This window comes from Squalius cephalus, assembly GCF_949319135.1.
Source record: "Squalius cephalus genome assembly, chromosome: 7".
Classification (NCBI taxonomy): Eukaryota; Metazoa; Chordata; class Actinopteri; order Cypriniformes; family Leuciscidae; genus Squalius; species Squalius cephalus.
Window position 1 is genome coordinate 21597131 of NC_137128.1, and position 144179 is coordinate 21741309.

The 144179-nt window shown below is 37.7% G+C and overlaps 7 protein-coding genes and 1 long non-coding RNA gene across 11 annotated transcripts in view; 6 read left to right on the forward strand and 2 right to left on the reverse strand.

Annotated features, from left to right (window-relative positions):
- Nucleotides 1-588: 588 nt before the first annotated feature.
- Nucleotides 589-55517, reverse strand: greb1l (GREB1 like retinoic acid receptor coactivator). The gene is made up of 34 exons (XM_079875801.1): nt 55389-55517; nt 27723-27807; nt 26560-26719; nt 26188-26364; nt 24874-25050; nt 24414-24590; nt 23217-23339; nt 22536-22652; nt 21302-21442; nt 20948-21073; nt 20343-20483; nt 19433-19618; nt 18272-18574; nt 17639-17767; nt 16037-16171; nt 15669-15866; nt 14445-14625; nt 14169-14358; nt 12887-13023; nt 12422-12761; nt 12219-12334; nt 11000-11250; nt 10378-10910; nt 9335-9437; nt 9011-9166; nt 8761-8906; nt 8461-8622; nt 6860-7064; nt 6581-6749; nt 6284-6490; nt 5989-6130; nt 4896-5096; nt 4516-4654; nt 589-2551 (listed from the first exon to the last, which is right to left on the reverse strand). The coding sequence occupies exons 3-34, from the start codon at nt 26714-26716 to the stop codon at nt 2388-2390; spliced, it is 5829 nt and encodes a 1942-aa protein (XP_079731927.1). The 5' UTR covers nt 26717-26719; nt 27723-27807; nt 55389-55517; the 3' UTR covers nt 589-2387.
- Nucleotides 55518-56787: 1270 nt separating this feature from the next.
- On the reverse strand, nt 56788-61499 carry ftr01 (finTRIM family, member 1). Of its 4 annotated transcripts, XM_079876699.1 has the most exons (9): nt 60471-61499; nt 60246-60341; nt 59904-60137; nt 58585-58744; nt 58404-58460; nt 58240-58296; nt 58079-58135; nt 57871-57927; nt 56788-57610 (listed from the first exon to the last, which is right to left on the reverse strand). In XM_079876699.1, exons 1-9 carry the CDS (start codon nt 61053-61055, stop codon nt 57075-57077), a joined length of 1839 nt encoding a protein of 612 aa, XP_079732825.1. In that variant the 5' UTR covers nt 61056-61499; the 3' UTR covers nt 56788-57074. The 4 variants fall into 4 exon arrangements, with proteins under 4 accessions (XP_079732825.1, XP_079732827.1, XP_079732826.1 ...); XM_079876701.1 differs by lacking the exon at nt 58404-58460; XM_079876700.1 differs by lacking the exon at nt 57871-57927.
- Nucleotides 61500-62278: 779 nt separating this feature from the next.
- On the forward strand, nt 62279-68647 carry mffb (mitochondrial fission factor b). The gene is made up of 7 exons (XM_079875601.1): nt 62279-62680; nt 63130-63341; nt 63430-63617; nt 63707-63795; nt 64428-64595; nt 64923-65010; nt 66435-68647. Exons 2-7 carry the CDS (start codon nt 63134-63136, stop codon nt 66564-66566), a joined length of 873 nt encoding a protein of 290 aa, XP_079731727.1. The 5' UTR covers nt 62279-62680; nt 63130-63133; the 3' UTR covers nt 66567-68647.
- A 428-nt stretch (nt 68648-69075) lies between these two features.
- bpnt2 (3'(2'), 5'-bisphosphate nucleotidase 2) lies at nt 69076-75543 on the forward strand. The gene is made up of 5 exons (XM_079875600.1): nt 69076-69762; nt 72517-72676; nt 72883-72978; nt 73361-73522; nt 74315-75543. Exons 1-5 carry the CDS (start codon nt 69424-69426, stop codon nt 74569-74571), a joined length of 1014 nt encoding a protein of 337 aa, XP_079731726.1. The 5' UTR covers nt 69076-69423; the 3' UTR covers nt 74572-75543.
- A 13678-nt stretch (nt 75544-89221) lies between these two features.
- LOC307161091 lies at nt 89222-93306 on the forward strand. The gene is made up of 3 exons (XR_013821678.1): nt 89222-89323; nt 89575-89639; nt 93193-93306. It is a non-coding gene; the product is annotated as an uncharacterized lncRNA (long non-coding RNA).
- A 13006-nt stretch (nt 93307-106312) lies between these two features.
- On the forward strand, nt 106313-109655 carry penka (proenkephalin a). Its single transcript, XM_079876823.1, has 3 exons — nt 106313-106491; nt 106755-106895; nt 108531-109655. Exons 2-3 carry the CDS (start codon nt 106758-106760, stop codon nt 109128-109130), a joined length of 738 nt encoding a protein of 245 aa, XP_079732949.1. The 5' UTR covers nt 106313-106491; nt 106755-106757; the 3' UTR covers nt 109131-109655.
- Nucleotides 109656-111455: 1800 nt separating this feature from the next.
- Nucleotides 111456-121153, forward strand: sdr16c5a (short chain dehydrogenase/reductase family 16C, member 5a). Its single transcript, XM_079875602.1, has 7 exons — nt 111456-111884; nt 112101-112440; nt 114805-114936; nt 115050-115149; nt 115609-115753; nt 117912-118037; nt 120365-121153. The coding sequence occupies exons 2-7, from the start codon at nt 112120-112122 to the stop codon at nt 120459-120461; spliced, it is 921 nt and encodes a 306-aa protein (XP_079731728.1). The 5' UTR covers nt 111456-111884; nt 112101-112119; the 3' UTR covers nt 120462-121153.
- A 2683-nt stretch (nt 121154-123836) lies between these two features.
- Nucleotides 123837-144179, forward strand: part of slc44a5a (solute carrier family 44 member 5a) — an 83895-nt gene continuing 63552 nt past the window's right edge. The window contains exon 1 of the mRNA XM_079875603.1: nt 123837-124354. Within this exon, the coding sequence (XP_079731729.1) occupies nt 124318-124354 (37 nt within the window). The 5' untranslated portion in view covers nt 123837-124317. The remainder of the gene's footprint in view (nt 124355-144179) is intronic.

Consider the following 144179-nt stretch of genomic DNA (forward strand, 5'->3'; position numbering starts at 1 on the left):
CCTTAATAATGTTCTCAAAATGTTTGCACAACAATGTGTATGCACGTATATTTTAGTTGCATGTGTTTTTTAGAATGTTCAAACCTAATATTCCCATAATGTTGGCAAAATGATCAAATGGAACGACCCCTTAGAAGGGTTAGTTCGACCAAAAATTATATTCTGTCATTAATTACTCACCCTCTTGTCGTTTCAAACCCGTAAGAACTTCATTCTTCGGAACACAAATGAAGATATTTTTGATTAAATCTGAGAGCTTTCTGAACCAGCCATGTAATCACCACTTTCAAGGCCCAGAAAGGTAGTAAAGACATCGTTAAAATAGTCCAAGTGACTACAGTGGTTAAATCTGAGTTCACTATTTTTCTTGTTTAAATTTTCAATACGAACACACTATTCACTATTTATACAACAAAATGGCTTTGAATTGAAGCCAATCAAATTCGAGGATCGGAACTCTAGATTATTTAGAAATTCTATTTTGTCATTTGATTTAACTGTCTCGTCATATAAGATTGAAAAGGTCACATTATTAAGTTGAGCTTTCTACATTTTTGTCTGAAAGACTGACACAAACAGAATAAGATTGATGATAACACTTTATTACATTCATTTATCTCAACAGCAATAAGAACATGTTTCTGAAATCAAATGCTTACTAAACCAAATCCGGCCAGTAGATCACGAGGTAGAAGATTTCAAATGGTTTGGTGCTACATATGTTCAGAATATTCACAGCTGACAGGAAAGATGCAAAGATTGTGAGAAGCAAATTGCATAATTTATGTGCACATCAAATTATCTACAAATGAGACACATTCTAAAGGTTGTCCAGTGGGTATTTGGCTTTCTTCATCGTTACAATCAGTATCATTATTGGACCTGATGCATTTTTTTTTTACTAAACACAAATAATGTAAACCATATACTTTTTTCCCCCCGTTGGGTTACATCAGTTCATTTCTAATACATCATCTATACATAGTTTCAATGGAAGTGTGCAAAGCTTTTGATGACTAATTCAAGGACTTGACCTAGCAAGACATTCCTGATATTTCAATGATTATCAGTCCAAGAAGCTTGTTCAATAAATAAAACAATCCCTCGAGGGATCCATTTTTCTAATTTTAAATAAATCACCCGAAACAGAAACTAATGGGTCCTAGGTAGATTCTTTGTGCCATGGAAAAATAAAAGAATGCGTTTGATCTGTGACACATGAGGCTCAAAGTGACTCTTCAGTAAAACTAGCCAGAATCCAAAGTGACAAAAAAGTCTGTCATATATATTAATATCGGCATTTCTTAAAATGTAAACAAAGCTTTTCTTTTAACATCCAAACAGTCATAAACACCAAAAGATAAACCATTTCTGAACATTCATATTCTCAGACATACCATATAAGCTAGCTAGCTAGTTAGCCATCCTTATAAAATGGGCATTGTCTTTCCTGTTTCACTGATTTTAATTGTCTCTTTTTGGAGTGGATTTTTGGAGTTTTGGGATTGTGTCGTCATCTTAAGGCATTTACAGTGTGCAACTCCAAAACATTCCCATCTACTTCAAAATAAGGAATGTTTCAATGAAATATGATGATTAATAATGACCTTTTAACTCAGTGACCTCAGTTAAAGCATAATGAGGTGGTTAATACGTCAGGCATGTACCAACCGGCGTTTACAATCATGAACACCAGCACACATCGGCTGTTGCAGGCTGGAATCGTGAAGACCATAAATAGATTTCTTTAGATATAGCGAATGTTGATATCAGTAAGTGAACTTTGTGGGTTCATTGAAACATCCGAACTTTGAAGCAAGGAATGGGTTTTTTGGATTACGTCAGGTAATATCTTTGGCAAGATTTTTAGTCTTTTTTCACATGGGTTGGGATTACCCAATGAAATTCTCCCAAGACTACACACCTAAAAGCATGTGTTGTCGTGTGAGCTTCCATCTTGAGGATGGTAGATGGCGTTGATGATGAGAACTACATTAAGCAGGCAAAAAGAAAGAAGAGCAGTAGTAAGTCCTTTTGTCTTGAGACAAAAAACCCTGAGATTATATATATATATATATATATAGAGAAGGACATTTCTAATGATGTCCTTCGCATTGTCCTTGCGTGTTAGGACACGCAAAATCACCAACAAACAATGCTCTGAAAGCTTTTTCAAAATGTAAAAAGAGGGAAAACACACGAGGCAAAAGCACAACATCTGTATCCAGCACAGTATCTGTCATTAGAGTATCTATCCTCAAACGTTGTCCGAGGTAGTGCCGACTGGAGAGTGCCGACTTATTCTCTTTATAAGCAGTTCGAGAGCTATGATGCTGAAATACATCTTCTCTGTGGCTAACAGTTGAAGGAAAATGGAGATGTGGAGATTAGATATGGCGGCCTGTGAGGAAGTAGAGGGGACGGTCCTCGCTGCAGTTGGCCGTCTGAAACTCATCTCGCAAACGAAACTGCCACTCATCCTCCAGCTCCAAACGCACAATAGTCTGACGCAAGGAGCTCCGGTCCTGACAGATCACACACAGCGTGGCGCCTGCAAGATGAGTGACACAAATAATGATTTAAAGCTTCTTATAGGACCTCATCATGCTTAGAGAGGTGTGCTATTATTGTTATAACAGCTCTGAATTTTTAGTTCTAAAAACAAGGTTTTGTGTTTGAAATGTGAAGATTAGAGACTACCGTTCAAAAGTCTGTGAAAGAAATTAATACTTTAGCAAAGATGCATTCAATTGATCAGAAGTGATCAAAAGTGAAAAATAAATGCTGTTATTTTGAACGTTTTGTATTCATCAAAGAATCCTGGAAAAAAAGGTATCATGGTTTCCACAATATTATTATGCAGCAAACATTTATAGTAATAATAAGCATTAAGCAGCAAATCATCATATTAGAGTGATTTCTGAAGGATCATGTGACACTGAAGACTGGAGTAATGATACTAAAATTCAGCTTCGCCATCACAGGAAAAAGTACATTTTAAAATATATTCAAATAGAAAACGGCAATTTTAAGTTGTAATAATATTTCACAATATTACCGTTTTTCCTGTATTTTTGGGAATAAATGCAGCCTTGGTGAGCATAAAAGACTTTTCAAAAAGATTTGAAAATGTTATCGACTTCAAACTTTTGAATAGTGTATGTTGGTGCTTTTGTTATTTTTTTTTAAATAGTTAAAGTGCCCTTGTTATGGTTTTTCGAATATTCCCTTTCATGTAGTGTTTAATATCGCTGTTTGTGAATGTAAACGTTCTGCAAAGTTGTAAAGTGCACGATAAATAAAGTTATTGTCACCCAAAAGAAAGAATCGACTCAGAACCGCCTAAACGAGTCGTCGGTAATTCGAATCTCACTGCGTGACGGTTCTACGTCACGAGACAAGACATTTGCATAATGCCCACCTATGTTGCATGTTGTCCGCCCGCGAACAACTTGTCCAGTCCTCAAATGTCGTTTTACTGACGACTGCTTTTCAAATCTCGGAGTTCAACGCAGGATTCGCAAAAACTCTTGCTCTTGAAATATGGGTCAGTACTCAGTCAGTATATTTGGACCGGCTTGCTCCTCAGAATCACAACCAGTAAGTATGAATAATTATTGATGTAAATATTTTGTACCAAGTTTTGTGTTTTATATTGTGTAAGTTTCCGGCTAATCGGATAACTCACTTTATTACTGTCTTACTGAAATACTTCTGAAAATCAGCTGTGGGCCACTATTACCTAATATTGTCTATTAATGCAGATTGTCTGTCGTTCTTACTACTTTGAGTAAAGAGTAAAAGGATGGAGCAAGATTTGTTTCACAAGCGTTTGTTACATCAGCGCAGTGTTCGGCTAACATATGCGCTGATATTGATACAGTTAAAATTTGAAATATACACAACAGTTTGTTGATGGACATGCACTTGTTAATGCTGATGGTGAGGAATTACAGTTGCAACATCTCATAATGTACCTCAAACTGAGTAGCGTATCACTGAGAAACGTCCTGCTCGAGTCGTCCTTGCGATGGAGGTTCGGGTTGAATAACTAGTTCTTCCAGTGTTTCATCATCGGACTCGCGCTCGCATTGATATGGTAAAATCGACGCCATTGTTAGTGTCTTTACAGTGTGTACAATCGCTGAGCTTCAGAAAGAAGCCCCCGGAGCTGAAATTCAGTTATGATAATGGTTGTTGTTTCCAACACGCGCTGTAACCAGTAGACCAATCACAACAGACTGGCCCATCTGACCAATCACAGCAGAGTGGCTCGCGGAAAGGAGGGATTTAGAGAGACTGAATCTTCAGACGAGTCGTTTGAGAATCATTGAAAATGTGATGATGTGCAATGTATATTATGTGAAAATTAAAGTGTTTTTTGACCTTTGATGCATGTAAACTTGTAGTGGGAGACCTTCAAAACAAAATTAGGAACCTTTAAAATAGCATAATAGGGGCACTTTAGTCTTTATAATATTTGGTATATTCCAGTTGTAAGGAACCCAGCCTCACCTTTGAGGAAGTTGAATTTCTTCAGGAGGCTTGAAACGACAAAGGAGTCACACAAGTAGAGCAGCAGCCCACTGAAGACCACGCACTGATGATCCACATTCACAGAGTGAGGCCGCGAGCTCACGTAACACACTTGAATCTGTAAACACAAAGAAAACACGACAACTGAACTAATATGCTCAACAGAATCTGCTTTCAGTCAATAGTGCATCTCCAATTCATTCTTTTCATTTCCTGACCAGTCAATGCTTATTCGTTGATAGTTAACAGTTGTTTTATGAAAAAGAGCAGCATGAACTTTCTTCAAAAGTTCTCCTTTTGTGTTTTATGAAAAAAAAAAAAAAAAAAAACAGCACACAGATAAAAACTGATATTTTTACCTCAGGGCCGAGGTTGAGGTAGCCATCTATGGACAGCACGGGGTTAGCGCTGTTACAGCGGGCCAGAGGAAAGAGACGGTGGCTGCAGGACTGCAGAAACTTCTCCAGCAGGAACTGAGCAGGCGCAGACAGAAGTGTGTGTTCACTGTCCGGAGCGCACACATACTGAGATGCACACACATGCACCGCTGTCTCAATCCTCTGCAGGGAAAGAGACGAGGAGGAAGAGGTTATTTTAGAGCTGTTAGTCTCTTACAATGGTACTGTTGTGCATAAACAACTGTTTTTAAACCCCACAAAATGTGACAAATAAAAAATGATAATATAATATAATATAATATAAACACTAACGTCCAAATGTTTGGGGTCGGTACGATTTTTTAAATATTTTTGAAAGAATCTCTTCTGCTCACCAAGGCTGGATTTATTTGATCAACATTCAGTAAATACAGTAATATTGTGAAATATTATTGCAATTTAAAATAAGTGTTTTCTATTTGAATATAATTTAAAATTGAATTTATTCCTGTGATGCAAAGCTGAATTTTCAGCATTATTACTCGTCAGTGTCACATGATCCTTCAGAAATCATTCTGATATGATGATTTACTGCATATTTCTGCACATTTCTTATTATTATCAATGTTGAAAACAGTTGTTCTGCTTCATATTTCTGAGGAAACCGTGATAACTTTTTTCCCAGGATACTTTACAGTCACTTTTGATCAATTTAATGCATCTTTGCTGAATAAAAGTATTCATTTCTTTAAAAGAAATCTTACTGAGCCTAAACTGTTGAATGGTAGTGTAATATAATACATTACACTGATTTATATACCAATATTTAATTATAGAAATTGCACAAATGTAGGCAAACATTGTGAATGTAAATTTTAGGGAGGTGAATTGTTTAAGTTGGCATGTTCAAAATGGCAGCAACAAAATGACAAATGGTTTTGTAGCGTCCACTAGTGAACGTATAATGTAACTGCAGTTGCCATTAACTCTATGCTAACAAGCTAATATTAGTGTTTTGTCCGTAATATAAGTTTGAAGTGGCCTTTCTGTTCTGAAGGGATATTATGAAGCTCACCATAAGTTTGGGCTTGATGAGGAAGTCTTTATGTCCTCCGATGGGGATGTGTTTCTTCATGATGCTGAAGTGATTGAACCGACAGAGCAGAAGACCACTGCTGTTTGCCCTCAGGTTGAAGTCCACCTCTTCACATGTGAACCTACATACACAAACACACACGTACTTGTTGTTATAATTCACAACAAGAAACACGCAAAAATTCTCCTTAGCAAAAAGCAACAAAAAAAACCTATATGCATGTGTCAGTACTCAAGAACTACATGCTCTTCGCCCTCAGAATGCAAACACTCACCGGTTGAGGTCATACTGGACGTTCTGAGTGAGGTCAACGTTCAGCATGATGAGGTCATGCAGGTGACAGCGAGAGAAAGGGCTTGTGGGAGCTTGAGAAGACAAACTGCTGCTCCATTTCCGCAGGCCACACATGGCATACAGAGAGATCTTAGGAGTGTCCTCCATGTGCTGTAGGACGCTCTTCAGTGACACGTTCATCACCTCACTGAGGGAGAGGCAGAGAATCCATGGATGTTAGACAACCAAGACATTCTAATTAACAAATCCGTACATGGATCCATCCATCATTCCATACCTGTTGCCCTCAGGTCCAGGCTGATGGGCGTTCCACAGGACGCAGGAGTCATCCATCATAACTATGAAGGGCCACACGTCCTGTCGTTTGACGCCCTGCTCCTCTTGCCTGTTCCTCTCCAGCTCCAGGTTGTGGTAGGACAGTTCCTTGATCATGAATCGAGCCGCTCCTGAAACATCACATAAATACCATCAATCACAAAAGGAAGGAACTGTGTGTGTTATAGACAAGCAGAATTTTCCAATACAAAGAAGAAACGCAGCCGTGACCGATACTCACCCACTCCTGAGTTGTTGAACATGGCGGGCAGCACTAGAAGGATGTGGTTGGGCCAGTATTTCCTGTAGAGGGGCATTTCATACTGCTTGACCACCAGAATGTGCAGGTGCTCGGCTCCCTCCATGGCATGGTAGATGTTGAGAAGCCCGTGCTCCTGGCGGCCCGTTGTGGGTGTGAAGATTGGACTTTTCAGCAAGCCAGACTCCTGAGTCGGCAAACAGAGCAGTATAGTCACTTTAAGACTTGTGCAATATGTTCAGAAAACAATGTAAAAAAAAACGGGAGTGATGACTCTGCAAACACAGAATTTTATGCATTGCTCAGGTATCCAGGTGTTCCTTACATCAGGATGTATTTCTAAATTTATTTTGTACTGACCTTGAATGCACGGGGTATAAAGACAGTATAACAGACAGCTGATCCTGGTCAGTTTTGTGGCTTTCATTTTGTGGCATTTAGTAAATAGTAAATATTAGTAGTAATAAATAGTAATAGTAGATAGTAAATATTATTTTTAAAATCTCTGTTTATGTCTGTCTTTGAATTTTGTCTTGTGTCCACTGTTCAGATGTATTTATCTATATTTGTTAGGCATAAGCTACCTTTTTTGTTATCTGTAATTATGCAAATTATGACATGATTATTTAAATATTATTTGCTAATTATGATTATAGTCATTTACCTATATATATACTATATAAACTGTGTGTGTGTATATATATATATATATATATATGAAGAGTTCAGATGCAAAAGCCTCTAAGTGCCATTTGAAATTTTCTTCTAGAATGATCATTTTTATAAAGCTTGTATATTTAAGTTAAGTAATTTCACTTAAATGACAATTAATAGGTAATCTTCATTGCCATTTAAGTGAAATTACTGAACTTAAATATACGAGCTTGATAAAAATGATCATTCTAGAAGAATATTTCAAATGGCACTTAGTACTTAGAAAGTGCTTAGAGAATGAACTCTTCAACCAACTTTGCCATCACAGGAATAAATTAAATTTTAAAGTATATTAAAATATAAAACAGTTAGTTTAAATTGGAAAAATATTGGATAATAGTTGATTATATTTCTGTTTTACTGTATTGCTGTATTTTTACTGTATTTCTATGTATGTATATATATAATCATAGTTATTTTGGGGGGCATTCACTTGTCTTAATAATAATAATATTATATACTGTATATATAAAATATAGATATTAGCTTGCACCCCTTAAAGGGACAATTCACACAAAAATGAGAATTCTGTCATCATTTACTTGGCCATATATTATTACAAAACTTGTATGCTCATATGATTTTACAAGACAGAACAAGTCATATGCAATACTTTTTTTTAAATACTTTTTTGTTTGTTTGTTTTTTGTTTTTTCGTTGTTGTAATTGTCCTTTTTGGAGCTTGACAGATTTCTCCTCACCGAAAAAACAGCACACAGGTTTTTAACAACAAACACGAGGGTGAGTAAATGACAGAATTTTATTTTTTTATTTTAAGCGACTAACCAAACGGCAAAAAGGCTATTGGTTTGTTCTGTGTTATTTGTCCTGCTCCTCTTTAATAAGTACACTAAGCGTGTGTCTCTCACCTTGTCTGAGAGCAGTGGGAGCCGCATGCTCTCTAAGTGACTGCCCTGCTGGCTGAAGACAAAATGAGGCTCTCTGGCTTTAGGAATGATAAAGTGCAGCTGGACTTCCTCTCCCAGCATAGATGAGCAGAATGTGAAGGCGTGGAAGGTGCATTCGGACAGCTAGAATCAGACACGCAGAACATCTTACTACAGCCATATATCTTTATAGACATGCTATTACTTTATGATCCATCATTTTATGTAAAAATATGTAAATATATGTTGATGCATCACATGATCGATCGGATATGTCCTCACCTGAGCGGCAGGAGCAGGCTCGCTGTAATGGTGGCACTGCTCACAGTGGTGAAATGCATTGTGGGCCGCAAACAGGCTGAGTCTTACAGACACTGTGTTTCTCTTCGGTGGCTCATCTTCTGACTCTACTCTTTCTATTTTAACCCCTGTGTTTCATGTGCAGATGAAAAACGGCACATAAACATACTTGTACAATATTTTCAAGCTGCTTTGAAACAAGGCACACCATAATAAAAGAGAAGTTCAATACCGTTCAGGGTCTTTGGCATCCTGTCTGCATACACTGGACTGGCATAACTGAACTTGTGGTCACGGGGGTAGAGGTCAAATGGCAGTTTGTGGATGTCCTCCACGTCAGGCCACTGCAGTCCACTAGCAGGGGGGAACTTTGATTTGTCTTGCACGTCTAGAGAAATAAATTCAAGGTCATTAATGAAAAGATCAAGAGAGGGATGATCGGGTGAAGTGTTTCAATAAAGTGTTTTATTCTCTGTGTGGATAAAAAAAGAGCTGTATTTAGAAGCATGGAGAATGCCTTTAGTATGGCTGGGGGGAAAAGGAAAAGGAAGCTTACCCTCCTCCAGCTCTTCTTCATCATACACGTCCACCTCCAGAAGGCGAATCAGCATCCGGAACAGAATTCGAAGAAACTGCAGATACGCACCTGTCTTTCCAACCTAAATCAGAGCCAAAATGGAGAATGAGAAACTGGATGTTCAGCAAAGAGGACAATTAGCATGAAACAGAGGTCATTGTAAATGGGCGTGGCTTAACAACAGACTTTGCCTCTAATTAGTTTTTGTATTTTGTGTATTTTTTGCATATTTGTACCTTTTCTTAATATGTTAATACTTAATGTTTAAACTAATTTTAAATGCTAAAATATTTTGTGCATTCTAAATTAAATATCACTTTTGACCACTACTAAGAATAAGAATAAGGTAAGGTAATTTTGAATATTTTGTCTGTGTATTTTGTATTATTGTGTATTTATTTTTTTAATAAATATTTAATTTGTCATTTTTTACATATATTTTGTTTAAGTTTATATTTAAACAATATTTTAAACACTTAATCTTTTACATTTTTAAAATGTAAAATTATTGTGTATATTTTGTCTACTTTACCTGTGTATTTTGTATATTTTAACTATATTTCATAGATGAATAGATTTTTATATATAAGTGTTCAGCTTTTTAACTATTTTATACATTTTGTGTATTTTAATTGTGTATTCTGTATATTGTAACTATTTTTACAAATATTTAATTGTTAACTATTTTTGTACTTAAATTGTGCATTCTGAATATTAAAACTGGTTTAATATTTAGCTTTTAAACTATTTTGTATATTTTCTGTATTTTCACTATGTACTGTATATATTTTAACAACTTTTAATAAGTAGCTTTTTAACTATTTTTGCATATTTTGTATATTTGAACTTTTTTTATTTTTAACTTTACATATAATTTAAAAATTTTCATATTTTGTGTATTCTACATGCATTTTTGATCACTTTATTGTTATAAAACACCATAGTACCAGTAATAGTGATGACAAACTAAACAAAAACCACTAATTAAACCACCTTTTAACCCTTTTTAAGCTACTTCTCACCTGTGGTGGCCCACTCAGCAGCAGTCTTCTGGGATGGGGCGCAGCCGGCACTTCGTAATCCGCGTGGTGCTGCCTGGCTGTGGTCCACTGGCGATAGTAGAGGGACTGCTCTGCTCCGCCGAGACCGTGAGGAACAGGCGGTCTGAGCGGACTGCTCCACGCCACATCACCGTGAGGCAGCAGAGATGCTGAACTGGGCTGACCCAGCGTCTCAGGGGCCAGCAGGGCGTACGCCGCCCGAGAGAGAACCGCCGTCCGGGGGAAGACCTGCGTCCTGTTACACTCACGTGGAGCCTGCGTGGACTGGCTCGGTCTCTGAGCTGCCGGAGAGGAGGAGGACGAGGAAGAGGACGAGGAGGCAGAGGAGAACGAGGACGTGGCGGAAGAGGAGGCTGCCTGGGAGTCACACTCCTGTTTGAAGTGAATGGGAGAGGTGCAAGAGTCCATTACATTTCTGCTAGCGGATGGGTCGCTGTGCGTGGCGGATTTGTCGAGTACACTTGAAGAACTGACGCCATTTTCTGTGGTAGAGCCTGAAGATTAGATAAGAGAAGATTTAATGAGTAATTTGAGGACCACACAAGACAAGAACCAGGCTCAACTTGTTTCCAGTGTCACTCACCAGAGGTCCTGGTTGCAGCACTGGCGTTGCTGGGTGGTCTTTCCAGCTCCATATGGAGATCGTCATGTTCTGCCGTTTCTCCTGAGCTCCTCTCTTCATCTCTCGGCCTCTCTTCTCTACTCGCTGCAGTTTTCGTCTCAGGTATTACTCTGCGTGTCACATACGAGCAGGCCAAACCCACTTCCTGTTCCAGTGCTGTGCGTGTCAGGTAGCTGGAGTCAATCAGCCGCAAGTCACAGTACTTCAGTGACCTGAACAAAATCACACACAAACATGCTCAATCTGCATGCGACCCTTCAGAAGTTAAAAATACTGCAGTTTAGTTTATCCAGCAGAATCTTATTTGATCTTTTGGATAGTGCAGGATCTTGAAAAAAGCCAAACATGTACTGGAATAATACCACTGGACCGTTAAATGAAATTACAGGGACAGAGGTTCGAAAATATCCTGAAAGATTTCAATCCAACGTCAACATTTTAGAAGTGTGGCTGTAACAACTGTAGTAACCACAAGGTGGTGCTCTTTTTAACAGAATAAAACGGGAGCCAAAAGACTGGAATGCATTGTGCATCATTTCATTTATCCAGGTCAGCGTGTAATGTCAGATAATATTAATATCTCTGTCATATTTGAACTAGATATCTGCCACCTGAATCAAGCCTGAGGAGACTGCCAGGTTTCAAGGTTGCAGTTTTTCATGTATAACTTCAGGTTTGCTTTCAAATAGAGCCATGTAATTAATGAAAAACTGCAACCTTGAAACCTGGCAGTCTGGGGGTCTGGCAGTTTTTGTTTCAAAAATGTATTTTGTTAAGATAATTGTTATTTGTGTTAATTTTATTTAAGACCAATTTAACAAAGTAAAATAAAAAAAATAAAAAAATAGTTTTTAACAGAAAGATATTTTAATGTTTTTGAACATCTTATGCTCGCCAATGCTGCATTTATTTGATCAAAAATACAATGAAAACAGTAATATTGTGAAACATTATTACAATTTAAAATAACTGTTTTCTTTTTTAATATATATTCAAATGTAATTTATTTCTGTGATGCAAAGCTGAATTTTCAGCATCATTACTCCAGTCTTCAGAGTCACATGACAATTCAGAAATCATTCCAATATGCTGATTTGGTGGTCAAGAAATGCTTCTTACATTATTAACATTGAAAACAGTTGTGCTGCTTTATATGTGTGCGTGTGTTGGCATGGAATACCTTGGGAAGGTCTCTCCTAGAGGATCTTTTCCTGTGAGGATGACAATGCATGGAAGACCTTCCAGATCTTCATATGTTTGCGGGACCCACTCTTCATTTTTACAGCCCCTCCAAGCCTGAAATGCACATAGTATTTATTCCATATTACTTTTGGAGCTTCCGAGAGCAGATTTTGAAGGAGCATGAGGGGATCTGGTTCTTACCCGCAGGCGGGCACAGAAGTGGACGGGCAGGCTGATCTCCGCAGCAGGGCTTCCCAGCAGCACTGCAAAGCGGTACTGTAGCCCCAGCTTGTCCCGGGCCTCTTCCAGCCGCTCCTGCGCCAGCCGTGCCAGCTGCAGTGAGGGCACACGCACCAGCAGCATGTGCCCGCACCCGTGCCTGCTGCGGCCCGGCACGCTCAGCAGATCCTCCACCATGGCGAGCGTCTGAGGGGTCACGTGATCCCGCAGTGAGGGGGCCGCTGTGAGGGCCATCAGAGCCTCTGTGTACTGCTGGATCAACAGGTAGCTGCGGATCACCATACTGTGCAAATGCGGGTGCCTGAAAACAATGAGGAGGGATAAACTTGAACGTGGTTCTACAATGACATGTTTACAGTGTAATGAGAAGTTAAAAGGGAAGGTAATTCACTTTAAATTACCATTTTGTTGCAAAAACGAACTGACCTCTGCAGCAGGGTTTTGACCATCCGCTCAAAGGCGTCGTCACATCGAAGGATTGGACTTGCCACTCCCCACTGTAGGGACTTGCTGTAGTCCTTCAGCCCAAAGTAGACAAGGTCCTTAGGAGAAGCCTCACCCTGCTGTTACATGCAAACAGAAAAATTATCATTTTAGTTTACTGAGCACAATCACAAACAATGATGTTCTCGATTTACTTAGCTCTTGCTTGAAGATGCTGTTAATGCATATATGAATTACAACGATAATGTATCTGATGAATGGGAATTAATATGTAAATGTAAATGAATTTTTTGTACTTTCTGTATGTATGTGAAAAGCCCTTCTAGGGACGGACATTGCAAATTAGCCTTGGCTATAAATGTTGTAGTGTGGTACAGGTTTATTGTTCACACATGTCCCTATTAAATAAAATTAAATAAATAAATAAATAAATATCATACCGCAATGTGTTAAATATTGATTGCTCTGATTATGTGAATTTTGATAAAAGCTGCTTAAGTAATGATTTATTTTTTAAGAGTGTTGTAATTTGCTTCTAAAATTCCTGAGATCTAATCTGCACCACAGAGCACAGAATGTGCTGGAAAGGCATCAAGAGTGAAGAAATGTAAACGTTAATGGCCACTTTTTACCCTTTACAAAAATACCAACAACAAAAAAAACTTAACAAACATGTATGTAAACACATATTTAAGATTGGGGCACGAAATATTAACGTTTCAATATCAGTTATTGAGAAGAAAAAACATACTGATTGACCAATAACTGTTTTCTATTTTAATATATTATAAAATGTAATGTTATTTTTGTGATGTAAAGCTGAATTCTCAGCATCATTACTCCAGTCTTCAGTGTCACATGATCCTTCAGAAATCATTCTAATATGATGATTTGATGCTCAAGAAACATTTCTTCTTATTATTATTATCAATGTTTAAAACAGTTGAGCTGCTTTATATTTTTGTGGAAACCACAATAAAAAAAATGTTCAGAATCTTTTGATTCAAAAGAACAGCATTAATTTGAAATAGAAATCTTTTGTAACACTATAAATGTCTTTACTGTCACTTTTGATCTTTTGACTCTTTTCATCCCTACAGAATTATATATATTTTTTAATCTTACTGACCGCAAACTTTTCAACGGTAATGTATGCATATACACTTTACTGCTTACATTGCTCATCAAACATCTGATTTGTCTGAAATCTTATCTCTCCTCCATAAATTCCTTAACAGATCTTCTCGGAGTCAGAGAAACTCACCAGGTTCTCAGTATTGGGCCAGTGCACTTCATTCTGGGTACTGATGCGTGACTGACGGCTCTGCAGGGTGAATGGGAAGCAGCTGACCTGCAGCACCAGCAAGTTTATTGCTCCCAGAACCTCTGGACAGTTCACCACGCGGTCGGCCAATCCCTGCAGCTCCCCGTGGCAAACCGACCCTGACAGAGCGCTGGCGGAAAGAGAAAATAAAGACAAGAGGTCGTCAGTGACTTTTCTGACAGATCTTATAACAAACCACGTAGTTATGTTTCTCACCTGGTCAGGTCGACGTGCGAGTTGTCGTGAATAAGGACGAAGAGCGTATAAGGGTTCTGCTTGACCTTCTTCATGAAGGCCTCCATTTTTGTGTGGACCTCCGCGTCCAGACGCACCACATACTTATCAGACTTCTGTAGGGCAAATGAAGCGTCCTCGATACCCAGATCTATCAGGACGCCTAGCAAAGACACAAGGACAACAACAATGTACAATATTATTGCAATAACTCTTTCATCATATTACATTTCCTGGCAAGGTTTTTGAAAATGTTCTTTCAATGTTTGTTTTTTTAAAACTCTTGACATTGAAAACAAGTTGAATATTGCTTAACTCTTTACCGACCACTGACGAGATTTTCTGTCATTTATGACACAACGCTTCCCTGCCATTAAAGGGATAGTTCACCCAAAAACGAAAATGCTGTCCTCATTTACTCACCCTCATGTTGTTCCAAACCTGTATGACTTTCTTTCTTCTGCTGAACACAAACGAAGATATTTTGAAGAAAGTCGGTAACCAAACGACTGATGGACCCCATTGACTTCCATAGTAGGAAAAAAAAATACTATGGAAGTCAATGGGGACCAGCAACTGTTTAATTACCAACCTTCTTTAAAATATCTTCTTTTGTGTTCAGCAGAAGAAAGGAAATCATACAGGTTTGGAACAACATGAGGGTGAGTAAATGAGGACAGCATTTTCATTTTTGGATGAACTATCCCTTTAAGGAGTTTTTCCAGCAATCCATGTTTTCACTGTTATTCGGTAAGGTGCAGCTTACATCACGTAAGCTAATGCGATTATCAAACATTCAAAAACATATAAATCAAAAATGCCTAACGTTACCGAATGAAAAGTCGATCCAGGAAGAGGTACATGACTGTGAAGCTTTGGGGGTGTTCTGAATCCGATCCGGATGAAGTCTTTGACAAAAACTCGATTTTCTCAGCTTTTTGAAAATGTTGCTTTTTTATGAAACTTACTCACATTCAATGCATGAAGCTGAGATGGGTTTTCTTGTTTAATTATGACTTAATGACTTATGAATTAATCTTGTCTTTATTTTGACATACTGAATGTTCAGATTGTTCAGAATTTTTTGTGAAAAGGATAAAAAATTCTGACACTGACTGTCAACTTAAAAAAATAAAAATAAAAAATAAAAACGTTGGCGGGGAAAGAGATCAAATCGGCTATCTGGTCTCTTCTGCTGTGACGTACCTGATAGTCGTATTCGCTGGACGGTTTGGTGAACCAGGACGTGGGAGGGTGGCACCAGAATCAGGAAGTCTACCTTGCAGAAGCGGCCCAGATCTAAGCTCTGGCTCCCTGAGTCAGCGATAGCACATACCTGCGACAAAAGGCTGCGTGCAACGCTCAGCTGAGGAGGGTGTATCTGAAAGCCATCACTCAGAAGATCTGTAACACACATCAAAAGTCAAGCAGCTTTTCCAAGATTTCGGTGTCCAGATGAAAGCGCAAATGAGTCACAACGTGACTAGGGACGTTAGGGATTATTGTCCCTAATATCATTGAATCTGGACGACCAAATGAATAGTCTGAGACATAGGGAGAGAGCAAAGGCTCACCTGGCCCTGATTCTGGTATCATGGCTGCAGCCTCTTGGGAGTGGATGTATTCGGTGAGATGTCCCTGAAAGGGCTGAACCACCCGGTCTTTGCGTTTACGCTGGTACCGAACCAGCTGTTTGTCCATGTTGTCGCCTGTAACACCACAATCAATTTGAAATGAATAAAGAAGACACATTCACATACTCCCTTTCAAAAGTTTGAGGTCAAAACTAACAAAACATTTTTCAAAGAATCCTGAAAAAACGTATAATGGTTTCCACAAAAATATCAAGTAACACAGCTATTTGATAATAATAAAGAAATGTTTTGTTTGTTTTTTGCACCAAATCAGCATATTAGAATTATTTCACTGTAATGACTGTTGAAAATGCACAGGAATAAATTACATTTTAAATATTTCAAATAAAAAAACTGTCATTTTAAATTGCAATAATATTCCACAATATTACTCTATTTTTGATCAAATAAATGCAGCCTTGGTGGACATAAGAGAATAGGCTCTATGCACGATCGCTTCCGTGTTTTGTCTCAGCCCGCCCAGTTACATCCGGTGTTGCGTCGGAAGCCGTTTTTGCATTCGGTGGAGATAATGGTAAATTACACTCGCTGTTTACAAGAACTTCCAGCGGTTAACGTGAATGATGTTAAAGGGGTGGTATACTGCCCTTTTCACAAGATGTAAAATCTCTGATGTCCCCAGAGTGTGTGTGTGTGTGTGTGTGTGTGTGTGTGTGTGTGTGTGTGTGTGTGTGTGAAGTTTTAGCTCAAAATACTGCACAGATATTTTTATATAGCATGTTAAAATTGTCACTTTTTGAGGGTTAGCAAAAACGCACCGTTTTGTGTCTGCCCCTTTAAATGCAAATGAGCAAATATCTCCCTTTGCTTTGAACTTTGAGCGTTGTAACTTTGCAGATGTTGTTTATGCTCAAAAAGCAACATTACACACTAACTAAAGTTAGAAAAGTGAAATCATACTCAACCACCCCTTTAACAATATTGTGAGGCAGTTAGATGTCACACCAAAGAGTAAGAATTATTAAATTATATATTTCGAGCTACATCGACACCTTTGAGGGTGAATATTCTCTCATATCATGCCAAATCCGACTAGCGAATCGGTTTCTAAAATCGTTTGTGCATAGAGCGTATTCTTTCAAAAACATTAATAAATCTTACCGACCTCAAACTTTTGAACGGCAGTGTACAGCTGATAAGAGTCCATTTCACTGTGCAATAACTGGACTAACATCAACAATCTAAAATTTTACTTACCTTTCAGTTTATACATTTTGAACAGTGTGGTCTAGAAACATGTTTTTTTCCTTGATTCATTGGGTCGTGCTACATTTGTTCAAAAACATGAAACTCATCCTAAGTTATGGTCAACTTATAGCCTTTCAAATACTTCCTAAAATCACCAGAGAGGGCGCAATGACCAAACAAATCTACTCCAGCTTAAAATATCTGACCACTTGCGTGCTTCACCCCAAAATTGCTGCTTGCATCTAGATTTTTAAATTAATTTATGAACAGAGGACACTGATAAGTTGATGAAAACTGTGATGGATTCTGCTAAATTTGTGGGCTGAGACTCACCTAATGAGGTGCTTTGGAAGTGTGAGGCAAGCACACTAACTTTCCCTGTGATGAGCTCATAGCTGATCTCCTTCAGAAACTCATTCGTAGTGAGCATGCTCTCGGCCAAGGCCCGAGACTGATATTTACCTGAGAAAAACAACAGCACATGTTCACATATAAGACAATAACAACAACAACAAAACTTACAACTTATGGAATGCGTTTTCATGCACAACCTGTCATTGTGTAAACTCCTTAAAGGGATAGTTCACCCACACATGAAAATTCTGTCATTATGTACTCAAATATTCAAACCCACAGGACTTTCATTCATCTTCGGAACACAAATGAAGATATTTTTTATGAAATCTGAGAGATTTTTTTGTCCCTTCATTGAAAGTCTATTCACCCAAAACTCTGATGCTTCATAACGAGATCTCTCAGATTTCATTAAAAATATCTTAATTTTGTGTTCCGAAGATGAACGGAACATGGTTTGGATTGACATGAGGGTGAGTAAATGATGACAGAATTGTTATTTTTGGGTGAACTATCCCTTTAAATGGCATTCTTATATGATACAAAGTTTATAAATGGACAAAAGTGAAACTATGAACTAAGAATGAAGTCTCTGAGAGCAGCAGAACTTACCCAACACGAGCACACAGAACTCATTTACTCCACTTTTGGTGGTGCAGATAATGAGCACATAGTTGGGCAGACACTGCTGCTGCTGCGGTGGTGTTTCACTCAGAGAGCGTAGCGACTCAGAGATGCCCTCCCCTAGGGAGCCGTGGGTGGCCAGCACCTGAACGCTGCCTCCTGACACACTGGCCTCCATGCGAGCTAACCAGGGCAGCTGGGAGGGCGACATGGGAGGGCCGGTCGGGCCGCACAGCATGGCCTTCAGCACGATCTGCTCAAACTCTTCCCGTAACGGGATCTGCTCCGTACCTGCATTAAAGACAGAAAAATAAATACCATTCATTATAAAGCAAGTACTCATTGCTCTTCTATAATACTTGATCTTGATGCATTTAAAATAAGGTATTCAACAAGCTGTGCACTCTTATCCGTGCATCATAAATATACAAAATATAGACTGATCATTTCACAAAGGGTCATGACATGGATTTGTTTTTTTATTATTTTAATATATTCCTTGAGGTTCACTTATAATGTTAATAAAGTTTTTTTGCACACAAAAAAACAAAACAAAAATATAAGCGGGAAAACCTTCATTCTGACCCTCTGAAATGATTCGTTTTTAAGGGATGGCTCCTTTAAGGCTTGTCAGTAAACAGACACGGTTATGATTGGCTAACGTCATTGCATAGGAAACTGTATCAATGCCCACTCGCTATGTAAGTGTTTTGAAAACATTATCCATATAAAACAGTCATTTTACAGACAAAGCATTATGAAATCATTTAACTTATGGTTTGTGATGCAGCTGCTGTCAGATCCGATACAGCTGACTGTTTTATCTGTCAACAAAAGTTTATTTGCGAACTCTCCATTACGCTATGCCTCATTTAAAAAACAAAATGCTCTGAACAAACACATATCCAGTTTAGGCAAATGAATGCCAGTGGGCGGGGCCTAAGGTCACAATGATGTATAACTAACTACTCATCAATGTCTTGTTCAGGAGGCAGTCAAATGCAAATTTACTAGCCCGTGTGATGTCACAGAACCCGCAATATCAAAACGACAAAAAAGGCAAATTTGATTTCTTATATCATGACCCCTTTAAAACTTATTTTCAAAAATGATTATCTGTGTTCTGATAGGTATGTCAGTATTATTTACCAAGTCGAGCAAGATATTGAAGTGTGAGCAGTATCATGGTCTCTGTGGTGAGTAACTGGTTTGCTGACATTCCCAGACTGGCGAGGGTCTTCTCATTGAGCTCTCTGCCCTTATAGCAGCTCACCAGCAGGGGGCTCACCACCAGATCACCCACATTGCCAAAGAAGTATGGTAAAGTGCCTTGACCTGGAGAAGATATTCACACAAACCATGCGGTCACACACACATCCAAACAGTTATTAGGGACAAAGAAGAACTTGAGAGATATGGTTATATTGTGTGCTGATGTGATGAACTCATTTCTGTAAAACTGGCCTGGATGTGAAGATATCATGCATTATTAATTCTTATTTCAGATCATGCTAGATCAACAGAAATAAGAAATAATAATCAAGAACCCTCATGCCCATTTAAGATGTAGATTAACTACTTTAAAAGCAAAACATAAATAAGAATCATGCCTACTTAAGATATTTACTACTTTACAAAGTGGTTTTTATTAAAAAAATATACTATACTACTACTACTACTACTACTAATAAAAATAATAATAAAGCATCAATCCTACTTATAATGTAGAGTAATTACTATACAAAGCAGTATTATTAAAAATATATTATGAAAAAATAAAATAATAATAATAATAATGCCTTCTTAAGATTAACTACTTTAAAAGAAGAAAGAAAATGAAGAAGAAATACTAAGAAATAACAATAAAGGACGATGCCAACTTAAGATATAGATTTCCTGCTTTATAAGATTTTCCTTTCAAGAATTTCATTCTTTTTATAATGATATTAGGACAGTTGCATCACACTGACATTTTTACTTTATACCCACTAAAAACATCAAAATATTAATTCATAAATTACATTTTTTTAGAAGAATGTTTTGAAGACAGAGCACTAACCAATGAGAAGGACTGGCCGGACCCCGGAGGAGTTCAGAAGGTTGTCAGGAATGATGACAGTTTCTCCCGCTGTGATTGGTTGGGGTTGTATGACCCCTGAAACTGATGGAGGCTGTTGATTGGACAGGGACAGTAAAGAACCTGGAATGAAGGAGCAAAACGTTAAATGTATGCATTTTTTTTAATGGAACATATAGCATGTGCTGTCAAGCCATTGTGGAAACCTAATCATATTTTGGACGGATCTCTTCAGCCTCTCTTTGTTAAGCTTTGTTAATGGAGACACTCCAATCAATGCTGAGGACAAGGTAACAAAGCTACAGGATCTCCAAGCTCCACTCCTTCAGCTGTTTCAAGGCATAAACCCTTCAAGCTGCTAAACAGTTCAGGGACTCATTTAGCATGACCTTTCACCCCTATTTTTATGGAAACAATGAATAAATCAACCTTGTGGATGGAATATGTCATGTCAAGGTAATCAAATTCAAGGCTGTTTCCTGCTCTGGGACACGCATAAACAGATAGGATGAACTGACTGCAGACAACCAGCATAAAAAAGAATAACAACAAATAAACAAGGCTGAGTATGATTAGGTCGGACCCACCAGAGCTGCACGTCAGCGGTCGGATAGCAGGCACAGGGACAGCCGTGGCTGGGACGGGCACCAGAGAGGCGGGGTGCCAGCTACGGTGGCGCTTTTTGGGCGGACCTGATGCCATAGCAGAGGATGCTGCAAAAAAAGAGCATATATAGAATCGAAAATGTTTGTTATAATTAAAATAATCATTTCATTTTATATTTTGACCGAATGCAAACTGCATAGCGGAAACATTTGAAGATGCCTTCTAAAAACATCTGATGAGTTAAAATAGACTATTGCTGTTGTGTATCAGCCAGATGATTTGACCACTAATGACATGCATGAGGCAGCATTGTGACTGGCTGGTTTAATGCTTACCTGGACTGTCTCCAGGTTCTGTGGCCCTATAGCCATGATTAGGTGTGGCGAGTGGGCTTGTATGAGGGGGGCTCAGTAGACTGGACCGCCCGTCCATACTCAGACCATTAGTTAGACCGTTTACTCGGAGGGCAGTGGGAACTGAACAACAAATGCATGTTGGGAATTAAAGAAACAGTGGGAAGAAAATGTAAACACTCTACCATTCAAGATTTTATGCTCATCGAGGCTGCATCTATTTGATCCAAAAATACAGTAAAAACAGTAATATTGTGAAATATTATTACAATTTAATTAACTGATTTATATCTGAATATTTATTTTCGCAGCTATATATATACATATATATACACACACAAATCATACCTACTTAGGATATAGATATTTAAAAGTGTTTTGTTAAAATCTTGAAAAACAATTCAGACTAAAATGCATTGAAGAATTTCCCAAGTGCCCTGAGGGGTGTGATGTTTTACACATCATTGACTATTGTCCACTTTTCTGGTGAAACACTATGCAAACTCCCCGACCTGCACACAAGCACACAATCTCAATAGGGAGAGGAAAGCATTCTCGCTCATTTCTAAAGGAGAATGGGTCCTGGGGAGCACAGTTTATTGATTTCCTTTAACTGATGGCATATTGATAATGAACTGCTGGGCTACTTTTACATCTAATATTCCTGACACATACACAAATAGAACACATATGTGTTAAACGTCAATCACAGGGAATTTGAAGCGTGGGGTGACATTAAAACTCTTAATACAGAATTCTGGTCTTATATTGATTATTTTGGAGTGTGTGAGTGTGTGTGTGAGTGTGTATGTGTTTGCAAATGCGGCCAATACAAATGACCTTCATTAATTCTGTCCTTTTGCGGAGAAAAACAAACAAATGAAGCAGCTAACAACATTTGAGCCACGAAGTTGACCATAATTAGGCAGCTGCTTAATGCTAAGGCTGAATGTACAGTGTGGTTTGATCAAATCTCTAATGCAAAGCATGAAAATTGTGACACAGTGATGTTTTCTTTAGCAAACACCCCCAATTAACAAGTACACTGAATTGCCAAATTCTACTGACTAAATTACTAACCCCTCAAAATCATTGTAACAGCTGCTTGTGTTGAACGATTCAAAAGCAAATAGTACTTCCATTTATGGCTTTTTAGCTTTGTATTATGAGCAATCAATGCTACTTTAAATTCAAAATGAGGACAAATATCTGGTACCGATCGGTAATGTCTTGGTCCCGTGAGTCGGCGTGTTCAGCGGTTTGAGGAAGCCCAGCTCTGGGGGTCCAAAAATCCCTGAGGATGAGCCAGATTGCAAGCGGGCAGGAGGCGAGTCTGTGGATCAAAGAACAACTTATTATGAATGCAGCTTTACTTTTTTACTGCAAATTGGAAATTAAGAAGATATTGCGCATAATTTAGATGAAAGACCAAAATTCGTTACATTTGGTTTCAGTAATAAGCACTTTTCCTATTTTTTGTATTGTAAAAGACTGTTATGGTCACTAATGGACGCACTCTGTGGCCAGCTGCCCGGCCCTCTGAATGGTGTTGTGAGGAAGAATGAGACAATGACTTGCTTTCTTTCACCAAACACTGTTGGGTAAACACTGTGTGGCCTCCAGCCAGATGTCACCAAATGCTGAGTAGCCCCCCCCCCCCCCCCCCCCCCCCAGGTTTAACCCCCCACCCCCGTACGTACCCTCCCCCAGAACATGACCTCTGTGCATGCAGGACTAAGCAGAAACCGACAGAAGATGGACATCCTCCCTTGGACAGATGCAGCATGTGTTGTCTTACACTGGACCTCCAATGAATGTTTTCATCCTTTTTTTAAATACTAGAGAGCTTTTAGAAGACTGTGACACACAATATGTGATGGTCCACACCTACACCCACCTGAGAGGGGGAAGGGAGATGGACTGTGGCCGTTTGTGTCTCCATTTTCTTTGCTGCTTAGTGAGGATGAAGAACTAGGCTTGGATGAAGAAGCACTGCCTGAGAATGGCCGTGTCTTACAATCTGTGAAATACAACATTTATTTTTAAATTCTCAGTTAATGTCGAGTGAACCATCCTTCTCTGTCGAATCAAAGAGGTTCAGTAACAACTTTATGTATTTTTATCATTGTTACGGGTCTGGTATAAGCTGTAGATCATTTCAGGGCCTATTTTCCCAATTCTAACAGTATATTTTTCTGTAATTTCTAAGGAAGAAATCATTAATTATCAAAGTATCAATTTGAAATAAAATACGAATGCAAATAAGTTTGAATTGGCAATTAAATAGATATTTAAATTAACTTTGTAATAACTTTAATGAACTTTACTTTTTAATAGAGAGGTGCAGGTATGATGTCAGAACCCGGAAGTCAAATTCGTCGCTGGTTCCTTCGAGATTTTCCAATGGGGTTTTATGATAGGGGTTTTCGATTTATGTGATTTGTGTGTAAAATAAGGTCATAACTTGACTTTACTTTGACGTTTTGTTCTACAACGTAAATTACACACACCCATAGTGAAAACGCAAATTTTGAAACAGTTGTGTTCATTTTTGAAAATGTACGTTTTTAAATAAGTATTTAGATAAGACAGCTTGGTGTGTGAGTGTACGTTGTAGAACAAAATGTCAAAGTATCATCAAGTTATGGTAGGAATCAGTGGCAAATTAAACCTGCACCACTCTATTAATTTAATTTGCAAAATTTAAGCAAAATATTTAATAAAAAATGTAATTACGAAAGATTTATCCTTAAATACAATATCTTAATATCTTGAGAAATAATCCATTATCAGTTTATTAATTTGGAAATAAAACACAAATGTAAATAAATTTGAATTGGCAATTAAATAAGTCATTTAAATGATAATTTAAATTAAATTACATTTAATACATTTTTTACTTCAATATTTGAGCTTATTTAACATTTAAAAATGCAAATAATTAGGAAATTATCTTTAAATACAACCTCTTAACTTAATCTATTTGCGAAGTAAGCTATCCTCGGACACAGTTAATCATGTGAATTTAAAACTACATAAATGACGCATCACACATTATCTGTGCCATGCAACGTTTTGCAAACACCTGTGGTACCTTTCCAGCAGATGAGGGCTCCCTTGCACAGAGCACCCTGAGAGTTCTTCACCAGGTAGTACTTTAAGTGCTTCTGCTTCTTCGGCTGAGTGGATAACTTCAGGTTAATGTGGTTGGAAAACTCGGTGAAGTAGCGGAAACCTTTCTCACCACAGCCTACACAGTTCCCTGAAAACCCTGCATAAATACACAAACATACATCACTATGTGCCGTGTAAGACTGAAAGACTACACAACAAACTTTGAAAAGTTTTTGATCAACACTGTATCACTGTAAAAGGCAATCAAATGATAAATCACCTCTCTTTAGTCCAAAATCCAACTATATACTAAATATCAAATGAGTTCTGAATGGCCTAGTTTCATAACATTTCACAGGCACAATGAGATTTGTAGAACAAATTACTTATTTAACTTCATCCTACTGAAGTAGGTCATGAAATTGTATTGGATCACCAACCTAAAAGTGCATTTTTCCCATTCTCATCTGGCAGGAAGCGCTTGTCCACTGCACAGACGAGGATGTGCTCTGGGATGCTGGGCGATTTGGCACCAACCAGCTCAAACCCTGCGGGAACCTCGACAGACTCTGTTGCCATGGAAACCAGGCGTAGATCCTTTCCTGCTTGACAGAAACCTGGACACAAATGACTTGAGTCAGCGATTTAATGAAGACCGGCCTTGTTGATGTAGCTAAATGCACGATGATTCACGGTTTGCACAATGTTTCAATGCCACTGTCTCAAGTCTTGCAATGTCATTACCATACATTTCACCTTGACAATGACTTGACACTTTGCTCTGTTCATAACACCCCGCTTTCGTAGGGCTTCAGAAGACCTGGAATATATGGCCTACGGTTATGGTGCTTTTAATTCAGTGTTGCCCAGTCCACGGTTTTCCCGCAGAATTGGGCTACTTTTACATTGTTGCTGTGGGGTTGTTTTTTTAAGGCCGGGACACACCAATCCTTCAGGCCGTTTTTGAGCGTCTGTCGGCTTAGTTTTCCGGTGTGTTCTGCACTGTTGTCTCTAGTCAGACGCCGTCTGGTTTTTGGGCCGATTCAGCATATAGAATCGTTGTCGGGCCGTTGGTGAGAGAGAGATCTCTGTTTGGCTGTTAGCGAACGAGTCAGCGCACAAGAATAAAAGTGAAAGGGACGAAAGCGAGCACAGAAGTCAAGACCGTACAGACAGAAGGCTGTGACTATTTTACATCAACTGAGCATTCAAATGCAGGAATATTTTCATAATAACAAGAGCCGACTGGAATGAAGTAAGTGATCAGCATGATTGATATTCAAAATGGTAAGCAAGTGCTGCTTTGTTCACGGTTTGTATATCTGCAGTCCTAGTTTTGGTTTCCCTTTTTGAATGATGGAAATAGACTATTGATACCTGCTGATATAGACAGATATTTACGTACTGTATATGCAGGCGCAGAACACACATGCTAGTTGACAGTCGCCTTTAGTCATTTTGGTGTGTTCAAGCGCAGCTTTTTGGCGAGAGGCGACAACACATTCGGCTTTCATCACCGCTAGTTCTTTGGCATCGGGCTTTAGTCCAATATCACCAGTTTGCAATATCAAGCAGCCTAACAGACTAACTTTGTACAGCTAACATAACTGGAAGTGGCACCGATGACAGCCTTGCACATTCAATTTAAAAATGGCCACACCTACTCTTACATTAAAAAATAAGGTTGATGAAGAAGGTCATATGGGTTTGGAACAACATGAGGGTGGTGAGTAAATTATGACATCTGTTTTTACCATCAACAGTGCAGCAGCCATCAGGAGTAGGACCCTGCAGGTAAGGCAACGGTGGACTGCTGGTGTCTGAATCTTCCTCCTCATCCATATCATCAACGGAATTGGAGGACTGGCAGTTCACCAGCACATGGCTGGGTGGGTCGGACCTCAGACTCAGGTTCATTTTGGGCTTAATATCTGGAGGGCAGAGCCAGGAACAGGTGTGCTATTGCTTTACATATACACACACACACGTACATACATATGAGCTTTTTAATGAATGTAATAGTATTTTTTTAAGGAGAGGATTTTCTAAAAATTGGTCAAATAAGCTCTAATACCAAATCATGATCAATTCATGCGAAGGCAAACTATTTGATGGTACTTGCTTACCTTCCAGGTTGCCAGAATACTGATCGGGCTCGAGATACAGCTGTGTGAATACAGGCTGTGGATCACCACTGCTCGATCTTAATGAAGCCTCTATAGAGTTGTGTAGAGCTTCTTCAAAGCGGGCAGATTTTAGCTGCCCTGCGTATGAATTCCCCATGATCTGAAATGAAACATACTCATTTTGTTTAAATCTGTCTTATATAAACACCACATATACACACATCACGATTGGTTCAGTTTTGTTTTGAACTCGAAAAGAAGAACATTTTAATATCTTCAAGGGATTCCATTTATAAGGAAGATGAGAGGGAAGGAGACATTAATGTAATGTTCTGATGGACTGCGTGGAGGAGATTTCAATTCCACCCAGAACAAGGCTATTTTAGTCTTTCGTAGAATAGCCCTTGAAACCGTTCCTAAAACAACCATCATTAGGACTTTTCTGCAGACTCTGAATTGTTTTTGTTCAGACATACTTAACTATAAAATGATGAATCAACTAAAGAAAAGTAAGGAATATTGTCATTAACACAAAATGAACTCTGATGGGATCATCAAGTCCTTAATGCTAATCTGAAGGGTTTTACATAGCCTTTAAAGGGTTTATTTAGAACTAATTAAGCTAACTGTACATTATCCCAGAGATATTTCACTGCAGACCGGCACAGTTGACCAATAACAATTGGGTACACCAGAGAGACATGAAATACATATTTTAATAAAAATAATTAATAACTGTACCCATTTATTAAAAGTAGTCCCTGACAATCTGTCATGTAATACAGCTGTTAGCATGTAACTAGGAACTTTTACCCTTGAGCTACACATCAGGTATAACCATGACATCTGTTAGACCATCTGCTCTGCATTGACGCTTTCATTTGCACTTCTGATTGCATTTCCTTTACAACAAAAGCTCTGTTTCTGTTTGTGATCTGGACGACAATCAAGACAGCAAATTATGACAAATGAGTTTATCGCCATCAGTGACTCAGCAGGGCCAAAGAGTTCACATAAAAACCCTCAAAGAAAGACAGCCCTCATATTTGATAATTAACTACTTGTATAGAACTGCAACAACATACAAAACATCACATTTGGAACATTTTAGCAATATTCATAGGTTTCATTTGCTGTTATCATAGTGAAGGAAACCACTGTACCTTTGATTATATTTCTTTAGCAGTAGAAGGACAGGATCACCTCTTCTCCATGGTATATCAAAGTTGAACCACAGTACTCCTGCACCTACAGACATATGGCAAATGGTCAGACGCAAGGCAAGTTTCATTTACAGTATAAATACCATATAAATGAACATATGGTACATAACTTGTTGTTTATATATTGGGAAAACAAAGCCAAAATGCACAAGAGATTTGATACTTGAACTGCACATTGCAAATATTGCAGCATTAGATATTATTTTGATTTAAATGCAATGATTGAAAAATGTATTATGGTATAAATCAATAAGAATAATTTGTAGTGAGTATTAATCCATGCATCATCTCAGATCAGACAGTTGTTTGTAAAGTAGAACAGATTGCAGTGATCTTCAACATATGTAGCTGTTAACTGATAACACTGAGGGATGAGTTATATGACACTATGACCTCAAGGGAATGTTTGTGGAACGCATAGGGGAAAGGAACTCCACGTCTCTTACTTCCAGGCTTACACAAAGACTGATGGGACATGTTTTGTTCTTTTGGCCTGGTTAAAACAAGAGTGAAATGCAGTAAAGCCATCAATCAATCAGGTAAATACTTTGGTCAAGAGTCTCCTGAATTTGCAAAGAATATATGACCTGCACACTTTTGAAAATCAGAAAATAAACTATATATGGGGGATTTCTATTATTAGTTTTTAAAATTTAGGTTACAAAATTGATTTGTTTGTAAATATACCTCTACCAAGTGACACCAGGATTTGTCTCAAAATAAATACCATTACAATTAATATATTTTATGTCTGTACTTTTTGAAAAAGAAGTGCTTTGTGAATGATTACCAAGAATATCACATCTAATTGAGATTGCAGTCCTAAAAGGCACGTTACCATCAGATCCACTTGAAAAACCTGCCTCTATAAGAATCCACAATGGACTTGGATCAGTTTTTTTGATAAAAGCAAAGAAAACTGGCAAACTGTTGGTGGGATAATGCATGGTTTATGTGGACAACAAATTGCACACTCTGTTTTACAAACAGCTCACTGGAGGCCTGTTGGGCCAAGTTTCAGCTAATCACTCATCTTGGTACTGTGGTAAACAGAGGCAAATTAAAGTGCCTGAGCATAGTTCTGTCCTACCTTCAGGGCTCTCGGGGTCCAGTTTGACTGCTAATGACATTTAGGGGTGTTAAATGCTAATGTGGACAAGCCTGTAGAGAGCCCTGCCTTTAGGCCAAGAGCTGTTTCAGCTCAAGTCACCTCTTACTGCTTCCATATATGTTTTCAATTTGCTTTGATTATCTGATTATCCTTACAATGTGTTACAAAACTGTCAAGACACATTTAAATTTAACAATAGAACCAAGAAAATTACAAGAAATTGAAGAGAATTAATTTAGTTAAATTCTGCTAAAAACAAATATGACACTTAAAGTGTACAAGCAATGAACGTATAGGCTACGTTCTTTCTCTCAGCAAAACGAGTTTACCGACAACCAAGGACTTAATGTGACTCAAATAGTGTGTTGCAAGATGGTCCAATACCAAATAAAGAATTCAAAAGCTCTATAAATACAAACAAGGGGATCTTGAAATAGCCAAGAAGGGAAACACATTTTAGGTAGCCAAAACAAAACAAACCGCAGACATAATTATGCAAAGCTACAAAAGTTCATTTGCTTTGCTGGTAAAGTTTGTTTTGTCACAGATTAACAATTTTAAAACAATGTGCTCCAATAGACGCAACAAGTGTAGATTTCAGACCACTATTTGGGTGCCACATGTAGACTGATGCATTTGTTTTTTGACCTAACTTTGTGAAGTAGATTTTAATATATTCATTTAAAAGGTCCTATTATTAATAAAAACATGACTTTTTCAGAGTGCAGACCTTTCATTTATTATTATTGTAAAAGCTTTTGGCATCAGTAACTGAACATGATGGGAGAGTGTTGTTTTATTTCTAATATATTTCTAAAGTAGGTGGAGGTCAAATAATAGGTTTAAATGAAATGTGCCACATATGGCAGTAAATGTGGTTACAGTCCCACACTGCACTGTACCTCAAAAGGCCTTTCTCTCAATCCACTCCCTCTTTTGTTTCCTCCCTTATCTGCATAATTACATTAAACTGCTGACAATGGGAGAGGAGAGCTAGCTTTCAATGAACTTTCAATTAACAAATTCTACTTTTTGTTTAAAAAAAAAAAAATCCTGATGAAAATGTAAAAAGTACAAACTTACAGATTAAAAACAAGACATTCAAGCAACACACAATTGCATGATTTCAACGATTCATGTCTTTATGTACATCTAAACATAAAAGTAACACTCTACTTCTTAAAGTTGGACTTAGCCCTCATGACTGTCCAATTCACACTTAGTTTATTTTACATTACCTAAAGAGATATTCACTAAAGGGCAGACAGTATAAAAGGCAAAACTTCAGGGGGGATGGGACAGATTAGCCAATGCAAAAATGCAAATATCTTTAAATAAATGGGGCGCTAAAAGCCATGGCCATTGACACCATGTTAGCAGGAGACGGCGAGTGTCAAATAATCTAACATGACGCTTCTGTACCTTTCATAAGCAGCCGGGGTGTGGAGTGTGCCTCAACGAGTCCCACTGAAGACCTTAAAGCAGACCACTAAAACACAGCCTATTTCCATAGCAAAAGTCCTTTGGATATCCAAAAGCAGCGTCAAGGCTGAGCGAGATGTGACAGTATTCCTTGTCCTTGTTGCGAGCTAGCAGCTCCCTGGTCATTATAGTCCTGAATCGGGGCAGCAAAGAAGGATTCCAGGAACTCCAGCGGAGCCAACCTCTCTGTCCTGCACTCAGTGGCTCTGGATACACAAACCCTCCAACTCTCACATACACAATCAGCAGGCCCTCCCCCCGTTCCCCTTGCCCCCTCCTTCTTCTTGGCCATTTGCTCTGTGGGGCGAGAGGGGCATTCTCTCAGGACTCATTCATCTTGGCCCTTGCTGACCCCCTAAGGTGACAGATGCTGTTGTGGAGATGACCATACCGCCGAGCGTGTCACAATAGAGGCGAGACGCCTCCACACGCCACACGCGTGCTGTGCTCGCCACGCACGATGCGCAGATGCCCCTCTCTCAACATGACACCGGAGACTACTAAGTGCCATGGTTGCAGATGGGGGTACGACGTAAAGCAAAGGATCGTTTTCTTCCCCTTCTGCCACTCCCTGTTTTATTGGGGTTATTTTACTGATAGGGCACACCAATGGCAAACTAGGGACACTTGCTAAAGAATGTGGGGTCAATCCACAGTTTGTCCGTCAGCCTTGCCTGAACTCACGGCCCTCCCCTCACTGGAGGTTGACGATTAACTGAGAATTCAGGCCCATTGTAAATAGCCGAATGGAGAGGACTCATCTGGGCAAAATAACTTGATAGGAGATTGATGTTTTGCACTTTACTGGACTGATCATTTCCTACCGCGTGCCACAGAGAAGTGGCTCAGAGGAAGTGGAGGAGATTTGAACGCAAATACAGGAGGATCGGGTTCCCCTGGTGCTTCAGGCTCTCTCTAACAATGACTCCATCTCTCTTCTTATCTCGCAAGATAATAGCAAAATATTGTGACTCAGATGACCCTCTTTCAGGACCTCTGAAAACAGGAACAGTAATTGGTGGTATTTAAATAAAACAGTACAGCTCCATTTGTGAGCTGGTTCATTACTACTCATCATGGATCTTAACAATAATCTCGCCCTATTCTGACATAAAAGTGTTACATCAAGTTTCATCAGTCCGACCCTATCAGATGACTTTAAAGGGTAAATATACACAGTAGATTTAATCAACACAACCGAGATCCTATTTTGTCTGCAGCATGTAGTAGGATTTGTTAATAATTAATAACAGCCTTGTCCATGGAACAAAAAGGTGACTTGACGCAATGGTTCAAAGAGTGTGCTGAGAACCACACCAGTGTAATGCATTTGTCAAAGTTAAAGACACAAAGAATTTGTCAAGCAAACAACAAAACAGCCATGTCAACAAACCAATGCATTAGAGGCAAGCACTTGGTACAAAAAAAACTGAAAAACATTTAAATAACCTTGCAGGAAATGTACACAATGTGGTAAAAAATGGTTTTGTTCTGCAGTTTTTGTAGACTGAATTGTAGATAATTTTTTATCAGACTGTACAGTAAATTAGTTTATTCTGTTTTCAGAATTCTTGTTGTAGCAAAGACACAACAGTTGGTCTAAATTAAGCCGTATACTTCTTCTCACCCTAATAAGAATTAGTAGATAGGGTCTAAAGCAGTATGGGAGTCAGCTTTAAACAATGACATCCCACCCTCAGAGGGCTTTATTAGCCCCCCAGAGTCATTAATGCTGTCATTCCAGCTAATCTGGAGGCTTTGTCTAAACATTGTTTATTTTAATTGCAAGGTTTCTCCTTCAGATACCATTTGGACCACACAATGTCCCCAAATGTATAAGGATTTGTGATCGACAAAGGCTTGATATTCGATTTCTGAAACTTTCTCTTTTTTGTGACAGGCTCTTTGCCAGACTTTTTGTCAAGATCGCAAAAAGAAAAAGAAAAAGTATATGAAGATGCAGCACAAGTTCAATTTTCTAGGAAACCGAAGAGATGATTCAAGTTTCTGGCCTTAATCAGACCTTAATAGGTCACTGGAAAAGGAGAAAGAGAGCAAAGCGGAGGTTTCCTTTGCTCAATTGAGCTTGTGGGAAGAACAAAAGAGTCAGTGAGTGAGCTGGCCCTCCTCTCGCCCATCCTTCAGCACTGCTTTGAGTCTCCAGCCCTGGGCACTGACAATGGGAAGTATCTTTTCCACTGCCACCTGAGAAGAGATGAGTCATGTGGTGGCAGCTCTTTCAACATCTTCTGGAGTTCTGCTTTGTCTTGTTTTCTACTTCCTTTTGAGAAGCCCTCTATTATCTTGAGGTACAGCAAAACTGCCTCAGTCATTCCAGACAGACAGCATCATTGTTTAGATCCATTGAGACTAATACAACTTGGTGAATCTCTGGACCAACAAAAGCCCAGTTTGAGATGAACCACAGCAGAACTAATGAGTACAGAATTCAAGTCTTTAGAAACCTAACTTATTCTTGGCTTCTTTCTGGAGAAACACCCAACCCAGGTCAAATAGGAAAACATAATCCAAGAGGGGCTACTTAATCTAAATTGGTTTGAGGCCAACCAGAGCAAAAATTCCAAGTTTTAGTGGTATGACTTTTGTTTCTGGCTTTTATTCAGAGAACTGCTCAATCCAAATCCAACTGGATAAATGTAATCCAAATATAGGAAACTTAATCTGAATCTGGACCAACAAATACTCAGATAATCCAAAGCATAATTAATGACTCTTGTTCTCTGGCTTCTTTCTCACAATCCAAATCCAATGCCACAAATTTAATTCAAAAGGAGCAAATTAATCTAAATTTGGACCAACAAAAGCATAGATTGGGGTAAACCAGAGCAGAATTTTGTGAGTGCTGTATCTAAGGAATGAAAAAAAACCTGCTTGATTGTCTTATCAAGTGTGGGTTTTTAGAAGTGTGATGAAATCCTCATCCTCACGTGGTTGTATAAAAACAACTGAACATCACATACACGAGGTGAGAGCGGAACGTGATTTTAACGTAGTGACAAATGAGCATCAGCTGGGTAGGAGGGAGAGATTGAGGTGGCAACTGCCACAGCTCATCGTGGTCTTCAGGAGCTATCTACTCAGTGTCAGAAAAAACAAATCCACCTTAACACAGGCCAATTACAACAGCCTGACAATGTCGCTGTCACGTGAAAGCCAATGCTGCCCTGGCACGTTCAGCCTTTCTTACCACATAAGGTCTATCCCGGGCGTGAGGCGTGGGGTCTCACGCCACTTGTCACACCGCTGGCAGGTTGTTGTTCCCTCAGCCCTGTGCTCATTTGCCTATTAAAGCCTTCTCAGACTTCCTGCTGGGGTCCTGAAGTGCAAATCGAGGTTTTTCCAGCGAGGCCAACATAACCAGGGCTGTGGAGATGATAACCTCCTCCACTTGTCCACACAAACTAAAAGGGGGGAAGGGGAGGCATGGGGGGAGGCAACACAACAAGCTGAAAGCCAAAGCTGAAATCGGCAGAGGAGAGAAAACCCTGACTGGTCAGCGAGGGATTGGCTCAAGGGGGGTGGAGATAACAGCTTGGGGAGAGGATTAGTCCAGCAGTGAACGGGGGTAGTGGTGGGCCAAGGTTAGCCAGGGTTTAAGGGGGTGGAGGCCTGGGAGGATCAACAAAAGGAGTATTTGGGCAGATGAAGAAGTCATCATCATTAAGCCACTGGAAGTTTACTGTCCAGTTATAAAAGTGACTGGAAAATGAGAGGGGCAAGAGGGCAACCCCGAGATACGGTCAGTAGACTACAGCGGGGTGGGATCGTGGGAGTGCCGGGCTCATTTATTAGAGTCAAAAAACTGTCTTTGTGTGACCGAGGCGCTGATTTGAGTGTTGACCTTGCCGTACATTCAGCCAGAGTGAGGGCTTTAATTTAACCTTCAGCTAAATCCTGCATTTAGACAAATGCTTTATGTCAGTAATTAACAAAGGCCCTTCTGAAAACATCCTATTAGTACAATTCAAGAATACAGGCAAGAAAACTTCGGAAGAATATGAATTTACAGCACTATATCATTTAATAGGCATATTAGAGATTTTTAAATTTATCGGTTTGGATCAACATTGAATATTTTATTGTGCATGCTCATATTTTCTATTTTCATATTTAGGTTACCTTTGCCGTCATATAACGCTCACTTATAGTGAATCTTTAAAAACATGAATAATTTAATAACACTGTTAAATACAATCTTTAGCAAATGATGCATGTGAATGAATGAATCCATATCCAATATCCATCTGTACTTTATTTTTGTTATGCTTAAATTAAATCATATCATTTAAGACTATTGATTTTAGTTTTCAAAGAATTTTAACATCAGCCATTTAACAGTTATTGACCAAAACATTAAACTAATTATCAACCAGAACTGGAGAAGCATTGGAAGAACCCCAAGCATTGGAAAAGCATTGGAGCCCAGATTTCTGAGGTGGCTTAATTTAGAAGGCATTCAAAATGATCTGCACAAGTATAAATTCTCAAAGATGGGTGTGTGAATCTTTGAGCAATCCTGCACATCTGGTTAACTGGAAAAGGTCAACTACATTTTTACACCTCAAAGCCAAAGTGTTGGTGCCACATGCTAAAACACACCAATATTGGGAGTTATGTGCATGGACATGACTAGTTTTCTTACATAAGGAGTGGATTCTCAACAATAAAACATTGAGCCCCAAGCTTTATTCCAAAATCTATGGTGTCCATGGGAAAATCAAGTGTGCTGATACCATGACAACAAACAAAGAGCTCAGCCTGGGTGAAGAACAGCAAGGCTGCTCTGGCCAATAAACCAGAGACCTGCCGATGAACCCAACCCTGCATTTTACAACACAGACCACAGCTGTTATTCACTAGGGACAATAATAGTTCAACTAACGGATTAAATGCAGTTTTTTTTTTTTTTTTTGCTATACGATTTGTTATTCGTTTGCCGTTTTGTGCTGATGACTGGTGGACATTTAGAAATAGACAATTTTAAGTGTTTATGTTCCAATATAAGTGCTCTTTACGACATTTTGGCTTAAACATTTGGTAAGACCACACATTCACCTCATGGTTCCCAATGGTTTGTTTGTCCTGCTCTTGTTCTCTGGATTAAATGACGTTTATAGTCAGACATTTTTGTTACAGTGTAAAAAAGGGGTCTTGTTTAATGGCTTTGTGTCACATGAAGCACATATTATCAAAACAGACAAGCCTTATCAGGTGACAAGGGCCAAAGAGAGGTCAGATGTGTTTCCTGACACAATTCCTCCTGCTTTGACGCTTCATCCATCATTATTCAGGCGAGGAATGGCAGTGCTGGTCAAGACACCACTTCAACCAGATGTAACCGAGAGACAAAGTTTAGAGAACTATCATAAATATTGTTTGACAATACAAGGCAATTCCAACTGTTTTAGGATGAATTTTAAAATGGAAAAGTGGGTAAACCAATTTCCAGTGCTGTTTGGTTGAATCTTTGTCTGATCTTGCACATCAGATTAACTAGAAAAGGTCAATCACAGTTTTACAACCTTTCCTCAAAGCCAAACCACATGTTAATTCTGAATTCTCGCCAAGTTGGTATAAAGCAATTAAATGTAGTTTCCAACAGAGATGCACCAAAATTAAAATTCTGGCCGAAACTGATAAGCTAATAACTATTTTCATGATATGGCCAATACTGATAAATGGCTGATGTTTAAATTCTGAACTATTTTGTCTAAAAAAATCAAATCAGTTTTAAATGCTACAAGTGAATTTAGGCATCACAACATAATAATGTATGATATTGAAAGTGGATTATGAGCCATTAGATGTTGGCATTAGATGTTGGCAAAAGAAATGTAAAAATAGGGGAAATGAGCATGAATGGTTAATTAAACATAAAACCATTAAATATAACAATATGGTTCTGATATATTGTAGGAATGCACCTAACTGAAACAATCTCTCTAGTTTAGTAAAAACTGTTCGCATCTGTCAAATTTGTAATTTAAATATTCTTTGACTCTTTGAAACTCAAGTTATACGCTATGATGACAAGCAAAATGACAGTAGCCTAAAAGGTACATTTCTGCTTGATTCCATTTTATTGTTTTCAGTGTCACCTGGTGCGGATTATTTGCTTTTAAATATGAATATATGACTGAAATTAAGTATTTTGCTTTCATCAACAACAGAACTAAGTAAATTCCAAGGAAATGAACAGCTCAGAGTAGACACAATATTTATAACATGGAGTGAACACAGCAGAACACAACTGATAATGACGTCAATACTGAGAGTTAGGATATGCACTGACATGTACAGTACTAAATGTATGGTGGATTCCCAAATGACCACTAGAGTAAGATAAATATCCTAGCAAAAAAGACTATGATTTTATGATTGAGAAGATCAATCCTGTAATCAATTTAAATAAAAGTTTGAAACTCAGAGCAAAGAAACTGCGCTTTCCCCTTCTCAGAGTCACAAAGCCACCTTTAATGAGTAAGTGACAAATGAACAATGAATGTCTTTAATGTTCTCAGGAAAGACCCCTGTCCTTGCCCCCTCCCTACTTCCTCGCGGAGCGCTCAACTGTATCCATCATGCTCCTCTTCCTGACCCCAGGCAGCCTCTGCCACATCAGGACTGCTTTGTGTGTGTCTGTGTGTGTCTTTCTGTGTTTGTGTGTGTGTGTAGTGCGGTAACAGTAGTGTCATGCTGATAAAGCCGAGTGAGTTGCGAGTGAGTTGCAATTCATCCATTAAATATGGATTTTTTTTTACACGAACGCATCGCTTCACTTCAGAAGGCCTTTATTAACCCCCCAGAGCTGTTTCGAGCACTTATATCACGTATGGATAGGCTTTGATTGACTTCCATTATAAGGCTTGGAAGAGCCAGGACATTTTTTAATATGACTCCGATTGTATTCGTCTGAAAGAAGAATGTCATATACACCTAGGATGGCTTCAGGGTGAGCAAATCTTTAAAAAAAACAAATTTTTAGGTGAACTATTCCTTTAATCCCGCCGTTTTGCCCATTTTCGTTTATCTGGGAATGACGCACTACCAATATGGCAGGCTCCGCCCACTTTGGGCTTTAAAAATGCTCTTCAGAAACCTACGGTTGACGTCACGGACACTACGTCCATATTTTTACAGTCTATTGGTACAACTAGTTGCGCAGAAACTACATACTTCACCTTCAAAGACCATTGACCGAGCCATAGACTTTAGACATGCGAGAAAGCAATTAAAGAAATCAAACACTTGCCCAACTGCATGTGCTGCACACCATTTCAACTATCTTACAGCAGAAGGTCTAAAGAAGTCTTCTAATCTAACATAAAGAGAGTTTATCTGAAGAGAAGCGACCATCAAGACAGTAGCATATGTTCCTCACGGGTAAATATTTGCCCTCTGTCTTATCATGAGCAGCAAGGCCACAAGTCTGGACGTTTCCTGAGGTCAGATGAGGTCCAGCCAAAACAAGAGTACTTTGGATTTCTAATTACTGTATTCATACTGAGAGATAAAACCCGTAAGACTTTCGTTCATTTTCGGAACACAAATAAAGATCTTTTTGCAATTTGTGTCCCTCCATAGACAGTTTACCCTTATACGCAAAGAAAATATATTTCCTTCATGGTCAATATATGGTCAATATAATGATTTAATGGTATATTGAAAATATACAGAATAATATATTGTGTTAATATAGTACAAGACATTGTCGCTTTTTGAAAAATATGTGACAATATATTTACATATATATCACAATGTATGTAATTTTATATACAGTAATACACTTCATAACATATAGATGTACATGTGTATAAATATATAGAACATATATTTACTCGTGCAGTTTACATACATATATATATATATATATACATATAATACAGGGCTCGCAAAATTTCAAAATCGCTGGTAGCCCTTCGGGCAGGCACTCTTCAGATTTTGGTAGCCCGAAATTAATTTTACTAGCCCAGACAAAAAGTCAATTTTATTAATGTAGAAAATTGGTTAGGAGTCAAAACAATGAATCAAAAACTTTTTCAAAACACAAAATATCAACAAATATGCATCTGGTTCTAACTGAACTGAAAGGTGTGTGACCAGTATGGAACATGAATCAGTCTGTGTCGGTGGCTCAGCCCCCAATGAGGGTATGATAAAAAAAAAAAAAAGTAACACTTTAGTTTAGGGTCTAATGCTCACTATTAAGTTTCATTTACATGCAGATGGCAGTGTTTTATCATCACGGAGGTCCCGAATGTGAGGTAGGCTAGTGAGGGGGGTTCAGGGGCACCCCCGAGAAAATTTAGATTTCTCTGATCTACATATGTGCATTTTAAGATGTTTTGAGGGCTAAAAAAATTGGATAACAATAACTTTAAAACCATGTAAGTGCAGGGGCAGCTGATTATTTTTCTCTCCTCATCAGCATCACACTCCTATTCTCTTTGTTTTTCTCTTGCTCTGTCTCTTCCCCTCCTAAAGCTGAGCTTTGACTGATATAGGCTTTTCATTTTTGTCTGTCAGTGAAGAAAGTAAACAAAGGGTCAACTGATAGGTTGATTTATGAATCATTTTCTCAGACGCATTAATTTACTGAAAGCTACTAGGAAAGCTAGGTAGCCTAACTAAGTTTATTAAATTCATTCACAGTATGTACACATTCATTATTGATCTTATTCCTAATACAGGGCTTTATAATCAAATAGGTCCTACATTTAAGGTTATTAGGGGGTTAAAAAATTTTATTTCTCTGATATGTCCATTTCAAGACGTTTGAAGGCCAAAAAAGGATAAGAAATAGCTTTAAAACAATGTCAGTGGGCAGTAGATTGTGTCAATAACTTACCTGCTCTCACTTCTTATCCATCACTCTTTCTTTTTCTCTCAGTCTCATCTTGCCCTGTCTCTTCCCCTCCTAAAGCTGAACTTTTTTAATTTACTGAAGGCTACAAATTGTATATTAATTCTCAACATGTACACATTCAGTATTAATCTTGTGCCTAACATGAAAACGGATTTGTTAATGCTCTGTTAATGTCCCCTCACAATGACAGTAAACTAATTATTAGTCACGTAACGTTACATAGGCCTATTTTCAGTTCAAAATGGCGAGATTCGACAAAAGTATATTCGTTTGTCTGATTATTTTTGTCATTCGTTTCACATTTATGACCTAAAAAAGCTGTCAAATATGAAATGTTTAGTTTAGCTACTTACATCTTATCTCGCACTTGGCCGTAAACTGAAGCTTCAGTCGCTCTGCTCAAATTCGCGCGCAGCAGCTTCTTGTGAACATAAAGCCCGCCTACTTTGACATTGACAGACCAATGAGACTCAAGGTGTGTTCGACATCGGCTGCGGCTGGATGTAACCGATCGGCGAGAGTAGCGCGTGCAGGCGGGGAGGAGCTGCAAACGGAGACGTGAAGTCGGACATTTTCTGGTTCCCGTGGTGACCGCTCACGTGGTGTTGGCATACTTTACCACAGCTGAAGTGAAATAAATGCAATATTTGCCTAATAATGCACAGATGTTTCAGAGACATTTTCATTCAATACTTTACGTACTGCTTCATACAGCGTCTGTTTGAACAAGAATAAAGTTCAACATAATCTACTATCAATGAAGTGGAGTCTACGTTTTTTAATCAGTTTTAATTTGATAAACATGACACAATATAACATCGCAACTACATGAAAAGAGTGTTTACTGTTATAAAAACTGATTTGTGAGCTTTAGAGGAACTAAAGGTGTTCGAATAAACACGAAACACACGTGATCGTTGTCATGCAGTGAATCGTAGAACAGCTGTGTCGTCATCAGCCCTCATGCAGCCGCTCTTGAGAAGCTGCGCTGGCTGAGTTCTCCGGCTACTCTCGAATCGCTCTCGCGGTACTTTGATGGCACACCGTACACGTTAGAGATGCGCGGATGGGCTATTATTTCATCCGCAACCGCATCACAAAACTCATCATCCGTCCGCCATCCATCCGCACCACGTTTTTAACCATTTTTCAAAACCGCACCAGCCCGCCATCCGCTGAATGTATACATATATTTTTCATTTGATTGGTTCATTTGATTGGTTCAACCGCCCGCCACCCGTCCGAATTTAATTAAAATATTATTTTTCGTCACCTCATCCGCCCAATCCGCGGTTTATCCGCGGAGTCCGCGGCTGTAACCGCCAACCGCGCATCTCTAGTACACGTCACAGTCACATGGCGTCGGCGCTGCATCAAGTCGGACAAAATTGCTAACCGGCATGCACTGCTTCAAGTCAGCCGCCGATCGGTCTGCGCAGAGCTGCATGAAGTCGAACAAGCCTTCAGATGAACACACACACACACACAACTTTCTGACGTGCGCTCTGCTCTGCGCCGCTGCGGATTGAAGATGAAGAACGCGCTGAATCTGATTATAACAAGACTGAAGCCAACACTATTTCAGATAGATAAATATATATATATATATATATATACTGTATATCATATATATAGCTAGTTAACAATAGCACAAGTCAAAAACACTGAAGTATTTAGACACGAGAATGAACCTCATTGGTTCTCGCACGTCAAGCGAACATGCCTGAGCTTCTATTTACCACAACTGATGTGTGCATTGATAAAAATGTATGTGAATAAAATCCTAAATTAAATCTGTTCATCATATAAAGTGATTGAGTCTCTTCAGAAAATTTTGGACTAAACCGCTCAATTCATATGGATTAGTTTTACGATCCCTTTATGAACTTTTTGAAGCGTCAAAGTGTCAGTTGCGTAGCTGTCAATGGAGGGGCATAAAGCTCTCAGATTTCATCAAAAAGATTCATTTGTGTTCCGTAGATTAACCAAAGTCACAAAGGTTTAGGCCGAAATGGGAGTGAGTAAATGATGACAGAATTTCCCTTTTAGTCTATACAGTATTCTGGTCTCTTGTTAGGCAGGTATATGAGCCAGTAGGATTTATTTTCTTCTGTTTTAACTTCTACCAGGTGAATATTGTAAATCTGATTACTCAAGTAAAAGCACAACAGTCCTTAAACAGAGCAGGATGAGTTATGTGCCAAAATAATAATTATAAAAGCCTTAGAAAGCACCATTAATAAGACTAGTCTATGTAAAACACAGACACACAACATTCAAAAGTATCATATAATTTCTTCAAAATCAATGGAGGAAGATAATCTGTGTTTACTATTAGTGGGAGTCTAAGGAAAGCTATGGGACTGGATTTATTAGCAAAACATCTCTGTTTTGGCCAGGGTCCATTTATTCATGCAGTGTTTTTCTGAGATCAGGCGAGAATTCAGAGTCAACTGTCTTTTCTCTCTCTGTCTCAGCTAGAATGTGGAGTCCAACATTGGTCGTGGTCACCGTGACTTTGGCCAGCCCGCCCCTGTTAGCTTTCACTCCCCACCCCTCACCCCATCTCCCCTGAGCTAGTATTGGTGACCTTGAGCTTAGCCGAGTGTGTGAGAGGCTTCAGAGCACAGAAGAGGTCGAGGAATGCTAAAAAATTTGGCTAGAGCTCTAGGTTTAATTAAAACAGAGTGTGGAAAAGAAACAGAGCGTGATTTTTATGAGGTTCATCGCCTTCTCATAGTGAAGGAATCTCTGAAGCATTTCCAAGTGAAAACGGCAAGTTTGACAGGTTCATTCAGTACAGCCAAATGTAAAAAAAGACATGTTGTGAAGTATTTGTGCATGTGTTGGATAATGGCAGGTATAAAAATGCAGAGATCAGGGTGGTGGATACAGCTCTATTTATGGCTGTAGTAAATTTGACCTTTCGAGTCATAGAAATAAGAACAAGTTGAAGAGCTTCATGGTTTTAATGATCTGAGTGAATAATGAATACTCAAGACATTTGTGTCCTGCAAAATCATTTTTTAAAAAGTGCCATCAAACAAATCACTTTAGCAGCAGGTTTCCAGAAAAGGCACAGCTCATGAAAAACACACTCTGTACTCAGTTAAGGCAAGAAAATCAAGTTACTCTTGATTGCAATTTTTAACATTTTCCATGTGAACAGCATGTACTTGAGCAGACAAGCCAAAATAAAGGGCAAATCAGGTTACAGGTATAGAGAGAGCGAAGAATTAAATACTGGAATAAACCAGAGGACAACCTCACTACGATAAGAGGCCATGAGAGGTATTGAATAATACCTTCTCTCATCCACAGTCAGGACTAGGCCTTTCTGATATTCCTCTTCGAATCCATTTATGTTGGTTCTGTTTACCCTGCTCTTATCCATGTTAGGCTGCATGGATTGGATGGGCGGGAAGTTCTTGCCCAGAACAGAACCATACCGCCAATCCAAACTGTATGCTAATTGTCCATCATCTTTGAGGGTAGTGGTCCTGAAAGAACTTATTTGAATTCACCCCCTCAACAACAGTTTTTTGTCTCTGAAGAACCAACGTTGCCTTTTGATTTGAAAAACCTGGACACATGAGGTAGCCTATAAGTTTAAAAGCGTGATTTCCAGACCTGGAAAAGTTAATCTAAATTAATAAAAGCCCTACTCCATGGGCATTTTTATAATGAATTTACATTTTGCTAGTTATACCAAGCTCTAAAACATGTTATCTGCTATATCATTATCTAGTAAACCACAAAAAAATGTCATGGGCCCTCGAATACTGCTGTGGACAATGGTGCTCCGGAAGACAAAACGTTTGAGAACCTCTCTGTGAAATGAACAGAGCGTTTACACTGTACTTTAGTTAGTGTGTAATGTTGTTGTTAGAGCATAAGCAACATCTGCAAAGTTACAACGCTCAAAGTTCAAAGCAAAGGAAGATATTTGCTTTTAAAGAAATAGTTTTTTAAGGACTACAACAAACGGCTGGTAGGGACTACACGACATTCCTCCCGGGTTAGTGACATCACCAACCTTAAAATGTACATAAGTAGAGCACATTTGTGAGTCTGCTCAAACTGTCGCATCCGTCTTTTCACATGCAATACAGTACGTAACAGAAATGCAATCGCATGTCACTCTGTGGGCAACTTATAACAGTTCCCACACGAGCGATTTTATAGATTATCATGACAGAATATGCTAATAGAAGATAGTTAACTCCACATAAGCTACATAAATTCATCAACTAACCATTCAGAAACGTCCTGTTGCATTCTACATGTTGTCACTTCTTCTTGAGGCTCTCCATCATTGTCCGACTCCAGTTTAAACATGAAGGCAGAACAGTTTCTGACATTTTAGTGCATGTCTGTGTGAAGTAATCGGAGCTGCTAACACACACACACACACACACACACACACGAAGCTCCCCCTCTGTGCCGGGAGCAGCAGCTCATTTGCATTTAAAGGGACACACACGAAACGACACGTTTTTACTGACCCTCAAAAAGGGACAATTTTAACATGCTGTAAAAAAAATTCTATTTTGAGCTAAAACTTCACATACACACTCTGGGGACAACAGAGACTTATTTTACATATTGTAAAAAGGGGCATTATACCACCCCTTTAATGTCCTCCTATTATGAAGCAGACATGCCTGTATGCGCTCACACTATTGTGCTGGAAACTTTATATATTGGTAAGAGATTTCGCAAACACAAAAACATTCAGAACATTCAGCTTTTATCTTATCCATGCTGGCAAGTAATCATGGTACCACTCAACGTGAATTATATAAATCATTTCAATAGCACGACCATTCAAAACCCGAGGGTCAACCATGGCGCATAGTAAAACGATCACCAACAGAATCTTTTTGGGCTGGGATTAATGTAAACACAGATATTGGATACCAGTCGTGTATAAAAAGCCTAAAAATAATAGATTTTTTTTAATTATTGGAGATTATTAAATTATGTTTACAAGAAAATACTATTACAGTCTTTCTACTTCAAAATTTCTACTTATTTCAATGTGTTACTCGCCATGTAATTATTTGTGAAATTTATAAGCAGTTTCTAAGTACAAAAGTTGTTTCTTCACCAATTTTGTTCAATACAACAGACATTATATTAAAATATTTGATATAATAGAGAGAAGTGCATATTTTATGATAAATCTAAAAGTTCCTGGCTCAAATGCAGAGATCAGCATTGCTAATCTAGTGTTGAACTGCAGTTATGTGGGACAGCGCTCACACACAGCCTCCTCGTCCTTCATCGTGACATGTCTTCCTTCAAGCCGAGCTGCTGGCAACCTTTTAGATTTGTTTCCAGTCATGTTTCCTAACAAATGACTGGAGGCCGGTGCAGATAAGCTGTGCGTGCTGAAGACATTAGCCTTTTGAAGGAGAGGAGGAGGACCCATCTGCTCCAGATAAGGGCCGTCCTGCTCGTCAGCGCCCAGGATAACCATGACAGGACAAGGAGATGCACATCCATCTGTGCCACATCCCAGAACACAAACACATCAACACAATCATCTGTGCTCTTCCTTCCTTTTAAACTGTACAAACACAGTTCACTTACTAAAACAACTGGGGCTGCGATTCAATGCCTGAAATCTGCTCTCTTTGTAAACACTGGATCATAACGTTCACACATTCACAGCCTTGTACTTAATGTCAGGGCCATAACCACTTCAAACACTGAGGGTACATGTCCATCCAAAATTAGGTTCATAAACTTTTACATTGCCTCCACCTACAACTTTGAAAATCATGGTCAGATATACTTGTGTATTGTGTTATTAAACATATTGTATTAAAAATATTAATACTGGGGTCTTGCTCTCTAAATATTAGTTATTGTTAGTTTAAACATTCATAGTAAAATGTTCAATTATGCAAATCATCCTTTTTCCATTTTTTACTGTAGTTTTAGTATATGGGTAGTTGAGATGAAATTTCAAACCAGATTCTTGTGTACTGACATGTTACAATTCAAGCTGGGAGAATATTTGTTATTAAACATTTAAAAAAACAACAACATTTGTCACATCTGCAGGCAAAAAAGTGATTAAAAGGTGAAAACTATAAATATTCTAGAAAACCTTTTCCTTAAATATATATAAATTTGATCTAAAACCTAAAAAATGTCCACTACCAATATAAGGTTGTTTATTTATTATTTTAAAAGTTTAATAAATTGAGACCATTGCATAAAATTGTTTCTGTCCAAGGCTGCACATTATTTATTTTGCTGTTGGTTCTGCTTTATCTTGTACAGTAAAACTTGCCATGCGGGAAAAAAAACCCAGGGTGACAAAATGTAAGAAAACGGCTTTCAGGTCCAAACAAAGATATATTGGCTGATGTGAAGGGCTTCGGAGGGGAGCAGCCCACCTCCCGAGAAACGATCAATGCACATGAAAGCAAGAGGTCACCAACCTTTGACATCTCCATTCAGAGGGGGGAGGGGATGTGATCTTTTGTAAAATTAGCTACATTGATCCAATTGTGAGATATTGTCGAATCCAACCCCAGACTGTGCAGCAGACACTTCTTTGAAATGTGTCTTTCCACAGCTAAATAATGACACCCAAACTCTTTTGGACACACACACACACACTCATATACATGTAAAGATTAATAATAACAAATCAATTAAATTAAATAATAGACTAATTGAAAAGCTTGTATTTTGTCATATGAAAGTGAATATTGTAGAATAATTTAAAAGAATTCATCACATTTGAAACTAATCTCTAACTTATCTTTACTATTAGTGTGATATTAATCAGTAGTTGGAGAATGTTTAGATGCTTTGGCTCATATTAAATCAATCAATATCGGAGCTCCCTCTGTCTTTTTTACGCACAGGGAAAGACAATGCAAAGAATTGTTTTGTGCATTCTTGCCCTGTCGTTAAATAAGGGGACAGGTTAAAAGTTTACAAGGGGCCAGGCAGATGACAGCCAGGTCTCTGCTGCAACAGGACAGGGGTCACTGCTGATTCCCAGAGCCGTCAGGTGTGTGTGTGTGTGTGTGTGTGTGTGTGTGTGTGTGTGTGTGTGTGTGGTGGTGGTGGTGGTGGGGGGGGGGGGGGGTCATTTGATCACATTAAACTTCAAGGCGGAGATAAACTTAATTTCAAATCGAGCATGCAGTTTTGAGCAAAGAATGCTTTTTAACATCAGACTGAATTTATGACAGACAAAAAAAGAAGGTCATGGAGTGTCATGGACAGATGGTCAGATGCACCAAGAACACTTTATGACAGATACTAGAGGTCAAGGAATGGTCAGTTTGTACAGTGTCATTACCACCTTGGACTGTTTCACATAATACTGTGTTGAAAACAAAATATCTGTATCAAAGTTGTGAGATTCATTGAGGCAAAGCACTCTCAAAGCAATTATAATGAGAACTATCTAATGAGACCCTAGCAATTATAATGAGCAATCTATATGCTTTAAATTTAAATCAAAACTCTGTTCGTAGGTCTTAGCTGACTTAGCTATATTAATCATATTAATATCATACTAACATTAACTAACCATGAGCAATACATTTTCTACTGTATTTGTCAATCTTTGTTAATATTAGTTAATAAAAATGCAACTGTCCATTGTTTCTTTATGTTACGTCAAAGTGTATTAACTAATGTTAACAAAGACAAATTTTGATTTTAATAATGTATTAGTAAATAGGAAATAGGAAAATTAAAGATCTTTTCAATGATGGTAAGCAGCCAAAAGTTATATTGCTAGTTTAAATATTTTTAACACTGGAGTTTTCTGTACTCTGCCTAAAGGCGCAATATCACTGAACCAGAATATTCAAGAGAAATGTATAAATGTCTAAGTATTACAGAGGCAAAGGACAAAAAAAATGACCATGCAAAATATTACGTATTCTTACAGGAGAGGATGGCACATTTGAAGGGTTTGGAGTCTTTTGAAACTTGTAAAAAAATATGTACAAAAGCCATGCAAAACCCAAATAAATATACTGTTAAAAACACAAGGTGTCTACCAAATTATTGAGAGACAAAAAAAGAGTAAAAAATAGTAAACTGTTTGCCAAGTATAGTATTCCTTAATGTTTGTGCTGACTTGGAGCTTAGTACAGAAAAATATTTCCTAATTTCTGCAGTTTTAAATTTAACTTTAAATTCTGCAGTTCCACTATACTAAACTAAAATACTCTACTAAAATCCTAAGGGTTAGTTCCCCCCAAAATAAAAATGATCCCATAGTTTACTCACCCTCAAGCCAACCTAGGTGTATATGACTTTGTTCTTTCAGCCAAACACAATCAGAGTTATATTAAAAAATATCCTGGCTCTTCCCAGCTTTATAATGGGAGTGAATAACTGAGATTTTGAAGCCTAAAAAAGCACATCCATTCCATCATAAAAGTAAACAATATGTCTCCAGGGGGTTAATAAATGCCTTCTGAAGCAAAGCAATGCGTTTTTGTAATAAACCTAGGTCTAGGATGGCTTGAGGGTGAGAACATTATGGGATAATTTTCATTATTGGTTGAACTAGACCTTTAAGAAATGCAATACTGCCATAAAACAACCCTTAGACACTCAGGTAACACTTTACTTTACAGTGTCATTGTTACATACGTTACGTTACTATAGTAATAACTATAAATTATGCATAATTACATGCAACTAACCCTGAACCAAACCCTACCCTAACCCTATACATATAGTTACTTAATATTACTCAGTACTTAAATGTATAATTACACTGTAACAACGACACCTTAAAATAAAGAGTAACCGAAACTCACAACTAAAACTGCTTTATTTCACCACTCTCTCTACTTGATTCTGACTGGTCATCAATCGCAGCATTCTGTAGTCAAATATTTTGTATAATGACATGTAATAAGAGGGTTAATATACAGTCACCTTCTTATTACTTTTATCTAGTCATTTTTTTGTTTCAGCTAGTGGTGGTTTGTGTGTGTGGCAAATACTGAATGAGCAGGAATTGTACAAACTGAACAGTGTGTCCTGAAATGTCTATACAAACACATAATAGCTCAAATGGATTTCCAAACATTCAGCCTGCCAAGAAACACTATACACTGCACCACAGTAATACCATTTACAGCCTCTTACTTTTCACCAGAAATCTGTTAAAAACCATAATTTCCTTGTTTACAAAAACCGCTCAGACATGCTGCGGCAGCTAACAGATTGATGAGCAGCATTTAATAAAAGCAGTTTAACTAAACCAATGGAGTATCTCAAATAACATTTAACTAACAACATAACAATGATCAATTGGCTTCTCCTGCTCACTTGCTGACAGCTGAACCTCCTTCTCTGACCTTCACCTGGTAACCATGGCCACAACAGGAGGAAGCAACATTTATCTGTGCCCCTTGAGATCTGCTTTCTTTCGCTATCATGATCTTGAGGCAACAAGTTTATGACCTACATTTATATTTTCAAGGCAGATCCGGCTTTTTGAAACAAAATAACTGGTCCCTCAATCCAGCCCTATATGCAAACTTTAAGAAGCAGTAGAGCTTAATGTGGCTATTATCATCTTGACTGATGCACTGTTGATCGAATCCACTGGAACAGGGAACAGGCTGCTTAAGAAAGAAAGAAGCACCTGCTGACTGAGACTGTGCTGAATCTATTCCAAGAGTTTCAAACAATAGGAGGTATTTTTGCAGCACGATGTGGGCATCTTTTTATCTTTCCATCTGCACACGTCAGCTTTCTGCTTTTCTACAGCGCAGAGATGACCAATACAACAAAAGAAGGCCTTACAATGATTGCCACCACTTTTAAATGAGCATTAGTTGCCCAAATACATTCAAAATGTTGGGGTAAAATGTTTTAATGTTTTTAAAAGAAGTCTCTCATGCTCACCAAGGCTGCATTTATTTGATCAAAAATACAGTAAAAGTAATATTGTGAAATATTACTGAATAAACTTATTACGTTAGTATACTGTAAAAAAAAAAAAAACAAGTATTGATAGACCATTATCCAGTTTTGGGCTATTTTCAATTTATCATCATTCATTAGACAGTGTCCAACTAACCAATTAATAGAAGTGATACCTTTGTTTCAATGCAAAAATCTAAAGGCAGACTTGCCGATTAACAGATTTAAAATTTTTGAGGGAATTTTAAGTAAGCTTAATCAAATGAAAATTAGTATTGTAAGATTATCTTTAAGACAGTTCTACCCAAATTCTCATTAAAATAATGCATCTGGCAAGTTTTTATTTTTATTTTAATTATACTTAATGGTGATTATCATACAATAATTTAAACACAAATAAAAGGCAGTACAACAAACGATACCATGATATATGAATATGTAAATAATATATTAAATAATGTATAATGACTCTACTACAGAAATCATTCAAATTAATATTTTTGCCATTTCAATATGGACAATTGAGAGGAAAATGTGCTTAATTTTCATGAATATAATGTCACAATAGGCTTCGATTTCTTTAGACAATGATTTTTTTTTTCTGACTATTTTTAAATAACAGCGATCTACAAAAATGAAACAACTGCATAAACACCAAGCATTTGCCATCAACTGATTAACTGTCCAAAAAGTGACACTATAAATCAACACCAGGAAGAAATGAGAGAAACCGCATCTATAATTATAATGGTAATTTAAGCAACTTAATTGTGTGCTGGTTTTGCTCTTCTTTGTTCAGTGATTGATCATCGTGTTACACAGATCAATACTGGATACTGAACGCCGGCCCCTCTTGACATTATGGATATCCAATGTAGTTTATAATAGATTTTCTTCCAACCCCCTTCTGTTATGACGGAAAGAAGACCAGCACACACATGGTCATGTCAAAACATATTAAAAGAAAGAAAGAGTACATTTAATATCACTGAGGGGAAGGCCTTGTAAAACTGTTACCGTGGTAACAGGAAAACTAAAAATAAGAAATCAATCAACAATGAAGGGTCTAAGTCACATTCAGCTCAGCTGTGTTATCTATGTAGGAGATGTCAAGCAGCTTTCAGCAGAACCTTTGTGTGCTCCCTGCAGGTTCCTGGCCCACAGAGACAAAGGGTTTCATGTATAACCATGGACAAGAGCTTTAGAGTGAAGGACTGCATAATTATTGGCAACCAACAAACAGCAAACAATCCTTGGCTCTCTTTTCAATCGGTCCTTTGGAACCATGATGAATTTAAACTCAGGATGAATGGACTTCAGGAAGAGGAGTGACGGTTGCTGTCTTAAAAGCTGACGGGCCAAAATGAAACCGAGGAAGCTGGTTAGCTGAACCCATTTTCCTTGATAAGCATGTCTATGAAGATATGAGAGCACTGTGTGTAGAGTTTTGAACTGATGCAATACTAGCAATTACTTTACATGACATTTTAAAAAACAGAAGCTTTTCAAAAACCTAGACAGTGTGTGAAAACAAGTTGGTGGGTCAGTATGATGTTTTAAATATCTACAACATATTCTCAATGATTTATGAGGATTTAAAACTGGGCAACATTGTGAATAATGATATCACAATTTCAATGATTTTAATGAAATTAGCTCTTGTGCGAAGCAAAAAAAAAGTTTAAAAGTGAAGCAAAAGAAAGCTATAGAGGTTTTAGTTTATGAAAATGATATATGAGCAATATTTTATTTAAAATATATAATTAATGAAACATGTTGAACTCAAAAACTGCTAGCAAAGCCATACATCTAAACCAGATGTATTCAAAATTTGAGGTTTATATCTCAAAAAAATGACCTTTCAGTAAGATTTTGTTTGGGTTCAGTACAAAACTTTTTCTATTAGATGCCAGCAAAGCTCCACTGGTATAGGATTTGTGATTTGCACTACAGTGTAATTTCTCTCTCTCTCAAACAATACATGCACAAACACACACACACAAACTTTTTTTTAGTACACACATACAAACACTATATAAATAGCGAGTATTTGCTTCATAGGCAAAACATGAGAAAAAGGTGCCATCTGGTAAAATTGTTTTTCATTTTGAAGCCTTGCCAACAGAATGAAAGCCTATTAAGGTGTTAGTTCGCCCATAAAATGTAAATTCTGTCATCAATTACTCAGAGTTTCATTCATCTTTGGAATACAAATTAAGATCTTTTTGATTAAATCTGAGCAATTTCTGTCCCTCCATTGAGAGTCTACGCAACTACCGCTTTGACGCTTCAAAAAGTTCATAAAGAGATCGTAAATGATGACAGAATTTTCATTTTTGGGTGAACTAACCCTTTAACAAAGACTGCATCATTTTACAGTTAAATGGCCCTGGGATTAAAAATCTCATAAAGAAAGACATATCTGTCACTACTTCCGTTTCATCATGACATTAAACAGTTTGAATTTATTTGGCTACAGTGGCGTTTAGTGTAAATTTTGATTCCTTTGTGAACAAAACACACAATTTAAAGCAATTTCAGAGTGAATATACAAACTGACATTGAGTATCATCAAACGGTCTAAAAATACCGAGACTTGTTAATCAGTAATTTTCTAGTTAAATCTCCCAGCAATAGTTCAACCCACCAAAAGGGCAGCACAAGATCAGAACCTTGACTCCTGTAAAGTAACACTATTCCTCCTCCACCCCTCCAAAAAAGGGAAGCCAGTCAGTCAAAACCTCTTTTAAGTGAGAGAAAGAGATGTCTCCTTACATGCTACGTGAAGACCGGCTGATGGCAGCAATGTAACAGAGGCTATTCTTATCTCCTCCAGATTAACTTCCAATTGTTTTGGGCAAACAAAGGCCTCATCTTAGGAAACCACCCCCTAAAGGTCCAGATGGTCACCGTCCAAGACCCCTGACCTAAAGGCTCCGCCAGGGGACACAACTGCACATGCCTCCAGCACAAGGCCACCCAGCAAACCTTGTCTTTTAAGCCAATCAAGCAAGGACTCACACTTTCATAAGCTCTAAGCTCGTGCTGATAAAGTGGCATCTTAGCCAGTTGGTCTGGCTTACTAATCACCCTAGAGTGGTAAATTAGAAGCAGGAGGAACCAGATTGAATTACCACTAAAGACTGATTGCACAGAGAGTGTATAACTTAATACCTGACCAATGCCATCTTGATTAAAACCTGACCTCACTTGAGCCTCGGTTTCTCCCAAGGGTTCTTCTTCAACTTATCTAAAAAGCTGCTTGCTTCAGACGCTGGGATCCTTCTGAAGTCTGTACAGAGATGCAAACTAGCTGTTTAAACTGGACGTGTCAAAGTGAAAGTTCTTACACTCTCTTCCATTTGTCCTGTTGTCGACAGACTCAAGCGTGTGGAGTATGTCAGAAACTGAATGCACATCTGTATAATGTATCCAGTGTAGACAGCGTCAGCGATTATAATGGGTTCTATTTGGCAAATGTCAGCCATTAGGTGACTGGATGCCAGTGGGCGGTGCATATTGTGCGACGATGTATAACTATTCGTCAATAGAGACAGAGCGCATTTAGGCCACGCCCACACGGGGGGGGGGGGGGGCAATCCAACCTTCTCCTTTGACTTTGCATTGCGAGATGCTGCTTCCTTGTCATTTCTGACTTACAACAAAAAAACAAAACAATGTCGAAAAGCTGCTAAGTGACAAGGTGTACAGCAAACAAGCTAAAAAAAAAACAGAAATAAGTTTTTATAATCTGTCGACCCCAAAAAACAAGCGTTTAAGGACACAAAAGTGGATACAGGCTGGAACGAATGGGTAAATTGTGGGATCCTGACACTCAATATGCACTGAGTGTCGCCATGTTGTCACTGTCATGTGACTTACCAGCGTCAGTTACGTCACTTCACTGCCATTCACAAATCCTCTCCCATGGCCTCATGGGATTAAGTGGTCATCTTATGCACACTTCAGAATCTCGCCGGAAGAAGTACGTCATCAGGTTATTTTTTGATTACTCTTTTATGAGTACTGTGAATTCGGACAAACTTCTTTGTCACATACTGTTTCTCGCCTACTAGTAGGGAAGTATGCGATTTCGATTTCGGATGCAGCCAATGTCATATACAAATATATTTGCCCATGTGATGTCACAGAACCCGCAATATCAAAACAAGCTGTTTTTGGCGCTTGATTAAATAAATGCTTTGTTTATAATGAGGAGTACGCTATGAAACTTGCAGAATGTTTTAATGGTTCAAAGACCTTTAATAAGTCAAAACATGAAGGCAAATTTGATTTCTCGTCATGACCCCTTTAATTCGAACAAAATGTTTTCAACACTGATGATAATAATAAGAAATGTTTCTTGAGCGTCAAATGAAGACTGGGGTAATGATGCTGAAAATACTGCTTTGCATCACAGGAATAAATTATATTTTATAAATTAAGTACATATATATAAAAGGTCAATTTTAGAGAAACAAAATTGGTTGAAAATGTTGTGTAATGCGGACTTCACCATAATTTTATTGTATTTTGCATCAATTCAGCTATAGGTCATCAAAAAAGTGGAATTTACTTCATGAAAAAGAAGTCAGTTGTATGATAGCAATGACAGCTATCTGAGGTTGACTTTCAGTTTCATTACCAAATGCATGTTTAGGAGTCCAGCTTTCTCATAGCTGGCTTTTGACTTAGGCTCCGAAGTGTCTGTGACCTCTAAGGCCACCGAGCAGAAATGTTCAGGGGGTGGGAAAGAATGAGGCCGTGAGGACAGAGGAATGTGACCAAAACATTGACTTTAAACCTTCAGGTCATGGGACCTTGAAGGACATCAGATGAATGTCCAGTTTAGATGGGAATGTGGTCAAGATAGACTGGTTTATAGACACTGCACCAGGAATGCAACCTAGGACTCCCTGAGGGTCACTGACTGAATATGACACTTTAACACCTATATAAGACATCATTCAGTTCATGACTTTGTAACAGCTAACGAGAGACTGAAATAAATAAATAAAACGCTCAGATTAGAAGTCACGTCTAACTCTGGATCCAATCCAATCAAAGATCTTAATTCCAGTGATAACGGCTTTAATAGCTTTCTATCATCATCAGTGCTGTTTGTTACAAAAACTCAAACGAAAGTAGTTGGCATTTAAAAGAGTGATTTGCAGTACCTTGCAATGTGACATGCTATAATATTTTCTAATTATTTTATAATCATCACTGTACTTATGATCAGTTTTGTGGCCTCATATTAATTAGGTGAATATATAGAGTATTTGGTTAAAAGAAAGTCAAATAAAGTACATTTTATTTTATAAAATGCTGACCAGCCACAAAACCTATAATAAACTCTTAAAAATAAAGGTTCCAAAAGTTTTGTTTTTTTGTTTTGTTGTTATAGCAATGCAGTTTAAGACACATTTTGAGTTCACCAAGGTTCACAAGAACCTTTCTTTGAACATTTCTTAAAAGAATCATAATCTCCTGTTTTATGGCTTTCAACAGGCTTAAAAAAAAAATAGGACAAATAATTAAAACAAACAAATTATTTAAACCTAGAATGATGTTTTTGCTTTAAAAAATCTCACCCATATAATAATGACAACAAACAAACAAACAGAGCCCGAGATAAACAAACAACAAATGTCCAGCAAGCTCTCAGTTTTGACGAAAGTGTCAACCACACTAATGATGGTTTACGCTTTTAACAGTTTATCTTTGATTGTTTATTTTCTACAACAACTTTATGACCGCTAGTGTGATTTAATTTGACGTATGAGCCCTAAACACAAGCTCGTTTAATAAACTGTACGCTATTTCATTCACATGTTGATTCTGTCATTGACAAAGCATAAAAGTTTAGCAACATATAGGAGTAGAGTTTGCGTTCGCCTAAAATTTAATCTTTATCTTTTCGGTCTTGTAAGCACCTGTAAATAAGTGTTTTGAGCCAAATGATATGCTATCAAGCTTCATTGCTGGTTAGTAAATATATTGCGTAATTGTTGGCAAACACAGAAAGAAGAGTCAAGCCTTTTATTTCAGTCAGTAAGAATGCATGTTTTGACCAAACTCTGTTTGTTTGGCATTAATCCTGACTCAGCCTTGAACTATGTATCACGCATGGGAAATTTAAATCCCACAGTTTCTGAATAGACAATATGCGATGAGCGGGTATGTGATAACTTACCGAATTCTGTGAGCAGATGAGAGGTTTCGTCCAGATGTAAGAGCTCGGATTTCTCTTCGCTTCTCTTCATCAGATTTCACTTCTTCATCTTCTCTCTCGCGCACTGACCGGGACAGACTGCCGCTGGGAAGCTCGACATGACGTCAGGAGGACTGACTGTACGTTCTGTCACGTCACGTACACATCTGCCCAAAACATCCAGCTCCGGGAAACAAACAGGGACAAACTGAGGATTTAGACGTCCTGTTACAAAGATTCTTAATAATAATCGAACTTTTTAAATTTGCAATAAACTTGAATACGTCCAATGCTTAATTATGCAATAAAGTTAAATAAATAATCGTGCATCTTTCATAATTTAGCTAATATCAACAAATGATTCGATTCACGTCTTGCTTTAATAACAAAGACCGTTTTAGTAGACTGTGCACTTACTAGACCAGCAAGACAAACTATTCATTTAGGCTTTATTTGGGAATTTAATAATGTAAATAATAATAATAATGGTGTGTACAAATTCTGGTGGCTTTGTTTTTTGTTTTATTTGTCAACCATAAAATTATTTTAATTATGGATGATACTTATTTATAGCATATATAAAATAATAAATCAAATAATAAATCAAATAAGTCATAAACTGCTGTTCCAGGCAGACTCTTGAAAACCTCAAAATGACTCTTGAATCAAGATGTACACCAAATTCTTATCTTGGTATACAGTGCCGGTCAAAAGGTTGGAAAGATTACTATTTTTAATGTTTTTTTTTAAATAAGTCTCTTATGCTCATCAAGCCTGCATGTAGCCTATTTGATCAAAAATACAGAAAAAAACAGTCATATTAAATAATATTACAATTTAAAACAATTGTTTTCTATTTTAATATACTTTAAAACATAATTAATTTCTTATGCAAAGCTGAATTTTCAGCAACATTAGATCCTTCAGAAATCATTATAATATGCTGATTCATTATCTATTTTGGAAACAGTTGTGCTCCTTAATTTTTTTTTTGGAACCTGTGATAGCCTACTTTTTTCAGGATTCATTGATACTGTATGATCGGTACTGTATGTGGTAGGTATGTCAACTGAATATCATTCATATTGATGTAAAATCAAACCATAACAGCTTAATCAAATACAAGGGCCACTTGATAAATTACAATCTTTCATATTGACGTGAATGCAGCGCCCACTGCTGGAGCTCTAGATTAAAGTTGATCGTTTTTTTCAAGTGACCGCAGACACGCATGAACTACTCAAATATATTCGCTTTTATTTACATTTAGTAAAGTTTTAGTAACTGCCCAAATTTCGGATGTCTGTTTCATCCAGCAAAATGTGAAAGTAGCCTACATCTTCACTGCTTCTACCAATAATAATAAAAAAATAAAAAAATTACAGTGTTTAAAAACTTTTATTTAAATTTTTACAGTATAGTATACACTGTACAACATTATATGATCAATAAGTTATGACAACATATGTTTTAACATTTCAACTTTTTTTTATAAGACATACAAGATTCAACTCATTGAAGTAATTTTCAGTCAGTTTAATGTAATTTAAGTTGAAATGACTTAAACATCCAATTTGATTGTACTTAAAAGCAGCAACTTTTTTTTTTTTTTTTTTACAGTGAAGTTAAAATAATCTATATGAGACTTTTCTGTGCAGAATCTCTCGTCTACACTGTTAGATGACATAATTTCACTGTTGACCCTAAATCAAACCCAAACCCAGGATAGAGAGGCTGCGTGAATGAGGTCTGAACTGTGTGGATGAGGGTCATTGTGTTAGAGACGCTGTAGAAGGACAGAGTTCCTGCACTGTGATCCACATACACTCCGATTTTAGAAGATCTGAAAGACACAGGGAGCTCGGTCTCTATGTTATTGTGCCTGAACAAGTAACTGGAGGGAGAGCAGAACAAACCCCAGGACTGATTGTTAAATCCAAATACATACTCACTGTTCCCTCCCTTCCTGCCAATGCTCTTATATGACACTGCTATAAACACACCTTTACTCCCACTCCACTCAACCTCCCAATAACCACGTCCACACACATTCTCTTTACACAACACCTGCAAACAACAATCGAATCGGTCTGGATGTGCAGGATAGCGCTGAGGAGTGTTAATGTAAGTAGCCACACTGTTGTCTTTCAAGAGAAGGAGGAAATGATTTGCTGTGTTTGAATCCAGACTGAGCTGATGAGAATCTGATGAAGATAAAACACAATCAGTTCATTCAATGTTTGTTAGATAGTGAATGCATGCATGTTTCTAAGTGTGCGAGTCTGTTTCATGTATTTACAATAAAATTTCTTTTCATTTACTTTACATGTGATTTGCAGAATTACAGTGTTCTTTTAATTTAATAATTTACTTAAATGCCCTTATGGCAACAGACTGTGCAGTTCATTAGTGTGTGTGTGTGTGTGTGTGTGTGTGTGTGTGTGTACACTTTAAAATGCCTTACACTGAAGAAACTGTTCCCTGGTCTTGGGTTTATTAGTGGGAGTTTCAATGCGTGTTACTATGGAAACAGACATAATTGCAATTTCCATAAAAAAAAAAAAATCTTTAGTGATTTTTGATTCTTGTGTGTGTGTGTGTGTGTGTGTGTGTGTGTGTGTGTGTGTGTGTGTGTGTGTGTGTGTGTGTGTGTACACTTTAAAATGCCTTACACTGAAGAAACTGTTCCCTGGTCTTGGGTTTATTAGTGGGAGTTTCAATGCGTGTTACTATGGAAATAAACAGACATAATTGCAATTTCCATAAAAAAAAAATTTCTTTAGTGATTTTTGATTCTTGTGTGTGTGTGTGTGTGTACTTTAAAATGCCTTACACTGAAGAAACTGTTCCCTGGTCTCAGGTTCATTAGTGGGAGTTTCAAAGCGTGTTACTATGGAAATAAACAGACATAATTGCAATTTCCATTAAAAAAAAAATCTTTAGTGATTTTTGATTCTTGTGTGTGTGTGTGTGTGTGTACACTTTAAAATGCCTTACACTGAATAAACTGTTCCCTGGTCTTGGGTTCATTAGTGGGAGTTCCAATGCATGTTACTATGGAAATAAACAGACATAATTGCAATTTCCATAAAAATAAAAAAAAATGTTGATTCTTCTACATGTTTCATGATGCCAGACTTATTTCTGAGAGTAAATGAATGTGCTACAGGTACTTTACCTCCATTAGAGATCTTTTTTACCTCTTCTATACAGAAACCTTCTAGTTTTTCCTTCAGTTGAGAGATTGACTTTGCCACATCTTGAAAAGAGAGGAGAGAACTCACAGTGATGCTGTGTAAGTCTCCAGATTCAGGAGGTGCAGCGATGTACTGAAACCTCTACAGAAAAAGAAAAAATATGTACAATAAAGATACAAAAGAATAACATGACAAGAGCTTTAGACTCCTGGAGAAAATCAATCAGCCAATCAGCAGTGGATTATACCATCAAATCAAGGATTTCCTGACTGGGCTACCCTTGTCCATTCATCTGCATACTATTACAGACTGGACAATCGACACAGGAGAGTTGCCCTGACATTCAGGCCAAACTTGAATATGTGTCAAGTACCTTAAGATAAATCTTCTTGCTGAACCTGTCTGTGATTATTTGTATATAGGCTAATGAGAACACAGTATAAGCATCAACTTACAGAATTCATTGGACATTGAAGCTCTTCTTAAAAACTTACCTTCGGCAGCGTGAACTGGCGGCCGATTCATACTTAGAATTTTACGCTTTGAAAGATGGCCAGAATTCTAGGGTACCTCTGGTCTGCGTCTACCTTCTTTACCTCAGAAAACCGAGGTTACACTGGCTAACTGGATGTTCTTTCTTTCCCTCAGAAAACCAAGGTTACACTGGCTAACTGGACGTACTTTTTCAGACAACTCTAAGGGAAAAAGACTGATGATACACTGGGCAACTTTTTGAGCAATGTTGTTGGGCAATGTTGCCGTCAATGGGAAACCAGACGAGACACAGGGCCGACGACCGATCTAAATTAACCACATAGAAATGTATTGCCCAATGGGAAAGTGCCCATGCAACAATCGCTCTGCAAGATTGCCCAGCAACATTGCTCAAAAAGTTGCCCTGTGTATCATCACCTTTAAACATGCTCTGCAATGTCCCCGCAACCCTTGAATATTCCTACCCAAGTGATTCCGATAACACAGCCCCTGCTTGTCTAGCCAGATAAGCTATATTTGGTGTAGTGAAATTGTGGTAGTACTTCACAAAAGTATGTGAAAAACTTCGATGATGCAGTGTGACAAAAGAGAAGTCACATGAGGGTGGAATTGCCCGTAGAGTAGTCTGTTTTGGGTGACTTGACTGAATGAGAACCTAGTTTAACTTAGACTTATTGACCTTGACACACAGTAATGAGGGTCTGCAGTGAAGAGGTGTATTGAAGTCATCGTATCAGTGAATTGCCTTTTTAATGTATTTTGAACAAATAAAGGATACATAATAGCTATTACGTCATTGGGTCACCTGCAGGAAATAGACGTGATCATCTGTGTGTGAAAGTTGCTCCAGCTCAGCATCTCTCCTCTTCAGATCATCAATCTCCTGCTCTAGTTTCTGCAAGAGTCCTTCAGCTCGACTCACTGCAGCCTTTTCCTGATCTCTGATCAGCCTTGTCACCTCAGAGCGGCTTCTCTCAATGGAGCGGATGAGCTCAGTAAAGATCCTCTCACACTCATCCACTGCTCCCTGTGCAGAGCGCTATCAGGACACAGATCACAATAAACTCTTACTGCTGCCTCACACAGCTTGAGACCCACAAGTAGCTTTAGTGCAGCTGAAAGTGACCTTAAACTGCTCAAAACTTACCTTTTGAGACTTCACAGCATCCCTCAATTCTCGGAGCTGCTTCTGTCTCTCCTGGATTCCCTGCTGGAACTTTCTCTGTGTTTCTCCCAAAAGCCTCTGTAGGAAAACAAAAAAGCTGTAAAAGCTCAGAAATAATACATAAAACTGCAGGAATCACAACACTGTGGCATTAGCATTTATTATTGTTGTTAGCATTAGCATTGGCACACTGACTTCCATTCATACCTGTTTCTCTGTCCTCTCAGTTTCAGCTGTTACAGTGTCGTGGATTTTATGTTCATCCATCAAACATGGATAACAAATGCACTGCTGGTCAGTACGACAGTAGATTTCCAGCTGTTTGTTGTGTTTTGGGCAGATCATCTCTTGGAGTCGTCTGGTGGGATCCATCAGATTGTGTCTCCTGTCTTTAAAGAAACTCTCATGTTGTTCAAGATGACTTTGACAGTAAGAGTTCAGACACTCGACACAGGATTTGACGGCTTTGTATTTTCTTCCAGTACAGACGTCACACCCCACATCTCCAGGTCCAGCGTAACTTTGAGGAGGACAGGCTGTTTGTAAATGTGTCTTCTTTAGTTTCTCTACCATCTCAGCAATCATAACATTCTTACATAAAGCAGGTCTATGAGTGAAGGTTTGTCTGCACTGAGGACAGCTGTAGATTAGCTTCTGATCCTCCTGATCCCAGCAGTCTGTAATACAGCTCATGCAGTAACTGTGTCCACAGGGAATGGTCACTGGATCCTTCAGTACATCCAGACAAACTGGACAGATGAACTGGTCCTGAGAAAAACTGGCTTCTGCCATTTCGCTGCATACAATACACCCACACACATGCAACTTCCTGGTTATGTGTTTCAGTGACGTGTGCAAAACAACAGATGTCTGTGACTGTGAGGTTTGGCTCACATAGTTTACGCTTACCACTGTAATATTTACATATTGTACAATGCTACGTATTTGAAATGGTGGTATATGATAAATGTAACAGTAAATGGGAAAAAAAAATTAATGTGATATTATGGTGCATTCAAGTCATATAGATTACGAGTTGAACGCACTTGAACGCCATCACAATGTCATAAATACCAGTGGGCAGCGGGGAGCTCGGGGATAGCATTTAAAAACATAAAAAAAAAAAGTAGCCTACACCTGGTGCACATTTCTTTGTTCTTCATTTTCTAGATAAGGAGTTTAAGAACTTACTGTATTTTTGTGTAATTAATTAAGAGAAAGTATACCGCCATCTTACTCCAACGAAAGTGACTTGAACGCACATGCCGTCGTAAACACGTACGACCTCGTACGAACTGGAGGACTTGAACGCACCATTATCGTAAAAGCTTCCTCAAACAGCCACCCCAGAATAATGACATTAGACTAAATACAGTTGAGAAGTTGAAACATCTGGTAAATACAAAAATTGAATACTAACACAAAACACAAAAGTGGTGTAAAGCCCTCATTCATTTTTAATGAGCAGTTATGGGAAAACATATGTGCTCGTTTGTGCAGTTCGTAACAGACATAATGGCAAAGGAGGGGGATTTAGGGTTGCACCCCTTCAGACGAACCATTCTGACATTAAATTGACGGACAAAGACCAGGAGAATCCCATAGTACATTTGGTGTGAATTTTACGTTTCTTCTTTGTTTTCTGAGGACTTAACCAGTGCTGACGTCACAACGTGTTAATTAATTAATTCTCATTTAATAGTAGCCTAAAGCCTACTTTTTTCCTCTTTAACCTGAACACTATGTTTTTAGTCATTTGAGGGAATGTTTCTGTATTTTTCTACATACTTTGAATAATTCAATTTAAGTAATGTTAGCATAACTAAATTCCTCAATCTAACTCAAATCAACTCGAACGCGTGTTTTTTTCCCATTATGACATCCAATCATTACTATGGCAAAGGCATTGGTTATGAATATTAATTAGGATCTGCAGACGTTGCTTGGTAACCTTGCTCAAGCTTTCAGGCACGTCACCTTATTTATGTTCATAAGCCAAGCTTTCCCCATAGTAGGATTCGTAAATTCGTGACGCATTACATGGCAAAGAGGTCGTAGTGCGTGAAAATGCTAACCGGAAGTGAGTGAATACAGCAATGTCTAGCCGATAAACGGTGTTAAAATAAAGATATCAAATGGTCTTCCGACGGTGTGTGTGTGTGTACAACATTAAACAAATAAATGCAGTTAATTATGATCACTCGCAAAAATGAAATTCTTTAAAAACTAATAAGCGCGTTAATTAGCCACTTGACAGTTAGCAGCGGAGAGCACATCATTGTGCAGCTGTACATTTTATATTGCTTACCAACGCGACTTACAGTGGTTAAATGGAAATATTTATAGCCTGATAAGGCTGTAATCTGAATCCGACACATTTGTTGCAATCGAGGTGCAGACAGTTATTGAGTAAACGGGTAAATATCCAAGGTTTTTGCACTATTATTGTTTCGACAAACGTACTGATTTCTTTCTGAAATGTAAACAACAGCAAGCCTGGTTTCACTAAGGTTCATGATACTGTTGCTATTGATCTTAACATGTGTATATATAATGTCGGAGATATCAATCCCTACCGATTTGTATGTAAAACATGAAAGAGCTTTCATTACGGGTGTCTAAATATGGTTCTCAGTGTACACGTAATCGTTTCCATTCGAGGCGATTATACTACAATTATCTGAAACCCCATTCGATATAATGATTTTTAGTTGGATATTATCATTGAGGTTATTCGAGATTTTATTACCATCCCTTATCATGGCAGTAGTATAGATTTGTTCTATCCTGATCAAAACATTGTTTGTAAAACGAATCTTGAGAATGGTGGATAATTTATTGTGTGGTTCTCTGTGCTTGTCTATAGGTGAATGAGTGAGACTGACTTCATCTCTGCTGATATGGCAGAGATAAACCGCATCCATTATGAGCTAGAATATACAGAGGGCATCAGTCAACAGATGCGGATCCCAGAGAGGCTAAAGATTTCCTCCAGCTCATCAGAGGAACCATCTGGTCCCCTTCTCGACGCATCCCACAGTACTATGATGCATGTGCCAGAAAGGATTGTAATTGCAGGTATTAGCAAAGTCATGGTGTGGGTTTTAAGTAAATGAAATGTTAAAGAAAGCAACAGCCAACTAATGCTCAATTTGAACTTATCAAGGAGATAGCAATGACGCCCGTTTCGGGAGACCCAGAGATCTGGATTTGATCCAGTCTACGCCACTAGAGACGGTTGAACTGAAGACCCCACCACGGGTTCTCACCCTCAATGATCAACCTCTGGACTTCCTCGAGCCAGAGCCAGATTCAGAGCCAGCAGGCAACTCCACTGCCCAGCCAAGAGACGAGGTAACAAAGGAATCAGGAAAATGAAAAACTTTGAATAATCCTGTCATCCTGACTTCTGAAGTTGAGAGCTGCTGTCCCTCTCTTCACAGATGCGATCTCACTTTAGGTCAAGACGGGAGCGCTGTAGGAGTGAGAACTCTGCAATGCATCGCAATGGACAGATAAACAAACATGATTTGTGAGTAAAAATACACTAACTTGGTACTGTGAAACTACAGTATGTGCATAATTATTAGACAAGTTGATATCTGATCATATATTTTTCCAACACTTTTTAATTCTTAACCCTGTAAATATGAAATGATAATAAAAAATGTTTTATGAAACAGTTTATTTATATACAGTTTACTGTATATAACACAAAACACATGCAGTGCAATGCAATGATGATTATGAAATGAACAAATAAACATTCCTCAAAAGCCTGATGCATCATATTTGTTGCTCACATTTTAACATGATTTTTCTAATATATATATATATACACGCACGCACACACACACACACACATATTTCTATTAATATGAGGGTATAAACCCTGCATGCATAATAATAATAAAAATAAATGTGGCAATAAAATAGTAGGATTTGTTTTTCCACTATATAGTTTTATAATTGCGAGAATCAAGCTGCACATACAGCTAACTGCTCTGTGACTTCTACTTTGTGGATTTCTGTTTGGAAATGTTAAGTAAACACATTTAGACATTTTGTGTTTTTATATCAGATAGTGAGTCTAGCCACACTCGTGTTGTCTGCAAGTCTGTCCATGTGTGATTCATGCGTCACAATCACGTCTCTCTCTGTTAGTGCAAGCCCGTCTCCATCCCGTGTTCCTGTCCGAACTTGTCCCCCTCTCATCAGCCCTGAGGACGGTCAGAACTTAAATAGTGCTACTGGTGTCCTTGCCTACATCAAGAACACGACTCGCAGGGCTTACCAACAGGTCTTGGAGGTGTTGGACGACAGCCACCGCAGGTGGGCTCTTCCCAAATGATGCATCTCTTTTAATTATGCATATGTAAAGTATAAATGTGTGTGTGAATAGCAGAAAAAAGTCAAATGCATGCTTATTAAATGTGCAGTAAGCGATTTCTGAGAAAGGCTGTCGAAAGTGGATCGAACCGAGCACCACAACACACTTGTAGCCAATCAGCAGTGGGGGGCGTGATTTCAAATATCAACAGTGCTTCTCAGAAATTGCTTACTGCACCTTTAACCTATTTAAATTCATCATTTTTAATACATTTTTAAGGGAATAAAAAAACCCCGTTTCTAATCAAATGTTTTTGTGTGTGTGTGTAGTCGGACAGCTCTTGTGACTTTTGATTTAGGTCTGGAGAACACTGCTGATGATGCTGTCTTAACAGACGCTGCCTCACTGCGACGACAGGTAATGTCTAACTCCTCTGCCTGTAACTTGTGTCCATAACAAAATGTCCATAAGTCAGGGATGTGATTTTTCCTTATTTTGTATTTTCCTACTTAAAGTCCGCGTGAACCGGAAGTTGCAAACGACTTTTCTCCAGTGTTGTGACGTATTTCCCAGTGAAAAGGAATATTGAACAGAGGGCAGGGTTTTACTCTAGCGCTCCTCCTCTCCATCTCTGCTCATAGCAGACTAACGGTTTGAGGGGAGTGGTTAAGCGTTTCCCAACCCAAGCCGTCAAACCTACATCATCAGAGAAGGAACGCCATTCCAGACCGGAAGTAACTTTTCAGACTTTGATTAAAGATTACGACGGCAAACAATTTTCTTCTGTGTATTAACTTGCACGGATTAATTTTTCACCACAAGACTAGTAATATGCGCTAACAAAGTAAATAGGGTCAATTTTGGTAAATATGGCCCACGTGATTTCTGAGAAAAAAAAAACAGCTGCATTTTCAAATCTATATATATCTATGGAAGCTTGTTTCCGCCACAGAATGAAAAATAAAAAAGCTAATTGCTAATTGCGATCTCGCTATTCTTACTTTTGTACGCGGAATTGCCGGTTCATATCTTGCAATTCTGAGGGGGAAAAATCTGTCTTTTTTTCCTCTGAATTGGACTTTATAAATCACAAATTTGAGAAAAGAAATCAGAATTATAAATTACATATAATTTTACAGAGAGCCCAGAATTATACAGAGATATAAACTCGCATTTGCAGGGAAAAAAATCAGAATGGCAAGATATAAACTCGCTGTTGCAAGTTTATATCTAGCAATTCTGAGAGAAAAAAAGTCAAAATTGCAGGATGTAAACTTGCAATTGTGAGGAAAAAAGTCGCAGTTATCTTTTAAACTGTTTTATTCCGTGGCGGAAGCAAGCTTCCATATATATCTGAGTGAAACTGCTTCTGAAACAAGAAAAAAAATGTAGGACTGGACATTGATTTTCTCCATCAGGAATTGATTGGATGGTTGTGGTTTGCCATTGCTGTGATGTCATGTGAGCGACAGGTTGTCCCGCCCTCGCGCCAGTAAACGCATCATCAGAGATGTCGCTTATTGTGTGCATTTGAAAATCTTCCCAAATGTATCATTATAATCGTTTATTTTCAACAAAAGAAAAGCTTTTAGGTCTCTCTATATGTAATAAAAGCTATATGGTTTAATGTTTGAAAGCAAAAAATGAAGACAGCCAAATGAATTAGTATTGCTCTGCAAAATAAACATATTATTATTAGTAGTAAATTTATTATTATTTTTTTTTTTTAACTGTACAATAGTGCATATATAATAATTTTCAAATAAATAATTTTCCTTCTCAGTTTTCATCCTTAGCTGATCACATGCATGACCAATCATGTGTTTTGATTGACTGAACAGATCATCAAGCTGAATCGAAGACTGCAGCTACTGGAGCACGAGAATAAAGAGCGAGCCAAGCGGGAAATGGTCATGTACTCCCTCACTGTTGCGTTCTGGCTGGTCAACTCCTGGATCTGGCTCCGTCGCTAAACACCCCTCTTTTCCACTCATCCTTAGAGGGTCTAACAAAATAAAAGACACTTCAGTCACATTGTATATTAGGTATTTTCTCATTCACAGACTTTTCTGTTAGTTAAGGGTTAAAATAATAATATAACAGTTGCACTGCTTTCAATAACAGGTCTAATTATGCTCTAAGAAATGTGGTTATTTTTAAGTTTTTGCATTTCCGATTGTATACTGTTTTTGTAATTGTTCTGTATGAATAGTTTGATGGTCCAGTGCAACGTGATGTAAATGTTCGTAATATTTCATTAGACATTCCATTTTTGTGAATGCATGAAAGTTTGTACTCATTTTTCAGTCATTATTTATGCAAGAACATATTTAAAGTTGTGGGATCACCAAAGAATTAAAGTGTGAAATGCATAAACTGTATTGTCACTGAATTTCAGACACTTGATCATAATAAGTCTATCCTCCTGATTTTTATTCATTTTAAATATTTTATTAATATCTGAGCATACATGCCACTGCATTAAATCCTACAGTAGTGTATCTTCCTTCAAAGATCAATTGGAGCAAAAGTGCAACACTTGTTTTAAAGCAAATAAATAATAAATCTTTTCTTAAACAAAATATCTATAACAGTTGCTGATGCTCAACATAAAAAAACGTACAGTATATTAAATATCACAGCTTGCTGAAGTCACAGAACACTGCTAAGTGACATAATTTTGAACACTTCTGCAACAAATGTAGTCATTTTCAGGACACATCAGTTCATCTGCATGATTTGCCCCTGAGCCACGGGGGTTCTTGTCACATGGTTTATCCTCCAGCTATGCAGTGTCTGGCCAGCTGTTTGCTGTTCAGTGGAATGCACAGGGCCAGGAGCTGGGGATAATAGTTTCAATACCATTTACACGTACTGTAACTACTAACTGTCTATCAATATTTGCTGGGGAAACCCCCAAATAAAGATTACACACATCTCAAAAAGTTGCTTTAGACATCAATATAATTGTTTTATTTTAATGTAAGCCTTGTCACTGGCATACAGTCCATAGCAGTTCATTTTGCAATCTAGGTATTTTGTGTGAGATATAATTTGTTGGTTTATGTAAACATGCAGACTGAAGACTTTGAATGTTTCATCACATTTTACTGTTTATTAGCATCTCACGTCATGAGTTTGAAGTGTTTAAATCGAGGCAACAACACAATGATTGAAAATCCTTGTAATTGAATATAATTTAAAGTATTTTGTAAATGATTTAATTAACAGTTGTCACTTGGTGGGGGAAATATGATTGTCACTAAGGTCACTGCTAACTGACATTTTTTTAATTTTTAACAAAATGTAATAATTTTCCAAGTAAAATATGACATTTTAATAAGGACATTCTTGGCCTTTCTGTGATTGCAAATGTTTGGAGTTGTGGTCTTTATGAAAATATTTAAATATGGTTTATTAACGATTAACGTGTTAATATACTGTAGTAAATTTACCATGCAACCTTTAAAAGTAGCTAAACATACGACAGATTATTGTAGTTATAATAAAAGTGATATTTTTGTTGAATCAGAGATATAATGAGCAGCAGTGTGGATTAATCCACTGGATGAGACTCAGACACTCAGGATGTAAATCAGATGCATTTGAACTTCAGGAATGTCAGGAAAGCATACTGACTTGTACATCATTTACAGTATGTATGTTATCTATATATGATCTGTAAGTTGTAAGAGCTTAAAGTAAAAGTATAAAGGAAATAATAAATAATTTAAAAGATCTTGCTTATTCATCAGACTTTATACCAATTTACAAATAAATTCCAGATGCTTTTATCTCACCAAAGGTTTGTTATTCACTCCTGTTTATTCATATCATTTATATTATCCATATGTTCGTCATGTGTGAATGTGTCTTTCTGACTTTAACTCTTTATACTTTTTCATATTTGTATTCTTGAATTAGGCTATATTATTATGTCTTGTATGTGTTCACTGGAAGCTTCATTACCAAGAACATTCCTGAAATAAATCTCTTTCTGATTCTATGGAAGGTTTTGTTTAGCCACAGAATAAAAATAAACTTTTTATCCCACAATAATGACTCCTTTTCTCTCAATTGCGAGTTTACATACCGCAATTCTGACTTTTTTCTTAGAATTGCGTAATATAAACTCGCAATTGCGCGTTATAAAGTCAGAATTGCGAGTGACTATAACTCACAATTGTGTGTTTATATCTCAATATTCTGACTTTATAACTCGCAATTTTGAGTTTATCTCGCCATTCTGACTTTATAACTCGCAAGTTGAAAGCTTATATAACTATTCTGACTTTGTAGCCTAAATATAACTAGTATAGTATAACAGTGTAACTCACTGCGAATTTATCACGCGACTTTGAGGGAAAAAAGAAAGAATTTTCCAACACAACAAGCTTCCACAGATTGTGAATGTGATTCTGAAGCGATAGAGGGCGCTCTCTCGTTCTCTAGATGTTTCTGACTGTGTTTTCTTCCTGACCTGGAAGAAAAACGGAGTGTCAGTGAGTTCGGTCCTGCTTGGCACAGCAGTGGACGTGGAACAGTCCGTGTATTAAGTTACTTGCTGTCAGTCTGTGATGGATCCGTTATTGTGAGAACGCAGACATTTGTACTAAGACTGCGGCGGAATATACAACAAACCAATGAAGGAAGCTTTCGCTCGACCCTGGACTTCGCTGGTGAAGGAAATAAGTAACTTTTGATTAGCATTTTGATAGCTTGTGTTATAATTGTGTTCAAATTAAGGTGCAAATGCTCACCTTGGACGTCTAGTATAGCTGTTGTCCTGTTCTCATATTCACCGGCTTCGCTCGCACGGTCGTTTTCGCGATGGCTCCGATGGGCATCCGACTGTCGCCGCTCGGCATAGCCGTGTTCTGCTTACTGGGAGTCGGTGTGATCTATCACCTATACGCGGGAGTTTTGTCCAACAGATTCGCCTCGTTCAGACAGAAGACGACCGTGGATCTGCGAGACCTGCTCGCGCTGTCCATGGATGCTGCGGTGCAGGGCGGACGGGAGGTGAAGAGGATCAGGGAGGACAACACGCTGGAGGAGAAGTCAAAGGGCGAAACTAAAGAAGGTGCCAGTGAAAAGCTCACGCTGGGTGATCTGAACTCCCACCGAAAGATGTTCTACCTGATCAAGAACACCTTCCCTAACATACAGGTACAGCTGATCTGTGCTTGAGGATACTTTACAAAAAATACCATGGTAACTATAATCCTCTCAGGTACAGTTAAAGTCGTTGTATTTATCATAAATGATTTATCTGTGCACGCAGTATTTTTATGAATTATTTATCTGTGCATGTCAGTATTATATATATATATATATTTTTTTTTTTTTTCATGTGCCCTCGTAATCGTTAATCAAAATAACTTCCCCTCCGTCTTTTACTGGCGCAACAACCTGTCACTCACACCCAACCAGCCAATCAATTCACGATTTACAGAAGCAAGTCCCGCCCTACATTTTTCTTGTTTGAAAAGCCGCTTCATTCACATGCCACAATAGGGAAGAAAATTTTAAAGGGGTGATGAACTGAGAAATCACATTTTCCTTCAGCTTTTGACATATAAGAGGTCATCATACTATAAAAATATGCTGTAAGTTTCAGCACTGAAAACTTCCTTGTTAGTCCAATAAAAGCTTTTATTGACACCAGGCACAGCGAATGACAGGTTTTTCAAAGTGGGAATCTATGTCGTCAAAGGGTATCAAACCCCGCCTCCGCAGGAGAAGATCAACGCCTACTTCAACACTGCCTGTTTAGCCCCGCCCATCGATTCGCGCATTACATGAAACTCATTATAATATGCAAAACTGTAATCCAATCATAGCAGTGGGCGTTTACTTCCAAGTCCTCAATGCGGCACGCCCATAAAAACCGAGCGTTTCAGGAGCTAGCCTCAAAACCAGGGTAGAATATAGCCTATTACTTATTCATTTTGATGTTTTTGAATGTAAAAACCAAGCGAATGTCATAAGTTGACCTCAGACATCAATATAAAAAATATAAAAAAAACAGTTCATGACCCCTTTAAATGCCATTCTTCCGCAAGAAGATATAGACCTTACGCGCCAGAGAAACAAGCACGCAGCCATCTTTAGAATTTTGTCTTTTAACTTCTGTTTTTGCCGTAGCTCTGTGATATGTTTCAGTGGCGTCGCTGTCGAAGAGTAATTAGCTGGTGAAATTAATTTACTTATTGTAGAGTTATTGTAAAGAAAACCGGGAAGATTTTAAAACGAGCGGTTCATTCATAAATCCGTAAAAGATCTGTCCTTCATGTTGTGGAAATACAAACCGGAAGAGAGAACACCGCAACGCTGAAAAGGGGCGGGGCTACATAAGGTTACATTGCTATGAAAGAAATATAAAAATATGCTATGGGAGCTCTGCAGTGATACATTGCTTTTAACTATTAACAAATCAGCATCCAGAACCGGAACTATCATTTTTATTGTGTGCAACTGTGTCTGCCTGCTTTTTCAGTGGCATTAACGCTGCGTTCGAATATGCTTACTTCTATACTATAAATTAGGCGATAAAAAAATATGTGAGCCAAGAAGAATGTATGTCTGAATTCATAGTATTCATAAAAGAGTAGGCAATAGTACCCAGATGACCTACTACTTCCAGCGAGATTATGAAGTGCTGGACACTTTAATATCCCATAATGCAACGGGAGAAGATTTATGAATGGAGGTGAAGCAACGCAACTGACGCCGTAGCAGGTCACGTGACAATGACAACATGGCGTATGTAGTACGCCTGATATTTAATTTATACTACACACATTCATACAATACATCACAACATTGCAAACTTAAAAGTATTTGAATATCAGATAAAAAGACAAAGGTACAAGAGGGAAAGGACTGCAATCTCAAAAGCATTGCGAATGACATCAACGGCAGATAAATATAAAACCATTGTTTTAAAGACGTTGATTGCTTATAGATCGGTTCCGGTCAGTAAGCACGGCCCTGACTATGGAACATTTTTGTTAAAGGTAAAAGATCCGACAGATTATTTTAAATGCGACTGAAATGGTCACACTGTAGAGCCCTGAACTATTGCTTTCAAGGTTAAAGGAGAACTCCGGTCAATTTTAACATTGAGCTCATTTTTTTGTACATTTGGAGTGCTGTCAATACAGAGAACAACGACAAAAATCGGTGTTGCCTACACCGAGTTATTCTATTTTTAAAATTTGCACCCTGTTGACTTCAATGGGGCAAGTACTAAACCTGCTTTTAGCCTCTTAACATCCTTGATGTGTCATTACAAGTGCACAGAAAATGTGAGTGATTCCTTCTGAGTGAACACGAGTGAGTCTGACTGCAGTAGATGTGAAAGAAATGTATAAAAATGATGTTATTTAAGCCAGCGCAAATACCTTTGTTTACATCCTGTTTTTCGGTTGAAGTCCAAAGTAGTCGATTGCAGAGTTCACACGCATAGGTTTAATACCTATGATCACGCGCGTGAACTCGGCAATCGACTACTTTGGACTTCAACCGAAAAACAGGATGTAAACAAAGGTATTTGCGCTGGCTTAAATAACATCATTTTTATACATTTCTTTCACATCTACTGCAGTCAGACTCACTCGTGTTCACTCAGAAGGAATCACTCACATTTTCTGTGCACTTGTAATGACACATCAAGGATGTTAAGAGGCTAAAAGCAGGTTTAGTACTTGCCCCATTGAAGTCAACAGGGTGCAAATTTTAAAAATAGAATAACTCGGTGTAGGCAACACCGATTTTTGTCGTTGTTCTCTGTATTGACAGCACTCCAAATGTACAAAAAAATGAGCTCAATGTTAAAATTGACCGGAGTTCTCCTTTAAGTAACAGAAATGGCTGCCTAAATGTTCTTTTAAAGTGTGGTTTTCTTTCCTATGTTTGCAGGTGAACTCAGAAGAACATGTGAACGCTGAGGGTGAGGCCACTTTGTGGACGCGCATCATCCCTGAAGAAATTCTGGCCAAGATCCCTGGGGAGAAGGAGGTTCCTGCAGACAAGATCACAGTGTGGATTGATCCACTGGACGCCACTCAGGAATACACAGGTCTGGTGCAACTCTTAATTTATAAATCATATCACCATAAATCAGGAATAATATCTTCAATCGCCACATTATTTGTGAAGGTTATATATATAGGAGTTGTAGTTTTACTATGCAAGTCCTGCTGCTGGAGTGGGAGGAACAGTGTCATGTTCCTGCGGTGCACAAGTGCTGTACCAGGATGTAAATCCTGTTTGTGCTTTCAACAGAAAATCTCCGGAAGTACGTCACCACCATGGTGTGTGTGGCTGTGGATGGGAGTCCTGTAATAGGTGTGATCCACAAACCCTTCACTGGGTACACAGGTGTGTTTACTTGAGCTTTACAGACATAATCAAAACCAGATTACCAGGTGGCTTTGGATACAGGATCAAGGAGCCATTTTGGGAATGTCGAGGAATGAGCGATTTGTAGTTTCATAGTTCATTTTCTGCACTTTTTTGGTAACATCAAATATGGTTCTTTGACAAGAACTACACAACGTGTAATGATTAATAAACAAGAAAACACATAAGTAAATTAACATTATATTGATGTGAGACTTCAAGATCATTTTTAGTGTCTTTAATGACAATTACAGTAGTTTATTATTGTGTATAAGGGCAGTAATGAACTTAAACCTACACTGTTCTGTTCTGACTGTTCTGTATTTAATGGATTCATACTGTGTTGCTCTCTCATCATCAGCATGGGGTTTTGTTGGAGAGGGATCCAATGTGGCACCTCGTTCTTCCTACAACACGAACTCTCCTAAGGTGATCGTGTCACGCTCTCACTCGGGCAAGGTGAAGAACTTCGTTCAGGCTGCCTTTGGAAACAATACGGAAATATTACCAGCAGGGGGCGCAGGTACTGCATTCTGGGAGATCATCTCCTGTTGAGAAATAAAGGCTTTGAAAAAAAAAAATTTTAAATAAAAATGTTCACTTCCATTTAAAGGTTTGGGGTCAGTAAGATTGTTTAACAGAAGATTTCTATTTCAAATACAAGCTGTTGTTTTAACATTTCTATTCATCAAAGAATCCTGACAAAATGTATCATGGTTTCCACAAAAAAAATATTGAGCACAACTGTTTTAAACATTGATAATGATAATCATAAATGTTTCTTGCAAATCAGCATGTTAGAATGATTTCTATCGAATCATGTGACACTGCTGTCAATAGAGGGACAGAAAGCTCTCAGATTTCATCAAAAGATCTTCATTTGTGTTCTGAAGATGAACGAAAGTCTTACGGGACATGAGGGTGATTAATAAAGACAGAATTTTCATTTTTGGGTGAAAAAACCCTTTAAATACATGATCTTTGTGAACGATTCATTGGTGCATTTTATTCTAAAGTTAAAAAATGTTTGTAATAATTCATTAGTTATAATTTAATATAAATATTTAATAAGTATAGATATGTAGTAAATATTTAATACAGGTTATAACTGGTCTGATTCAAATAGCATTCTTATATTTCAACCCTTTCTTCTCACCCCAAATCTTTTCACATTTCAATTAATTCCAATTGGATAAAATTTCTAATCCCATTCTACTTTTTTTTTCTTACTAAATACAAAATAGTTGTCAATGACTGGCAGGAGAAAACACTACTGTACTTTGCCTCAGTAACATTTGTGTTTTCCCCTCCGCAGGATACAAGGTACTGGCTCTTCTAGACTCCACTGATAAGGAACAAGAGATGGCCGATATATACATCCACGTGACGTACATCAAAAAGTGGGATATCTGTGCGGGCGATGCCATCTTGAGGTCTCTTGGTGGTCAAATGACAACTCTGAAAGGAGAGCAGATTGATTACTCGGGGTCAGAAGGAAACACGGGCGGCCTGCTGGCCAGCATCAAAACTGACCACAAGGGATTGGTGAAAAGACTCCCTCCTTGGGAATAGAACAAACAATAATAAATCACCGTCCGGTCCTGTCCCTAACACTCGCATTTTCTTCAGTTCCACACAGGTGTGTAGAAATACGTGGAAATGAGATTAGCGTACGACGCGAGATGACCGATCCAATGTAGCTCAATTAAATGTGTAAAGAATACCCAAACGAGTTTGAGAAGTGTTACAGGTTTTGTACAAAGGAAGCGTGCCTTTGGATCATTAGTGTGACACATTTAAAGAATGTTTATGTGTAAATTAACTAAAAGTGAGAGTCAAATAATGAGGTCACCTTTATTTTAAAAATGAATCTCCTGGGTGAAACAGTAGCTCTATTTCTCGTTTGATTTTTTTCTAAACTTGCTGGTAAAACCGGGTTTAAAATGGTTTTGGGTGAAGATTTAACTGTGAATCCAGAGATAACTTGAATATGACGTCCTTGTGCGTAGCGCTACTTCGCATAATTGATTACATCGTTCCCCTTGATGCCGTTTTGTTTTTCAATTTTTCTGTCAGATCTCAATTTGTAAAGTTTATACACTGATACCTGACTTGCTGTGTGATTAGACTACAGAGGTTTAAGCACCATTTGTAAATAAAAATATATATAATATAGTATGTTAAGATTGAATTCTTCTTTTGTTTCTAAGGAAAGTTGGAAGTTTAAATGGATTTAATGGAGTAGAAACTCAGCAGTTCTCATTCAGATGTTGATTTATCGTAGGGGTTTTTCACTGTGATTGCCAATTTAAAAGAACATATTTTTGTATGAGTATTCATACTTTCCATGATTGTTTGTTGAGTTCCTTTGGATAGTCATGTACTGTTTACCTTTTGACAAAAAAACATTGTGTGCATGAAAAAAGAAAATAATGGTGAGAAAATCTAATTCTGCATGTGTCCTTTTACAGATTTGAGGCATGTTATTTGGCATCACATCATCATTCTGCCTTTAATAAATAAATGTATATGGGTTTTATAAGGAGTGAACCTTCATTTTTATGTAGTGAAATACAGTTTTGCATTATGTCCAACAATGCTTTGGTTAGGGAATGTACACTCTTAGGGGGAAAAAAGGTTCAGTGGGTTCACGCGCATAGGTTTAGTTACCTATTATCACGCGCGTGAACTCGGCAATCGACTACTTTGGACAACCGAAAACAGGATGTAAACACAGGTATTTGCGCTGGCTTAAATAACATCATTTTTATACATATCTTTCACATCTACTGCAGTCAGATTCACTTGTGTTCACTCTGAAGGAATCACTCACATTTTCTGTGCACTTGTAATGACACATCAAGGATGTTAAGAGGCTAAAAGCAGGTTTAGTACTTGCCCCATTGAAGTCAACAGGGTGCAAATTTTAAAAATAGAATAACTCGGTGTAGGCAACACCGATTTTTGTCGTTGTTCTCTGTACTGACAGCACTCCAAATGTACAAAAAAATGAGCTCAATGTTAAAATTGACCGGAGTTCTCCTTTAACTCAAATTTAAAGAACACTTTAATGCCAAAAAGTTTCTATATAAGGAGAAATGTCTTGCATGATTGCATAATGGTTTGTGTTTAATTTTTTTGTGTTTGTATTTTTTTCTTGAAAAAGTATGATTACAAGCTGTGTAATTCATAAAATGTAGTTCAAATTAAAAATGAACTAAAACTAAATCCATAAAATTATCCCTGATGGGAAACACGAAAAAGTTTGAATGCAAAGCGCCTGACTTTAAAGGATTAAAAGGACACTTTAAAGGATTAGTTCACCCAAAAATGAAATTTTGTCATTAATTAGGCCTACTCACCCTCATGGTTTTCAAAACCCATTAAACCTTTGTTCATCTTCGGAACACAAATTAAGATTTTTTTGATGAAATCCGAGAGCTTTCTGAACCCCACAATGTGTCGTGGTGCTCACGAGAACAGCGTCAGAGACTAACACTAAAGAGAATAAATTGTTGATTAAAGTCGTTATTTTATTTTTTGTGCACAAGAAGTATTCTCATCACTTCATAACATTAAGGTTGAACTACTGTAGTCACATGGACTATTTTAACAATGTCTTTATTACCTTTCTGGGCCTTGAAAGTGGTGATTACATTGCAGTCTATGGAGGGGTCAGAAAGCTTTTCATCAAAAATATCTCATTTTGTGTTCCGAAGATGAACGAAGATCGGGTTTGGAACAACATGAGGGTGAGTAATTACTGACAGAATTTTCATTTTTGGGTGAACTAACCCTTTAAAGGCACACTATGCAAGATTTGTAACGCCCTATTAAGTCCTATTGGTTGTAGTTCCACCAGAGTTCCACTGGGGGCGCTCGCCATGAGTGCAAAATGAATGGGAGTCAATGGGGCTAGACGGCTAAATTTGTCTCCCTCACCCGATTGCCGTTGAGAAATCTCAGATTTGATTGTAGGTTTTGCAAGTTCAACATGGGTTATAGGTCGAAAGTTGAATGAACGAGTACTTATGTCCTTTCGATTTCTTACAAGTTGAGTTGTTGTTGCCCATAACACGCTAGCATTCTGCTAATGACGTCAGCATTCTGACATCATTGACATTTTGAAAGACTTTTTAAAGCAAATAAGTGACTCAAAAAAATCTAACACCCAGCAATGTGTAATTTCTTTGCATCCCCTTTCGAAAACAACATTCAAATTACTAGACAAAAAATTATATCCTAAGAAAAGTGGATTTTGAGGGGTATAGCTCCATAGACCTCCATTCATTCTGCACTCGTCATGTGAGCGCCCTCATATGGAACTTCTCCCCTCATTAGACTTTCTCTGTTTGAGACTTGTTGCGCCCCGACAAATCTCGCGAGAATCACGACTTGCTTTACGGCACGACGTCACATACATCAACAACATATGAAGCAGCCTCTATGGAAGACACTAGCACGCATTTCAGACGTGAATCATGGAAGAGTCGGCGAAGAAAACGCGGTCGGAAGAGTGCAGGGACGGCTCTGCGTGAGTGGTATCAGAGAATGTCTAATAAGGGGAGAAGTTTCACTCTCAGTACACTTCCGGCTTCTGAACTGCCACTCTGGCTCCATATGAGGGCGCTCACAGGACGAGTGCAGAATGATTGGAGGTCTATGGCGCTATACACATCAAAATCCACTTTTCTCAGGATATAATTTTTTGTATGTTGTATTCGAAAGGAGATGCAAAGAAATTACACATTGCTGGGTGTTAGATTTTTTATAGTCACTTATTTGCTTTAAAAAGTCTTTTAAAGTGTCAATGACGTCATACACATCGTACGACCAGAGATACTGCTTTACGACAATCCTTCAGTCACTTTGGTGTGTTCGCACTCTGCACTTTCTTTTCTCTCGAGGCATCGACAACACAGTTGACACAGGTAAACACACATGCTAGACAAGTTTTTTTTGTTTTGTTTCTGGTCCCGCTTCGGATGCCACGATGCCATCAAGCGGTATCTCTGGTCGTAATCAGTCCTTCACTGACCAGCGTTCATTAGCAGAATGCTAGCGTGTTATGGGCAGCAACAACTCAACTTGTAAGAAATCGAAAGGACATAAGTACTCGTTCATTCAACTTTCGACCTATAACCCATGTTGAACTTGCAAAACCTACAATCAAATCTGAGATTTCTCAACAGCAATCGGATAAAAGAGACAAATTTAGCCGTCTAGCCCCATAGACTCCCATTCATTTTGCACTCATGGGTGATCGCCCCCAGTGGAACTCTGGTGGAACTACAACCACAATTCGGTACAATAGGACTTAATAGGGAGTGGGCAGGCTCTCCGTAGTCGGGCTCTGGTGGTATTTACACAGTAACGTTAAATACAAGTACTCTAGGGGTCGCTGTTTGAGAAAAACGGAAACTGCATAGTGTGTTCTTATCAGTATTTGTCTACACATCATGTAGATGTTTCATAAATGTAAACCAAAGAGAGCATCTGATTTTCCCACCACAAGGTGGCAGGTTAGTTTTACCTTATGTTTATATATATAGGCTACATGCAGTAGAGCAACAAAAAGTATGTTTTTATGATTGTGGATGCATAATTAATTTCTTGACCAGCATAAACTGAGTCGTTGAAACAGGAATTCTGTATGAGATGTTAAAACATGAACCGGAGTGTGCCGTGGACACAGCAGGCAGTGAAACTGAGCTGCCCGATTCTTGTTTTTCCACACCATCACACTCAATTCAGCTTTAAATGAGTTTGCCAGCACTTCACAGCTAGCTATGCCACATCGTCTTTCTCCAACGCTCACGTTTTACATTTCTGCAGATGTCTTCAATTATCCCAGCATGCCATTCTAACCCCCTGTGACAGATCCTCCACTCCAGTGTGTCGATGAACCCCCCGCGAGGATGCGGAATTAGACAAAAGCCATGTCAATCTCCCGAGAAGGCTTTTATGGAAGAAAGAACAAATCCATATTTACAGTAGATCAATCTGCGGGACAGATTCAAATGTTCGAAATAAAAGTTCTATGATTACAAAGAGTAGGCCTATTGTTTTATAATGTGACAGATGTGTATGCTTCCTCCTGATCAAAAATTATAAACATGCGTGGTTGCTGACTCCTGCCATGATGAGCATATTTATGGATTATTGCATTATTCATAGTTACTATCTATTATCTCACTGGTCATATTGATGTGTTGCTAAAAGGCTTGCTAACATTTCTTTGATGTGCTAAAGGGAGTTGCTCTTTGACCCAGCTCCGGAATATGCATTGTCCTAGTAAAATGTTGATTTACTTGACAGTCAATAGAGGGGCGTAGCACCAAATGTTGGGCCCCGGTCACAGAACCAAGAGGTGCGCCCCTCACAACACCAATATATATCAATATATCTTTGTGGGACCCCCCCTTCGCCAAGGGCCCCTGTTACTCAGTTCCACTATTACCCCCCTGTCTGACGCCCCTATACACCCCATGTTTCTAGAACTTTTATGTTACAATTGTTTTTTTGTTAAAACATCTGAAAATTATTTTATTAAAATAAACAGATTTTCTTTGTTTCACTTTTTTTTTCATTAAATCAATTTTACAGATCCTCCACTCATCGATGAACCCTCTGCGATCATATATAATACAATATAAAGGATTTAATATCATGAAGATTTAATATTTAATGAAGGATTTACTATAAATCCTTAATAAAAAAAATTAATAAGAAAAATATCTCATTTTATTTTTTTTAACTAATGACAATCTAAATAAAATAAACCAATTCATGATTGATTTTGTAAAAATTATAGATTGACAGATAGATATATAGACAGACAGACAGAAAGTTAGATAGATAGATAGATAGATAGACAGACTTCTTACAAAAATTACAACTGTCCCTCAGTTGTGGTGTCATATTCACCAAAACATAAAATTTGCAAAACATAAAAAAGGTTTTCTTTATAAAAATACGTTGTATGAAATGTTGACATATTTGGTTACCAAGGAGACACAAGTGTCATTGAAGAGCTTGAGATAAAAGCCATGCTCATGATGTGTGAAGACAAAGAAAATTGTAAATATCGCTTGCAGAATAGTTTTGTGTTTTAATATATTCAAATCAACTAATTTCCAGTCGAACTGTAATTTTGTTAAAGCACAAAGTGTATTTAGAATACACAAATTGTTAGCTATGAAATTAGACTTAGCACAGGTCTGACATCTTATTTTCATTTCTTTTAATTCTTTTGTTTTTATTACAGAATGCTAAACAACATATCATTTAATGTAGTAGAAAATAATTTGTTTGTTGAGGAAAAAAAAGACAAATAATGACAAATATTTCCTGTGATGCATGTAAATCCACTGGATGTTGTGTAATAAGCGATCCACAAACTGGATGAGTTACCCAAAAAACCCTTTATCCTAAAATCATCACTTTCTAGCAACCCCAGCTGTCATCCAATTAATGTATAAGGCACATTGAAAGAAAACAAACATCTGCTACATGACAAGTGAGCACATTGTTATAAACTTCAAATAAATCAGATAATATCCATTTACAAGATGGAAGCACTGCGCTATTTTAGCATTTAGGAGTGAGTAAGATTGAAGCACTATGGCTCTATATACAGGCCGCTGTCAGTTCAAATCCCTCTAGTCTCAGCTGATGTTGTGCCTTCAAGCAAAGCGTTTAACCTGTTTCTACTCCACAGCATGGCTGCCACAGAGTTCGACTTTTATTTGTTACTTGTGGCAAATTTGACAAGACATATGCAAAGTAAAGCACTCATACCAGTGCAAGCTGGCTACAGCCAGATACAAAATATATTTGATGAGATGGGAAAGACAAATAAAGGGGGGAAACAATCTTTCGGTGGGTGTGAAAACAGTTCACAGGGGATACGTCTCTTGACATGATAAAAAAAAAAAAAGAAGGAAGAATTGTCTCAGAGCACACAACTGAAATGAAGCGTGGATGAACATTCCCATGGGTAAATTATCCTGACACCATCAGAACACTTGATAGGCTGTTGAAGAGTATGATAATGTGTGCTGAGAAATTAGCATTTACTGTCATGTGAGGACTATTGCAGACTATCTACTTATATATATATTTGTCAGTGAGATGTAACCTAAGTCAAGGACAACATTGACATTTTCAATCATTACTAAAGTAACTATGACTTTGGGTGAACTGATGTTAATTGTCATATAAATGCTCTGCGATCAATGCAATATTGGAATCCACATATATACTTAAAATAGTCTACACACTGTTTAACTACAGGACTTGCTAGGCTATATACATTGTGTGTTGAAATCATTTGGCTCTCTGGAATACTTCATACCGATTGGTCAGTCACGGCACTAGGTAACTTTTTTTTTTCTAATTTTCACTGTTGCCTGCAAAGATGTTCAAATTAACTACAATTGATTTGGATGTATACTAAATGTCAAAATAAAATACATATCTCAGTAAAAAATAAACTTCTAAAGTATATATATATATATATATATATATATATATATATATATATATATATATATATATATATATATACACACTCACCCAAAGGATTATTAGGAACACCTGTTCAATTTCTCATTAATGCAATTATCTAATCAACCAATCACATGGCAGTTGCTTCAGTGCATTTAGGGGTGTGGTCCTGGTCAAGACAATCTCCTGAACTCCAAACTGAATGTCAGAATGGGAAAGAAAGGTGATTTAAGCAATTTTGAGCATGGCATGGTTGTTGGTGCCAGACGGGCCGGTCTGAGTATTTCACAATCTGCTCAGTTACTGGGATTTTCACGCACAACCATTTCTAGGATTTACAAAGAATGGTGTGGAAAGGGAAAAACATCCAGTATGCGGCAGTCCTGTGGGCGAAAATGCCTTGTTGATGCTAGAGGTCAGAGGAGAATGGGCCGACTGATTCAAGCTGATAGAAGAGCAACTTTGACTGAAATAACCACTCGTTACAACCGAGGTATGCAGCAAAGCATTTGTGAAGCCACAACATGCACAACCTTGAGGCGGATGGGCTACAACAGCAGAAGACCCCACCGGGTACCACTCATCTCCACTACAAATAGGAAAAAGAGGCTACAATTTGCACGAGCTCACCAAAATTGGACAGTTGAAGACTGGAAAAATGTTGCCTGGTCTGATGAGTCTCGATTTCTGTTGAGACATTCAGATGGTAGAGTCAGAATTTGGCGTAAACAGAATGAGAACATGGATCCATCATGCCTTGTTACCACTGTGCAGGCTGGTGGTGGTGGTGTAATGGTGTGGGGGATGTTTTCTTGGCACACTTTAGGCCCCTTAGTGCCAATTGGGCATCGTTTAAATGCCACGGCCTACCTGAGCATTGTTTCTGACCATGTCCATCCCTTTATGACCACCATGTACCCATCCTCTGATGGCTACTTCCAGCAGGATAATGCACCATGTCACAAAGCTCAAATAATTTCAAATTGGTTTCTTGAACATGACAATGAGTTCACTGTACTAAAATGGCCCCCACAGTCACCAGATCTCAACCCAATAGAGCATCTTTGGGATGTGGTGGAACGGGAGCTTCGTGCCCTGGATGTGCATCCCACAAATCTCCATCAACTGCAAGATGCTATCCTATCAATATGGGCCAACATTTCTAAAGAATGCTTTCAGCACCTTGTTGAATCAATGCCACGTAGAATTAAGGCAGTTCTGAAGGCGAAAGGGGGTCAAACACAGTATTAGTATGGCGTTCCTAATAATCCTTTAGGTGAGTGTATATATATGGCTTTAGATGTTAATTTTTTTTACTGAAATATGTATTTTATTTTTAAGAAAATGTAGTCTATTGCCTCTCGTGTCACACTTTTTTTTCTTAACAGATACAGGTAAAGTAATCTTTGCACGATCGTGTCCGCATGTTTATTTCAGTGGCCAACGCAACTTCCGGTGCAGCGGTTGGAGTGTAATAAAATAAGCACATAATGTAAACTTGAGTAAGTGTTAACAGGACCAAGCAATATTAATTAGATCCACCTTAAAGGTAGGCTATTTAACACTTCTGGAAGTCATAACATTTCTTTTATGTTTTTTTAAATTATAGGCTATAACTAAAATGTTGTGCTTACAATAGTTAACAAATCAACTTTCCATGTCCACGTTAATATTTCCATGTCCACGTAAATATTATTTATAATATTTTATTAGCCATTTTTTAAGTGCATTAGGCCTACTGCATTTTTATTTGTTTTCACAAACTGAGGGATGAGACAAGATGTCTGGTAATTAGCAGCATGTCACAGATGCTGTCCACAGAAATGAACTTGAATGACTTGGATTCCAGCTTGAACTTTATTATAGCAACGCCATATGAGGTGTTGCAGGCTACAAAGTCTGATATCAGTATTTATTCCTCTGCTGCTGTATCACCTGCACATTTGTTTGGGCTTGGGGAAAACAGAGAGTTTGGTGATTCAGAGCGTGTGATGGAACATACACCTCTCTCTAGGCCATTTCTTGCTTGGTTATTTACGCATAGAGGATAATGGATTAACGGAGCCCAGGCTTTTGGCATCAGCAGTATGGCACATTGTGGGGGGGCACAATGAGCCATAGCGCATTGCTCACGAACAGAAAACTTTGTGAGATATACAGTTGTGAGAAACTCAGAGCAGTCTGTCGTGATCGTCGAAATCCCCTTAAAGCCATAATAAAAACAGTTTAGTCCCTCAACAGTAGCAAGTATCAATTAGAGTTATGAGCATCAATATGTAGGACTTGTGATTTTCCACAGGGCCAAGTCTGCAACAGCTGTTTAAGTGGATGGCTTTATATGTAGCAGAAATAACCACTTGATTTGTTGTGATGTGTCACTTCTGTGACATGTTGTTGTGCAATAAACTGAATTAATGGAGCAACCTATGCAGTATGCACTACAATCCAACAATACTAATAAGACTAATGCTTCCAAAGCAAGTCGAAGCTTTATTGTCTTATGTGCAAAAGCACAGTCAAGTACAATGAAATAATGTTTTCTTTGCAGAGCTAAGACAACATACATTTGGCATTTACAACAACTGACTGAACACATAAGAACTCAGAACAATAAAAATAGATTAGACAGCAGTTAGTTACGGTCCTCGAATTTGATTGGCCAAGCACTGTTGCTAGAAAGCCGATATTTATTTGTTTCAGACATGTCTCTTTTTTTGGTCATTCTCCATATTTATGACCATATAAGTCAAAGTAATGGCAGTGAATGCAAAAACACATACCGAGAACCTGGAGCAAACGGAAGTTTACCCAACTGGGACAACTTCCCCTTCTGAAAACCCCGGAAATGAGAAAAGGCTCCATTAGCGGTGGGGTTTTTTCAGTGAAGAAGAGAAAGATCTGTCCTGATTAATAATTTGAATTATCCAATAAACCAATTCCTTCAAAAACACGGATACATTCAAGACCGAACCAATAAACCCATAGTGTCAATAAACAATAAACCCAGTGTCGTATGGTAATAAAATTGCCGTCCGAATTCAAATCTATGTGTTTCCAAGAAGGGATTTATCCAAAAGTCGTTTTGCAATGAATTTTAAAAATAGACTTTTATTTCTGAAATGCTGGAAATGGGCCATTATCATGGCAGCAAGAGGTATGCAATAAAATTTTAAAATAACTATTTTATACATTTATAAATAAAGATTTGCATGACTAATAATTTTACTAGTTGATCAAATAGTCAGGTCAAATGTTTACCTTGTGTAAATGAGAGGCTGTTATCTTGTTTCTGCTAATTTTCACATTTTTATTTGTGATTTGGAGAGATAAAATGCGAGACAGAAAACCATTTAAACCATAGCACGTGAAATTTGCTATTATTAAATAGATTATTTAGTAAATGTTGTAATAATAAGTAAAAATTAAGTAATATAATAATAAGTAAATGTTCAACCAAGAATAGACAAAGTAACTGGCAATGTGTCTGAAATCCAAGGTACACAATAACTTCTTGTTAATTGAACTATTGTACAGAAGCTTGGTCTTAATCAGCACTAGCAGTTGTGATTAGCTACGGCATGTGTTATACACATCATTTGGAGTTGAAGAGCGAATGGGATGCGAGTAAGCCTTTATCTTGATTGAAAGAAGGATAAGCAAAGAGCTGGATTTGCTTCCGTAGGGCAACATGATTTTGCTCCCTTTTTTTTACAGCCTGCTGTAAAAACAGTGTAAACACTTTGCTAGTTCTGAAGAAATTATTGCCTGCAAATTGGGGGCAATAAAAGACGGACTCTTTGATTTGTAATTATGCTCAAATGACTAAGGTGGTAAATTAATGTCTGTTTTGTCACCTTTGTTGAGGTTTCCACCCGAGATTACAGTGGTGCTAATTAAAAGAGTGGACATGTGTATATGAATCACCACAGGTCCAGAGAATTTAATTAAGTTTCCCATATTTATCAGCTACAGAGCTGTCACTCAGCTGTATTTAATAAATGTGTCAGGATAATTGCAGGTCTGTGCTCTGGCTCAAAATAAGCCACTCAAATAGTCTCAAAATATAATCACTCTTAAGCCTCTGCAATTAATTCTCAAAGTTATCTGACTAAGATTAGAGCTGACACCTTCCTGCAATATCCCAGTAGCTAGTTGAACTTCATCTACTGTTATTTCTTTTACATATCGATCTTTGTCCTTTTCAGACATTGCTTTACCTCAAAAAACCTCTGACAGAGTGTTGTAAAACTCTGTTGATGGAGTAGTTTGAAGTAGTTGAATGTTCACTGACTCATCGTGTCCCATTGAGGAAGTGCCAGAGTTCTCAAAGCAAATTGGAGGAGCTCAATAATGTGCTTATGGCCTCTCACCTCTATTCCCTTCAGCAAGAAGAGACTTCATGCCATAAGCGCAGCTCCAGTGAGGAGCCCCTCCATGCTGGCTCTTGATTCTCTTTAAGAACTTTGAAGGAATTGCATTAATTCCTCGCTATACCCTTGGTGTAATTTGCTGGTTGATAATATTCATAAAGCATGTCAGTTAGGCTGATGAAAAAGAAAGATAATTTGACTACATTTGGTATTGAGAGTCCTCAGTCCGTTGGTATTAAAGTGTAACTTAGTTTGCTGATTTTCAACCTGCTTTGCATTATTACAATGTCGGTAATATATGTAAATGATTGTTTACTCTCTGTATTACATGGGCCGAGACATTCCCGTTTATTTGTCCTTTTACATCATCCTGCAGACTTTTGATAGCTCGAGGGATTTAGGCCCATAGATAATACTTGTTTCTCCCACCCACGGAGAGTAGGGTCAACAGAGGGTTATGTTAACAAAACTGTTATTGTAAGAGAAGGCTTATCATTGGAAGTTATATTGTCCTTTGTGTCCTCTTTAAACAGCATTATGGTCAAAATGGAACACTTTGGCAACAGCTTTCTTACCTTCATACGTTCATACAGTCATCCAGTTTTAAACATTGACTACAGGTTTACTTGATTTTCCGTCGCTGTGTTCTCTCCATATTTACGAAGCTTTTGCAGCCTTTAGCCTTTAGAAAATAACCTACTCTCGCTAAATGTTTACTCTTTGAATTCTTGCACCTGGGAACAATACAAGTCGACAGCATTATGACTAAAGCCGGGAGCACACTGTATGATTTTGGCCACGATTTGGCCATCTGAGACAAATTTTGTGAATCCTAAAATATTCCTCTTATCCTGGCTAAAATCTTTTGTCTCCTGTCGCTATTCACTAGTTTAAAATGGCCACCGATTAATGACCATTGCAAATCAAATTTGACCTCTGATGAAATTCTGCTATAGTGTCAGAAGATTTGACACACAGTCCTGCAGTGTGGCTTCTCTTATGACAACCTTCAAATCAAAAAACGATAGGAGCGCAGAATGATGACGCAATTAGTGCGACAACAACAAACAGCTACATGCTCCACACGTATCGTCTTTTTATTTTTTTCAGTTTTTCTTTTCAGGACAAACCATGATCAAAATGTACGCAATTTCATGATGTAAAACTCTGGAGTTGCATATGTCTTGACTGCCGTACAGTTTGACATTAATAACAACAGAGATCCTACAGTGTGACATCTGGGATCATGTGTTATACAATTCGTAAAGGCCTATTATAAATCGTACAATGGGCTTAAAAGTTTGCTAAGAAGTATTTCCTACTAAACCAAGGCGGTATTTGACTCCAGTCAAGCGTATCCATAGCTGACTGGTGGCAGTGACCTCGGACGGCAACATGCCCAGTGCATTATGGGTGTTGTAGTTTTCGTACCTTTTTGGCAACCTATTTGGCAACAGCCTTTTTTCTCTAGTCAGTCAGCACCGTTTTCGCAAATGTTTTTACCTTTCTACAACATAGCCAGCCAAGTTGTATTGAAATCCCATTTTGCCAGAGGTGAGGTACTTTTTAAGTGTTCACCAATGTCAAAAAAGCACTTTGTCCTTTCCGCTTTGACAGTCATACTCTTCTTTTGTGCATTTCTTGTTCGTGTGCCGCCCCTGTGGCCCGCCTGAAGACATTTTCAATCTATTATAATGTTTCTTCACGCGGCGGACTGCATGACTATCTTCCTCGGGCTTTAAGTAATTATCCCAACCATCTGCCTGCATCTCTGCCACAGATAGGGGGGACCTTGACACCCCTGTGTTCTGCCTTAGAGACTGCCTTCAAACCCCGGGGACACAATACTTTGCATGCCGCTTTGAAGACATCAGCGGAGCTACTCACAAGGTCATCAGCAAGAAGAAAGCATTATGCTGGATGACAGTGTGAAACAGGTGAGTAGTTGTTTTTCGAGAGACGTGGGAAGCTTTGCTGGCTAATTAATTACACTGCAGTGTTAATTAATATTCTTGCTATATTTGAATTTTGTAAACGGAATATTTTCCATTATTTATGCAGATTTGTGCAGATTAGATGAGACAATACAGACCAGATATGGACCAAGAAGATTTTGTATAGTATCTAGATCTTAAGTCAATTAAATAAACACATTAATACATTAATTAAAAACAACAACAAAAAACATTCATTTGAATTCTATAAATTGATTTGAATGAATACAATTTGTGACACATACAGCCAAATCATCCCATCTAATTGCCCAATTTCCTTCAATATGTCATTACTATATAATGTAATATTTGTTAGTTATTTTTTTTTTCCAGATTATGTATTGTTTTATTTTAACATTTAAGAAAGTTAATGCACTTAGGTAAGAGTAAGATTTCCTGAAAATGTTTATTTTGCAGTAATGCATATTCTGCTCATCCTCTTTTGAACAATCATGATATTGATTCTGACTGAAAAACAATATCAAGATTATTATTGTAACTAAAAATAAATAAAAAATGTATGTAAAAAAAAACTAATAAAAATGTCAAAAACAACTAACTTGCTAAGAATCAAATCTAAATCAAAATATGAACAAAAACTAGAATAGTATATCAACACAACTAAAATAACACAGGTTCTGAATGTTTTTGTAAAGCCATCCACTTCTCATCGCCTCCTCTCTTCACCTCGGCCCATTCCATAAATGGACCCTAAAACACAAACTTGAATTTATGACTAATTCATTTGTATTGTGTTATGTTAAGCATTTAGCTATATGAGTGGTTTACATAATGTAAAAGGAAGCACTGGGGCATAAAAAAAGCCTTTATGAGAGCAAGTGGGAGTACTTTAGGCATTGTTTGACTACAATAGACATATGTTGTTCAGAAATGTTCCAGTGCTAAATTGCTATAAGGGGTATATGAACAAAATAAACCACTGTAATCTAAAGACTGATTTCACATTTGCTTCTGATGCATAGTTACACCATTTTTACCTTGAATAATGACTACATAACATTAATGTGATTCATTATTTAAACTTCTGAATAATTTCTTTCTGACAGATATTTCATGGAAGTATTACACTTTAATAAAACCACAATAAATATTCACATTCGTGTGTGCCAGGCATGAGGTTTGCCGAAAATATGTCGAAAAGACTCCAGACAACATTGTATTCAAGCTTGTGTAGAATCCACTTGGCCTATAAAATATAAGTACTGGGAACCCAACAGAATGGTCTCTGAGCTGTGGGCTATTATGTGGTTCTCTATTATGATTGAAGTGTTTGCACTCAATAAAGAGCTTTATAAATGTGTACCCAATAAGCAGAGAGAAAGAGTGCCGTTCCCTTGGAAAAGCATGGTCTTCCAGAGAAAACACAGGTGTCAGTCTACCATTCCTCAGGCTATGTCTACAACAGGAAACCAGTGAAGCACAGAAAACCGGGTGAGTGGCTTCTGAACCGAAACTGACTAGTAATGGAAACTAAGCCATGATCAAAGACACCCTCTCAACATTCACTGTTCATGCAAGGCATCCTAGAGCAATTTAAAAGGCACGAATAAGAAGTATATATCTGGCTCATTGCATGCATGCTTTCTTTGTTATACCTTGACGTTCAAAGTTTTATAGGGTAAAAAGTGTGGGCTTTTTTGCGTGTACCTTTTTAACACATGTCGACTGATTCCTCCCTCCAGCCTGAATAGCTGTAACTTTCACGTCTCCTGCATTGACACGCCTGAAGCAGAGAGGAGCAGAGAAGGTGAGTCATGTCTCATTATTCTCAAGAATGCAACTTCAAAGCTGCCATGGCAGACAATACATTATAACCTCCATTCAACAGCCATTCAGCAGAGCCGGCTCACATCTCAAGTCGTTATTCATCAAGTGCAATCTAAAAATTGATAATCTTAAGTGTATATAATCAGAGGTAAGTAGAGAGGTTTTTCAAAATGTCCTTGTCTGTCTGTTAGTCAGGAATATGTACAGAGTACCACTGCTAACCTGTCAACAAACACTTGGGTTCCTGTTCTAATTGTGATACTGCATCTTTTTAAACTTCTAAGGGGGTAATGTGATTTCATGTGATTAATTCAGTGGCATTTTTTTGTTGTTTTTATTCCATACAAGAGACTCTTAAGAAATCCTAGTTGCCATATATGCACTCTCATTTCACACTCAGGGGCTTTGGGTAATACTTTGGGTAGGCCGTGACATCATCGAACAAATGATCTACATTTTGCATGGAAATCACTTCGCAAATGTCAAATTTGCAGACTTTAAGGAATAGTTAAGACATTTCTGCCATTATCTACTCATTTCAAACCCATATGTCTTTCTAATGTGGAATAATAACATTTCATCGTGATGAAGTGCATAAGCCATCAGGCAAGTGTTATTTAAATAACTCCTGATGTACTTACAAACTTTCCAATGCCTCGTTTTATGAGTTGAATGAGCTGTCAACAGAAAACAGGGTAAGATGTTTTCATTTCAAGTCATTTTCAAATCAGAACATAAACAACATATAAAAAGGGTTTGAGCATGAGCTGTAAGCTAGCTGAGCCTGCCCAAAGTTGAATAATATCGCTATATGATCAATCAAGCCTGGTTGTCTACGCCTTTAAATGACTATGAACCATGACATGACCATGACATGAATGCTGAACAGTTCCAAGAGTTTCTGTACATTTTTATCAATTAAATGCCATATTAGATGGCAAAAACTACAAATGTTATTAGGAAATATAATTGCTTTTTGATACAAAAGAAGTTGAAGCAATGAGTTTGACTGTAAAGTTTTGTCTCTTGTTGAAACTGATAGGCAATTTAAAGAATGTCATTTGTCAATCCTTCATCATCTGAAGCTCTGCAATGGCACCTCTTTAGTGAGGGAGCCATGAACAGATTTTACAGCCCTTCTCATACATATTAATTTAGAAAGGGGGAAAAAAACAGGAGAGAAAGGGTTTAGTCATCTGTCAAGCCTTGCAATTACACATTTTACATGAATAGAGCAATATTCAGAGCAATCATTCCTAATAAGCAAATATGCAAATTATTCTATTTGACATTTTCCTTTATCACGCATTTCTCAAAGATGTTCATTCAAACTCTTTTCTCTTGGAGCAAAGACAGTCAAAATCATTATATTTTTGGTACAAAAAACAAAAGAAAACAAAAACAAAATGTTTAACCTTGTGTTATGTCCCAATGGTTCTAAAATAATAATGATATTACATAGACATTGTTAATGTCAGTTTCATTAATTTCACATTTAATTTGCCTTGAGTTTAAAAAGGTGTAATTAATAATCATTTGGTTGTTCTACCTTCCAAAATGTCAGTGTTGATTAAGGTGTCTTGTAGGCATTTAAAGGTTTTATGATTTAATTCAGTTTATATCTGAAAGTTCATGCAAGTTTTGTGTTAGTATTACAGAAATTTGAAGATCCCTAGGTGAAATTTTTAATCAGAATTAAGAACAAAGTTTGCTTAGGTATGCACATTTTTGTTGAACACACTAGGCGCGTTTCCATTACAGATTTGCGCAAACATTTTGCGATTTTTTTCTAAATGTCGACAAAAAACTATTGCGAAATGACGGCGTTTCCATTAACCGATGTTATGCGACTAAAAGTTTATTTTTTCCTCTCGCGATAAGTAAAATCATTCCAAAAACCATGGCAACGGACGTTGGTAGGTTTATGCATATGGGTTTATGTACTATATCCCAGCCACTGCACTAGCCATTATTATTAATTGAAGGAGATGTACAGTATGTGTGTTTTCAAAGCATTAATGGTAAGGAACGACCCTTATTATACTTGTGAGAGGCACATATGAGGTGTTTCTGGGTGTTTCTCCCTCATATCTGCTTCGAGGTCTTGATTGTGGCATTTATTTGAGGTTTATAATCCATTATTCCTGTAATTCTTTTGTCTTATATGAATTTAATAAAGAACTCTGTCTCGTATTCTGTCCAAACACACCGCGTCATCTACGTCAGGTGATCTGTAAATGCGCAAAAACTGTTTCCATTGCAGTTTTGCGAAATATTTCTTTTTCGAATTGCCTGAAAAACCACCTCATGCGAGCGTAAAAACTTTTTTGCGATAAATGGAAGTTTTTGCGAAATTGACGTGTTTCCATTGGGCGTATTTTCAATTCGCAATTTCAATTTGCGCAATTTGTAGGGTAATGGAAACGCGGCTACTGTCTCATAACATATTGTCATATCCAAATTTTTTCAATGAAAAACCTTTGTCAACATTAAGCAATATCATCTGAGCAGTAAATATATGAAATGTCTTACAACAGTTCAGGTGACCCATTTCCAGTGTTGTCAGATTTAGTTGCTCCAATAGTAAAAGAAAAAAAATCACGGATAGCATTTCCATGACTTTTCAAAAGAGGAATCAAATGTAGAGATTGATTGCGGCAGTCAAAATAAAGAAAAATAACATCACTCTCTCAGCCAGTGGTATAATTATTATAATTTTGTAATTTAATGCCAAAGTAATGCAACACAAATCAGTTTTATAAATTTACATGATTTTTTTTAATTAAAATGTAAAAAACTGCAAGATTTATATGAGATTTACAATGCCAATAACTGTGGAAATGCGTCATAGACTGTGAATAGACTCCATTTTTGCTTCATTAAAAATAGTTCCACACAAAGCCAAAGAAACAGCCCAACAAAGTGGCATTTCCTTTTTTTAATGAATCAGTGTTTTTGAACAAATCGGTTGAGTGAATGATTCAATGACTTACTCATAAATATAGTCACTTGTTTTGTTCCTGAATGAATCAGTATTTTGAGTTACACGAATCATAAATTATCTGTCACCACCTACTGTCATTGAAAAGTCTCATTCTCTAACGCACAGACTGACAGTCTGTCTGGAACAAACACAAGCGGATGTGTGAGAAACAGGGAAAAGTCCCAGTGCTGTTGGACTAGATATCAGCACACTTGGCTTGACCAACCAGATTCAAGGATCGCAACTAACTGTTTATTAGTTAATATATGGCTTTCATCATTTACTCAATTTAAAGGGGTAAGTAGCCCCTGTAATTTTCAGCATCTATTATATAGGGCAGAGATATATAGATAAAGTGAAAGAAATGATAGAGTGAAAAGTAGGGCAGCAGTTATCCCTCTCCAATGTCTAAGTGCGTCCCCTGTAATTTTACAGCATTACACTAACACCGCATTAGCTTTCACTGGCTTTGATGAAAATGACAATAATTATAGCAATTGTGTTCTCTCCCAGGGTAAACAAGGCTGGTAATGTATTTTGTGACACCTAGGGTCCCTGCTGGAATAGTCACAGCATCGAGTCGCACCATGGGCCACACCACCAGCGCTCGGGAGACCACATGAAAATTGGACGAGCGCTTTCAAATTATCAGCCAATTTTTCATCAAAGCCATGCTGTCAGTAAATTCACAGAAAGGGAAAAGGTCATGGAGGTGTGTTTAAGATTAAGGTGAAGAAATTGTTGTCACTGAAGAAAATGGGAAAATGGAGTCATGTATCAGTATGTTATTTACAATATGGGTACTGAAAATAAGCCTAAGACAAACAGATATGGCTTTCTCCTGACATCTAAGAAAGCAAGTCATGTGGTCAGGCTTTCTTGGATTTTATTGTTCTCTTTTTTGTCCTGCATGTGTATAACACATTATCCGTGATTCTGGGGTTGTGACCTTCATAGGAGGCAGAACTCACCATGAAGAAGCCTCAGTGTTCATTTTCAGAAAGCTGTTTATCTTATGGATGTAGGATGCACGGATTCACCAGGCTCCACCACCGCCACTCCCTCACAGCGATCACACTTATCTGAATACTAATCACCTGCTCCTCTTCAGCATGGCACTGATCTCCTGCATATAAGCACACACCTTACATTCAGTCAGCATTTGGTTTCATTGTTAGACTACTTGATTCATTTACCTCTTATTCAGAGGTGTAAAGACCAGGGGTCAGAAAGTAAAAGTCCTGCCATGTGGTTATTCCACCCATGAACTCAGCCAGCTGATTTCACTAATTAGTTCTATCTCCTGGCTGGAAAGCTGTGCTAATTAGCAAATCCAGGTGATTGGAACAAAATGCTGAGTAGGACTTCTTCTTCTCCTTCGTGCTCCTAGTGATTCCTCCAGTGTTCCTCCAGAGACCCTCCTAATGTTCCTATAAGTCAAGCCAGCAAGTTATACTGTATACTCACCTGGATACACACTCACTCCAACAGCAACGAGGTGTGTGCTTCACTCCGGTCCCCGATCCATCTTCACTATCTCCTCTTCACCCTGGTAACACAGCAAAGACTCAGTTACTCCTCTTGTCCATTATCCAAAACCCCACACTTTAATGTCATTTCTATTGAAAATTGCATGTCATGTTTATAAATATATTTATAATTACACATTATAATTATAAAGTTGGAATTTATTAAATTTAAAATATATTAACTTTAAATGTTATTTCAAAAAACACACTGCAGTTAAAAGTACATGTGTCTTAGAATCAGTTATTATTATTTATTTATTACAGGGACAGTGCATATTAATAAACATTTCTGTCAATATGCCAGAGTTAGCCAAAAGGCTATTTTTCATCTGCAGTCCCTAGACAGATGGTAAGAGTCACCCTAAAAGAGAGTAAAATTACATGTTTACATAACAATAAAAAATTACAGTACATTTAGTAAGAAATACTAGTATGTTAAAATGTACAATCGAAACACAGCAAACCAATTATCAAACAAACGTCAGACACATACACACTATATACTACATATACACACAATAAAAAAGGCTCTTTAAGCCGCCAAGGCCAAGCATCTCGGAAAACTCATAGAAAATAACCAAAACAATCCAAGAGCTAAATAAACTTATTGCATCTAAACCAACTTCCAAATTGCTAAAAATAGTTGTTACCTGTAGCAGAACAGCCCCTTCACAACATTATCTCGTCTCTAACTCTGAGTCATGTGCCAAGAAATTTATATTCATGAACATTTTCAGTCAGGATTCAGGCCCCATCACAGCACAGAAACTGCGCTAGTTAAAAGTACAAATGACTTTTTAGCTTCTGACCAAGGCTGCATCTTAAAAAAAATGTTTTCTTTATCTTAGTGCTGTGTTTGACACTATATATCATTACATATTCTTAGATCGATTACAAAATTACACTAGTATTCAGGGACAGGCACTAAGGTGGGAATTTAAACAACAGTAAATGATGGAGTGCCTGCATTATTAGAAGACATAGAATTAGTCTCAACTGCTATGCTGATGATACTCAGGTATTTCATCACATCCAGATGAAATCTCTAAATTATCCAATTTGACAGAGCGTGTTAAAGATATAAAATATTGGATAGCCAGTAATTTTCTTCTATTAAATTCAGAAAAGACTGAGGTATTACTTATCAGACCAAAAACCTGTACAAAGAATCTCTTACAATTTGCATCTAGAAGGATGTACTGTTACTTCATCAGTTAAAGACCTGCTGTTCTATTAGACAGGAACTGATTGAAAATCATATTTCATATGTTACAAAAACAGCTTTCTTCCAGCTCAGAAACATTGCTAAACTGTGGAACATGTTATCTGTTTCTGATGCTGAAAAGCTAGTTCATGCATTAATGACCTCTGGATTATTGTAGTGCATTACATGGTTGTCCTGCAAGCTAGTTAGTCCAAAATGCAGCACTCTATCAGGTCAAGAAAATATGATCATATAACCCCAATTTTATCATCTCCACACTGGTAGTTCTGTATCGATTACAAAGTATTGCTTCTGACCTAAGGCCCTAAATGGTTTAGCTCCTTAACTGATCTTCAGCTACAATCCATCACGCTCTTTAAGGTCTCAAAACTCTGGACATTTGGTAGTACCTAGGATATCTAAGTCCACTAAAGGAGGGAGAGCATTTTCATATTTGTCTCCTAAACTTTGGAATAGCCTTCCTGATAATGTTTGTGGCTCCCAGTTAAATTAAGATTAAAGACACATCTCTTTAGCCAAGCATTCACATAATGCATCTCATAACCTTGCACTCCAGCTATATCAGATTAAATGTGCATGACTATCTATTGCTTGAAATGTTATGAACAGCAGCTACGCTAATTATTTTCCATTTGCTTTCTGTTTCTACCTCGGGATACCTAGAGATTCAGTTTGATGGCAGATCATGGCAACTCTGAATCAACATGCACAACTGCCAAATTTTCTATATATTGTAGTCATTACAATCACAACTTGTAATAACTGCTTTATTGAGCTCATTGTTTCTGCCTAAATAAATACATGATGTAAATCATGAACTATATGGTTTGTATTATCTTAGAACTGTACATTTTTGACATATGGACATTACTTGGGCACACTCACATCTTATAAGTGATTACTCTAAATTGCAATGTAAAAACATGCATTTTCTGTAAAGCTGCTTTAAAACTATGCATTGTGAAAAGCACTATACAACTAAATGTGGATTGAATTGAATGTCCTTCAAAGTAGAACTTTAATTGTTTGACATTATTATAAGTGCATTTAAAAAAAAATGTAATTAAATGTGTTAAGTAAGAAACAGTAATAAAAGTGTACTCTCTTTAAGCACACTTTAGTGGCCTTTTATTTATTTAATATTATATTATCTGCAAGTTGTTTAAAAAAATGTTTATATAAATATATATATATATATATATATATATATATATATACAGTATATATATATATTTTTTTTTTTTTTTTTTTTTTTTTTTAAATATACTCTCTTTTAAGATTTGAAGTTCACTACAACTATGTAACAGTAACTATATTAGCAGCTTGAACATTTTTTAAATCTTTCTAATTCAGTTGTTGTTTGTGAGCTCACAAATGTTGACAAGGTGCACAATTGACCCAGCAAAGATCAGTTAGTGCCACTGCATGTTTTATGTAAATATTGATCTTTGTATGAATTAATGGAGAAAGTGGACGTTTTTAATGTTAATTTCAATTAAGCATTTAATTGATGTTGCGTTCAGATGAACACAAAATGTACCTGAAGCAAATGTGAATGACAAACAGTGAAATGTGCCTTTGAGATGTTTGTATGTGTTTAAAAACACAGCTAGACATTGCAAATTTATCAGTGGAAGGAATCAAGGAATCATTTTAGACATCTCATAAATTATAAATTGATGCATATTATGTAGCTAAATATAAATGCGCTACAATATGTGCAGCAGCAGGTCATGTCAGATTCACCTGCTGAAAAAAGGAAACAAATACAAATTAAGCATGGCATTGTTTTGTTCTGGTTAATGGACGAGTTTCTCTTACATTAGAATAGAATAGTGAATAATGGCGTAATTTCATGTCTGACTACATATCTGTCGTAATGAGTTTCCAGTATTTAGGTTGTATTTAAAGGATTTTTTCACCCAAAAATTAAAATTGTCATTAAATACTCACCCTCATGTCGTTCCAAACCCGTAAGACTTTTATTCACCTTCAGAATGCAAATGAAGATCTTTTTGATGAAATCTGAGAGATTTCTGTCCCTCCATAGACAGTCCACACAACTGACAACTTGACACTTCAAAAACGTGAATATAAAGAGATCGTAAAACTAATCCATGTGAATTGTGCGGTTTAGTCCAAATATTCTGAAGACTCGATCGCTTTATATGATGAACAGATTAAATTTATATTTCATTTTTATTCACATTTAAACATTGATCAGCGAACATAAACTACATAAACTAACATTAACTGAACAAACCTCTTTGGTTCTTGAGAAGCTCAAACGTGCTGCGTAACACGAGAATGAACCTCATTGGTTCTTGCGGAAGCTCAAACGTGCTGCGTAACAAGAGAATGAACCTCATTGGTTCTTGAGAAGCTCAAACGTGCTGCGTAACACGAGAATGAACCTCATTGGTTCTTGCTGAAGCTAAAACGTGCTGCGTAACACGAGAATGAACCTGATTGGTTCTTGCTGAAGCTCAAACGTGCTGCGTAACAAGAGAATGAATCTCATTGGTTCTTGCTGAAGCTCAAACGTGCTGCGTAACAAGAGAATGAATCTCATTGGTTCTTGCTGAAGCTAAAACGTGCTGCGTAACACGAGAATGAACCTGATTGGTTCTTGCTGAAGCTCAAACGTGCTGCGTAACAAGAGAATGAACCTCATTGGTTCTTGCTGAAGCTAAAACGTGCTGCGTAACACGAGAATGAACCTGATTGGTTCTTGCTGAAGCTCAAACGTGCTGCGTAACATGAGAATGAACCTCATTGGTTCTTGCTGAAGCTCAAACGTGCTGCGTAACACGAGAATGAACCTGATTGGTTCTTGCTGAAGCTCAAACGTGCTGCGTAACAAGAGAATGAATCTCATTGGTTCTTGCTGAAGCTAAAACGTGCTGCGTAACACGAGAATGAACCTGATTGGTTCTTGCTGAAGCTCAAACGTGCTGCGTAACACGAGAATGAACCTCATTGGTTCTTGCTGAAGCTCAAACGTGCTGCGTAACAAGAGAATGAATCTCATTGGTTCTTGCTGAAGCTAAAACGTGCTGCGTAACACGAGAATGAACCTGATTGGTTCTTGAGAAGCTCAAACGTGCTGCGTAACATGAGAATGAACCTCATTGGTTCTTGCTGAAGCTCAAACGTGCTGCGTAACACGAGAATGAACCTCATTGGTTCTTGCTGAAGCTCAAACGTGCTGCGTAATACGAGAATGAACCTGATTGGTTCTTGCTGAAGCTCAAACGTGCTGCGTAACAAGAGAATGAACCTCATTGGTTCTTGCTGAAGCTCAAACGTGCTGCGTAATACGAGAATGAACCTGATTGATTCTTGCTGAAGCTCAAACGTGCTGCGTAACACGAGAATGAACCTCATTGGTTCTTGAGAAGCTCAAACGTGCTGCGTAACACGAGAATGAACCTCATTGGTTCTTGAGAAGCTCAAACGTGCTGCGTAACACGAGAATGAACCTCATTGGTTCTTGAGAAGCTCAAACGTGCTGCGTAACACGAGAATGAACCTCATTGGTTCTTGAGAAGCTCAAACGTGCTGCGTAACACGAGAATGAACCTGATTGATTCTTGCTGAAGCTCAAACGTGCTGGGTAACATGAGAATGAACCTCATTGGTTCTTGCTGAAGCTCAAACGTGCTGCGTAACACAAGAATGAACCTCATTGGTTCTTGAGAAGCTCAAACGTGCTGCGTAACACGAGAATGAACCTCATTGGTTCTTGCTGAAGCTCAAACGTGCTGCTTAATACGAGAATGAACCTGATTGATTCTTGCTGAAGCTCAAACGTGCTGGGTAACATGAGAATGAACCTCATTGGTTCTTGCTGAAGCTCAAACGTGCTGCGTAACAAGAGAATGAACCTCATTGGTTCTTGAGAAGCTCAAACGTGCTGCGTAACAAGAGAATGAACCTCATTGGTTCTTGCTGAAGCTCAAACGTGCTGCTTAATACGAGAATGAACCTGATTGATTCTTGCTGAAGCTCAAACGTGCTGGGTAACATGAGAATGAACCTCATTGGTTCTTGCTGAAGCTCAAACGTGCTGCGTAACACAAGAATGAACCTCATTGGTTCTTGAGAAGCTCAAACGTGCTGCGTAACACGAGAATGAACCTCATTGGTTCTTGCTGAAGCTCAAACGTGCTGCGTAACAAGAGAATGAACCTCATTGGTTCTTGCTGAAGCTCAAACGTGCTGCGTAACACGAGAATGAACCTGATTGGTTCTTGCTGAAGCTCAAACGTGCTGCGTAACAAGAGAATGAACCTCATTGGTTCTTGCTGAAGCTCAAACGTGCTGCGTAACACGAGAATGAACCTGATTGATTCTTGCTGAAGCTCAAACGTGCTGCGTAACAAGAGAATGAACCTCATTGGTTCTTGCTGAAGCTCAAACGTGCTGCGTAACACGAGAATGAACCTGATTGGTTCTTGCTGAAGCTCAAACGTGCTGCGTAACAAGAGAATGAACCTGACTGGTTCTTGCTGAAGCTCAAACGTGCTGCGTAACAAGAGAATGAACCTCATTGGTTCTTGAGAAGCTCAAACGTGCTGCGTAACACGAGAATGAACCTCATTGGTTCTTGAGAAGCTCAAACGTGCTGCGTAACACGAGAATGAACCTCATTGGTTCTTGCTGAAGCTTAAACCTGCTGTGTAACACGAGAATGAACCTCATTGGTTCTTGAGAAGCTCAAACGTGCTGCGTAACACAAGAATGAACGTCATTGGTTCCTGAGAAGCTCAAACGTGCTGCGTAACACGAGAATGAACCTCATTGGTTCTTGCTAAAGCTCAAACGTGCTGCATAACACGAGAATGAACCTCATTGGTTCCTGAGAAGCTCAAACGTGCTGCGTAACACGAGAATGAACCTCATTGGTTCTTGCTGAAGCTTAAACCTGCTGTGTAACACGAGAATGAACCTCATTGGTTCTTGAGAAGCTCAAACGTGCTGCGTAACACAAGAATGAACCTCATTGGTTCCTGAGAAGCTCAAACGTGCTGCGTAACACGAGAATGAACCTCATTGGTTCTTGCTAAAGCTCAAACGTGCTGCATAACACGAGAATGAACCTCATTGGTTCTTGCTGAAGCTTAAACCTGCTGTGTAACACGAGAATGAACCTCATTGGTTCTTGAGAAGCTCAAACGTGCTGCGTAACACAAGAATGAACCTCATTGGTTCCTGAGAAGCTCAAACGTGCTGCGTAACACGAGAATGAACCTCATTGGTTCTTGCTAAAGCTCAAACGTGCTGCATAACACGAGAATGAACCTCATTGGTTCCTGAGAAGCTCAAACGTGCTGCGTAACACGAGAATGAACCTCATTGGTTCTTGAGAAGCTCAAACGTGCTGCGTAACACGAGAATGAACCTCATTGGTTCTTGAGAAGCTCAAACGTGCTGCGTAACACGAGAATGAACCTCATTGGTTCTTGCTAAAGCTCAAACGTGCTGCGTAACACGAGAATGAACCTCATTGGTTCTTGAGAAGCTCAAACGTGCTGCGTAACACAAGAATGAACCTCATTGGTTCTTGAGAAGCTCAAACGTGCTGGGTAACACGAGAATGAACCTCATTGGTTCTTGCTAAAGCTCAAACGTGCTGCGTAACACAAGAATGAACGTCATTGGTTCTTGCTGAAGCTCAAACCTGCTGCGTAACACGAGAATGAACCTCATTGGTTCTTGCTAAAGCTCAAACGTGCTGCGTAACACAAGAATGAACGTCATTGGTTCTTGCTGAAGCTCAAACCTGCTGCGTAATACGAGAATGAACCTCATTGGTTCTTGCTGAAGCTCAAACGTGCTGCGTAACACGAGAATGAACCTCATTGGTTCTTGCTAAAGCTCAAACGTGCTGCGTAACACAAGAATGAACGTCATTGGTTCTTGCTGAAGCTCAAACGTGCTGCGTAACACGAGAATGAACCTCATTGGTTCTTGCTAAAGCTCAAACGTGCTGCGTAACACAAGAATGAACGTCATTGGTTCTTGCTGAAGCTCAAACGTGCTGCGTAACACGAGAATGAACCTCATTGGTTCTTGCTAAAGCTCAAACGTGCTGCGTAACACGAGAATGAACCTCATTGGTTCTTGAGAAGCTCAAACGTGCTGCGTAACACAAGAATGAACCTCATTGGTTCTTGAGAAGCTCAAATGTGCTGCGTAACACGAGAATGAACCTCATTGGTTCTTGAGAAGCTCATACGTGCTGCGTAACACGAGAATGAACCTCATTGGTTCTTGAGAAGCTCAAACGTGCTGCGTAACACGAGAATGAACCTCATTGGTTCTTGCTGAAGCTCAAACATGCTGCATAACAAGAGAATGAACCTCATTGGTTCTTGCGTGTCAAGCAAGCATGCTTGAGCTTGTTTACCACAACTGATGTGTAAGTTGATGAATGTTTATGAGAATAAAAGCCTAAATTCAATCTGTTCATATATAATGCAATTGAGTCTGTTCAGAAAATTTGGACGTATTCATATTCTTATGGATTAGTTTTACAATCTCTTTATGAACTTTTTCAAATAAATTTCTGTTCTACAATCAATCCCCTCTGTTGACTGCAGTGACCAATAATGTAATAATTGCAGGAAAACTAAATTACTTATCTTCTCCGGTCTAAGCAAATATTATCACACTCAAAAGTAGCCCTAAAGAGCAGCTCTTCCTGTTTGCATAACTCACCTTCAATGTTCAGTATCTTATCCACTCAAGAAGGTGTAAATATAAAAGTTATTGCTGATGGCAAATCAGTGATAACACAATAGCCTAGTGCTCTCATATGTGTGGCAGAATTTAATTAACTGTTCCTGTCATTGGTGCTGTTCGGCCATAGCCTGAGTGACACTGTAATTATGATTCTGATATCCCTTCTTCACCCTGCAGGAAATTGAATATGAGAGCTGATAAAAAAAGTCTTCTTATACCCAAACTACACAGCACAATCATATTTAATTGTGCACCAATTATCTTTTAGTTTAATTTGTGTAAGCTGATTTTTGTTATTCATTTTAAACCTGACATTTTATTAATCATGAGGAAATTCAGAGGTTTATATTAAAGGGATAGTTCATCCTAAATAATTATTATTATTATTTCTTCTGCTGAGCACAATAAATAGCCTATAAGTTATTTTGAAGAATGTTGGTTCACTCTTTAAAATAAAAGTTCCAAAAGGGTTTTTTCGCAGTGATGCCATAAAAGAACCATTTTGGGTTCCTCAAAGACCCATTCAGTGAACAGTTCTTAAAAGAACATTTTTTCTTTCTTTTCTGCAATGGAAAGGTTCCATGGATGTTAAAGATTCTTCATGCAATCCAATTAAGAACCTTTAACCAAACAGTTTTGCAGTCTCTGACTTCCAAAAAAAAAAAAAAACACGGAGATGTTTCTCAAATTATATAATTCTATGAATCACAGAGAAAAGAAAGTCATACAGGTTTGGAAAGACATGATGATGAATAAATAAATTTTCATGTTTGGGTGAACTATCCCTTTAAGTCCATATTGGAAATCCAGCAGGTCACATTGAATGCAAGTGTTTTAAACAGTCAAGGCTGTCATGTCCTAAAATAAGTGTTAGTTTTAAGCTTTTAAAGGGCAGAGTACTCAGATGCTTTGTCGTTCCCTCAGGATTAATTTACGCTCATATCTCACGTGTGCTTGTCGTTTAGCGAAAGCTTTTCGACAAAAGTGACTTAAAGAGTACGCAAAGATAATTCACAATTAATAAAAGAAATCCATCTAGGGTTAAAGGGATCATTCACCCAAAAATAAAAAATAAAAATGTACTGAGGATATATAAAGAATGCTTTTTGACCATACACAGAAGGAAGAAGACATGATTTCCTACATGATTGGAAAGACATGAGGGTGAGTAAATGATGAGAGAATTTTCATTTTTGGGTGAACTAACCTTTTAATATTAGGTCAGCACCAATTTAAACTTTTAATACCGTGATTAAATATGCAAAAACCTGTCAACATAAAATACAGATTTACATAAATTTCATAGCTCATTAATATGAAACTACCACTTTGTTGTAGCGTTTATGAAGATAACATGCCAGTGGGAGTGGAATGGTGTTCTTTTACAAGCATATTTCCAGCTATGAACCCCACAGCAAGCAAAACCATCATCACCTTGTAATTCCCCTGAGTTTTATGGATCAATATGATGCTTTCAAAATCCCCAGCAGCACATTAAAGCTATAGTGGCATTTATTCAAATTGCCACTTAAAATGGTCCACACTGAAGTGTTACTAGTTGCATTCTCCATGGCTTCACATTTTGTATTTTATTTCATTCATTTACAGATTATATTCATTGTTATCGCTTTATGAGGAAAACCAACATGTTAGCGTCGAGAGGGTTGTTACACACTATCCATTATCAAAAGATGTTTGATTCAGAATTCATAAAAAGCATAGAGCATTTTTAAAAGCGGAATGACTGATTACTTAATGTAAGACAGTGACTAAGTGCTTGATTATGTGCAGAGGTCTGTCAAATCTGTCCTCATAGTCTGCTGAATTAATAAGAACAGCATTACTTCTACTTCTACTTTAAACTGATTAAAATTAATGACCATTTCCAAGAACAGGGTTTCTTAATTGGATTCAAGAAACGAGTTTAGTAGCCCTGATGTTGTCTTTGAAATGTTATTGCCACCATATTTCTACCTGCATAATTAGAGAAATGTGTTTATGGCCGTTAATTGTGTTGTTCTGAAACGTTTAGTTATGCTCATAGCACTGTGATATTTGATGTGAAGTAATTTACCTATGAAGATGCTTCTATCAGCAGAGGTTTTGGACTGAAATATAGATGTACATAATAAGAATTAAAGGCAGGGTAGGTGATTTGTTCCAGAAACATTTTTGTTGTGCTGGTTGAAAGGCTCTTCACATCCTGATTGTAATCACTAAGTGGTCTACATTTATTTGGTCTGTGGACCACAAAAATGTTCATTCAATCAATGTATTCGGTCCAAATGCAATGATACGATGTCCTACCTGCCTATCAGCGTGTATGTTCATCCGTTCATGCGTTTCATGCTATGCAGAGTTAGACAGACGTCAGTCACTGAGCACCGCAACCGAAACAGCAGCCGCCTTTTAAAGTTCCTCCTGAACCAAAACAACCAGCTTATGCTGCGTTCACGCCATAACTACTGTAATTTGTAAGAGATGGAAACCCGTGACGTTATACTCAGAGCGGTTCGTGACTCGAATTGGTGGTACAGGTCATTGCTCTTTATGTTGTTTATGTTCATTATTATTGTAATGTTATGTGCTTTGAGACATGAGGTAGTTTAACAGTGCCTCTAGTGACGCTTTTGTTTGCACGCGTTTAATGTGTTTTGAAGGAGGCATGGCTTTGAAGACACTCTGAGGGGAGAGTGGGATCTTATGCTTTTAATGCTCGCTATTGCTAGCCTCTCCAAAAATTGCCTACCGTACCTTTAAATTCAGCAGGAAATGAAAATTTAGCATATCTCTAAATGCATATTATTGATCTTATTGTGAATGATTCATCCATGCATGTTTCATTTATTAAAACATTTTTTGACCTTGAAGATTTTAATTAAATTTAATAACTCAATCTTTTGGTGAAACGACAGACTTTTCTGATGAATGCCGGTCTCCTCCAATCATTTAGTCACTTAAACCCTCACCTTTCAAACGACCGCAAGCTCGCATACAGATCTGCCTCAATCCAGTCAACAAAAAAAGGCAGAACCAAGTCCCTATAACTTACATGTTTTTCTTTTTCCAACATCTTTTTTACTCAGATGTACATCAGAGATTAGAGAAGATCTCTAAATCTCTACTTCTGTTTCATCACAACTTTAAAGTGTTGAATTCCATGCAGTCACTAGGATCAATAAATTATATAATTCAATTTATCCTCTTCTCAATCTCATTTAACGCCTACAGTTTAAAATGAGTCTAAAGAATAGGCAATAATTTCCAGAATCCAAAGCCTGTAATTGTTAATGTCCTGACCAATTTCTTATGCTTTAAGCTACGTGGAATCTGCAATAGAAAGATCTATAATTTCCTGTGATAACTTTTGAATTGCCTTTAAATGACATCATGGGTTGTATGGGCTCAATGAGGAAGAGTTTGATCTTTCCTGTAAATTGATATTCGAACAAATTAGTAAATATCCATATGGGACTAAATGTTATGATACAACTGTCAAAATGCTGCAACAGATGTTTAAAAACAATGCAGACATAATATGAAGGATGCAAAACAATGATGTCAGACAAAACAATCACAATGATACTGATATTGATCATGATAGCCTACACTGCATGGCACGATAATGCTCAAGACAAAGCCACAGATTGAATGGCTGGATTGAGTACACGCAAGTCTATTATTTCTCGAACACTCTATCCTGTCTTAAGAGGCATGCTGTCTACCCAGACCGCATTAGTAATAGCCAATGCTCATAGGAAAACAAGAAAGAAAAAAGAGCAGAACAGCATGCACTCTTCAGCACAATAGGTCCTCAACAACAACAAAAATAACACGGAAAAATACTGTTGCTTTGTTGTCCGAACTGAGGGGAATCAACTAACCTATTTTTTTTTTTTTTATGATGGCCAATGTGGGTCAATGGAACATTATGTTACATTAAAAGAAGCATGTAATACTATATATAAGAAGCAACAGATAATATTCAATATTCCCAGTACTTACCAAAAAATACACTGTTGATCACCTTAAACTAAACTAAAACTATCAAAAAATATCATACATTAATTGATTTTATCAGGCAAGAAAGAAAGAAAAAAAGTCACCACCGTCACTCTATGCGTGATGCTTCCTGCTGACGTCAGATGCGAACGGCGTGTCGTCACGAGGGCACACTGCTTAAAAGTTGCGAGTATCCATCGTATCTCAACAGAGCAGGTGTGGAGTTTACCCTCGTGCTGAGATACTGAAGACGCTTCTGCACCAGACCTGGCGAGAGATCTTTCTCTAAAACAACATATTCAGCACTACGGTGGACACTGCCAAGAAACTAGCCTGCTGTAAACAGGTAAACTTTGTACAGAATTTAAAATAGGATAATTAAACTTATTAACTAATCATTTAATTTGCTGGATGAGTTGGTTGGTCTATTGATTGGTTCTTTTATGCGCAAATGCGCGTAGCCTACTATAAATAATAATTTTTGCGCGCTCATTTAAAGTAGCCTATATGCATATTATATTTACCACTTTTATGTCAAATTTGAAAGACTCTACAACAGATTGCTTTACATTTTCCTCATGTAAGTAACGGTAAACTGCTCGTTTGTAGCCCATGGCGTTAACTGTGAACTCCTGGTGGACTCTGGCTTTGAGCGCCTGTCTCGTGCTGATGGTTCGAGCTGAATGCGGCAGAGACTGCGCGCTCTGCGTTTACCGGCTGTTCAGGCAACAGACAGAGATCGACACACTGGTGAGTTTCATTTCCATATTCAGAAAAAAGTCTGAAACTATGTAATGACCATAGATTTGAACTAAAAGTTTAAGCTGTGTTCTCAGGAGAGTATTTTTCATAAAAGTCAGGTCGGGGCTAGTTGTCACACGTGGATTTCATACAATTTATTAATTATAATATAAGTTGACATTGCTACCTTTTAATTTTTTTTAGCTGTTTCATAATTGTTTTACTGTTTACAAAATGGCATTCTATCGTGACGACTTACCCTTATTTTGAGACAACATGGTGAACTGTTCAGTTCACTTCTTTTTCTTATGGCAGAAATGTTCAATTGCTTTTTGCAGTCAAATAAATTGACTTTCAAACCGGAACCTACCTGAGAAATATTTACGTGAGTAAAATGTGTGATAACTAGCCCTGGTTCCTCCTATATTTAAGTCTTGGCAATATTTATTTGCAATAAAGCTGCCGAATGAGAAACTGAGAAAAAGTTTTTTTTTTTTTTGTTTTTTTTACTTAATATATGATATCAAATGCAATTAGCTTTTTTTGAAGTACATCTTTATAATTTTATAATTAAAAAAAGAAATATGATCAATAAGTTATGATAACATGTTTTACATTGCTTTAACTCATCAAAATAGGTTAAGCAATTTTCAACTTTTTGAAGTTATATAAGACTCAACTCATTTTTTTTAAGTCCGTTTAATGTCATTTAAGTTGAAATGACAAACATCCAAGTTGATTTTACTTAAAAATTTAAAGCAGCAACTTTTTTTAATGTGTTTATGTAGAATGCAATTGCTGACGCATTATGGTAAACTAAAATATACTTATATATGTCATTTCTATTGAAACGTATGTCATTTATTTAAATATATTTGTAATTACAAATGTGTAAATGTGTAAGTTACAATTTAGTACATTTAAAAATCTATGAACTTTATTTATTTATAAATGTAATATTGAATAACAATTATAATGGATTACTGTGCATGTGCTTTTAGTATGTCAGTAAACATTAAAGCATGAAAAAAGAGATTCAAACATTATTTAAAATGTACTTTATAGTAAAATTTTAACATTCTTTTAAGTCACATTCAATTCAAGTAAGTACACCTACCTATTTTTCACAAAGGTTATGTCACCTAGGTGACGTACATAATATGTAGTTCTTCTGTAATAGATTCAGTAAAACAAATGTATTTTTATTCAACTATAAGCTAAAATTGAGTTTGCAATTTTTTTCAAATAATACATAAACCTTTGGGAAAATGTGACTTTGAATTTAAACAAACGATGAACATTATAGACTCTATGTAGTCAAATGTCTGGTTTTATATTTTGTATTCTTATGTGAACGCAGTATACAAGCACAAGTGATATAATTTAGTTAATTGTGCTGTAGCATAATATTCAAATCAAAACTAATTCAAAGCAAGGTCTTCAAGTCTAGCTATCTCTCTTTCTCTTGTGATCGGGTTTTCAGAGTGCTTCAGTGAATTGACATTTTCCACCGTGCAGATTGTCAAAAGTAATTATTGGCACTCTTTATTGCGCAGCTGCATTGAATTCAGCAGACTGAATGTGTGTGCCCTCTGGTGGACCAAATGTTTCCTTGCTTTGATCGGTCATTCATTTCTCCTCTAGACCTGCACATTAGAGTGTGAAGGGACTGTGGACTCCAGAAAACTAGAAGTCTGCAAAAACATCCTCACGGAAGAGGATCGCCTTGCCATCGACAGCCTCAAGCAAGAGGAAGAGAGCGCAGACCACCTTCTCACCAAGAAATACGGAGGCTTCATGAAGCGTTATGGGGGCTTCATGATTAAGAAAGCAGCAGAGATCGGCACGGGAGCCCAAGCAGAGAGTGACGACCCAGAGCTCATGAGTAAGAAATATGGAGGCTTTATGAAGAGGGACAAGGCAGAGGGTGGAGCTGAAGACAAGCAAGTAGAGCTGCTGAGAGAGATCCTAAGAATCGGTCTCACCTCAGAGTCAGATGAGCAGCATGATGGGGACATGGTCAAACGCTATGGGGGCTTCATGAGGAGCGTACAGGGGAACAGTGGTCTAGGGGAGGCAGGGAGAGACCTGCAGAAGCGATACGGGGGGTTTATGCGCAGAGTGGGCAGGCCTGAATGGCTTGACACCCAGAAAAGCAATGGGTTTCTGAAACGCACTTGGGAGGACGGAGGCGAGGCGGCACTGCCTGGCACGCAGAAGAGATATGGAGGATTCATGGATTAGAATTAAAACATGGACACCCATCCTAAATGACCTATTCCTACTTTGTGTAGAGCTTGCACTGTACCAATTTCATGTGAAGCCATTTTAAATTACTATTTATTTTTGTCTTTGCTGCCGAATATTCCTCCATAATGTACAATGTACATTTGTGTTCTCTGTGACTATATGGTTTGTGTCTTAAAAAAAGAAATATTTTCAAATTCTCTGTATTTACAATGGAATCACCCATCAGATGGGACATTTGGTAAAGACAGAGGACATTAATTTAACTATTTCTGGGTCACATCACAACGAATGAAAAGCACTTTTCACTGTGTTGCTTTGTTCTCTGAGAATCTCATCACATTAGCTAGTCTGCTTCGCTCAATGAACATTGTAGTGAGGTTAAGTCTGCCGTCTGAACTTGATGATTAATGCATTTCTTTTAACAATTTTTCAACAGCTTTTGTTCTTGTTTAAATCAAAGCAAGATTTTTGAGCCATTAGCTGTACAGAATACAATAAATTCATCTTACTGCAGAAGTGAAATGTCTCAATGAGATATTTGTTTCTTACAAATTAAGCCATTTCGCTAGTGGAAGATATTCTCCATTAGGTGTCACTGCCTTAATGGCCCTCTTCAGTAGCTTATTAAGACCCAACTTTTCATATTTTCACCACTTACTTGACCGATAATGTCTGAGAGGCTGTACTACTTTGTGAATATGTTTAAGGTTTAAGAGCATTGCTAGCCAGGCATGATGTAAAGTTAAATTACTTATGCAGGTAATTACATAAAACAGTTTACTCAAGGATAAGTATTTTAGCAAGTTTTTGCTATCTTTTTATCCACTCAAAAACAGCGTCATAACTAAAGGGGAAAAAAAAGGAAATATACTTATAAATATACTTGAACATGCAAGATAGATAGATAGATAGATAGATGGAGATTTCTGAGGGGGAACTCAAGCATCTCAATTACTAGAGTCGATTTTTTGAATAGTCGACTCCTGAATACTTTGATTATGTTCACCAAAAACTTGTTCAGATTCATTAAACATTTAATATTAGTACCTCCAATAAATCATTTTGGAATCTGCCCAACAATTGAGTTATAATGGATATGTGTTTTCACAAGGTGAAGCAATTTAGATGAGATGCCTTTATGGTAATCCCTATACGAAGACACATTAGGCCTACCTGAGAAGGAAGGAAATTGTTGATACGTATGACCTTCACCATTACCATTTAGCAAATCTGAAACAAAAATAATTCCCTTATCAAACCATTCTTTTTTAAATATAGTCTTGTTCTTAGATAACACATTTTGGTTATTCCATGGTATGCATGATTGTGGAGAGAAATTATGTTTAAAAAGGTTCATTTCAAAGCTTCTAGAGACTGCTTATGAAAATTAGAAAATATAATGGGAAGCTACATTCAAAGTCACATGGTAGCAGAAATTTTAATCCGCCACACTTTTGAACAAATTAGGGATATGAAACCATATAGATTTCGCCTGGGCCAAACTATGTTTTATCCTTGATTTTAAAAATGATATTAAGGGTAAATCAAGAGCGTTATGTCTACCCTCTGAAAAATAACTTTTCATCGGAAGTCAAAGTGCCATCAATATCAAGGGTAGGGAAGAAATCCTTTTTCACTCACCTCTTCTCTTTTTTTTTTTTCTAGATTAAAAAAATATATATGTGGAATTCCCCTCCAAATTCTAGCCACTTTGCCTTTGAATTGATAAATGCACCTTTGGCCTTCTCTGCATAAAGAACATTAAGATCTCAGTGAACTTCTCCTTGTCCTGTTCACTAGGAGAGGATAGACATAAAATATTATTTATTTCCTTTATGACAAGAGCTTCTCAAATCATTTGCCTTATTAATTTGCTTACCAAACTGTATGGAGAATTGTTTACATTTATAAGTTCCCACTTTGATTGCTGAATCAGAATGAACTTTAAAATTTCCAATGATGTTCCTTGAACAATATGATTATATTGAACAATAGATTATATCTCGCAATTCTGGGGAAAAAAAGAATTGCGAGATAAAAAGTCGCAATTACCCTTTTAATTTGTTTATTCTGTGGCGGAAAATATTTTTTTATTCCTCCATACGAAGGCGTCTGCTGACGAGACATTAAAATGTTACCATTAGCAGCTATATGTAAAACCATAAATGTTTACCATAGTAAAAACTTTAAATTTTGAGTTAATATATATAAAAACACAAACCAACACATTCTCAACTGTGAAAGGTTATCCCATATCTTCGAGAATTTAAATCTCGGCGCTTTCACAACATTGATCTAACTGTGTCTGTCTGTGTGAGACTCGCTGACCGTTGCAAGATGGCGGGCGACATGACGTGTCTGGTCTGGAGCGGTGGAACATGGGGAGTCCAACAGCTCTAGTGGTAGCAATCAGTCAACACGAAACACAAGTTTACACAACTCCCACAAATCAGTGCAGTCAGCTGAGTCACGTGGCCGCAGTGTTTCTCACTTAGCCCGTCCCGTGCACCGACTTCAGTCAAACAGGTAAACTCCAGTCAGTACCTGCCGTACTGGTTAAGTAGTGTGTCTGCAGTCTCTCCACAAGGTCGAAGAGAGGAGGAGTGGGTAGTAGCGTCATTCTTAACGTCTGCGCGAGCCCTCGTCGTCTTTGGTTCATGTTCATTTGAATTACAACTGTTTATTTACCGACTGCGACCTGCACGAGAACAACTCACCATCCGGGGACTTTGTAAATCGCACACTAAGGTAAACCGTGTTACAATCTCTAATAGACCTTCTTCAGGCTTATATTTGCTATGTACAAACTTAAGTTCTTATTGACTGACAGGAACATAAAGTACTAGTTTACTTTTCATTCAACATGTTTCTCACTATACTGGTTTTCTCCTGTGTTTGTATAAGCCTGTCTTAGTCACACTGTGTGATTCATTGGTGTTTTTTTTTTGTCATATTATTCATAAGATCTTCTGCACCTCTCAAAATGAACTTCCTCTTGGAGACTCTTCAGTTGATAGTGTTAACCATCTACTACCACCTGGAATTCCTCATAAGACTCTTCGTCCCTCAGAGGAAGAAAGATGTGTCTGGAGAGATTGTGCTCATCACTGGGGCAGGCTGTGGCATTGGCAGACTGATGGCCCTTGAGTTTGCCCCACTCGACGTCTCACTGGTGCTGTGGGACATTAATGTGGATGGTTTGAAAGAAACCGCAAAGCAGGTTAAAGAAAAAGGAGCGTCAAAGGTATATTACTATCAGTGTGACTGCGGTGATAGAGATGTGGTCTACCGAGTCGCAGATCAGGTAATCCAAGTTTAAACCTGTGAGCTGTTTGCCTGGAATGAAGAGTATTTCATTCAAAACCAGTAGTGGTCTGAGTAGTTGGAGTTAAATACTGTAGACAATAGATTTTTTTCTAACATTATAATGCATTATCTAAGGTATTGCAACACACCTCTGTATCACTTTTAAATGTCATTATAACTGCACTTGTTAACACTTGATTCTGATTGGTCAGTCCTGTGACATTCTCAATTCCTTTATTTTTGCCTAATGAGTGCTAAACTATCCACCTTATTCCTACGCCCCATGTCGCTTTGCACAAATTATGGGTGTAACTTCCGCTAAGCTGTAAACAATCAGTGAAAAGGCTCACTCTATGAACGCAATACGTTAAAAAAGTGTCACGAGATGGCATTAATCTACTCACCCTTCAACCATCGAACATTAAAAGGAAATTTAAAAGTGTAAAAGCATCAACAAGGTATTTCAACAGACCAAATAACCCCAAAATCGCCAGTCTTTCCACAGCAATAACGGACGGGTTAAATATCACTGTAGTCTGTATTATGTAACTTGTTGCCTTAATCAAAAATGTTCATTAACTTCACCATTACGTGATACTATTTCAAAGTGATTTCCGTCATTTTGACAGATTATAAATTGCATTTACCTGTGAAAACAAACCTGGAAAGGATTTGAGGAGAATAACGAGAGATTCTTCGTGCATTCCAGTGAATTATTAATGGAATAATTCAATTCGGGAGAACAGCTGCACAAATGTGCAGTACATGTTGTCCTTTTTCATACTTCTACAGCGGATTGCAAAGGGAAAAGAAAAATAATCACGAGGAAAAGAAAGCAGCGACTGAATGGAGCTCTTGCCATAGATATTCTTGTTATAACATGTCACGTTAAAATACGTAAGTAAATAAGTATAACGTTATTCTCATGATGTCTGAAGATAAATCATGAAGGAAAATTGACAGCTCATCCAGTCAAACTGACGCATCAGCTTTATTTGTAGGGCAACCTTATGATTTGAAATGATTCGTTTCAGCCTTTTTGAATGGAAGTTCCCCAAACCGGAAGTGCCACCCATAATTCAAAACGCAGTAAGGTCATCAGGAATAAGGTTGATATATTGGACCGTTGTCCCTGGCAACCAATACTTGATTCTGATTGGTCAGTCGTGGCATTCTCTTGTCATGTATTATTGTGCCATGACCGCTAAACTATTGGACCATAGAGTGGTGTAGTACTGACGTCACTTTGTAGGCCAACTGGCTTTTAGCATCAAGCTAGTTCCCTTGAGAAAACCCCAATAGGATTTCCCCATTGACCTTTGGATTATCACTAAAAACAAGCTCTGTGATCAGCAAAAGTTTATGACATTTGCACGTTTTGTCCATCAAGATAATTTAAAAGGCTAAAGGTAGGCTATAAACGAACTACACCACTGTCCCACAAATGTAACGTCACCGTCACTAAGCTTCTGACAACTCTTTCAGCTTTTATCTAAAAACAATTTCCTAGAACTTTTGAGATAGAATAGTTTATAAGAGCACAATTATAAGCATAAAGAGGCTATAAAAGCAGACTGAGCTTACCTTTTCGCCGTGATGATGTTCAATCTCCTCGACAGCCTCTGTAGTCCCAATTAGCCACTTGTTAGCAACCTCCTTTTTCAAGATGCGCAACCACTTCAAAAAAACCACGAGTGGGGTAATATTGATGTATTTTATGTCGTAGAATAAAACGTGAAAGTGTCACCACAGACCTTATTTCAGGCATTTAACCAAAACCCCATTCAAAAAACCCATTAGCTTCGGGACGGGAGGACCAGTCGGAAGTGCTAAAATGCTAACTCACTTCCGCGTTTTGGCCTACAAAGTGATGTCATTCCTGCAGCTCTGTTATCTCTGGCAACCAATACTTGATTTTGATTGGTCAGTCAGGACCTTGGTGTAAGGCAGCATCACCCTGAAGGGTGTGATGGTAATTTTGTGCAGCAAACTGAAATCCTTTTTTATGTAGGCTAAATGAAAAGTCAATAAGTAAAAATGACTCCAAAGAAAATTAATGGTACTACCTATCATTATTAATAGCACTTAGAGGGCAAAATACAATAGTTTGTCAGAATATTTTGAAAATAATTTTGTAAATTCATACGTTTTTTTTTTAGGGAAAGTCACTCCAAAAGGTATATGTCCATTTGGCCTCCCGAGTTATTTATTTTATTTATACAATTATATATGGCTAGTCAAATGGTACACCACAATATAATGGCATTGATATAATGACATTTAACTTTAATAAATGGTTCATTTGAGATCTTAATCTAACTGTCCAGAATCTTTTACTCATTGATTATTTGTTGACTTCTAGGTAAAAAGTGAAATCGGCGATGTCACCATACTAATAAACAATGCTGGAATAGTCAGTGGTAATAAGTTTATGGACACTCCCGATGCAATTGTTGAGAAGACACTGAGAGTTAATGCAATGTCCCACTTTTGGGTAGGATTGACATATTTTCTACATTTTATCAAATTTTATATGGCATTTTCTGGGGTTTTTTTGTAGCCACTGTTCTGTATAAGTGTCCATTTGTGGTTATGCCTCTGTTTTAGACATACAAAGCATTTCTGCCCGCCATGACAGACAAGAACCATGGACATCTGGTCTGTGTTGCTAGTTCTGCAGGGTTGATAGGCGTCAATGGACTGGCAGGTAAAGCATTCACCCATGTCCTCTTATCTCTTACACAACTGCTTTCTCACCAGTGGTGCTTTTGGAACACTAACAAAGTCCTTCATGGCTTTAAGTCTTTCAAACAACATGTTTGGCAAGGAATTTTTTTTTTCTTTTTTTTAAAAAGTTTGTCAGCAGATATGAATGTACACTAATTTTTAATACACAACTTGTAGATCACAGTTTCAGTGTGGTTTTATTCCAGCAGGTGTGTGTTAAATAAAAGTGTAGACTTTAACAGGAAACAGATATCTGAGATGATGTTGTGAATTCCTGTGACGTCTGTTTGTTGTCTTAGTTTGCATATGCCCAGGACTTATTACCGCATGGAGATTTTAATGAGCTGGTTTCTGGAATGCCTAAAACTGGTTTACCTTGCAGTGTCACTACCATGTTTGTACAAAAATGTCTCCTAACTTGCCTATCTTTTCCACACAGATTATTGCGCTAGCAAGTTTGCTGCTGTGGGTTTTGCCGAGTCTGTGGCCTATGAGATGATATCTGCGGGGAAGGATGGAGTCAAAACCACAATCGTCTGCCCATACCTCATCAACACAGGCCTGTTTGATGGCTGCAATACAAAGTAAGCTAGCACACACACTGTAAAAAAATATTGTTGGTTTAACTTAAAGTTACCCGGTTGCCTTAAAATTTAGTTCATTGAAATTAAAAATTTGAGTTAATACAATGAAGGAGATTGGTTTAATAAATAGAAACTCAAAATATTGTTATCTGAACCACATTCATTATATAAGTTGATTTTACAAAAGATAAAAAGTTGTGATATCAAATCATGAATATATCTTTTTACGCTGCACTTCATCCCCAAACACATTTTTTAATATAAAGCTGCAGCATTTGAACAGGGAACAGAAGACGTCATTTAAAGAAAAAACACCTACTTTTAAGATAATGATGAATCTCTCAATATTGCTTCACTCTCAAATTGTTGTAAGACATCATTTCAGGGCCATTCAATCTCAGTTCTTTGTCGTTTTCCAATTAGCCATAATCAGAATCTCTGTAGGCAGGATTTTGCACACTGCTTTGTAAATGTATACAATCAAAATAGAGACACAGACTTTGACTGTGCTTCATGGAGCTTGACAAACAAATCACCATTGACACAAACGCAACATAAATTACTATGATCATTAAGTTTGAGTCACTTAATGGTTTATTGCAGCTTTTTTAACTGTTTCCTAGCCATTGACGAGATTTTTTTTTTTATAATTTGACACAACACTTCCCTGCCATTGACAAGTTTTTCCAGCAATCCATGTTTTCACTGGTCTTCTGAAATAGTACAGCTTCTCCAGCGTAAACCTGAGGAAGCTGATAGAAATTGTTTAGCAAAAATTCAATAGCATATACATCAAAACTGTCTAATGGTACAGAGAAAAATGTCAAGCCCACGAAGAGTTAACAACAAGCTTTGGTGGTGTTGATGGACTCGATCTACTTCAGTTATGTTTTGTAGGGGTGTAACAATATATCGTATCACAATACATAATGCAACAATATGTATCGTGGATAGTGACAATCTGTATTGTGTATAGTTCACCCAAAATGAAAATTACTGTGTGAGAAAAAAATTAAGTTTACAGAGTTTTGGTGTCAGTACTACATGAAACTACTATGTAATGTATAATGCAATGGGGGATTATTTGTGGGTCCTGATAATGCCAAATGTCTTATGTTACCAGTAAAAAAGTGGCCTACATTATTTTAAATAAATCTAGTCAGTGACAGAGAGCAAGCATATTCATCTAAAATAATTCCTTATTTTCAGCTTCATAATCATGAATATTTCTATTCCAATTTATTTACACCCACAATGTAACACATTTTAAGCAACAGCACATTTTTTTTGTTACCCTTTCACCATTTGTCTTGGAGTATCATATAGTGAGTTCAGTATCGTGATCTGTATCAAATCGTGACGTGAGGGTATCGTTACACCCCTTATGTTTTGATCATTGTCTTTGTCTAAAACACGTTTTTCTCAGCTTTGTGTTGGAAACCCACGTTCAAGTGCCCCTATTATGGAGACTGCAAAGTTTCAAAGATCAAAAAGCACAACAAATAAGTTATTGTCTCCAAAAAGAAAGAATCGGTTCTAAACTGCCGAAATGAGTCGTCAGTAATTCCTTTCTTCCTGCTCAAACCTACATAGGTTTGGGACAAATTTGCGTAATGCCAGTCTATGGTCTTCATTGGCTGCCCATGAACAATGTGTACTTTGACCCTCAAACACTGTAGATGTAGCTGAGACTGGAAGAGTTTGGTTCATTGTTGATGTGTTGAGAAGACGTTTTTTTTTTGTTTTTTTTTGTTGTTTAACAGCAATGCTAAAAAATGCTGCCACTGGCTGGCAACTTAAAAAAAAATACTCTGGTGGGAAAAGTTCATAGCCCGTAGCAGTTCATAGCCCTCAGCATGGTCCTTTGCCTAAGGGCTGGGGCTACTTTGTGTATTGATGGACCCTTCAAATGTTGTCTGAATAGTTCCACTTTCTGTCATCTGATGCTGGTTGGAAACTAGCATTGCACGTAGCGTGTTTTGTATTTGAAACGTAACAAGTATGTGTGAGAGTGAAAGAGATGTATTTTCCTCTTAAACCGGACATAAATGTAAAATACAGTTAAATATCCTCTAAGTACCCAATTATACAGTCTTTTTGGGTTCATCCGTTTGTAAAACAATAGCCATTTAAATGAAAGCATGTGCCTTGTGTGCAGGTGGCCCCGACTGCTGCCCATATTGGAGCCGGACTATGTTGCTAAGAGGATTGTCAATGCCATTCTGACAGACCAAGTTTACCTTTTACTTCCAAAGACCTTATACTTATTAAGGGCTTTAAAAGGGTAAGTTAGTTTCATTTGCTTATCTCAAACTTCTCCAGATAAAAACATGTCCTCGTGTTTGGAATGTTTATATGTAACAGTTTTTGTATTTGTAAAAATGTTTTATATTTTAAATGTTTTTGTAGTACATCGTATCTTTCCAACATACCCCTCTTTTATTTGTTTTAGTTTTTTCAGCTTCAAATATAAGTTGAAAAGGCTTTCTAAGCAACTGCAAACATGATATAATTGTTGTTACATGGACGTAATGGGTGCTTCTCAATTGAAAGACTGTATCCTAGTGAGGCTGTGCCCTTCCTAGTCTAGTCCTTTTAGAGGCTTGAAGACTAGAGTCTTCCTCCGCATTAAACGCTAGAATGAGTCGGTCTTCTACGTGCGCATGGCAAAGTCATAAATGTATCTGTAACCATATTAACTGCCTTTCTATCAATGCAGTACTGGTAACTACAACTGTCTGTGGTCTCATAGTTTACAACAAAACAAAAGAAAACATAATGCCTTTATCTCAAAAGTATTTTCTGCTAATTCTTTTTTTTTAAATTGGAATGGTGATTGAAGGATGCAAAGGTGTTTAGGGTGCCATTTGGGACAGGGTCTGAGGCGTCTTTTGACGGAGTTTGATGACATGGCAGCCGAGATATGCAACCTTACTAGAACACAGCCTTCTGTTTGAGAAGCGCCCAATGACAGTGTTGTCCAAACCTACTGTGGTCCAAAACACATTAAATTGATCAAAAGAGACAGTAAACACATTTATAATGTGGGAAACTGTTTTCATTGTTGATAATAACAAGAAATAGTTTTTGAGCAGCAAATCATCATATTAGGATGATTTCTGAAGGATCATGTGACACTAAAGACTGGAGTAATGATGCTGCGAATTCAGCTTTGCCTTCACAGGACTAAATCACATTTACATGGCAGCAGTAGAACATCTGAATACACGTATACAAAACTAATGTCCCTTGTGTAAATGGAAATACACATTTAATTGGTCCTTACGCTGTCTGAGGCTTGATCCCTGCAGTGGATAGAAACAGAAAAGCTCTGCAGAAAGTTAAACCCATAAATTTGCCGTTGTCTGTGGAGTGAGTCGGGGATGTGACATGAATAATTTCACTATTGATGTCAAATGAAATCTGCTGCAGTAAAGAGGGAGCCAGTGGGTTTGAGAGAAGTATCTGGAGTGAACTAAAGGTCTGAGAGTTTAGCCTTAAGCAACGGCACGGAACAAAACTGTTTCTCAAGCACTGACCTCATAGGACGGGGTTGTGTGTGTGTGTGTGTGTGTGTGTGTGTGTGGATTTACTCATCTCCCCGAGGACATTACGACACTGAATGAATGACAGGAACACTGTGATTCATTGTGTTCCTGTGCTGACTTCACCTTCGCTTAGGTGAAAATGACATCTTTTCATTTGCTTGTTGTATTTATGAACTTCAATTTAATTATGCACATTGCTGTGGCTACGAGACTGTATTAGCCTGCTTATTTCATATGAATGATTAAGCCCATTGTATTTAAGGAGAAACGGCTGTTTCAGTTTCACAGCTGCAACTAGTCTCGCAAGTTGTATCAGTTGTAGGTGAAATGTTTTCCAGCTGCACTAGTGCCTGTATTTCATGACACCTTTAACCCGGCCATGGCTTGAAAACCGAGGACCCTTAAGAAGCTCTTTCTTATGCAGCTGTGACAATTACTGATGCTAACTCAGGAGATAAAGCAACACCTGTTTGTGTGGGCTGTGAGACAGACTTCAGTGCATAAAATTGGCCAATTAATTGCAATCTGTGTTTGGTATTTAATGTGTTTTGGACAGTAGAGTCATAATTATCAAGGCTGCAGTATGTGAATGGGAAGAGGCATTCTTTATTATTTTAATGCCCTCTTTCCTTTTTTACAGAAACATGTATAACCGTCCTGATTCTAATCCTATCACTTAAATAATCAAATCACAAATTACTTTTGTTAATATATTATTCCAGCATGATGATGAGTGTTGAATCTCAGTGCATTAGGTGTGAATGATCTCATTTCCAGGCCTGGTCATTATTTTCAGTCCCGAACATTGGCCTTTTTCTGGACACCTTGCTCCAATTTGAAATAATTTCTCTCTTTGTGGATAGGATGTCTGGATACAACAACAACAAAAAAAAAGATTTTAACATATGTTGTAATGTGAGTTATTTATAGTTTTAAATAAATCAAAGATGATTTGATTTCAGACTTTAGTAACTTGTGTGTTCAGAGACCCACATATGTGCAAATTAATATAAAGCATTATAAAAAATTTTTTTTTTTTTATATTGTTTATTTTTCTTTACAGTGTCATCCCATTCAAGCAATCAGTTGTCCTGGGTATGTACTTGGGGGCCTTCAATTTCATGGATGCTTTCAGAGGACGGGAAAAGAAGAGAGACTAAATGTAATGAAACTAATTTTCTTAAATTTTGATGCACTGTATATTAACGCTCCTGATTTTTCATTATTTGTAACTACCTCTGCCAAACAGTTATTTCATCATATCATAATATCGCATTACATACTGCTTTGATATTGGGGAAGAGGATTCTGATAGTTCTGATCTAATGTTGGCCTCATTTCAAAAGCAAGATATATATATGATAATACCAGTAACAACAATGTCAGATGTAGGCCTACTTGTGCTATAGTGGTACACATGACTGAATAAGTGTGAAATATTTACATTTTATTTATTGTGTTTACCCCTGTTTGTGCCAGAAATTGTTCTCTTAAGTTCTTTTTCTTTTTCTTTTTTCTTAAGCTGTCAAAAATAACAGTGCGCCGACTTAGTTTAATAAGAATTTAATGACGCTGCTGGAACTGTTTTGTTTGAGCTTTGATAGACTGCTTTGAGGCTTGCAAAATAACCAGCTCTCCTTTTTAATGGATAGGACCCTAGATTTGCATGCATATGGCACCATCTAGTGTTGTTAAGCATTGTTTGTGATATTATAACTGCCTCTCAAAGAGAAAACTGTTTTTCTTGCAAGAACTTTAGACAAACAAGCATTGCATTAATGTGTGATGGTGTAGGTCTGTCTGCAAACCGTTTTAACCATGTGTTTGTAATAAATAAAATCAACTGGCTCTGAATTGTTTCGGCCCTATTTACCTATAATAGCTCTAACGCCAAGACAAAAATGCACAGAATTTACCTTTAAATATACCATATTAAATAACATTTTATATCCTGAGCTATTACATAAAGATATAGTAGCATTTTTATGCAGCTTTCAATTTGCAATCCTGCAGTAATGTGAGACAGGGAACGGACAACCCAATTCAAAATGCCATGTCTAAGGCACAGACCACCTTTTACCAGCTGCTTAAAGTGATTGACAGGTCTCAGGTTTGGCCCTTTATGACCTTCCACACAAATGAGAGCAGAGATTTGATTCGGTTGCTAAGGTTGCATTTGAGATTTTGGATAGAGAGCGGAAACATGAGGCCTTCAGGGAGAACGAAATAGATTTTCAATTTATTGTTTGCCATCGCAGCACCTCATTCCACAGCTCATCAGATAGAAAAGATATTCAAAGCACAGCACCAGCCCAGCGCATCAGGGAGGATACTATAAAATAAAAATCTGATTTAACATCAGAACATTATGCTTGTTTTGGCTTATTTCTCTCAGGAGCTTTTTTTTTATTTATTTTATTTATTTTTTATGTAGATACATTATTAAATAAACATGTATAATAATATTAGACTTGCTGGAGAATCTCAAGGGGATAATTAGGAGGTTATATTGAAGTTCACAAAAAGATATTTGAAGCACTTTTTAAAAGGGTGACAAGATTCCCCAGGTGGCAGTTTGAGGAACCCTAAATGGATTATTCTCATATTTACAGTCTAGATTAAATTCTACACAATAATTTGATAATTGGCCGTAAGTGACGTTCCATGAATGGTGATATTTAGTACTTATGTAACTTAACTTATGTAACTGTGCATAGCAGGTTTTATTTTTTTCAGAGCATTTATATATATTTTTTGCAACCAGATTTGTAATTTTGCAAAAGGTTTTGAAAGACAGAGCATTGTTTTTTCCCCAGCTCTTGCTCCATCATCGCTTGGAGTCGGGTTTCTCACTGTAAAAAGTGATCAGTTGACTTAACTTAAAAAAAAAAATAGGAAACCCGTTGCCTTAAAATTAAGTTAATAAACTTCATGCTTAATTGAAAAAATTAAGCCATGTGGAATTGTCAAGTTCACATAACTTATTTTTTTCAATTAAGCATTACATTTATTTAAGGCAATGTGTTTACTCATTATTATTTTTTTTTTAAGGAAACTGAACACTTGTTACAGCAGGGTTCACCAATCTCCCGCTTCACCAATCTTCACCAATCTCCCGGAGGGCTGCTGTCCTGCAGAGTTTAGCTCCAACCAGCTCCAACACACCTGTTTGAAAGTTTCTAGTATGCCTAGTGAGACCTTGATTAGCTGGTTCAGGTGTGTTTAATTGGGGTTGGAGCTAAACTCTGCAGGACATCGGCCCTCCAGGACCGAGATTGGTGAACCCTGTGTTACAGTGTTGGAATAAAAACCCGGAGAGGAGTAGAATGACTACTTTGAGCAAATTTAGACCACAATAATTTATTAGTATGGTGTTGGCCTCCTTTTGCGGCCAATACAGCACCAATTTGTTTTGGGAATGACAGATACAAGTCCTTCACAGTGGCCAGAGGGATTTTGAGCCATTCCTCTTCCAGAAAAGTGGCCATGTCACCATGTGATGCTGGTGGAGGAAAACGTTTTCTGACTTGCTCCTCCTAAATACCCCAAAGTGTCTGAAAAATATTTAGATCTGGTGACTGTGCAGGCCATGGGAGATGTTAAACTTTGTTAAGCCATTTCAAATTGCCATTCAAGTTCCATTCATTGCTGTGTGTATCGGTGCATTATCATGCAGAGTACAATGTTTGAACCATTAGGTGCACATGGACCTCCAGAATGGTTCGATAGTCCTTGGCAGTAACGGTCCCATTAAGCACAGTAGGGAATGCCATGATATTGCAGCCCAAACCATCAGTGATCCACCCATGTGCTTCATTCTGGGCAGCAACAGTCTGGCTGTAAGCCTCTATGAGGCTCCTCCACACCGTAACTCACACAGATATGGGAAAGACATTGAAGGTGGACACATCTGAGAACAACACATGTTTCACATTGACCACAGCCCAAACATGATATTGGCACGAGTGACCAAAGGTTTGTCTATAGCAGCCTGACCATGAATATTGACTGTGGAGCTCCTGACGAACGGTTTTGGTGGAAACAGGTGCGCATTTAATTCTGCAGTGAGTTGGACAGCTGTGGTTTTATGTTTTTGGAGCTTAGTACCTGGACATCCCTTTCAGACAGCTTTCTCTTGCGTCGACAGTTACTCCTGTTGGATGTGGTTTGTATTACGTGGTGGTATGCCGACATTACCCTGGATACCATTGCTATTGTATCATAACAATTTGTCCTCCATGTCTCCCATTATGTGTGGATTGCAATATTTTGTTTACAGCTGTGCTATTGCTCAACTAATTCAACCTCCACTCTCTACTTTTACTGATGGAATGTAAAATCAGTGAATATTGGCCACCAGGCCGCGCATATAAGCGTGAAACCTCCAACACTATATTGGCCAGTGTCTCAGTTTCATTGTCCAATCCCTGTACCTCGATGATGCAATGTAGCTTGTTGCCACTGGACCGCGCTAAAGTCACGCGTATGAGACATTCAAAACATTATCTTCACGGACAGCTTCATTTATCCCGAACACAATACACTGGCCAAATAAGCTCGCGTTCAAGCTCTGCCTGTAATGTGTCACATAAATGTGCAAGTAACTGCAGTCTTTATTAGCAGAACTGGGCTATAGTGTACGTGAATGCAGCATCACAAAGTTAGTACTAAATGGTTTTTTTTCTCTTTCTAAATTAAATTTCAGTCCAATTATAACATTGAAATATCGCTCTGCAGACAGCTTGTGCGGTCCCAGACCGGATAAATCTACCTTTATTGGTTTTATTTTGTACATCTTTACCCTGCCTTTGATGCCTTTGATGCTGGACTGGCTCACTACAGTGACAGTGTGTTGAGCGTTGCGCGCGCTCCGCACGTTTGATGACGCTCCGCTGTAAACATCACTGACGCGTTAGTCGCGTGAGGGAATCTATTAAACTTGGATTTTGGCGAGCGACACTGTATTCTTCAAACCAACCTGCGCCTGCAAACCCAGCAACATACGTCCACGCTGCGATGGCAAGAAAATCCCAAGTCCCGTCTGCGTATTATGGTAAGTTGCTGTTGAAAGCGTAGCCTACTTGATGTACTGTAGCCTACATGTATTCTTCCTTGTGTGGTGTCAGTTTTTGTCCGCATGGACAACTTGTAACATTAATCTTCAATGGAAGGTTTGCTGCAGGAGTGTTCATTCCTAGCTGCAATATATGGGAATTAAAGTTTAAAATGTATATTTGCATCCAGACGTGAAAAAAAAAAAAATTGCCCTTGGGAATTACTGCATGGTTTATTAATGTTAGCAACAACTGCACAAACTGTGATAGGCCTAAGTGAGAGATTAATCAGAAGTATGATTCATTTTTTGAACGTACCTATATGTATTAGTATGGTTTGTTTACCCTGCTGAAATAGAGGAGGCAGCAACTTTGTGTTGCCAAGGGCATCATGTGCTGTGTTGGCTTTCAGCAAATCATTGAGGAACAGTGGAGACCACAGCCTATCACCTTGCTCCTCCTGAGATATTGAAATTAAAAGCACAGGTCACAAATGGAAGTGTGATAAGACTAACTTCTGTTGTTGTAAATGGTTTTTCCATTCGTAATAAAAACAGGATGATTTATACTGTAGGAATTTACAGAAAATTAGGATACGGCTTTGTGCTATTGTGTTGTTGTTGGTTTGCAGAAGCAAGTGTACCTGCATTTCTAAATGGTCAAGCATCTGATTACTAACATGCAGATTTATGCATTCATGCTTACTGTCATATGTTTGAAATATGCACAATGGATATTAAAATCATTGCTCTGGCTTAAAAGTCCAACAGAATTCAATTTCTTATAGTAAAAATGAAGAGATGCCTGAGGCACCGTTTGTGCGTGGTTCCCCAAATTGTGACATTTTCAGAACCCTCTTGGCTTTCCCCAGTTGTTGTTTTTGTTTTGTTTTGTTTTGTTTTCTTCAGCCAAACACCTTAGACATAAAAAATATATATTTGATGTACCCCCTAAGATTTTAAGTTAATATTTAATTTAATGACACACTTGCATGTTCACAATTTGATGTTGGTTAAAGGTCACATGAAGTGTGCAAGTAAATAAATAAAATATTTAATGTAAGTAGGTGTTTATATTTTGTATTCAAATAGAATGATGATAATAATAATAATTATTATTATAAACATTCTTCTATTCTGTATGTATGTATGTGTGTGTGTGTATGTATGTATGTGTATATCACACAGACACACACACATATATAAGTATATATATACTGTGTATATATATATATATATATATATATATATATATATATATATATATAAATTATATAAACACAAACCTTTTGGCCGGAAGCTAGTTAATTTACTTTAAAAGTTTTAAATATGAATATTTTTCTTACACAAACTCATCACTTTGCTTCAGAAGGCCTTTATTAACCCACAGGAGCCGTATGGAGTTAATTTATGACGGATGGATGCACTTTTTTGAGCTTCAATCTGTTGGTTGCAATCCAATACCATTATAAAGCTTGGAAGGGCCAGGACATTTTTTTAATATAACTCCGATTGTATTTGTCTGAAAGAAGAAAGTTATATACACCTAGGATGACTTGAGGGTGAGTAAATCATGGGCTAATTTTCATTTTAAAGTGAACTACTCCTTTAAATTCTCCATTTTCAAACTTCAATATCCTCAAGCTTTTAAAAAAAATGTAATCCTTGAGTTTTTATTTTGGTGGAATACGTCTGAAATGCTGATTTTGGAAATCTAGTAAGTAAACCTAGCGCACGTTACATTCCAAAATGCATATTAAACTTTCAGCACATGCGAGTAGGCGGGGCAGGCTTAACATAATGACGACAGAGTTGCGACGGGTGGTTCCCTGCTACTTGAAAACAAAGAATGGCTGCTGCTGGAGAACAGTCTTTCGAATCGGCTTTGGCCGCAACTCTGGAGGACTTGGAGTTAAGCTTTTCTTTGAGAAAAGAGCAAAGAACGGCACTTAAGTCATTTTTAAAAAAGGAAGATGTGTTCGGAGTTTTGCCGACTGGATACGGCAAAAGTTTAATATACCAACTAGCCGCCTTCGTTGCTCTAATTGGTTGTAGCGCTGTCCTATTGCGTGCAGAGGGATTTTGAGAGACAACCGTTTATCCCGCCCCTCGGATTGAGCCGTGCCAATGGTGACTTGCCAGACCTAACATCTTGATGTAGGTCTGACTTGCCAGGCTGGGGCTGTACCCTTAAATGGACAGTTTGTACCTTATCTAGTAATAATATTTACGCTTAAGGTACTACTATGAACCTTGTGTTGAGTATGCAATATGATATTTAAAGTATACCCTGACAAGACGGTTCTTCAGAGGGTTTTGCCAGCATGCAAGCTGAGGAACCAAAATGGTGCCTTGGATATCTTTCCATTTTTACAGTGTAGCAAGTTTGTTTCTAATTTTACATACAAATCTAGTACAGTATGAATATAGTGTCACTGTGTGAGATGATTATATTGGAGAAAAGATGCCAGCATTTAAATCCAGAGACTTGGCAACCCCTCCAAAACTGTTGGTGTACTATTGTACAGGGATTGAATTCAGATGGTACTTTGCTACTGAATGATTATTTTATTGTACCATGGTGTTTGCATGGCACTCCAAGGTACTTTAAAGAATGCTATGATATCACCAAAACATATGCTATTACCATTGCACTTTTGTTGCTTTTTGTGAAAGCTGTAAGATATGCAGTATAACTTAACTTTGTAACATTTAGGGAGTAACACAGAGCTCCAAAATGTGTGCAAGATTTTGGTAGGCAAGTTTAATACACTCCTCAATGCACATCTTACAGCAACATGACAATTCAAAGATTCAGGGCTTGTTTTTGTTCGTTTTAATCGTGTTTTATGTGGCTGCACATCTGTGACCGTGGTTATTTTGCTCAGTGGAATCATTTGTAATGCTGTACTGATGCTGGGAATATAACCTACACATTCTCATTCGTATTTCTATTAACCATGGTAAAGCTCTCTTATTGTAGTTTAGCCTCGCTTGCTCCTAAATCACTTCAGTTTGACGCCACATGAGTATGTGTCACTGCGGGAGATGTAATTAAATTTGTGCTTGATCCAGAAACCAGACAGATTAGACATCTAATCTGTGCACACTCGCGTACATGGCTTTGATAGATCCATGTAAATGTGAAACAGATTTATTTGAATGCACAAAACATTTGGAATGATGTCATTCAGAATTAAAGTTAAAGTCTCTCAGATGTGAGTTATGACATTATTCAGGATATTTTGTAGTATATTTTTCATAGCCGTTGTGAATTCTAAAATGGCATACGGGAACTTGTTGACCCTTATATACCGTAATATTTATAAGGAATAAATATGCAGGTTGGGAGCAAAACCCTAAGAAAAGGTCACTTGGTTTCCTAACCTGCTGCATTTGCATGCAAAAATGTTTTGTTATATTTATTTATTCCAGGCTGACCACAGAAAAGCTTTCGGTTTCTCATTTGAATAACAATCCGTGCTCAAATGAAAGTTAAACCCGTTTCCCATGGGTTCTTGACTCAGTTTTAAAGAACCTTTAAGCCAAAAAGGTTCTATATTAAGAGAAATGTCTTAAATGATTGCATAACACTGTTTAATGGGATATTACTTTTTTTTCCTAATGATAAAGTATGTTTACGAGCTGTTTAATTCATGAATTCAATTGAAATTCAAAATGAATTAAATTCATTAATTGAAACTAAATCAATAAAATGATCCCATGATGGGAACCCCTAAAAGGTTTGATGAAGTGGCAGACAGAACCCTTTAAGGTTCTGTAAAGAACTTTTTCTTTTAAGGGTATGTTCACACAACAAAGATGTACTAAAAAAACGGAAACGTTTTTCCTTTGCGTTTTTCGCGTGCAGATGACAACATAGTCAAAACGATCCCTGTTCACACTGATTTGTGTAAACTATTAAAAACTCTGTATTCTGCTGTCAGGCCAGTAGTTGGCGACATCGCTTTGTAAAGAAACGCTATTCACCTAAAGCCTGAACACGCAGTAATATGCATCACCGACATCACCGTTTTCACAAATTTGCGTTTTTGTAGTTTACACCAGGGCAATTACGGTATCGTTATCAAACTTTCACTTTGAAACCCGCTTTAATTTTTTTTTTTTTCAGGCCCCCAAAACGCCGTTGTCGTGTAAATGAAAGGCCAAAACTAGGACTGTCAAACGATTAATCGCGATTAATCGCATCCAAAATAAAAGTTTGTGTTTACATAATATATGTGTGTGTATGGAGTATAATTATTTTCTATATATAAATACACACACATGCATATATATTTAAGAAAAATGTGTTATTTATATATAAAATATTTATATATAATATAAATTATATATAATATAAATATATATACACAGTATATACATGCAAATATTTCTTAAATATATACATGCATGTGTGTGTATTTATATATAGAAAATAATTATACACCGTACACACACATATATTATGTAAAAAACTTTTATTTTGGATGCGATTAATCGCGATTAATCGTTTGACAGCCCTAGCCAAAACGCATAAAAAGTTTTCTGTTTTTAGTTGAAACCGGTGTCGTGTAAACGGAGTGTCACATATCGGTTATAAAAAAAGTATTAAAAGACTGGATATTCAGATCTAAATAGGTGAGTAGGTATGACACAAATAGCGAGTAACTAAACCTCATAGATAAAGCTGTTTGAGAAGACCATGAGATTTCTTCTTACTTTTCTGCAGGATTAGATTTATTTGATCACAAACAGCAGCAGTGCAGATAGGAGCTTGAAAATTAAACTCATCCGTTAATGCTACTAAATAAACAGATGTGATGTGACTCTGAGGGCCTCGAATTCTGTTAATTCTGTTTGCTGGGAATTGTGACAGGTGCGCTGATAAATGATGTGCAACTCATCTGCAGAAAGATCATTGTCAAAGTGACTGCTGGGAATCTCAGGAAATGCTCTCGTCATTAGCTTCACTACAGTATGCAGTGTTAAAGCCTTTAAGCTAAGGAGAAACAAGAAGTGTCTATTTTTAGTTGGACTGCAGTAAAGTCAATGAATAATTCAGCAGGGCAAATTTGGGACCAGAGGATAAAATTTTTATGATGTGCCATCACTAAGTGATGTGATGTCCACACCTCTGTGAAAAGCCATAGCCAAGGCTGAGAAATCTTAAATGGGAGTCAATTACTTCTTCATGGTCAGGAGTTAGAGAAACCGATGTTTGAAATGTAAGCCTCTTTTTTTTTTCTTTTTTTTTTTTTGAGGATTGGTTCTCTTCATGAAATGAAATGGAATTAATTGAATGTCTGTTCCCGTTAGCAATGTTTTGGTCTCTTTTGTAACTATAGTCTTTTGAATGTGAATGTGAGTCGAGTTCACTGCATTAGGATGATATACGTAGAAGAATATAACTTCAAAGAGAAATACATTACTGTTCAAAAGTTTGGGGTTGGAAATGGGTTTAATGTTTTTGAAAGAAAGTCTCTTATTATCACCAAGGCTGCATTTATTTATTTTTAATCAAAAATACAGTAATATTGTGAAAATTATTACAGTTTAAAATAGCTGTTTTCTATTTGAATATATTTTAAAATGTAATTTATTCCTGTGATCAAAGCTGAATTTTCAGCATCATTACTCCAGGCTTCAGTGTCACATGATCCTTCAGAAATCATCCTAATATACAGATTTGATGCTCAAAAAACATTTCTAAAAATTATCAATATTGAAAACATTTTTTGAAAACTGTGATATTTTCCGGATTCTTTGTTGAATATCAAGTTCAAAAGAATAAAATATTTTGTAACATTAAAAATGTCCTTATTGTCACTTTTGATCCATTTAATGCATCCTTGCTGAATAAAGCCCAAACTTTTGAACGGTAGTGCACATCATAGGGTCTTCTCTTCATCACAAAATAAAATGGCACCAAATATGTCACTGTTATTAATATACTGATATACAAATGCCATTTTGATTTATTGCCTTTTACCTTTTTTTATTGTCAGTCAAGGAAGATTCAAACCCTCAATCTCTTGTGAGCCACATTTGATCATAATGCTTGAAGTCCTAGAATTGCCCCTGTTGAGTAACAAGGGTTGAAAATATCGTTGGTAGTGTTGTATTGTTTAGTAGCACTATGTCTCTTGTGATATGTCATTGCTGAGGTCAACCTGTATTTTGATTGTTTTAAAATCAAAACAACACCTTAATACTATCCTCTTCAAGCAAGTATGAAAACATAATCGTTCTTTGGCTGTTACAATCACTAACCATCACTGGGCTTCTGTTACTGAAGATAAACGAGAGGAAAGCAAACGAATGTTACTTCTTCTTTGTCAGCCAGGTCTTATCTTGCGGTAGCCAAAGCCAGACAGTCGCATTCCTGGGCTGTCAGAAGGAGATAATCCAGCCTGTCAGCTTCCTCGCCACTGTGGTACAGTGCTTTTCTAAACTGGGCCATTCTTCCCAGCTGCTGGAAATCTATATGAAAGTTACAAGACTCATCAGTAATCACGCCAGCGGCCCCGTGCCGTTCTCCCGCGGCTCTCGTCCTGCTCGCCACTGTTGGGGATTTACTTATGCAGCTACTTTCTCCTATTTTTACATTTAGATACATTTACCTTTGTTGTCACCTAACATTCAAAGTTAATATTTAAATAAACAATTTGACAACACCTTTAAATATAATCTTTAGCATAAATGAATGTCCATGTTCATACTGTGCATTATAACTTTGTTATGCCTAAATTCACTTGCAGCATTTTGTTTTAGTTTTTAGTGCTCAATTTGTCATTTATTTAGGCAAAATAGCATCAAATATATTGATTATCGACCATAACATGAAATTAATTATCAGTAACAGCTAAAATTGATATCGGTCCTTTTTCTCTTTGTAAAGCAAATTTGTTGTATGGAAGTGAAATCCAAATATTGCGTTCCTTTATACATTTTGCAAGAGTTTCTGTATGCTTTCTAAAATAGTTACTCTAAAAACTACCAATAAATGTATATTTAGGCAGAAACAAGAAAAATAAGAAGCTCATATGCAATGTGCAATGATTTTTCATGTTCACACAGTAGGTTGAAACATTCGCTCTTGGTTCATAGGGTGCATGTACTGCACATTTACCATCCCTCCAGTCCTTGACTTGACAGTGAATCATGTCATCTGAGCATAAAGCCTCTGTATTTGCATCTTCTGCAGGATGAATATTTCAGACATCTTTCATTGTTAATACATATCATTCCTCTTTTATAGAGGGCAGACAAGAGCTCTGTTTGAGAGAGTGGGTGAGTGAATAAGCTTCTGCCCTTGAACTGCTACCATATTATCAGGTCCTCGAGGGTGGCCTTCAGTGTTTGCTTGCACTTCATTGATTTAGCAAGAGCGGTCCCACATATCACAGCCTCATCACAAAAGGGGGAGGGGGGTATCAAGGTTAAAAAATGACTTTGATTAAAATCCACCCTTTGTTGTTAGCATTACAAACTTTAAATGCGAAGGCTAAATATTCACAACTCATTTTACTCACATAATATGACATATTTCTGAGTGAAATGCAATATTCAGTGAGGAAAAATACAATCATTACAGTAGTTGTGTCATACAGTAATGGTAAGTTTGTTTAAACTCTTTGAGTCACCAAAAAGTTTGGTTCATAATTATTCACTGATTCGTTGAGTCTGCATGTTAAATCCTTCCCAGTTCATATTGTTTGTTTGCGAACTAGAAGTCTCATTCAGATGCCGATACAGTGAAAAGAGTGTATTCAGTAAATCCAGCAGCCAGTGAAATGCCGATCAGCCCTGCACTAGAAATTCTATTTACTCTTGCTGTTGTCAATCTTGAAAGCAGAAGCCAAGCAGAGTCAAGTGATCGAGAATAATTTGTTCACACACTAATTACTGTTAGTACACTGACGAATCGTGTGCAAGAGGCCCAGCAAGTGTTACACTGTCAAAGAAGAAAACTAATTACAGTAAAAATGTGTTCATTGGTTAACAGTAAATTACTGTACAATATATGCAATTTTACTTTAAAATACTGTCAAATTACAGTGAAAAACAGTAAAAGGACATCACATATGCTTATATTTTATTTAAATATGTTTGTTTTTTCTTATTTTTGTCATCTGTAATGTACTTAAGGGTGATTTGTGTTATATTGTCTGTAATTTAGTTAATGTTTATTGCATTATTTAAGTGTCATGTGAGTTGGTGTTATTTTGTATGACCCTATGCGTTGTCTATAGTATTTGCAGGGTTTTATGGACACTTTAGTTAAGATTAACTCATAAAAAATATTATGGTGGTATCAGTAAAAAAGCTTATTTTTTAAGGTAAAAAAGCAGATTTTGGTGGTTCAAGTAAATTTGACATATTAACATTATTTCACTTAATGATATGGTTATAAGCTGTAAAATGTACAGGCACCAATATGCCATTGCCATTATATTTGTCATTATATTTTTCATGTTTTTTTCTCCATAAAGTTAATATTTTTACAGTAGAGTTTTACAGTCACCATGATTATTTATTATAAATGTTTTATCCATGCACATAATTTTTATTTTCATATGCCCTCATAATCTTTAATCAAAATAACTTCCATAATTGCTCTTGCAGCATCTCTTCTCTGTTTTATGATTTTAAGTTTGATTTCATGTTGACTTTATAACAAGCACTAAAACAATTTGGTTTCATTTCAAAGCTGGAAAGTCACTTAGATGGTCACTAGACCTGAAGTAAAGGTTACATTATCATTGTGGTAAGAAAACACCATGCAGTATGGCTTGCTGTATAATTAAGTATCATTATAAATGTTTGCTACCATCCTCCTCCTTTCTTCATCTTCGTAGCTCTTCTGGAGCAGCAGCTGGTTTAGCGTAAACTTCACACATAATTCAGTAGGAGTCTTAGCAGTCTAACTAGGGCGATAGCTCACTGGCTGTAGTTAACTTTTAAGGCGTCAGCACCTGACTCAGTTATGGGGCCTGGCATGGGAGATAAACTCTAGAGATCATGAATATGTAAGGTCTCATGTTTTAGAGTCACTCACACAAGGAAGCCATGCTTATAAAAAAGAAATGGGGTCTGAGTGTAAGGCAGAGTCTGTGCTGGAGTGTGATGCTGTGTGTGTTTGGGCAGCATTTTGCCTTTCAGTGTCAGTCGGTGTGTTGCCGTTTGAGTGTAAGTGAATTCATTTTTGATGAGCAGTATCTTGATTTCACTCAGTACACATAATCTGACTATAAAAATTGAAAGGACTTGTTTGAATAAGGTGTTAATAATCCATTGCTTACCATTATTTAGGGCACCATTAAATAGGACACTGTTTGAGGGGACAGCCATTTGTAGTGATGTCCGAAACCATAGTGGACGTTATCGAGTTCACTCATTCAATCCCGCAATGCACCGCAATAACGAGTGTACAACCATAGACAGTAAAAGAAATGGACACAGCGACCCCATTGGATTCAACGGAGACAAAGTGAAGCCAATTAGAAAATCTTACTTCCTGGGGGTCCAGCGTACTGCGCAGACTCAAACTGAGCTCGACGACGTAGATGTGACGTGAGCAAACCGTCTGTCTTCTAGTAGCTGTGCCAAGATCAATCTGAATCATTCCCTTCCGAAACTCGCAGAGACGGAGAGCGTGAGTAGGAGCTGTCCATGATCTTGGAGCAGGAGAAACTTTTTGTAGGTGTTCTGATTAATTACTTTGTCATTTTGCCTCGACGTCCTCCCGATTGCCCGCGAGCTTCTCCTCCTGTCCATACGGTAATTCTCTACTGTGCGACAGAGAGTCGCGTGGCTGTGACGCAATCGTTAGCCTACTTTTACAAAAACTGCTTCTACAGGGCCATAACGTAAGATACAAGGTAATGGAGCATTTTATACATTGTCGTGTTTCTTTAGAAATAAATAATGGACAAATGGAGTCTTTAAACGCCTCAGATGTGAAGTTATTCGCTGTCAAAGTGACGCCAAAATGAATGGGAGTCAATGGGATGCTAACTGCAGGTGGGGTTCCGTTAGCCAATGGCGGCGTCCGGGGGTACTTCAAAATAATACAAATCCCTGCACCCTTGTGTACAACCGATGTCAATGGCTAGAGAATACCCATAATGCATTGTGGCGGTCACGCTGAATAAATTCCCACGTCTCGCTAGAAAATGGCGCCCTCTGGTGAATCATCCATCTATTTTCCAAACCACTGGTCCAGTGTGACTACAGCGTAATATAATACAGGTATAAATTCCTTTCTAATTGATTATTAAATATTTTAATTAAGGTTTATACATGCTAGTTTCCTTGACAGAGTTTAAGATAAATCTTTTCATTACTACTGGAGTTGCTAGTTTGCTAAGTTTGAAATGATTATTAAACAGCAAGCACAAACTATGCAAAAGCGGCAGCCCTTCCGGCACACTCAGTGTCCGAATTCACTCACTCGTTTTCATTCACTCCTTCAAGTGGACTATATTAGTGGAGTAATGTAGGGAATAGTGAATAAGTGTATAGTGGGCAATTTTGAACACAGCATTAGTAGCCTAATCCTGAAGATATTGATTAGCTTGTTCAGGTGTTTGATTAGGGTTGGAGCTAAACTCTGCAGGACAGCGGCACTCCAGGGCCAACGTTGCCCAACCCTGCAGTAGAGCATTTGTGCGGTCAGGCACTGATGTTGGACGAGAAGGCCTGGCTCGCAATCTTCATTCCAGTTCATCCCAAAAGTTTGAGGTCAGGGCTCTGTGCAGGCCAGTCAAGTTCTTCCACACCAACCTCATCCAACCATGTCTTTATAGATCTTGCTTTGTGCACTGAGGCAAAGTCATGCTGGAATAGAAAAGGGCCTTCCCCAAACTGTTACCACAAAGTTGGAAGCATAGTATTGTCCAAAATGTCTTGGTATGCTGAAATATTAAGATTTTTCTTAACTGGAAATAAGGGGTCTAGCCCAACCCTGAAAAACAGCCCCATACCATTATCCCTCCTCCACCAAACTTTACAGTTGGCACAATGGAGTCAGCCGGATAACGTTCTCCTGGCATTCGCCAAACCCAGACTCGTCTTTTTGTCACCCCACAGAGAACACATCTCCACTGCGCCAGAGTCCAACCGACGCTTTGTGCTGTACTTGGTGATGTGCGGCCTGCATGCAGCTGATCGGCCATGGAAACCCATTCCATGAAGCTCCCGCCACACACTTTTTGTGCTGATATTAATGCCAGTGGAAGTTTGGAACTCTTCAACTATGGAATCAGCAGAGGTTGGCTACTTTTACACACCATGCGCCTCAGCACTCAGTGACCTCGTTCTGTGACTTTACGTGGTCCTCCGCTTCATGGCTGAGTTGATGCTGTTCCTGAACACTGTACCAACGTCACCTTGAAATAAAGTGTAATCGAATAAAGTTTGTTCATAACTTTGAGAGAACCTTGCCAGAACGTTAGCCAAATGTAATATGATAGTGATGCAGTGAAATTCCGGCAACCGAAAATATTCCGAAAAAACAGCAAAAGACACAAAAATCATTGACCGAAACAGTGGCGTTTAAAGGGTTAGTTTACCCTTGTATTCTGTCATTAATTACTCACCCTCATGGCGTTCCAAACCCGTAAGACATTCGTTCATCTTCGGAACACAAATGAAGATAAAATGTAGTAGAAGGAAATCCAAGGCACTCTTCTTTAGAAAATTCTAAAAAGCCTTTATTGGACTGGCTATTTCATAATAGAAAATTTAAAAGACATTGGGGAAAAAACAACCATTGGGGACATTGGGGGGTTGTTTTTTCCCCAATGTCTTTTAAATTTTCTATTATGAAATAGCCAGTCCAATAAAGGCTTTTTATAATTTTCTAAAGAAGAGTGCCTTGGATTTCCTTCTACTACATTTTACTGAATTCCCGACCCCAAAGAGCACCTTCAAAAAACCTTTTTTTGAACTCCTTGAGCACCCTGGACATTTTTTCTCTTTACAAATGAAGATAATTTTGATGAAATCTGAGAGACAGCTCCAGCTCCATAGACAGCTACATCATTGCAACTTTCAAGGCCCAGAAAGGTAGTAAAGACATCGTTAAAATAGTCCATGTTTCTACAGTGGTTCAAATGTAATGTTATAAAGCGACGAGAATAATATTTGTGCGCAAAAAAAACAAACAAAAATAACGACTTTATTAAAAAATTTCTTCTCTTCTGTGTCAGACCTCCTACACTATTCGCCTAGTAAACACAGTGCAGCGCTTCTGGGTTCTACGTCAGGGTTCTACGTTGGCTCATTATTGGCCAACGCTGATCACATAGGCACCACGACCAGGGCTCCAGACTCCGACCAAATGGTCGCATTTTGCGACCAAAATTTGAGAGTGTGCGACTGAATTTTACATCCAGTCGCACATGTGCGACCAGTAAATTTCATCTCGTATAGTGTGTCATAGTGGGCGACAACCAACGTCGCGTCTGCGATGCTTTACGGCATCATGACAAAAAGACTAGCATGTTTAATTTTTTAACGGTCCTCCATGACGGGTTCCATCAAGAGTGAATGAGTGTGAGTGAGCGAGCGAGAGTGAGTGAGAGAGTGTGTGCGCGAGTGAGTGAGTGAGAGTGTGTGCGTGCGCAAGCGAGAGTGAGTGAGTGAGTGAGTGAGAGCGTGGTGAGTATGTGTGTGTGTGTGTGTGAGCTCGCGATGACTGATCGTAAAGCAACGTGTAGTCTGACATGTTTCTTGTCCACGACATGACAAGATTTTTAGGAGTCAAAATCGTGTAATCTGACACAGTGACTATCGTAACATACAAAAAAATTGTGTAATCTGAACCAGGCATAACTATAACTATGGTATACTATGGTTATAAAAGTAGCGTACATCTTTTTCCAGCACTTCAAAACTATATCATATTTAAATGTTATTTTTAATGTGTTGACCAAAACATTTTTGTTCATCCTTTAAAGATTGTCTCTATTTATAAAACTGAAAGTTTCAAGAAGTAGGAAAACTCACACTTATTTAAAATTACCATAAAATTAAATCACCATTGTAAACATAGCTGCTGAGGGCGCTTATTGGCTATTTTCACTCCCTAATATCTATTTTGTCACTCATTTTGCTTTTGAATTAATATTAAGACATTATGAATGATAATAATTAAAGTTAACTTTATCTATACACCTCAAATTAAGCTCAGTGCTTTGTCATCCCACAGTGCTACCAAACACTTTCAGTAGAACTTAGTGCCGCTGCCCTCAGATGTTAGTCTGGAGCCCTGTGATCTTAAAATAAAACTGCTCCATAATTTCTGTACGTTAAGTCTATTTATTATCAAAGCATTTGTCTGTAATAGTTATTTAGGGGGAAAATGTGACGGTGTGCGTGTGCCCCTAAATTTTCTGCTTGCGCTCCTAAAATTTTAAGTCAGGGGTTACAGCGCTCCTAATAAAAAAAGTTAGTCTGGAGCCCTGACGACACATGCAACAACAATGGTGAGCCGGCGTTCTCACGTAGAACCCGGAAGCGCTGCACTGTGTTTTCAATGTGAATAGCGTAGGAGATCTGACACAGAAGAGTTGAATAAAGTTTTTTTTTTTTTTGCACACAAAAAGTATTCTTGTCGCTACATAACATTACATTATATGGACTATTTTAACGATGTCTTTACTACCTTTCTGGGCCTTGAAATTTGCAATGACATTGCTGTCTATGGAGGGATCAGAAAGCTTACAAAGAGTAATTAATGACAGAATTTAAATTTTTGGGTGAAATAACCCTTTAATTAGCATTTCTCCATTGATGCATTTATTTAGTCTTTTTCACGTACACGTGGATAAGCTACAACGGGCAAACCCTAACACCCTGAACAGCATAAAGTGTTTAATTATCAAACCTTTATTTTCGGGCTAAATGAAAATGTCAATTTAGGTTTCAGTAAAAAAAATATTTTCAGTGCATCCCTACCATCTGATACATCAGTGTATGCTGCTGCTGCTACAGTGCATTTTCATAAGGGCTGAGCCTCATGTGAAGTGTGCAGCCCGGGTGAGTGTGTGTTTGAGTTAGTGTAGCGTGGGGTGCAGCGTTGCTGACTCAGAACGTTCCCGTTAGCTCCTCCGTCTTGAAGAAGCAATCTTGTCCCTAGTCTGCTCTGCTGTGTGCTGTCAGCGGTGCACTACACTAAAGCACTACCTTTCTGGGCATCCTGCTTTGAAGCTGGCAATGGGGAAATTACTTCTGTCCGAAATTGCACCGATTACAGTCCTTCTCCCAAATGAATTCTCAGAAACTCCTTCTCAGGAAAGTTTCAGAGAAAATCCTTGAAAGAAAAAACACACAAAATAACAGAAAGATGAGTAAAAGTGTTATGGTTGCGTAAGATGCTTCATTGCACAACAGTGGCTTAAAATACTACATATGTAGCTTGAAATACTTCCTGAACAAACCACAGTGGAAGAAGAGGAATAAAATATTTATCAGAGAGAACATGATGCAGTTGATGTTTCTTCATTAGTTCACTTCAAGCACAATTAACTGTCATTTGTGCAAGTTATTCTGGGAGAAACGGCAGTCTTCATGTGAAGGAGGAGGTCAACACATTTCTAGCTTATCATGCCAAGCAAAATCAGTCTTTAAATAAAGCTAGCTACTTTTCTGAATACAATATTTTTATCTTTCAAAGGCTTAATTTACACCCAATGTCAAAATCAGTTTCTGGTCCGATCACAGTCAGCTAGAAGACATGTATTTCTGGTAATAATATGTCCCTCAGATGTGTTTTAAGATGAGGGTCATTATATACTGTATATCATACATCATGCATCCTGTATTTACACTACTGCATATGGATAAAGAAAATAACAAATGTGCTTCATTAATTTGTTATTTGAGGACTTCTATTAACTGGAGTGCTTCACATGATCTCTCCATATTTTCCAGATCAGATGGTCATTCTACATAGATACAGTCAGTCATGTTATACACTGGGGGCGTGGCTTAGTGTGTGAAAAGAAATACCTGTTACCATAGTTACCGAAGAGGACAATGGGGAGATGTTCGACAATCTATTTTAACGACAGTAAACATGCTGAAAAGCTTTTGGAGAGTTTTTTGCTCTTCAAATAAAGCCAGAAACCTAGTACTGAGTTTTTATCACCTGCCAAACCAGGGGGAGAAAAAAAGCTAAAAGAAAACTGCTGTGACTGCAGTCGGCAAATGGGTTATATGCTGGATGTGTAGTTTAAAGTGGTTGGGCAATATCAGACTGGATTCTAGACTGTATTGATCATCACAACTTCACTTTTTCTCTACAGAACTTGTAGTGGCATGTTTTCGGCAAAAATCAAATATGAGGAACAAATGGCTGTGTTCGAATATTTATACTTCTATTTCTATTTCTATTCTATTTATACTATAATAGGTGAAAAACAGTATGTGAAAATGTCAAATTAAAAGTATTTAGAGTGAATTCAGGTTGATTGGGATGCTTTTTCCATTATAAAACAGTAGGCCAAAAGTACATTGAAAACAGCATGAATGATTTCTGAAGGATCATGTGACACTGAAGTAATCATGCTGAAAATGCTGTCACTAATAGGAATATTTATGGCTTTTAAAGGGTTAGTTCACGCAAAAATGAAAATTACTCACCCTCATGTCGTTCAAACCCATAAGACTTTCGTTCATCTTCAGAACACAAATGTCCCTCCATTGACAGCTATGCAACTACCACTTTCAAGGCCCAGAAAGGTAGTAAAGACATAAAAGTAATCCATGTGAGTATGTGAGTACTTTTTTTGCGAAAAAAACAAACATAATTTACCTCTTAATATTCATTTGCAACGCACGTTCACGTGGGCATGTTGTGTTGACGCGAGAGCAGACTTTGTTGACAAATGTCTTACGGGTTTGGAACGACATGAGGGTGAGTAATTAATGACAGAATTTTCAGTTTTGGGTGAACTATCCCTTTAAATTTTCACAATTCTTTTTGGCTTTATTTGAAGTTTTTTTTGTTTTATTTTCCTCACAGGAATAAATGACTAACATAACCTTTCTGTTTAACTGGCAAAGTTCAAAACCCTTGTTTTAGTGCAGTGGTTTATTTATAGGTGAGTAGGTGTGACTTTAAAGTTTGCCCTGCATAATGTCATATTTTACCAGCATCATGCAAAACTGATCTGCATCATGTTCGGTATCTCATGTCTGTTCTCACCCAGATGGCTCTTTGCCATTGTTTTTACGGTCAATTTGAAACAACACACAAGCTGTGCTGTATAGCAATCCTCCAGGTGCATTTAAACACTGCAGTGCATGTAGACGCTGACTGCAGCAGGACGAACCCCTGCAGTGATCCTTCCTCATGCATTCTGTACTTCCCATCCAGGGGAAATTTGTTGGAGGTGACACGCAATTTCCTCTCACTTACGCATCCTCCTGACTGCATTAGTTCGAGCCTAAAACCATTTCAGCTTCAGGCAGGACACGGTAAAATCACAATTCCCTTTGATAGGTTGGTTAGTCAATGGCTAAAAAGCTTTCTAGAGGAGAACGAGAGGAGATGACGACTTTGGACGCTGTGTGAGTGAAGTCGCACCCATGAGGTTACCGTATTGGTGTCATCTGACCTTTGTGTCAATATTGCGGAAGCAGCATTTTTTCACTGAGCTGATATATGTCAGTTCTGTCTGTGTTTGTTGGGAGAAATGGGACTCTGATTCACTTATGTAGAGAAAAGACTACTGTTGCTTCAGTCCACACTGAAAAATAAGAAGAAATAGCAAGTAACGTTGAATTTAAATGTGAAATTATGAAAGACTGAAATGGTATTTTCTTGTAAAACATACTCCAATAGTCTTTGTTTTAATTTTTATTTACTTTTTACATTTAAGCTTGCCTTTTTTCTAATGCAAGTCCATTAGTCTTTTTTGGTTTTAAACTCAATTTTACAGAAATTGTCCAACATATGATTAAATATAACTGCCAGTTGACTTTTAGAAATATTTAAGTTCATATTGCGTATAACATCAGTAAGAGCGATTACATTTACTGTTAATTGGTAAATTAATGCTTACTTGGCTACCCTCCTTAAACTTAGCATAATTTTATTTATTTTGATTGTTTTTTATTGATTCTTGTAAGAAGCATTTGCTTTGATTCAGATTTACAGCCTACAATTTTTGTGTAGTTTTGCTTAATTTAACTAGTGGTTTAAAGAAAAATGCTGAATTTTCAGCATCATTACCCCAGTCGTCAAATGATTCTTCAGAAATCATTCTGATATGATGATTTTCTGCTCAAGAAACATTTCTTATTATAATCAATGTTGAAAACAGTTGGCATAAGACCATTATGCTGTACAGTCTGAATAACATTGCTTGTACGCCAATTTTATATTTATTATTAAATATGACAAGCAACGATCATAAAGCCCAAAGTATATTTCGGCCGTCCACGTTCAGATGTTGGCCGCATGCTCGCCGGATACTATAGCAGATGAAAGAGGGAAATATGGTCCAATGTCATAACTGTGATGTACTAACACATAGTGGAGTGTTGGAGGCGTCACATATGGTCATGCACACGCTGATGAGATGACAGCAGGAGCTGCCAAATGACTCGTAGGCAGTTGGCACACGCTGACCCCCTGCCTCTCAATGAAACAATCTGAATAGAGCCTGATTTGAATTTCAGATTCCCTCATCTAGAGATGTTACGTAACATCACTTATAGGTGCGAGGCGAGTCAGAAATACTGCACTGTCAGGGAAAGTCAACTCCGAAAGGTTATTTACTGAACCCTGTGTACTCTAGCAGTACGCTTACGTTTGAAAGGTGCTGATTTCCTGAACTTAATTCAATGAACAATTATGATCTGTTTAATGTACTTATCTCTAGTGGTTCAATTAAAAACCAGGTGTTTAATGCGTCTAGTGTACTGCATGTGTGTGGGCATAAAAGAGTTTATTATTAAATGTTTAAAATTGTTTTGTGAATTAAATTCACCTCAAGAGCTTTGCATACTAATATATATGTAAAACAATCCATGCCGGTGCAAATTGCTTTTGTGAATTTCAGTGAACCCCTGTGGCCTCTGCACTCGGGAAAGTGTGCGTCTTCGAATATGAGTCAGTGGTCAAACTCATTTAAGATATTTCCCCTCAGAATAATTGTTCGCTATTTTCCCATTGCTTCCCCCGACCTGCCTTTCCTGACTGCCTTTGAGTATTACGCAACAGTCTGCCTCCAACTTTCCGCCCTCCTGTGAATAATATGAATATATTACCGATTCTTCGGGATCTATGCTGGATTGTGTCTGCCTCCTCTTGCTTTTGAAAGCATTTCTGCTTTTTGACCCGTGTCTTGGCTCTTTCATCTCACCCGTGTTCATTTTAGTTTCAAAAGCGCAAACTGACAAGCGCTGTCTTGGGTTTTCTTTTTTCTCATCTGACACACCCAATAGATTTGTGCGCTCCCTCGGGTAGATGTGAGTCAACCTTTCTCGCCCACCTCATCGACGGAGCGGGATCTCAAGTTTTTGCTCTATTCACATCTAATTCCCCGCAACAACTGCCAGAACTCTGAAGCTAATGGATCTCGCTGTGAGACAGTGTATGTATTAGGTTTCATGACAAAAGTTATAAAAGCTTTCAAATTTTCCTGATCCAAGAATGATTTACAGAGTAATAAAACTGTTAACTGTTTCCATTAGTTGGCCGATTAGCTTAGCAAACAGAAGTAGGCCTAATGAAAGCAAGCAAACAACGAAGTCAAGACGTAAGCAAGCGCTACTCTGTTTATGCTTGGTTTTTAATGATGAATACAGACTACTGTCACCTGCTGGTATAGACAGTTATTTCCTCTCATGGAGGTGCTGACTTCATGTGTTACTGTAGTTGGCCGTTGGCTGTAGTCTTTTCAATGTGTTCAAGTGTTTTATCACCACTAGTTCTTTGATGTCGGTTTGAAGTGTCCACTAGCCTGTAGCACCAGTCATGACTATTATATTTTTGTCAGTATTTAAGGCCCCAATATACTCACAGCAATGTTCTTTTTTGTTTTTCGCTTAGGGGTAAAAAAGTTTGAATTGCGTGAACAGCAGTATACTATTTCCCTTTACTAGCATATAGGCCTAATTTCAATAAGTTGCTAGAACTTTAAGTATGCCGTTTCTTGTGCAGAAGTGGAATTTCATCACATCTGCCTCTTATGTGGCCATTGATTGCCGTTTTTGTTGTCAGTTTGAGGGAAAGGACCACAAAAGTCTTCCAGCTATTGACCTCTGCTTTGGTCTTAATGAGTTGATCTCGTTCATTTGTATTAATTTGTGTCCTCGCTCAAAATCTTAACAACTCCTTTGTTGTAGTTGCCATGGTAACAGTCATGAGTAGTGCTGTAATTGGAGGAGATGATGCGCATACTGAAATGCTGTGATGGACAGATGATCCAAGGACATGATTCCTTTGCTTACACACACACACAGACACACTTTCTCTCTTGTATTTGGTTCAATCAAGAGGATATTTTTGTAGCAAGACTAAGAGAGAAAGTGAATGTGAGATTTGTACTAACAATGAAGACTTTTAAAGAGATAGTCCATCCAAAAATGTATTCTGTGGTCACCATTTGCTCACCCTCATGTCGATCCAAACCTGTTTGACTTATTTTCTTCTGTGGAACACAAAATATTTTGAATATTTTGATTTGGTTACCATTGACTTCCAATGTATGGAAAAAATATATATAATTATTTATATTTCTCAAATTATCTTCTATTATGTCCCACAGAGGAAAGAAAGTTACAGAAGTTTGGAGAGTGAGTCAAT

Bases quoted from the DNA above. Each gene is read 5' to 3' on its own strand.
- greb1l (XM_079875801.1), bottom strand. From the start codon at position 26,716: ATGGGGAATTCATACGCAGGGCAGCTAAAATCTGCCCGCTTTGAAGAA. The intron at 21,443-22,535 runs GTACCAGATATT...TTTGTTGTTCAG, and splicing joins GACCAAGACATTACCGATCG to TTCCCACTGCCCTCCGAGTA. The intron at 18,575-19,432 runs GTAAATAATACT...TCTTTAATGCAG, and splicing joins TCAATATCTTGCTCGACTTG to GTACGGAGCAGATCCCGTTA.
- ftr01 (XM_079876699.1), bottom strand. From the start codon at position 61,055: ATGGCAGAAGCCAGTTTTTCTCAGGACCAGTTCATCTGTCCAGTTTGT. The intron at 58,461-58,584 runs GTAAAGTACCTG...TTATTTCCATAG, and splicing joins AAAAAAGATCTCTAATGGAG to TAACATGCATTGGAACTCCC. The intron at 57,928-58,078 runs GTAAGGCATTTT...CTGTTTCCATAG, and splicing joins CAGGGAACAGTTTCTTCAGT to TAACACGCATTGAAACTCCC.
- mffb (XM_079875601.1), top strand. From the start codon at position 63,134: ATGAGTGAGACTGACTTCATCTCTGCTGATATGGCAGAGATAAACCGC. The intron at 63,342-63,429 runs GTATTAGCAAAG...GAACTTATCAAG, and splicing joins AGAAAGGATTGTAATTGCAG to GAGATAGCAATGACGCCCGT. The intron at 64,596-64,922 runs GTGGGCTCTTCC...GTGTGTGTGTAG, and splicing joins TTGGACGACAGCCACCGCAG to TCGGACAGCTCTTGTGACTT.
- bpnt2 (XM_079875600.1), top strand. From the start codon at position 69,424: ATGGCTCCGATGGGCATCCGACTGTCGCCGCTCGGCATAGCCGTGTTC. The intron at 69,763-72,516 runs GTACAGCTGATC...CTATGTTTGCAG, and splicing joins ACACCTTCCCTAACATACAG to GTGAACTCAGAAGAACATGT. The intron at 72,677-72,882 runs GTCTGGTGCAAC...TGCTTTCAACAG, and splicing joins CGCCACTCAGGAATACACAG to AAAATCTCCGGAAGTACGTC.
- penka (XM_079876823.1), top strand. From the start codon at position 106,758: ATGGCGTTAACTGTGAACTCCTGGTGGACTCTGGCTTTGAGCGCCTGT. The intron at 106,896-108,530 runs GTGAGTTTCATT...TTTCTCCTCTAG, and splicing joins AGACAGAGATCGACACACTG to ACCTGCACATTAGAGTGTGA.
- sdr16c5a (XM_079875602.1), top strand. From the start codon at position 112,120: ATGAACTTCCTCTTGGAGACTCTTCAGTTGATAGTGTTAACCATCTAC. The intron at 115,150-115,608 runs GTAAAGCATTCA...TTTTCCACACAG, and splicing joins AGGCGTCAATGGACTGGCAG to ATTATTGCGCTAGCAAGTTT. The intron at 118,038-120,364 runs GTAAGTTAGTTT...TTTTCTTTACAG, and splicing joins TTATTAAGGGCTTTAAAAGG to TGTCATCCCATTCAAGCAAT.